Source organism: Ambystoma mexicanum, chromosome 13 (assembly GCF_040938575.1).
Source record: "Ambystoma mexicanum isolate Mex_15411 chromosome 13, UKY_AmexF1_1, whole genome shotgun sequence".
Lineage (NCBI taxonomy): Eukaryota > Metazoa > Chordata > Amphibia > Caudata > Ambystomatidae > Ambystoma > Ambystoma mexicanum.
In genome coordinates, this window is record NC_090938.1 from 575,983 (window position 1) to 717,993 (window position 142,011).

Here is a 142,011-nt window from a genome sequence, read left to right on the forward strand (position 1 = left end):
GTGAGCTGGGATGTCTGGTCCCGAAACACATCGAGGGTGCCAGAGAGTCTGGAGTGTCCTGAATGCCTGGGACCACCGTGGTCCGTGATAGGTCCACGTATGGTGTGAGTGTTTGTGAGCAGATCTCCCATTGGGTCCTCTCCGTTTTGGCGCGAAGGGAACTTTGGATAAGAGGAGGCTGGAAACACCACTACCAGGTCGATCTCCTGAGTTCACACCGAACAAGGGATAAGGAGCCAAGTATCCTGCAACAAGAAGCTGAGTCGAGGAACCACTGGTGACCCGCTGAAGGTTTGGCACCCTGCTCTGCTGTCGTCCTGCGAGACCCCTCTGCGTCCTAGAAGGTCTGCGAAGGCGCTTCGACCCATTGGAATTGTGGGATCAACTATTCCCGGCACCTTCATCAAACCCTGCAAGTAAGCCTCTTCGGAAGTGTCCCTGGGCCAACCAGTGGGCTGACTAGCTTACGCAGGACGCTTTGCTCTGTCACCGCCGCTGTTTCGGGGAAGCCCTCGAAACGTTGTTTACTGCTTGCTCTGCGTCCACGGCACCCTCACACCGAATTTCGTACACTTGGCATTCCCAGGTCTGAAGTGAGACGAGTGCGCGCGGACCAGAGTAAACGCGGTTGCCGTGTTTCCCTGCTGTGGTAACAACCTGTGCACGTCCGCTGCATTTGGGACACTCTTGACCCTGCATCCTGCTACACAGAATCTACACAGTGTCAAGACGTCCTGATCATCGCAGCTGAACCTGCCAGCAACGTGAACTGAACTAGAGAAGTCGGCGTCTGCCTGCGTCGAGTACCGGTGAGTAGTCCATACCCCAGCAGATGGCCCCTCAAGCAGGAGCCCTTTTCTTTTTTACCACTGTTGCGAAATAGCGACTCGATTCCGCACTCACACCCTTCCTCTGCCCACAAGTGGAGGCCTTGCTTGAGTAGTGGGGACTTGTTCTGCATCACTTCATTCACTTTCCTGAACTGCCTGATATCCTCGAAGAGGCCCTCTTTTGTCCATTGGCACCAGCGCATGCAGGTACTTTTGAGCATAAGGCTCCTCTTTTCATAGGGCTCGGACTTCCTACTAGTTAGGTGCATTTCAGATGTCGAACTGGGTCTAATGATTACTTGCAATGCCTGTTTTCCTCCCCATCTAGGTGGTTTACATATTACGTGCTCCTAACTCCTTAGACCACTCGGTCTTGTACATATATTGTATTGATTGTGATGTGTTGGTTTACTTTAATATTATTGTGATTCTTTGCTATGGTCGATGTTACAAAGGCCTTGTAATAAATGTGTCTATATTTTTAATATAACACCTGTCTGGAGTAATTTGTAAGGAACAAGTTACTTACCTGTAACTGTTGTTCTCCAGCATGGGTCTGGCATGGATTCACATGCTCATGAATATTCCCCGTCGTCAGGCTGGGAATCCTCGGTAAAGAAAAAATCAGTATCAGTTTCGTTTCTGATCTGTTTTTCTTAGTAGTAACCAATCACTGGTCTCTGGGTCATACTGCCCCCAGCCAATGACTGCCCTCTCCCTAAGCCCCGCCTCTGGCAGCCATCCTCAGATTTGGTAGCACACCAAGTGGCAGTATGACCAAGTGAAGAGCCGCAGAGGGGCAGGTGGGAGGGTTTGCATGTGAATCCATGCCAGACCCATGCTGGAGAACAACAGTTACAGGTAAGTAACTTGTTCCTTCTCCAGCATGGGGTCTGGCATGGATTCACATGCTCATGAATAAAAGAATACATAGCAGTATACACATGCACAACCACGGGAGGTGGCAACAGGCTCAACATTAAGCAATACAGCAACTCAACATTAAGCATCTCTTACCTCGACACCAGGCTCACCTTTAGCGAACAGGTTGCGCAGCATTGCTTGGCCGACCCTGGACTCCTCCCTGGAGTCCCGATCGACGCAGTAGAATCTTGTGAAGGTGTGCGTCGACCTCCACGTAGCAGCCCTGCAGATGTCCAGCAGGGGCACACCAGACAGGAACGACATGGTAGCAGCGATCGCTCTGGTCGAATGGGCTCTCGGACGGCCGGGCAGCGGTCGGTTTGCCAACCAGTGACAATGCATGATGCAGCCGGAGAGCCATCTGGAAATGGAAGTCTTTGAGAGAGCCTTCCCTTGATTCACAGACCCAAAGTTCACAAACATTTGTGACGTCTTCCGAAAACTCTTCGTGCGGTCCACGTAGAACTTCAGCGCTCTAGCTACATCCAGCGAGTGCAAAGTCCTCTCGGCTGGCATCGAAGGCGACGGGAAGAAAACTAGTAACACCAAGGGCTCATTGAGGTGGAAGTCCAACGGCACCTTGGGCATGAAGGAGGGGTGCGTCCTCAGCACTACCCTCGTGCCATAAAAAGTAAAGTATGGAGGCTTGCAAGATAGGGCCTGAATCTCTCCCACTCGTCGTGCAGAGGTGATGGCCACGAGGAACGCTGTCTTCCATGACAGGAACTTCAAAGGCGCTGAATGCATAGGCTCGAATGGGGCTCCCATGAGCCTGGTCAGCACCACATTAAGCTCCCACGCCGGGGCAGGGGCCTTCACCGGTGGGAATGATCGGAATAGTCCCTTCATAAATTCCTTTACCAGGCGATGAGACCACAAGGACGCCTGTCCCGTAGTCCTGGTATATCGGGAGATGGCAGCCAGATGTATTTTTATGGAGGCGTGAGCCAGTCCAGATTTGGCCAGCGACAGTAGGTACGGCAGCACTTGAGGGGCCGTAATCCGCAGAGGGTTAATCTTCTGTGCACGGCACCAGACAGAGAACCTCTTCCATTTATGACCGTAACACTTGAGAGTTGAGGACGCCCTGGCCTTTGCAAGAACCTCTCTGAAATCAGCCGGGATATCGTACCCTCCAAACTCTAGTGCTGCAGGAGCCAGGCCTGCAAGTTCAGCGACTGTGGGTCGTGATGGAGAATGGCGCCTCCTTCTCTGGAGAGAAGATCCGTGTCCGCCGGCAGCTTGACTGGTAGGGACGTTGACAAGTCCAGAAGGTCCTGGAACCAGATCTGCCTCGGCCACGCCGGTGCGACGAGGATCATTCTGCACCTGGACTTCTTGAGCTGGTTGATGAGGCGGAGCAGCAAAGGCAACGGAGGGAACGCGTATAGAAACAGGCCATCCCAAGGGAACGAGAAAGCATCGCCCATGCTCCTCAGCTGTGGGAACCTGCTGGCGAACCTCTGGCACTTGGAGTTCATCGCTGTCGCGAACAGGTCGTTCTGGGGTTTGCCCCATCGTTGGAAGAGTCGATCCACTTGGTCCTGGCGCAGTTCCCACTCGTGGCATGAGCGCAGCTCCCTGCTGAGTGAGTCCGCGATGGTGTTTTTTATTCCTGCCAGGTGGAAGGGAACCAGAAACATCCCCTGGGCGACGGCCCAGTGCCACAGATCCTGGGCCTCCTTGGCTAGGGCTGGGGATCTGGTGCCTCCTTGCTTCCGTATATAGAACTTCGTGGTGGTGTTGTCGGTGAAGATCCTCACCACTTTGCCCTTGAGGGACGGAAGGAACGACTTGAGAGCCCAGAACACTGCTCAGAGCTCCAGAATGTTGATGTGGAGAGACCTCTGCTCCGGGAGCCAAAGGCCTCTTGCGTGGAGGTCTCCGGTGTGGGCCCCCCAACCCTCCAGAGAGGCGCCCATCGTCATCGTCTCCTGAAACGCCGGGATTTGAAATTCCGTGCCTGTCGTGAGGTGAGCACGGATGCCCCACCATAAGATCGCCCGACGGGACTCCTCATCGAAAAGAATCCTGTCCTCGAAACAGCCCCTCGCCTGAAGCCAGCGGGCGTCGAGGAACACCTGTAGCGGATGCATCCGAAGTCTGCAAAGGGGTAAAAGATAGATGCATGAGGACATCATCCCAAGGAGGGACTTGATGGACCTCACCCAAGCCACGTCCGTGGCTAGCAGGTGCCGCACCTTGCCCAGGATGGTCTTGGTCCTCTCCTCTGAAGGGGAGGCCAATTGCCCCACTGTATCGAGCTTCGCTCCCCGAAACAGTGCTATCTGCGATGGAACCAGGTGGGATTTGGGGTAGTTGATGGCGAACCCCAGCTCCGTGAGCAACCGGACGGTCCTCGCCGTGTGTTCGACGCCGAGTTCCCTTGTACTTGCCCGGATTAGCCAGTCGTCCAGGTAGGGGTAAACGTGTATCCCCTGCAGACGCGGCCGCGCCGCCACTGGTGCCAGGCACTTGGTGAAAACCCTGGGTGCCGACTTTAATCCGAACGGTAGGGCCCTGAATTGGTAGTGGCGTCCCTGAACTAAGAACCTGAGGAACTTCCTGTGCCTTTTTAGAATAGGGATGTGGAAGTAAGCATCCTCCAGGTCCAAAGACGATAGGAAGTCGCCTTCCTCCAGCTGTCCCAGCACGTGCTGGAGGGTGACCATCCTGAATTTCTGCACCTTGATGTACTTGTTTAAGCGACACAGGTCCAGGATGGGGCGCCAACCGCCTGTCTTCTTCTTGGCGAGGAAGTACCTTGAGTACACTCCGGAGCCCTGGAGCCCTCTGGGGACGAGCTCGATGGCACCTTTCTTGAGCATCGCCTTTACCTCCAACAGTAGTTGAGGGACGTGATTCTCCTTCCTGGCCATGGGAGGAATGCAAGGGCACTTCTTTTGGAATTCCAGCGAGTGCCCGTTGGCCAGGGTGTCCAACACCCAACGGTCGGTGGAGATGGACTCCCACACGCTGACGAACTTCGGCAGCCGGCCTCCCACCAGGGTGCTTTGGTGGGGGACCGACAACCCGGCCAGGTCAGTCTTGCTTGGAGGCGGCCTTGCCGCCTTGGCCTCCTTGGCGACGGCGGCGGGAACCCCTTTGCTTGCCGCGACCTCTGTAGGCCTCCTAGGAAGAGGAGCGGGCCGCCTGGCGGTAAGTGGCAGAGCCACCGCTGGATCCTTTGGAGGCACCCTGTCTGCCTCTGGAGCTCTGAAAGGGCCGTCGCTGTTGAAGCACCCCCAGGGCCCGGGGCGTCTCTGAGTCGGTCTTGATGGCCTGCAGGGACTCATCCACCGCCTTACCAAAAAGGTTGTTGCCGTCGAACGGCATGTCCAACACCCTGGTCTGGACGTCCTGGCGAAAGTCTGTCTCCTTGAGCCATCCTCGTTGTCGGAGGCAAACTCCGTTGCCCAGTTGGCGAAATCCGGTATCGGCAATGTCCGTTGCCAACGTTATGGCATGATCCAATGCCACCTCGCCTTCCTGCAGAATTTCTAGGGCCTCCGCCCTTTTGTCATCAGGCAGGAAGTCTAGCAGGGGAGCTATTTTGAACCAGAGCTCCCTGTCGTAGCGGGCCACGATCGCTAAGGCATTAACCGCTTTAATCATCGTCGCCGCCGACGAGATGACTCGTCGTCCCATAGAGTCCAATTTCTTGCTCTCGCTGTCCGGCGGGGAAGTGGAAGTTGAAGCTGCCGCACCCGCTGCCTTCTTCTTAGGCGCTGCCGAGACGACAGAGTCCGGCATGGGCTGGGCCCTGAGGCACAAGGGGGCGGCATCGGGGACTCTGTACTTCTTCTCGTACCTGTCCCTCTTGGCTGGTGTCGTGGAAGGGTTCTTGAGGGCAGCAAGCCCCTCGTCCCAGATGTCGTCGAGTAAAGGCACCGCGAGGACTGTCTTCCTCTTGGCTTCTCGTCGTTGGTACAGAAACCCCTCCTTTTTCGGTTCTTCAGGGCAGAGCTGGGAGAGTTCGGATGCCCTGGTTATCATGGTGTGGAAAGAGCCAATTTCGTCGGCTGGAGACGCCCGCGGGGCGGTTGACGACAGGATGTCCGCTGTGTCATCGCCACCGTCATCGTCCGTCCCCATCGCTGTATCCGTCGCCGTATCCTCTCTAGGGTCCGGCGAGGGGGATGAGGGGTCCACCGGTCTCGCAGGCACGAAGGGCGGAGCGGGGTGGACTCTCCTCCACTTGTTCGGAGGGCTTCCCGACGGGCCTGATCTCGGTGCATAAGGATTGGATTGCCAACAAAATGGCCGCCGAGCTATCCTGGGGCTCGGGCAATGGTTGCGACGGACAGGATGGCCGCTCCACTGTGCCCTGTTCGTCGTCGTCGTTATCTTCGATCACGTCAGCAGGGACCGCCCCCTGGGATCGAACCTTCTCGAACCTCTCGTTGAGGCCTATGAACCTCTCGTTGAGGCCTAAGGACCTCTCGTTGAGGCCTATGGACCTTTTGTTGAGGCCCTTCTCGGTTTCCAGCAGTTCCTCCTCAGAGGCTGATTCCGAGTCTGTAATGGCCACCGGCCACCCCCTCTTTTTCCGTCGGGGGCTTCACGGGGGTCTTAGCGATGGGCTGGAAAGAGGATTCCCTCCGCGGTGGCAGGGATACTCTGGGCCCAGAGGGTGTTTCCACAGGCGTAGTCTCAGCTGGCTTCACCAGGGTCACAGCGACCACTTCGGTAGAGGCCTTTGCCGGGTGGATCAAAGCCCTCACCACCTTAGGTGTGTCCTGGGCCTTCGCCTTGGCGAGAGGGTCAGCGCCTCGTTGGCCTTCTGTTGGGCCCCCGTCGCTGGGGCGCCCTCACAGGACTTAGAAGCCCGATCAGACTTCTTCTTCGCCTTCTCACCTGCTGTGCCCTTCTCCAGCCAGGCGGCGAGGCGGGAACGACGATCTTGTTTGGTCCATTCCGAGAGGTCCTTGCAGAACGCACAGTCTTTCTCCACGTGCGTCTTGTCCTCATGAAGGCAGTAGAGACATCGCGAATGCTCGTCCTCCTTGAAAACGTTCTGTAATCCGCATCCAGGGCAGCACCTAAACAGCTTGGATCCGGGCATCGAGCTTCCCTTGTCCTGGGCCATGTCCGTTGAGGTAGGCCGCAGATCTTCCGGAATCCTCCAAGAAGTGTAAACTCGACGAAAACTTCACCCTTGAGGGGCGTAGAAGAATTCCGAAATGGGTCCCCATTATCGGAAGTAGAAACGGTGGAGCTTGAGGCTCGATTAAACCGAAAAAATGAGAAAATCTCCTGAAAAAGCGTGAAAACGCAGCAAAAAACTTGAGAGCTAAACACGGGGACTCCCAACACTTGAGCGTGCGGTAAAAATCTGAGGATGGCTGCCAGAGGCAGGGCTTAGGGAGAGGGCAGTCATTGGCTGGGGACATTATGACCCAGAGACCAGTGATTGGTTACTACTAAGAAAGACAGATCAGAAACGAAACTGATAGTGATTTTTTCTTTAGCGAGGATTCCCAGCCTGACGACAGGGAATATTCATGAGCATGTGAATCCATCCCAGACCCCATGCTGGAGAAGTGTCCTTGCTTTGTGTGCTCATTGCGGGCTTTCAGTCACCCTCACCCCTCTTGAGACTTAGTCTTGACCGCCGCCATCGCTACCCTAATTGGTCTGGCTTGTCCAGAGTTTACCCTGTTCCAAGAAACTAGGCTGGCCTTCTGAACCTCTGCCCCTCCAGGTCCGAGTTCAGAAATCCATCTTAACAGGCACCATATCTGGAGAAAGCTACTCATTCCCACGCCAGTGCGATCCCATGAGTGTGTCAGTCCTTTCTCCCGGCAGAGCAGTGTTATCTGGTAGGATGAGAGAAAGAACTACACTGCACAGGGAGACTGAACAGGCACTCAGATGATTGGTCAGTCCTTCCAGTACGTTGCATGTCATTGGCTGATAATTACCTGAGGGTGCAGGGGTTGCCTGAGTTATGCTAGGTGTCCATTGGATACTTTTCCCCTTCAATCCCTCTAAATGGTTTAGGCCCCCCGGATAGGGCAGGTAAATTGAGAAACAGAACAAAGCTTCTTAGGGATCGGATTAGACCTTCAGGACAGGAGATCCTTGCAGCGGATTGATCTCTGGAGGAGCTGTGACCAGCCCCATTTTTTCCCAAGCATGTGAGACCCCGATTCCCCTTCATGAGAGTTATCTGAACTCTTCGTGGTGTGGTGTCATCCAAAGGCTAGGGTGTCCTGGACAGATTTTGCACTTTTCACCCAATACACTGCTCATTCCCGTATGCAGGTCGCCTGTATGCCAGAGTTGCCAGGCTCCGCATGATTACAGAGAATGCTTTTTCAGCAAAAACAATAACAGCAAAAACAATACCGATTTTTTTTTTGTGGTGGTCCAACCCCTAGACCACCTGTTAGTCTATGTGCTTAAACCAACTCCAAGCTCTTTTGCACCCGTTTTACCCTCTTACCCCACCCCATATCTATTTTTGAAAATGTTCAATGTTATTTTCTCTGATTTTGATTCTCTGCTATAGCTTTCTCTGTAATTGAATTCTCTATTTTTTTTTTACACAGTACAATTACTTTTTATTTAGAAAGTTTTATACCTTCCATCTACAGAATTGGGTTGTTTGACTGCAGTGTAAACATTCGCTGCGAAATTGACCGTAGCCAATTTCGCCACAAATCTGTTTTCACTTTGGCAAAACAACCCAAATCATGCCCTACTCCCAACCCCCCACCGCCTTCCCCTACTTACCTTTTTTCTCCCCGACGCCTCCACCCCTCCTCCTGCAGGAGGAGGGGTGGAGGCGTCGGGGAGAAAAAAGGCATTGGATCCATCCCTCTAAAGCAGGTCGGACCCGACACCATAGGGCCCCTTTTTTTTTGTTGTTGAAATCTTTAAGTGGTTGGGTGCGGGGGACACGCCCGCAACACCCGCTGACATTATTATAAATAATGATATGGGGGATACCCCTGCAGCTCCCTGCGCCCCTTGTTCACTATAATGCCGTTCGAATGGGAGATTTGATCGCAATTATCATATTCAATGAAATCTGCTATCAAATCTCTCTTCAAACAATTTTTTTCAGTCAACTGGGCGATCTACACCACTTCAATGCAATAAAAAAGTAACTCCATTGCACGTTACACCAGTTGAGATAAGTAATGGGCAGTACAAGGCTGGGCAGGGCCATTTTAGTCCATCGTTCCCCTTATGGTCACTGGCTCATGTGCTTTCCTCACCTTTTGTGCTGAAATAAAAATCACATCCAAAAAGATAATTAGTCTGATGATTAATGTGGTTCCCTCCCCTGACAGGAGAGAGGGCCACCATTCATCCACAGTGCATGTCTTCCTTTCCTCAAATAAACCACTCATTCTTCGCATTCTTGAAGTTGTGAGTGCTTTGCAGGATTAGGGTTTCTCTCTCCCCCTTCAGTTTACATAATCTACAGCCAGTTGGCCTCTCTGTCCCCTTGTCTCTAGAAGCCAAGATCTCCTTTCCTCAAACAAACCACTCAGTCTTCGCATTCTTGAAGTTGTGAGTGCTTTGCAGGATTAGGGTTTCTCTCTCCCCCTTCAGTTTACATAATCTACAGCCAGTTGGCCTCTCTGTCCCCTTGTCTCTAGAAGCCAAGATCTCCGGAGATGGATATAGGTTCAGCCGGAATCTCATAAATGTTGCTTGTGTTGCATAACTAGGGCACCTTGACAGATATTTAGGCAAAACGTTGTAGGGGCCGCTTGTTACACCCTCCTGGGGGCATATTTGTGCTTTGCTGGCTTTATCCAGCGTCAGGCTCCAATCCTGTCACCAGATCCTAGCTTTCACTGAGTCTGGCTTGGTCATCAGTTGCTCTTCTGTTGCTGTTTTCCGGTCCAAAGCCTCCATGCAGATACTCTTCCAATCCTGTAGTCTGCAGTTTCCTCCTCCCTGTAAAGCCCTCTTGAGCATCCCAAATCCTTTTATCAAGCCCGTTGCTGTGACCATAGGAATGCAAGATTTGTGCGGATGACGTGTGCTTGGAGCGAGATTAAGCCCAGCTCTTGCCTTACTACAGCCATAGGGACACACTTTGGGAGATTGAACAAGCTTTTCCAAAAGGCGCTTTGCAGGTGGTCCCAGATTTTTGAAGGTAGAGCCAGGAATGTTTCTGCTCCGTACGTAACTGTAGGCACTACCTTTGCATCATTATAGAACGTTAGGGCTGGCGTGATGGAGAATTTTCCTTATTTTCTTTGGATCCGGTTTCCTTGGGAAGTTAATGATTTGATTGTGTTCCTCGGCATACGTTCATGAGGGAGGTCTCTTAGGGCTATGTTTATACAACCCCCACACCCCCCCAGTACACAATTGAAGTTACTTCCGATAGGCTTTCATTTTCCAGGTGCCAGTTTTTTTTTCCTAGTCTCCTCTCCCTTGGTTTCCCCAGGGAAAAGATCTTGCATTTCGTCACGTTTATTTTAGGTCCGTTCTCAAAGATATACTGTTCCAGGGCTTTAAGTTGCCTTTGTAGGCCTATGTAGGTTTGGGCTATTAGGACCAAGTCATCGGCATAGACTAAATAGATGGTCAATCTTCACACCTTCGATGTTCGGTGGAAAACTGAATTTTGTTCATATTGTCAGGGAGGTCAGAAAGGAACAAGTTGAACAGGGCCGGGGCAAGTGGGCAACCCTGTTTTACGCCTCTAGCTGTTGATATTGATGTTGACAGGGAGCCCCCCCCCCCCCGGTCCAGTCGTATTCGAAGGTTTGTGTCAGTATGCAGGTCTTTAATGGCCTCCAGCAGGTCTCCCGAGCATCCCCACTTTGACAGTTTAGGCCATAGTTTCCTTCTGTTGACTGAGTCAAAGGCTTGTGCCAAATCCATAAATGCCACAAAGAATTTGCTTTTAGATTTCCTTTGGCGTTTCTTAAAGGATGTGTTAATACCTTTGACAAAGCCAATTTGCCAGTGGTCCAGCCTGTCTGAGGCCTTTGTCCATTTTTCCAGGCCCACCAACACTAATTTTAGCAAAGACCTTGCCACCAACGTCCAAAAGGGATATACGTTGATATTTACTACGGTCTTTTCTATCCCCCTTGTTGAAGATGGGGACGACTATGGAGGACTTCCAGGACAGAGGTACCTCCTTTTGCTTCTTGACATAGGCAAACACGGTTGCCAGAAAATTAGCCCAGAGTTCTGGTTCCTCTTTTAGGTGAGCATTTGTGAGCCCGTCTGGACCTGGAGCTCTTGAGCCACTTGCTTTGAGGATGATTCCCAGAATGCTTTCTTCCTCAGTGGAAAGGACCATTCCTGGGAAAGATTGGTTCCCCCTTCATACGGCAACTTTTCGTCCCCATTAAAGACTCTTACAAAATGTTGCACCCAGTCATATCATCTATTATCACTGGATCCCGAGTTGCTAGTACAAGTAACTCCACTGGATTCCCCCAATTGCAATCCTGCCGAGGATAGACATCTTCCTTGTTTTCTGCACATAAATATACAGGTAGTTCCCTGCACAAACGGCCAAAGGACCATGCCTATTTTGATGAGCATGTGTGCACCTTACTTATTCATTGCTCATTAAACACAGAAGTATCCTGTTCTGTCCAGGCGTGGCTCTGTAGGTCAGCCGGGTCACCTCTGTTACCCTGACATTCCTCCTGACCCTGCCTCCTGCTCATATTCCCCCAAAGAGTTGCTGAGGCCTGCACTCAGGGCAGGTGTAATGGTGTCCCCTGGGATGGGTTCTGAACTGGAGTCAGCAATCATTTTGCACTTTCCTATTGGTTCCTATACACCCCATGCGTTTGGCGCACTTGCATTTGGCTTTCACAGACTTTAAGCTTAGTACTCTACATGGTGGTTATTTGTTGCTGTCTTCATCTTGTATTATGGAATGTGCCAACCAGAATGTGTTGCGATTTGCACTTGGTTATGTAGGCCAGATCATTTTTACATGTTCTTCCTTAGGCCACGGCCATCATGCAAGCCATGCCCCCAAATGAGCACCCCCCCCCCAATTGCTTACCCCTCTTAAAGCACTGCAATTAAGTCATTAGCTCAGGAGACATCTTTAAAAAAACCCTGGCAGGCACTTAGAGTGCAAAGATTGATGGAAAGGCTTGATTAAAGTGAGCTAAAGAGTTCCCATGAGGCGGTGTTTTGGGCAGGCAGGGGCAGGAACTTGGTGAGAATGGCCATGGGCAGTCAATGGGCTGGCAAATAACTAATTATGTTGAGATTTGAAGACAAACATATCATCAAACATCCAGTATGGCACAAGTATATCACCCATTATGGTCGATATATAGATGATATTTTTGTGGTCTGGAATGACTCCTTAACCAATCTGGAAGCATTTTTGAGATATGTGAACCTAATCGATCCCAGAATCCAGTTTACACACAAAATAGGCACTCCAGATATGCACGTTCTTGATGTCCAAAGCACACCTATGGCCCCAGGATTTAAATCAATGCTGTATCATAAACCCACGGACCGCAACAGTGTTCTCCACAGGCTCAGTTCTCACCCGTCATCAACCATCAGAAGCATGCCATATAGCCAACTGCTACGTGTTAAAGGAATAGTCAGCTCAGAAGCAAAGCAACAACAAGAACAAGAATGGATGCTCAAAAGATTTAAGGAGAGAGGCTATATGTATGATGAACTGCAGGCGGCAACTGTCAAAGTGGCCACCAAGACACGCACTGCACTACGGTGCCCTAAGACCAAGATCAATGTAGAGGACAACCAAATGGATTTTGTAACCAAATACAGCACCCAAACCTCTAGGATTAAGAAATCGATTCTGAGACACTGGAGTATTCTACAGAGCAACGACAAATTGAAAGACCTATTTAGGGAAAAAACTATTTTTGCTTTTCAAAGGGCAATAACTTCAAAGACCTCCTAGTCAAAAAACGTACCGGAAACAAGAATCCTCAATTTACAGACAAAAAGGGCACTTTTCCCTGTATATCTTGTTGCAATTGCAACAATATTATTAAAGGAGATTTTGTGACGCACCCCAGGACAGGGTCCAAAATTCAAACAATGCAACTATGCTACATGTAACACTGAGAAGCTTGTTTACACCATTAAATGCCCATGTGGACTGTTGTACGTTGGTCAAACCAGCCGGAAAGTGCAAATTAGGTGGAACGAGCATAAATCCAACATTAGAACCAATATTCGTACCTCCCCTGTGGAACATCACTTTCACCAAGAACGGCACAAGTTAGCACAAATCATATTCCAAATCTTAGAGGTCATCAATACCAGAAATTGCAGAATGGACGTCATAAAAAAAATTACTCCAGAGAGAGGCTTTCTGGATAGACAAACTGGGCACAGTTACACCACCCAAACTTAACGAAGAACTAGATCTCCACTGTTTTTATAACTTTATGTATACACATTGTGCCACCTACGGCACCATTTCCTCATTCATTATATGGATCCATAGCAAACTGACAGCCGGCCACGGCATGGCACAATCACGAAAACCACAGGTCTTTGACCCACCATTAACTGGAACATATGACAAGTTACCAGTAATACTATGGTGTCATAAGTTTCTCCTCTGGCGTGATATCCATCATGCGTCATAAAGACTAGAGAGATCAAAATATATTTTTCCTGTTGATACCCTTAATTCCTAGACCCTGTGGATAGCAGTGTTTTCATTTAGATTCCACAAGTATCTCATGTAAGGGCCCCAGTCTTGAATTTGAGCCAGGGAATTGCTTGACTTCTTTTGTGTGTAATGATAATAATGCAATGTTTATCTCTTCCTTAATATGTTTACGGAACATGTCCACAGTTTAATCTTGTTCACTGTATGTATCGCAGTATGATCAATCATTGTCTTCATATTATATCTTTTCAACAAACTGCATGTTTATCTAAACAGGCTAACCAGTGCAGTGGTTGCAATTCTATATAGCAAGTTAGTCTCGTATAGGCATGTTAAAAATTGAAATGTATGTCAGTGTTGGTTGTAAATACAAGGTTGTGATTTTAACTTTTTCCCGCTGTTATTGAAACATGGAACAAGTTACTTACCTGTAACTGTTGTTCTCCAGCATGGGTCTGGCATGGATTTACATGCAATATATAAAGGGGGATTCCCAAAATACCACCTAGGTGGTAGCTCTATCTTTTTCTGGGAAGTAGAGACTGATTAAACAAGAGATAGATAGCTTAAGTTTACACAGTTATAATCATTAAACATCAACTGTTAATTAAGACACATTAAGTATTTAATAAAGACATAAAAAATTACAAGTTTGTAATAAATCACTTGATAAAACACTCTAAAAACAGTGACAAATCGTAACCTAATAGGAAGGATTAACATCAATGTAAATCTGATCGATAGTAATGCAGAGTATCTAACATTTAAATCTCTGATCTAATATTGTCCTTCTCTCGACATTTCTCATCTCGAATTACTAAATATTTTGCACTGCTTCCGAACAAGTAATTCTACTGCCCAACTAACTTGTCCACTTTTCGCCTATAGAAAATCGATGACTATTGGTAACCACATTAGTAGCAGCAAGCTCAAATCCAATCTAAGAAAAAGCAAAACACTCACACAAAGCTGGGGTTTAACCCCTATTACAGGACACCATCCATGTGGACTCTGCAGCATGTGTAAATACACCGCCAAATCAAAAGTCGTCGAGATAGGTTTGAACAAAAAATGGCAACAGATCAAGTTTTCTAACTGCAAAACAGAATACGTGATCTATATGATCATGTGCCCATATGGCAAAACATACATAGGCAAAACCAACAGAAAGGTTAAAACCTGTATCATTGAACTTAGGAGCTGTATTAATAATAAAGTACTTACAGCTCCAATGGTCACACACTTTGTAGACAATAACCATACAGGTGAAGACCTACGATGGACAGTTCTTTACAGCATGACGGGTACTGATAGTAATAAAAAGAAACAAGCGCTGATCACAAAAGAACAAAGACTAATTTCTTTAAACACAGAGCGATAAGGAAGGGTTGAATGATACAGTAGAATGGGGTAAAATCTAATGAAATCAATGCGCCCTCTCTAGATCTCTCTGTCTAGCAATTTATAATTAGACGGACCCACTCAGGGGCATCTAGACTTTCCCTGTATGAATGAGCTCTAAACAGCCCCTCCCGGCTTTGAAAATCATAGCCTGGATTCTGTTTGAATCTTTACAGATTCAGTGCTTTAGAATTTTAGCCATCAAAGTCAACTATTGGCCTGATATTATATGTATCTTTTCCGCTTCAGGATTAGTCTCCGAGATTTAACTCGTGACGTACGATCGATATAAATAAAGGACTAATGTCCTTATATAAATCCTCACTCAAGATGGCGGTCGCCTATTCGTTAGGATACGAGGGGAATACGGCGAGTTCTAGCAAGGAGCCCTAATGGACTAAACCTATCGGGATATCAACTCCAGGTAAGGTCTTCTCTACTCACTACACTCGGTGGTACTTAAGAACCCCCCCGAGTAGAATTAGAAGAATATCAAGCCATTGCGTCTAGCGCGAGCATAAATATTAACGAAGGTCACCCCGCCCACATAAACATTTCTGTGTTGACTCCCGGCAGGTACTAACAAGACGCTTCATTAAACGGAAGCCCGCGCAGTTGACGCAGTCCCATTGCAGTCTACTTTAAGAAATAAGTGGATCCATTTTAACGACCCACCGTAAGATCCTAGGTTACTAGGGCTTTTACTTGTTATATTATTCGCCCTATAACCATTAAGATACTAACGAGTAACTTTTCCGACTTTTCCTCATAGCCATGACTGCCAAATGAAATATACTGTCGCTATTAAGTGAGCCAAACCTATCCACCTCTCCGCAAGGACTCAATATTCATAGCCAGCCTTATTCCACAGGTAAATGAAATGTTGTGTTAGAGATCCTCTAAGTAATGCTAAACGATTTTAGTAAACACTAGTGCGACTTCTTCACGCCGGCCCGCTCAATACAACCTCGCAGGATAAATCTAAATTGCTGCAAATTTTTTTGCAGGGTGTTTACCCCTAAATAGGGATCCTTCACCTACAGAAGCCTTAATGAAGATCTAACTAAGCCAGCTTCTGAATCTACTCCGCTGAGGGGACAAGGTAATTTATATCCCTCGTCTTCTCAAGAGATCACTCTCTATATGAGATCATAGCACTAATAGCTTTTCTCTTTCTCTTTTTTGCTGTTTTTTACCAACAATTACAACCATCTGAAAACGTCAGAATTGTCATGTACACTATCCACAACCAGCCAGAAGAATCTTCGGCTTAATAGGCTTAAAGTATAGGTTGTGTTTTTTAATCATAAGTGACAATACTCCTGATGAAAGTTCTGCATTAACTGACTTAGAACAGAAACATGTCGAGACAACTCTATGGTTAATTATACCACCATATCGAGATGAGAAATTTCGAGAGAAGGACAATATTAGATCAGAGATTTAAATGTTAGATACTCTGCATTACTATCAATCAGATTTACATTGATGTTAATCCTACCTAGTAGGTTACGATTTGTCACGGTTTTTAGAGTGTTTTATCAAGTGATTTATTACGAACTTGTAATTTTTTATGTCTTTATTAAATACTTAATGTGTCTTAATTAACAGTTGATGTTTAATGATTATAACTGTTGTGTAAACTTAAGCTATCTATCTCTTGTTTAATCAATGGATTCACATGCTCATGAATATTCCCCATCGTCAGGCTGGGAATCGTCAGTAAAGAAAAAATCAGTATCAGTTTCGTTTCTGATCTGTCTTTCTTAGTAGTAACCAATCAATGGTCTCTGGGTCATACTGCCCCCAGCCAATGACTGCCCTCTCCCTAAGCCCCGCCCCTGGCAGCCATCCTCAGATTTGGTAGCACGTAAAGTGGCAGTATGACCAAGTGAAGAGCCGCAGAGGGGTAGGAGGGAGGGTTCGCCTGTGAATCCATGCCAGACCCATGCTGGAGAACAACAGTTACAGGTAAGTAACTTGTTCCTTCTCCAGCATGGGGTCTGGCATGGATTCACATGCTCATGAATATAAGAATACATAGCAGTACACACATGCACAACCACGGGAGGTGGCAAATGCTCAGTATTAAGCATCACATAAACTCAACATTAAGCAACTCTTACCTCCTCACCAGGCCCACCTTCAGGCGAACAGGTTGCGCAGCACTGCTTGGCCGACTCTGGACTCCTTCCTGGAATCCCGGTCGACGCAGTAGAATCTCCTGAAGGAGTGCGTCGACCTCCACGTAGCAGCCCTGCAGATGTCCAGAAGGGGCACACCAGAAAAGAACGCCATGGTAGCAGCGATCGCTCTGGTCAAATGGGCTCTTGGACGGCAGGGCAACGGTCGGTTTGCCAACCGGTGACAGTGCATGATGCAGTCGGGGAGCCATCTGGAAATGGAAGCCTTCGAGAGGGCCTTCCCTTGGTTCACAAGTCCAAAGTTCACAAAAAGCTATGATGTCTTCCGAAAACTCTTTGTGCGGTCCACGTAGAACTTCAGCGCTCTAGCTACGTCCAGCGAGTGCTAAGTCCTCTCGGCCGGCGACGAAGGCGACGGGAAGAAAACTGGTAACACCAAGGGCTCGTTGAGATGGAAGTCCGATGGCACCTTGGGCATAAAGGATGGGTGCATCCTCAGCACCACCCTCGTCTCGTGAAAAGTCAAGTATGGAGGCTTGCAGGATAGGGCCTGGATCTCTCCCACTCGTCGTGCGGAGGTGATGGCCACAAGAAATGCTGTCTTCCACGACAGGAACTTGAACGGTGCCGAATGCAGAGGCTCGATTTGGTGGCCCCATGAGCCTGGTCAGCACCACGTTGAGCTCCCACGCCGGGACCGGAGCCTTCACCAGCGGGAACGAACGGAACAGTCCTTTCATAAATTCCTTCACCAGGCGATGAGACCACAGGGATGGCCTTCCTGTAGTTCTGGTGTATCAGGAAATCGCTGCAAGGTGTGTCTTCATGGAAGCATGCTCTAGTCCCGCCTTGGCCAGCGGCAGTAGGTACGGTAGCACTTGAGGGGCCGTAATCCATAGAGGGTTAATCTTTTGTGCACGGCACCAGACAGAGAACCTCTTCCACTTGTGTCCGTAGCACTTGAGAGTTGAGGACGCCCTGGCCTTTGCAAGAACCTCTTTGCAGTCTGCCGGGATATCGTACCCTCCAAACTCTAGTGCTGCAGGAGCCAGGCCTGCAAGTTCAGCGACTTCGGGTCGTGATGAAGGATGGTGGCTCCCTCTCTGGAGAGAAGATATGCGTCCGTCGACAGTTTGACTGGTGGGGACGCCGACAAGTCCAGAAGGTCTGGGAATCAGATCTGCCTTGCCCACGCCAGTGCGACGAGGATCATCCTGCACCAGGGCCTCTTGAGTTGGTTGATGAGTCGGAGCAGCAACGGCAACAGAGGGAACGCATACAGGAACATGCCATCCCAGGGGAACGAGAAAGCATCGCCCATGCTCCTCGGCTGTGGAAACCTGCTGGCAAACCTCTGGCACTTGGAGTTTGTCGCCGTCGCGAACAGGTCGATCTGGGGTTTGCCCCATCGCTGGAAGAGTCGATCGGCAATGGTGTTTTTTATCCCTGCTAGATGAAAGGGTACCAGAAACATCCCCTGGGCAACGGCCCAATGCCACAGATCCTGGGCTTCGTTGGATAGGGCTGGGGATCTGGTTCCTCCCTGCTCCCGGATGTAGAACATTGTGGTGGTGTTGCCAGTGAAGATCCTCACCACCTTGCCCTTGAGGGAGGGGAGGAACGACCTGAGGGCCCAGGACACTGCTCGGAGCTCCAGTATGTTGATGTGGAGCGGCCTCTCCTCTGGGAGCCAAAGGCCTCTCGCGTGAAGATCTCCGGTGTGCGCTCCCCACCCCTCCAGGGAGGCATCCGTCATCATCGTCACTTGGTGTGCTGGGGTCTGAAAGTCTGTGCCCGCCGCAAGATGCGTGCGGGTGCCCCACCACCAAATTGCTTGGCAGAATACCTCATTGTGCGAGATCTTGTCCTCAAAACTGCCTGCCGCTTGCATCCAACAGGTGTTGAGGAACTCCTGTAGAGGACGCATCCGAAGCCTGCACAGGCGCACCAGATAGATGCATGAGGACATCATCCCGAGAAGGGACTTGATGGACCTCACCCTGGCCATGTCTGTGGCCAGCAGACGCTGCACCTTGCCCAGGATGGCCTTCGTCTTTTCCTCCGACGGCGAGGCCAATCGCGCTACTGTGTCGAGCTTGGCTCCCAGAAACAGTGCGAGCTGCAACGGAACCAGGTGGGATTTGGGGAAGTTGATGGAGAATCCCAGGTCCGTGAGCAGCCGGACGGTCTTCGCTGTGTGTTCGACGGCGAGTTCCCTTGTCCTTGCTCGGATGAGCCAATCGTCCAGGTAGGGGTAGACGTGGATCCCCTGCAGGTGCAGCCACGCCGCCACTGGTGCTAGGCACTTGGTGAATACCCTGGGTGCCGCCTTCAATCCGAATGGGAGGGCCTTGAACTGGTAGTGCCGTCCTTGGACTACGAACCTCAGAAACTTTCGGTGTCCTTTAAGAATGGGGATGTGAAAGTACGTATCCTCCAAATCCAACGACGATAGGAAGTCGCCTTCCTCCAGCTGGCCCAGCACGTGCTGGAGGGTGACCATCCGGAACTTCTGTGCCTTGATGTATTTGTTTAGTCGACGCAGGCCCAGGATGGGACGCCATCCTCCCGTCTTCTTTCTGACGAGGAAGTATCTTGAGTATACTCCGGAGCCCCGGAGCCTCTTTGAGCATCGCCCTTACCTCTAACAACAGTTGAGGGGCATGGTTTTCCTTCCTGGCCACGGGAAGAATGCGGGGGCACTTCTTTAGAAATTCGACAGTGTGCACGTGGGCCAGGGCATCCAGCACCCAACGGTCGGTGGAGATGGACTCCCACACGCTGACGAACTTCGTCGGCCGGCCTCCCACCGGGGTGCTCCGGTGGGGGCCCGACGCAACGGCCGGTTCAGTCTTGCTTGGCAGCGGCCTTGCCGCCTTGGCCTCCCTGGTGACGACGGCGAGATCCACCTGACTTGCCTCGTCCCCTGTAGGCTTCTTGTGACGAGGAGCGGGCCGCCTGATGGTATGTTCAGGAGCCGCCGCCGAATCCTTTGGAGGCACCTTGCTTGCCTCCGGAGTTCTGAAAGGGCGGCCGTTGTTGCTGCAGAACTCCCAAGCCCCGAGCTGTCTCTGTGTCAGTCTTGACGGCCGCAGCGACTCATCTGCTGTCTTCCCAAACAGATTGTTCCCGTCGAAGGGCATGTCCAAAACCTTGGCTTGCACGTCTTGGCGGAAATCCGTCACCTTGAGCCACCCCCGCCGTCGAAGGCAAACGCTGTTGCCCAACTAGGGGAAACCGGAGACGGCAATGTCTGTGGCTACCGTTATGGCGTGGTCCGACTCCACCTCACCTTCTTGTAGGATCGCCAGGGCCTCTGCCCTCTTGTCGTCTGGTAGGAAGTCCAACAGGGGGGTGATCTTGTACCACAACTCCCTGTCGTAGCGGACCAAAATCGTTAGGGTGTTGGCCGCCTTAATCGTCGTCGCTGCCGACGAGATGACTCGTCGTCCCATGGCGTCCAGTTTCTTTCCCTCGCCGTCCGGTGGGGAAGTCGAAGTTGAGGCTGATGCCCACCCCCCGCTTTCTTCTTGGCTGCCACCGAGACGACCGAATGTGGGGTCGGTTGTGCCCTAAGGCACAAAGGGGCAACCTCAGGGACCCGGTACTTCTTCTCGTACCGGTCCCTCTTGGCAGGTGTCGTGGACGGGTTCTTCAGAAGTACAAGTCCCTCATCCCAGATGTCATCCAGCGATGGCACCGCGAGGACCATCTTCCTCTTGGCCTTGCGCTGTTGGTAGAGGAAACCTTCCTTCTTCTGTTCTTCGGGGCAGAGCTGGAAAAGCTCGGATGCCCTGGCAATCATGGCATGGAAGGAGCCAATTTCGTCGGGCGGGGAGGCCCGAGGAGGTGGTGATGGGAGGTCCGTCCCGTCATCACCACTGTCATCATCCTTCCCCGTCGTGGCTGTATCTGTTCCCGTGTCATCCCCAGGGATAGGGGAAAGAGACAAAGGCTGAGAAAGATGTGAGGGCTGGAAGGGTGGGGGTGGATGAACTCTCCTCCTCTTGTTTGGAGGGCTTCCCGACGGGCCAGGTTCTGCTGGGTCGTCCGTTGCGGGAGGGGGAAATCTCGTCCTTGTCTCCGTGCATAAGGTTTGGATTGCCATCAAAATGGCCACCGAGTTGTCCTGCGGCTCGGATTGCGACGGGCTCGATGGTTGCTTCCGTAACGGCCACAGGCCCCCCCTCCTCTTTTTCCACCGGGGTCTTCACGGGGGTCTTCTCGATGGGCTGAAAAGAGGATTCCCTCCGTGGTGGCAGGGTAACTCTGGGCCCCGAGGTCGCCTTTACTGGGGTAGCCTCCACAGGCTTCGCCAGGGCTGTCGCGACTACCTCGATAGAGGCCTTAGCCAGGTGAATCAAGGCCTTCACCACCTTCGCGGTTGAGGCCTTCACCATGGGGGGAGGCTCGCCGCCTCGCTCCCCCTCGGCTGGTTCCTTTGAGATCGACCGGGGCCTCTCCAGAAGCTTAGCCGGGTTCTCGGACTTTCTCTTCCCTGAGCCAGAGCGTTGGCTCGTGGTTGATGGCGCCGGTGAAGGTGCGCCCTGCCTGGCAGCCGAGGTGCCGACCTTTCGGGGCTCCCGGTGCCCGCAGACTTGCGGTGCTTTGCCTGCTGTTGGGCCCCAGTTGTTGTGAATCTCCCCCGTCTCACCTGAGATCGCTTCTTGCAGGGATCCGCGGGAAGATTTTTCTTGCGGGCGGATCGGGTTTTGTACAGGCCGGCACGAGTCTCTTCCGACTCCAGCGTGCATTCAGCATTCCAGGATACTCGCGGGTTCAGGACGTCCAGGAAGGAAGAAGCGGTTGCAAGGATACGTGGATTCCAGGAACAGGGTGGAAAGGAGAGGGTGGAAGGAGTGGGAATAAGGGTCCAGGAACTTGGATAACAGAAGGGTTCGCCAAGCTGTGAAGTACACATCTAGTCACTACCTGTTGATAGCTTTGAGACGCGCGGGGCTGTGGGGGCATGGCATATTTATGGGACGTACTACGTCCGCCGTGAAGGCTGGTGCGAGGCGTGTCACGTGATACGGCCATGTTGGGAGAAACAATGAATGCAAGCCCTGCCGCGATAAGGACCAGGAAGTCCAGATGGGGCGCGTTTTGTGGGTCATGACAGCATGCCTCCTCCAAAAACCTCTTCCACCAGGTTTGCCCGGGTGTATGAGATGATATCTTCGGAGCAATCGAGGGGTGTTCAGGTTAGAAAGTGGTTCCGAGGTTCTTTCACTAGGAGGATATCCTTTCCACTCAACCAGGTATTGAAGTTGACCCCGTTTATACCTGGAATCGCATATTCTGGATACTTCATATTCCAGTTGGTCGTCCACAACCACGGGACTGGGTCTGCAGGATTTCCGGGAGGACCGGATGTAGGGTTTCAATAAAGAAGTGTGAAAAACTGGGTGAATTTTCATCCAGGAGTCTGGTAGCTTGAGCCGGAATGAGACTGGGTTGATGACTTCTTTTATGGAAAATGGCCCATAGTACCGGGGGGCCAATTTGTTTGGTCGTAAATGTTGTGGTAGTAGTTTCTAGGACAACCAGACTTGATCACCGACTGAATAAGAAGGACCTGGTATTCTCTTGGAATCCGCATAACGCTTAGTGTGTGTTTGGGCCTTTTCTAAATGTTCTTTGGCTTCCTTGTGTATGTTGATGAGAGTTTCGATCCAGGAGTCGACGGTAGGTACTGGTGTAGGATGTGGAAGAACAGAAGGTAAAACTGATGGGTGGAATCCTTGACTGCAATAGAAGGGGCTGGTCTTGACTGCTGAGTGATCGGAATTGTTATAGACGAATTCAGCCACAGGTATAAGGATCGACCAATCATCCTGTACCTTGGTGGCGAAACAACAAAGGTATTGTTCCAGGGTCGAATTTACACGTTCCGTAGCTCCGTTAGTTTGTGGGTGATAACCTGATGAAAGAGCATGTTGGATTCCTAGAATGTGACAGAGATGTTTATGGAATTGTGAGACGTATTGAGGTCCTCGGTCTGATATGATCTTGGAAGGAAGTCCATGAAGGCGGAAAATGTGTTCCAGGAAGATTCCAGCGAGTTCTGATGAGGATGGTAGTTTGTACAGGGGTGTAAAATTAGCCATATGAGTGAACAAGTCAATGGTGACCATGATAGTTGTGTATCCCATGGAAGGTGGTAATTCCACAATGAAGTATGTAGCGATGAATTCCCATGGCCTTGTCGGTAGTGTAGGTTGCAGTAGGAGACCCGCCGGTCTCTTGTTATCGTGGTTGTTTTGACTGCAGATAGAGCAGGCTCGGATGTACAGTTGTACGTCAGTCTTCATTCTAGGCCATCAAAATTGTCTTTGTATAAAACGGAGAGTGTTGGTGATGCCACGATGTCCGGAGTGGAGGGTATCGTGGCAGAGGTTTATTATCCTCTGTTGTAGTTTCTGTGTGGGAATGACTAGAGGGTTATCTTTGAACAAATATACGTCCTTGGTTCTCAGATTCCATTGATTCTTCCTTGAAATATCCTTCCAGAGCTCAGAGGATTGGGTTTGCATCCAGACTTCTTCCAAAAGACTGACTGCTTGAGCTACAAAAATCGTGTGGGGAAACATCTTGGGATAGGCCCGATCTTCAATAGTTTCGTAATCAGGACGTCGAGATAAGGCGTCAGCAATTATGTTTTGTGATCCAGGAACATGACTGATGTGGAACTGGTACTGGGCAAAGAAGAAGGCCCAACGGGCCTGACGACTGTTCCTACACTCCAAGGATTGTGGAACTTGAAGGTTTCGATGGTCCGTGCAAACCTGGACTGGATGTCTAGCTCCCAGGAGTAGATGTCGCCATTCTGTGAAGGCTTGGCGGATGGCTAACAGTTCCTTTTCCAAGACGGAATAATGTGTCTCACTGGGAGTCAGGGTTCGTGAAAGGTAAGCAATGGGGTGTTCCAACTTGTCCTCAAATTCTTGCTTCAAGACTGCTCCTCTGGCGTAGTTAGAGGCATCCGTCTCCGCTAGGAATGGCCGATTAATGTCAGGTTGGGCTAGGATGGGGGCTTGAGTAAACTCTGTCTTTAGGCATTGGAATGCCTTGTCTTGAGGTGCAGACCAGAGAAAGGGAGTGTCTTTCTTCAAGAGAGCGATGATCGGTTGAACAATCTCAGAAAAGGTGGGTATGAACTTTCGGTAGAAATTGGCAAGCCCCAGGAAGGATTGAACTTGTTTCACGGAAGTGGGAGCTGGCCAAGATAGTATGGCCTTTACCTTCGAATGATCCATACCAATTCATTCTGGACTGAGGACAAATCCTAGATAATGAACAGAAGTAATGTGAAACAAGCATTTCTCAGGTTTGGCTAGAAGTCTGTGTTCACGTAGTCGTTGTAAGACTGCCTTTACATGCTCTTCATGCTTTAAAAGGTCCTTGGAGTAAATCAAGATACCGTCCAGGTAGACGATGACAAAGAGAAACAGCATGTCAGAGAACACCCTATCCATGAATCGTTGAAGACTGCAGGGGCATTAGCAAGTCCAAAGGGCATGACCAGATATTCAAAGTGTCCAAAAGGTGTTCTAAAGGCTGTTTTCCATTCGTCTCCTTCCTTGATACGAATCAGATGATAGGCACCCCTGAGATCCAGTGTTGTGAAGATTACAGCACCTCTCACCACTTCCAGGATATCTGAGATCAAGGGTAAGGGGTAGCAGTCCTTGAGGGTGCATTGATTTAATCCACGATAATCGAGACAAGGTCTAAGTTCCTTGGTGTCCTTCTTGAGAACAAAGAACAGCGAGGCTCCAGCTGGGGATTTCAATGGTCTTATGGTGCCATTTTCAAGGTTGGTATCCAAGTATTCTCGGAGGGCTTTTTTTTCAGGTTCGGATAGGATAAACATCCTCCCAAAGGGAATCACTGCTGAAGGCTCTGTGTCTATGGCACAGTCTTCAGGTCTGTGAGGGGGTAGAGCCTGAACTATGGCAGTTGAAAACACATCAGCATAACTTTGATAGGCCTTTGGGACCTGAATGATATTGGAAACCATGAGTGCTGCTTGTTGATCTGCTGGATTACTTTCAGACGATATCGAGGAGGTATCCAGGGATATACAATGAGACAGACAATACTCTGAACCAAGAAACAAGGATCCCGCTGTCCAATTGATGTATGGATTGTGTTTCTGCAGCCAGGGCATGCCTAGTACAATGGGGTAGGGGCTGATTTGATAATATCAAACTTGATCAATTCCTGGTGATGGTTTATTGAAAGTTGTATTTCCTTGGTCTGCAGGTATATGGGTCCTGAACTGAGGGGTCTTGCATCTATTGCCTCCACAGGTTGTATTACACCCTGGGCTTCATATGGAATGTGGTGCTTAAAGACCCAATCTTGATCAATGAATACTCCCATAGCCCCACAATCCACCAAGGCCAGGATGGGGTCGATCTCCTTCTTTGATAACGATAAGAAGGCTTGTAGAACCACTAAGTTGTTCTGTCCAGGAGAGTTCAAGGATGGAATAGATGTGGAGCAAACATCTCTCTCCCGACACCTCGCTCCATCTAGGATCGGGAGCTGGCGTTTCCCGAATGCCGTGGAGGGGCTAGAGGACATTCTCTAACCAGGTGTTTATCCGATGCACATTACATGCACAAGCCTTTGTGGATCCTTCTCATTCTTTCTTGTGGGGAAATGGGTCCACGGAAGGCTCCTATTTGCATGGGTTCCGGGTCAGTGTCAGGGGTTGGAACAGGATCAGTTTTTACTGAAGTCTCAAGTTAACTTTTCTGGAAGGGCATCTTGGTCTTTTTTCTCTCTGCCTTTCTTTCCTGGATACAAAAGTCTATCTGCATGGCTAAATCCATAAGAGCCTGGAATGAGCTAGGAGGAGCCACTCTGGCTAATTCATCTTTTATATCCTCGTTTAGGCCCCTACGGAAGAGAGTGAAACTTGCTTCTGAGGACCAATCTGCTTCTTTGGCCAATTGTTTGAATCTTGTGACACACGTTAGCACGTCCTGGGATCCTTGTCGAAAGTCAAGTAGGCGTTCCCGGGCACTATAAACCTGTTCTGGGTGGTCGAACATGGTTTTGAGAGCCTGTATGAATCCGTCATAATCATCTAGGAGGGCATCTCCAGAATTGACTAAGGGAGTAGCCCAAGTCAATGCATTTGCTGCAAGGTGCGAGATTATAAGGCCCACCTTTGCCCTGGAAGTTGAAAAATAATAGGGCTTAAAGGTAAAATGCACCAAACAGGAGTCCAGGAATCCACGAAGGGATTTTGCAGATCCATCATACTTGTCTACGACACCACCCAGTAACACACTCTCTTTTGTAGCGGAATCGCGAGACAAAACAAGTTGCTTTAATGCGGCATCCTCCGCTTTTAAGTTCTGCACCTCGGTTGTTAGTTATTGCATTCCACGCATGAGATCTTGGACGGCCTTTTCCATATCGGTTTCAATATCGGTCGTTCGTCATCTCAAACTGTCGTTATTCTCCCCTGTCTCACCTGAGATCGCTTCTTGCAGGGATCCGCGGGAAGATTCTTCTTGCGGGCGGAACGGGTTTTGTACAGGCCGGCACGAGTCTCTTCCAACTCCAGCATGCGTTCAGCGTTCCAGGATATTTGCGGGTTCAGGACGTCCAGGAAGGAAGAAGCGGTCACAAGGATACGTGGATTCCAGGAACAGGGTGGAAAGGAGAGGGTGGAAGGAGTGGGAATAAGGGTCCAGGAACTTGGATAACAGAAGGGTTCGCCAAGCTGCAAAGTACACGTCTAGTCACTACCTGTTGATAGCGTTGAGACGCGCGGGGCAGCAGGGGCGTGGCATATTTATGAGACATACTACGTCCGCCGTGAAGGCTGGTGTGAGGCGTGTCACGTGATACGGCCATGTTGGGAGAAACAATGAATGCAAGCCCTGCCGAGATAAGGACCAGGAAGTCCAGAAGGGGCGCTTTCTGTGGGTCATGACACCCGTCGCCAGAGCGCCCTCACAGGACTTAGAAGACCGCTCTGACTTCTTCTTCTTCTCACCTGCTGGGCTCTTTCCTTCCAGGCAGTTGGCGAGACGGGTCCGACGATCCCTCATGGTCCGATCCGTCATGTTCATGCAAAACGCACAGTCCTTCTCCACATGCGTTTTGTCTCCATGAAGGCAGTAGAGGGATCTCGAATGTTCGTCCTCCTTGCACACATTCTGTAATCCGCATCGAGGGCAGTTCCTAAACAGCTTGGATCCGGGAATCGAGCTTCCTTTCTCCTGGGCCATGTCCACGAGGTAGGCCTCAGAAACGTCTGGAATCCCCCAAGAAGTGTAACTCGATGAAAACTTTGCCCTTGAGGGGCGTAGAAAATTCTGAAACGGGTCCCCGTTGATCGGAAGTAGAAACGGTGGAGCTTGAGGCTCGATTGACCGAAAAAAATTAGATAAATCTTTTGAAAAAAACGCAAAACACAGTAAAAGCTCGAGAGCTATAGCACGAGGACTCCCAACACTTGAACGTGTGGTAAAAATCTGAGGATGGCTGCCAGGGGCGGAGCTTAGGGAGAGGGCAGTCATTGGCTGGGGGCAGTATGACCCAGAGACCAGCGATTGGTTACTACTAAGAAAGACAGATCAGAAACAAAACTGATACTGATTTTTTCTTTACCTAGGATTCCCAGCCTGACGACGGGGAATATTCATGAGCATGTGAATCCATGCCAGACCCCATGCTGGAGAAGTTTGAACATAACTGGAGCCATGCCAGGTTTTATGGTACAGTGTGCATTTATACTGTAGGCTATTGACACACAGAATCTTACACACTATGCTGTTCGGACCTGTCTTTACTAGATCACACCGGCAGCACTCTGTGCTTGTTACTTTAACACTGGCTATGTATCCTCATGTGCACTATGCACGGCTAAGACATAGGCCAAAATAAATGTGTTTGCTATTGTTGGTAAACTCTCCCCGAGTTGGCTGTATCTTCACACTACGGATATTATGTCAGTTAGCACTTACACACATCAGCCTGTGTTTCTGGTATCACAGAGCCTGTGTTTCTTGTATCACGGACGATCGCCCGATTGCCACAGATTATTTTACAGATCCCTACACCCAGTAATCATCTGGAACAGACACGAAGCCCCATGCTTCCTCGTTGGCCTGGCACCACCAATCACGACTGTACATTTGTAATACACATCCTCATGCCAGTTATGTGCGCAGACGTGATGACGTGACGCACACACTCTCCATGGACATTAATGGTATCCATGGCAACCGCAAACACTTTCGGTTCACTTCGACCGATCGCAATACGCTCCGGCAGCTAACGCAGCACTCTGCAGATGCAGACAGCAACTTTGTATTATCTGATCATAATTATCTTGTGTTAACTTCAGAAAGCCTTTGGAGTTTCTATTCTATCGTTGTTACGCTAATGACTACATGAGCATCCAACTGCTGGCACTAGTCAGGGGCGACAAGTACGCGGGGGCTCCGGGGCCCGGCCCCCCCCGGCAAAATCACCCCCCGGCCGGAGAGAAGTGATGCAGCATCGATGGCCCTTTCCATCGATACTGCATCACGTCTCTCCGACCGGGGAAAAAGCGCGAGAATGTTGGATTAAGCCAGGTCCTCTTTTGTTTAAGGGGAACAGCGTGCTCGCTGCTACAGTGCACAGCAAAGCAGTATCATGCAAGGGAGTTTCTAACCACTCTGGGAGGGATTTTAAAATGAATGCTCTGATTAGCAGTTTATGACGACCACAAAAAGAATGGTCTACCTAATATTTTATTTAGTTATGTCTTCTGGACTCCTGGCTTCGCTTATGTCCCTGATTTTTTTAAATCGGCCGAAATCAAAGCTTTTCAGGCAACCGCTTAAAAATGCCTGTCTTCTGTGGACCGGACTTTGAGAGTCTGCGATTACAACATGACCGAGTCACAAACAGCAGCAGCTCAGTATGGGTGCGTTTATCAATGCATATTTTGTACATATGACTTTTAGACCAGTGTGTACCCCAATGTATTGACAGAAAGGTGCACGCCTGTGTGAGCTCCCTGGGATTCAAACCTACATTGAGTGCTTAGCTCAATTGTTGTCTTGATAGTTGTGTTGCACCTTTTTGTTCACTTATTTATTTATTTATTTATTTGTGTTACAAATATTGGTCTAATAATGGCTAGAAATCTATTTGGTGCTGAAATTAGGCTTTCCTTTCCGCATTTTGAACTTTAAAATGTGTGCAATGTTTTTCTTTTCCTGTGAAAAGAAAATCGCCCCACTATGGGCCTCATTAGGACCCTGGCGGAGAGGGTTTTACGCCAGCGTAGTGCATGGCGTACCTCTCCGCCATACTACGAGTTCCCGTAGCGCCATGGCGGCCTTTTCCGCCTGGTTTTACCAGGCGGAGAAAACCATGACGCTACGGGACCTCGTTGTTAATTACGCCACCGTATTTTACGGTGGCGTAATTAACTCCTTCCCCACTCCCATTATACCCTATGGGGCAAAAATGGGAATGGGGAAGGGCAGAATGGGGATTGGGGATTTACCGCCCCGCCAAGGTCGGAATGGGGCGGTAAATCCGCCAACCCCCATGGCGCTATCGGCGGCTTTCCGCCATGCTTCGCGGTGCATTTAGCACCGCGAAATCCGCCTGGGTCGTAATGAGGCCCTATGTGTTTAAAATGGTCAGCCATCTTGAAAACCAAGCCAGCCAAGATGTGTTTATCCAGAGCCCAGACAAATGAGTTATATATGCATGTATAGTTATGACTATTCTTCATTTACGGACCTCCCATTGCACCCTCACTCAAAAATGTTATTGTTTAAAATATTGATCATAATGAAAAATATATGTGAACATATTTTTTTTAAGTTCATATGACAAATAATCTGCAAACTGTGCCTCCAAGCAGGGATGGACTGGGAAACAAAATAGGACCTGGAAATAATTTTCAAAGTGGCCCCATATCACACATTTTCAACAAGCCCCACCCTTTTCCTATGGGAAAATTTGGAAATGCAAAACAAAAGAGGTCCAGAGTGCTGAGGCCTACCGGGAAATCTCCAGAGTTCCCTTGTGGCAAATCAACTTACGGGGCACCAGTGGTCCAGGGATGAATCTCGGTTTCTAATAATCAATCGGCCCCACACCTCTAGTAAACCAGAATGGATCCAAACAGATTGGAAACACAAGTATATTATACACCTCCTTTTCCAATTTAGGTAACATGGACTGAATGGCAGGCTTATCTCCGCAAGGTCGCGGATCGTTGATTAGTTGCAACACAGCGAAAATACAATTATTGCCCAATGATAAAAGGGACTGTAGAGGGAGAGGAAGGAGGAAATGGAGAGGGAGAGAGGGGGAGAGGGATGAGGAGAAAGGGGAGAGGGAGGGGAACAGGAAGGGGCAAAGGGAGTGGGAGGGTGAGGGAGAGTGAGGGGGGAGGGAGAGGGGGAGAGGGAGAAAGAGGGAAGGAGAGAGAGGAAAAGGGAGAGAGGGAGGGGGAGAGAGGGGGAGGGGGAGAGAGGGGAAAGGGATGAGGGGGGGAGATGGAGAGAGGGAGGGGGTAGAGGGAGAGGAAGGATGAAGTGGAGAGCGAGAGAGAGAGGGAGGGGGAGAGGGATGAGGAGAAAGGGGAGAGGGAAGAGGGAGAGGGGAAGAGGGAGAGGGGGAGAGGGAGAGGAACAGGAAGGGGGAAAGGGAGCGGGAGGGGAGAGGGAGGAAGAGGGGAGAGGGTGAGGGAGGGGGAGATGGAGAGAGGGAGAGGGAGAGAGAGGGGGTAGAGGGAGAGGAAGGAGGAAGTGGAGAGGGATGAGAGGAAAGGAGAGAGGGGAGAGGGAGAGGAAGGGGAAAAGGGAGCGGGAGGGTGAGGGAGAGAGAGGTGGGAGAAAGAGGGGAGAGGGCGAGGGAGAGGGAAGGGGAGATGGAGAGAGGGAGAGGGAAATGAAGAGGGAGAGAGGGGACAGGGGGGGAGAGAGAAATAGAGAGAGAGAGAGAGAAAGAGAGAGAGAGAGGCGGGAGACTCCCGATTTTTCAGTTAAGAATAATGCTATTTTTAACTGTCTCCCGCCTAGAATCATTATAACCCCAATGCAGTCTCATGGGAAAACTGCATTCACCGGATTTCTCTCAGGGGCTCTCAGGCGCTCCACAATGTTGGCATGTCTGGTTTACTTTCACCCTCCCAGGCATTTTACAGCCATTTGGAGGCCGAGAAAGAGCATGAAACGGAATTAACATTTGCACTGAGCATTCCCCGTCCACCCTTCAAGGGCACAAGGGCACATGCTGAGCAGGGTGGTTCATATTACTCGTGGATGAGAGAGATATAAGTGAAATACTCATCTATGAATAATATCAAAGTTATGTCACTTTAATAGAATGTCCCTCACTTGTGGAGCGCTGGAAAGTCTTGCCTGCTGCTGGCCAGCTGCCTCTCTATGCAGCGTCTTCATACGAGTTCATTGCGATCTTCACCACACCCGGGAAGTGGTGGGGGCCTGGCCGGGGATGATTAAGATGAAAAGAATATGTAGATAGGGTCTATGAAGTAAGTCCTTTGAAACTTTAAGGCACCTATGCATAGAGTCTGTTTAAGATATTAAGTGAGTCCTATGAAATTAAATGTATTTGTGTTTGTATTATCTTGTATGTATTGTAGATATGTATTTAAATGTAATGTGTTCTTTTAATTTATTTTTCAAATGGGTGCAAGCCCGTGGTGCATGTCAGTCCTGTGAGGTGGGCGGGAATGTTTTCTGATAGCATGGGTGAAAGCCCGGGGTGCATGCCAGTCCTGTTAGGTGGGCGGGAATGTTTTTTGATAGCATGGGTGCAAGCCCGGGGTGCATGTCAGTCCTGTTAGGTGGGCCATGGTAAGGGGGTGGGTGGGAATGTTTTCTGATAGCATGGGTGCAAGCCTGGGGTGCATGTCAGTCCTGTTAGGTGGGCCATGGTAAGGGGGTGGGCGGGAATGTTTGGCGATAGCATGGGTGCAAGCCCGGGGTGGAGTAGGGGCAGTGATGTCTTACCGGAATGCAACTCGAAGGCTTAAATCTCCTTCTTACTTGACTTTAGTATATGCAGTACATGCTAGCCAATGTTTCCACTGTTCTGCGCTGCGTGCGCCTCCACCCCCGTGCGCCGTTGCACCAAGTTGGCGACTACATGCAAATTTGCAGTCATATAAAGGCCAGTGGTGTCACTTCCTGTATTTGGGCCCCCCCCCCCCCCCCCCCCCGGGAAATTCATAAGTCGGCTCCCCTGGCACTAGTGTGACTCACTGCGAGGTAAGACGTGCAACCACTCCAGCACTTTCAATTACTACATCGCTGTTTCTGAGCCAGTATTTTTAAGCCATCTGCTTACATTATTTTACACACATTTTCTTAAGCTCATCGTTACTCTTATTATACACAGAGTGAACCCTTCATCTCACTGACTGGTCCCTGTGATCCAAAGCATTGAGTGGATCCATAGTTACGCCAATACAGGAACATAGAGGTAAGCGCTGTTTAGCAACACACCCATGACTTCCTCTGATAACATTTAATGGTTAGACGGTTGCATGGCCTTTCTATTATAGGAAACACTGATGGCTGTCTCATAGACAATACGGTACCAGAATTACACTTGCATACTTACATTTCAGGTTCCCTCACAGTGACTTAGAAAGAGATCACATCATCAATCCAGATCTTCTATTAGAATTCATATAGAGACAACAGGTGGCCTCCTTATGTGTTTACCACACTTTTGTTTATGATGATCGGCGCTACGATCACAAGCCTTTTTGTGCATAATATTTGTGTAAGATTATAAGTGTTAGGATTACAAACTTTTGTGGGCAATACTAGGAGATTATCCTTAATGTGTTAATAGCCATTTGCTTTAATTTGTTTGCAGACAACGCCCTGATGATGGCCATGAGTCCAAAATGCATCAGCGAAGTTGGCCTCTGTACCGCTGATACGTAAAGAGAAGATTAAAAAAGATGTATTTCATTCATTTCTGTTCTTTGTGATCTTTTTGCCTGATTACTTGAATATGAACGATATAAGGAATTATAGTATTCACATATGGTAGTACTTTCTACTCCCAATTGGCGTCACCAGGTCTGGTACAGTTTTATACCAGACATTTCTTTGCACTGGGCAAATAACTAAACAACACCTGTAAGCTGTGTGTCCCTTGTTGTATCTTGCATTCCATGTATGCATGGAATGCTGTGAGTGACTGACATGGAATGCTGTGTGTGAGAATGTTATTTTCAGTATGGTTCTGTGAATGTCATTTGAGAAGATGGGTTGACAGAGAGGATGGCGGTGGATGTTTCTGTCCATTGTGAGAAACCAAAGGGTGTCTCACCCGCTAGTCCCCGGGATCTCTCTCTCAGGTGGCCAGGGCACTGCCATCGCCTTTGGATCCAGTTCATGGGGGTGGATCAGTGCAGGAGGATAACCTTGGTGAGGGGTCTTTGGGGAGTGGGGGTGAGGCAACCCATGGTGAGATGCGGTATTCCCTCCTTTCTTGTACCCATGACCCATCCTATTTTATAGGATCCTCCCACGTCCCAACACCCCTGTTACGACACCGGCGGCGCTGCTCTCGCCAGTCTCCCTCGGCATTTACACCGGCTCACACAGTCCGGGGAAAGACATCGGTGTGGCAGCGTTATCGGTTTCCATGGAGACTGTATGGACGCCGACATCGGTATCGGCCGTGTCAGCTGACACGCTCATTACGCACAACGCGTACACCGATGCTCGGCCGTGTCAGCTGACACGATCAGTACGCACAACGCGTACACTGATGCTCCACCCCTTGCCTTCTTAATCCGGCTCCTCTTGGGGCTCGGTGCTGCTAATTGTAGTCTATACGTATCCTTACGTGTTTAGCCCCCGAGCTAATTTCCTTCTTCAAACCTTCCAACGTGTTTTCCCTGGTTTTCGACTTTGCCTTCCATTCAGGCTGATTACGGATTGCCCTGTTAACTTTGGTTCTACTCGCTGTTACGACTCAGAACGTTTCCTGGATTGTTGGTGGCTTCCTGTCAGAAGTCGTTTTCCTACGCTCTGTAGCTTTTTGGTTCCTTCCACAAGGGCTGTATTGAAGCGATCATTGCCTGGCAATAATTGCCTTTAGTAAGTGTGCTTTCATTTCAAACTGTGTTCATTGCTTCCTGTGATTGTTGTTCTTGGTGTCAAGGAGTTCCCCCCTTCTCACCTGAATCCGTTCTTTACCGGTGTTCTTGGAGGCTGCCTTCTTTCGGATGGATCGGGTTTTGAAGAAGGTGGCCCGTGTCTCTGCCGAATCCAGAATGCGTTCAGTTTTCCGGGAGGTTGAATCCAGGAATCCAGGAGGCAAGGTAAGTTCGCTAGAACTAGAATCCAGGAGGAAGAAGAAGGGGGGGGGGGGTTTCGAGGAAGGAATAGCGGAGTAGAAAGGAGAAGAACCGCGAGCTACGGAGCACACGTCTGGTCGCTAATCGCTATAGCATTGAGACGCGCGGAGCCGTGGAAGGCGTGGTCTAGAAATAGAGAAGGGTTACGTCCAACGCATGGAGCGAGAAGGGAATGCGTTGGACGGCCATATTGGAGGTATTAGTTGTTTAAGTCCGTTGTGACAAGGACCATGAGGCCCAAAAGGGGCGCATCCAGCAATTCATGACACTTGGATAAACACTGCCTACCCTCGCTGTGAAGAAAGCTACTCTTTTCCTTGGACATTGTGCTGGATTTATACTCTCGTCCTACAAGTGCAGTTCAGGATGCTTTCCAGTTATTTGCACCAACCCGTACCTAGTGCGTCCCTCGTGCCGTTCGGGTGAATCTTTCCTCACTAACTTCCCTATTTATTATTTTCTCCTGTCGTTGTATCCTTTCCAACTGGATTTCCCTCTTGCTCCTCAACCATCTCCTTCCAGGTTAGTTGTGCATTCTCTAGGGTTCAAGGGGAGTCCTTAAGTCAGTTAAGCTAGTTCTTTATTGTCTTTTGCATTGTCCTTCTAGGCTCTGTACCTACTCTGCTACTCCAACCAACTAGTTATTCAGGTATTCATGAATTGTTGATTGTTCTACAATTGCTATTCTTATCTATACCGCCTATAACCCTTTCTGTGGTTTCTTTTCAGCTGTTGGTCTAGCGGTGTGTGTGTCTACCCCGCTCTTTTATTTGATTGATACCTCTGTCTGTCTTATCGACACAGCAGAGGGATACATCATAGAAAAGAGCCCCTCTTTTGAGGAAGCCTGATTCACTGAAATCAGGGTAGATGAGGTCGAGACTGGTTGCTCCGAGAATTCCACCACTTCTGTCTTCAAGGTCCGATTCCAATCTTCCGATCCTTGCTGTGGTGAGTAACACCCCCCCCTTTCTACTCCAACACTGGGCAGAGGAAGAGGGCGATTGAGAGTAAAGAGGCTAATCCTTACATATCTCATTGGACATGTCCCGCTAATCAGGTCAGGCAAAGTTAGGCACTTGACTTTAATTGCATACATCTGATACCCATTAGCTCTCTCCACAGTGATAAAAGGCGGAACATAGAGACACACTCTGAGCAATGTGGAACACGGGCAGGAGCAGAACTTCCGGGGCAAAGGCGAACCTACTGGAGCAAAGCGACCGACAGAAGGACGAGAGCAAATGGTAGAGAACCAGGAGATCCCTGCAGGTGGTTGTTGCCTCCAAAGAGCCGTAAAAGATACATGAAGAAGGCCAAATCCCAGACAAGAAGACTGCATTGTGTTTCAAGGATGCCAGCGACCCTACCGGGTGAACAACATAGTTGGGGAGGTGAGGCTAAGTCTGTGATATTTACCTTGACTCGTGAATTAAAAACAGCAAAGACAAGAAAGGAATGAACACAGACGGTGAGTTGGCGAGCGACATGAAAGGCTGGTGTGTGTTAACAAAAGATTGTAGGTGCAACAGTATATCTAACAATTGAAGGCTGCACGTGTGTGGATGAGACGCGAAGGAAGGCACAGCTGTGGGGAACTTTAAATTACTGATAACTGTGAAGCCAGTGATACAGAGTGGCGGAGTGGTCCGGCAAAAGGAAGTAGCCCACTTGAAAGTCTCAGCAAAAGGTGAAATGTTTTTTAATAGAGCAACAAAGTGAATGACCTATAAATGTGTGATGATCAAGAATAACCCTGACAAAAGGGGAAGCAAAAAGGTGAATGTTGAACTTTTGTGCTTGCGGTACTGAACTTCCCAGACCAAGAGACACTGGGGAAAATAACACAAGAATCTGAACTAAAGGGAAGTCAAAGTGGTCCTGCAGAGGTCTATAGTAAAATCCTTGCACATTCGAAAGTCTTCGACATCAGGAAAAGGTCTGAGCCTGACTGAGTGAGACCGATAGTGTGATAAACTAGGGGAAGGAAACCACTAAAGAAGGTGAATTAAGCTTGGGGAAGGGAACTCCTGCAAGTGCTGTGAACGTTTTGCTTTCAAAGGTCTGAGCGTGGGTGTACTTTTAGGGGGGGACAGGGGCGTTTGACCCCCCAACTTTCATGGCACACTATTGTGGCCCCATTCATTTGGCTGGGGCACCTTTTCTTCAGATGTCATGTCCCCCCCAATATTTTCAGCTAAGTTACTCCACTGGGTCTGAGCCCGATGGAGGGAGACCTACATGAACTTTTTGTTGAATTATGAACTTTTTGTTGAACTGTGAAAGTACTTTTGGAACGCTGGGAAAGTGTCTTTAACGTGGAAGGCCAAGCAGGCCTCGATCCACGCTTTGAAGTGCCTTTGTTCTGAGAACCTGGGCCATAGTGTGTCATCCTGTGTACGAGGACCATCTTACTCTGTGCTATCCAACGTGGGAAGGAGAGCTGACTCAGCTATACTGATTCTTTATGTTATGACACTGATTTTCCTTTGCACACATATTCCCCGTTAAACATTTTTTGTATAAGAGATAGGGAAGGCATTAGGTTTTGTTAGCATAGACCATTTTTGATTTGACAGAGACTGACAAGGACTGTGTTTCCTTATTATATGATGGTAGAGACTGCTCCCATCCTAGCTATAGGGTAAAGTAGGTGTTTGTTTTTATTTTTTTATTGTATATGGTTACAAAATCAACCTTTCACAAACAAGCAAAATATGTTTTAAACTATGATTAAAAACCAATTTTTCCACCTTCAACTCTTAAAAAGAAAAAAAAAGAAAAACAAGGAAGAAATAGAAGATGAAAGAGGGCAAAATAAAGGAGAAAGAGACGAGAACTTCCACAAAAAGTCAATTGTCAACAGCTTTGCCTTCCTAAAGTAGGTGTTTTTTCAAACCCTGAAAATTGAATAAAGGTTTTGAAATGGTATCTTTTGTGTCAGTGTCATACTTGTGATACCAATCATCCCTTACACCATGCAACTTATCTAATGTGGCCTAATGTATCCCTGTACTCTATACCTGTAGCTGGGACATGAGTAAAGATGATACCTGTTCCTACACTGGTGTCTGTATCATCTTTGACCAGGAACCCAACCTAACATTAGCAATGAGGATGCTGGCTTTGCTGGGGGGTCAGCACCATGAAAGGGACATTCACCGCCCCCGAAACCATGAGAAGATCCTCTCTCAGGTAGGAGCACTACGGGCTGCAGTGGGGGCCAGTGAAGCCCGGCCATTACTGTATTAAGGCAGCGCCATGGTCAAGGGCTAAGTGGTCTCTGAGGGGCAGAAACAGAGACATACTGCAAGAGGCAGACAGAGTTTTGCTGATTGTCTGACACTGACTTTTCTGCGAGGGGCAGACAGAGCAATGCTGTAAGGTGCAGCAGAGTGACTGTGTTGCTGATCAGAGTGGCAGGTGATCCAAGGGGCAATAGGAGCAGAGCTGTGCTGGTGAATCTCCCGCTGTGGTGCCCTCCGTCTCAGTAGTCCGGAGCAAAGAGAGACAACAGCCATAACGGGTCAAAGGTCGTTCTGTAGGAGGCTGACAAGGAGAGTTGCCGTCTGGGGCAGAAAAGGATTTGTAAACCCAAGACCAGGTGTGTGTTACTGGCTCAGTTGGTGTGCTGTTGGTCTCTATGAAGTATTGAAGGCTGGTGAGGAGTTGAGTGGCTGCAGCCGGGAGGAGCCGATCTGCAAGGGCTGCCTAGCAGTCGCCGTCTGGAGCTGTTGTGAGCTTGGGGAAGCCAGGAGAAGGTCTGCTCTGCCAGGACTATATCCCAGTGTTGGAGACTGGAACAGTGTGGGTCAGGAGTAATTTTCTCAAGGGGTTAGGGCGCATCTGCAACAGGAGGCGTTGCGGTTACAAGGACTGTTGGTGCCAGGAGCTCTGTCTTGCCCTGTGGCTCACATGGTGTGGTGACGTCACACAAGATCACTGAGGGTGATGGTGGTTGGCATCTGAACATTAAAGCTGAGCAACATTCACATTGCTTTCCGAACGATGGAGTTGTGTGGTGAGAAAAGCACCTAGCAATGTTCTGTCTGCGTTGCAACGTGCGTTCTCTGTGCGCGTTCTGGAATGCATATCTTGCATAGAGGTTCTTTCCTCGCTTGTGCCAGCATTACAGGGGGATGTTGCGCATCCTGTTGTTGTATAATTCCCACAATAAATGATAGGAGGCGGTGTTGTTGCAGGTGATGTCTTTTTATTCTTCGGTTCCATAAAGGTAAATCTGCATAATATATGAAATGGATCAACAAAGGGCAACAGGCCCCAGAACTGTGACACAGCTGGTATAAATGTTTATAGTCTCTCCTAAGGCTTGGAGGCCTCTGCTTAGGAGGAGTGCCCAGGAGCACGTCTTGCTCCGTGGCTTTCTCCGCCGTAACCCGCGCTTAGCGCGGGGGCCGCACTTCCGGCCGCGCACGAGATCTCGCGAGACCGGGAGGTCTCGCGATATCTCTCCACCTGTGGCTCTGGACCATGGAGCTGCCTGAGAATGTTGTGCGACAGGACAAGAAAAGTGAGGGAGGTTGAGGGTCGCAACAAGGATAAACAGAGGCTGTGGCGTACGGCCCATCAGCATATCTCAATGTCAAGTCAGTGTTTCAGGCAAGTAAAAGTGAAACGCTGTCATGAATGTACTTGCAGCGGTTCCGTATGCGAGGGATCCCGCGATTTCCACTGGAGGAGGACGCGGCAATCAGGATGTGGGTGTGTGTGTCATGTGAGGCTTATTGGAGTGTGTGATTATGCAATGCATGTGCTGGATGGAAGTCGTAGCCTTTGTGTAGAGTTTTAAAGTGCAATTTTAAGGTAGTGCTGTTTAACTATTTTTATCCCACAGGTTGGACTTTTTGAACAACATTAAGCACATCCATTTGAGAATAAGATTAGGAAATGTGCATGCAGTGAATTTTATTCTGTCAAGTTTCTTTTAAAGGTTGAACTTTGTATTTTAAAATTAGTTAAGACATGGCTGCTTAAGATCGTGGTGCAAAGTGCAAGCAATGGTACACACGTTTCCTTTTCAGGTTGCACTATGCACGTTTGGATTAGTTATAGTTAGTGAGGACATGGACTTCCTAAGTTATGGTAGCGTTGTGCAAGATGTGATCCATGTTTTATTAACCCTTTTGGTTGCAGGGTGATGTTTATTGAAGAATATTTAATTTGAAGTTGAATTGCATATGTATAGTTCTAATGTAGTTAAAACAGTGAAAGATGTCTTCATTGTGTTTAGGGAACTGTGAAAATGTTTGTAATTATGATTCCTTGATCTGGTGTGAGTGGTCATGGGTGGCGTGTTGTTGTGTGTTTCTTGTGGCATTGGAGCTGATGAAGTTGTGGAAGTGAAGTGGCCTCCTTGCAGAGGTGTGCAGTTGCTTCTTAGGGGTGTTGGGCACCCAGAGTGCTTGAAGTACTATTGTATGGTGGGGTGCCCAAACCTGGAGTGTGTTGGGTGATATGTTAAGTGGTGTAGTATGCCAGTTGTGTGGCCAGTGAAGTTTGAAGCTTCAATGATGTCATGAGTGTGCATGGGTATTCCTGACATTGGTACGTTTTGCAGGAGTCATGTGGTTTTTGGGACTGGAAGCCTGAACTCATTGAGTGACTTGATGCAGTATACTTTCTATAGTTGATGGCGTCTCTCCTTATTTGGTAGAAAAGGGAAGAGGCATTGTGTTGTGCAGTTTTGTCCCACTAGGTGAGGATGGTCGCAGGGTTTGTTTGAGTGCGTTGTTGAGAGGTCTTGTGCTGGAGGTTGACGGATGTATATGTGTTGGGATTTTGTATGTATGTCACTTGCTTTGTGGGTGTTGTCTTGTGTTGTTGAAGGGGGACGATGTGTTGTATCTTGTCTTTCCCTGTATGCATAGAATGCTGTGTGTGAGAATGTTATGGTCTGCATGGGTCTGTGAATGTCAGTTGAGAAGATGGGTTGACAGAGAGATGCCAGTGGATATTTATGTCCATATAACTTACCCGGTGTGGCCTTATGTATCCCTCTACCCTGTACCTGGAGTAGGACATAATTAAAGATATTACCTTTTTCTACACTGGTGTCGGTGTCATCTTTGGCCAGGAACGCAACCTGACATCTCTCCTTATATGTCATATTCCCTTATCTGTAGTTCAATGCAATAGTTTTGGCTTATACGCAATAGCCAAAACTGAACAGGAAAGGAGTAGGGTCTTCGAAACGGAATGGGGCCCCTGGCATGTTGCGTGGCGTGGCTTATGTGCACAACTTTCTCAATTTCTAGTGCTACTCCTGAGTTGATATAGAAGCACTCAGTTCATAACCTTTAGGGTGCAGCAATTTACTGTATGGTCAATTGATGTATACCATGCGTTTAATGAAGATTGTTAAAAAAGAAAATATACAGGTCCACATATTAGGCATAAAAGTAAGAGAGCCGCACAGAGGGAATACCAGGGTGTCAAGAATAAACAAAGCCTTCTACCATACCTGCCTAACCTCTAGGTTTAGCCCGCAGACTCAGGGTTTTTACGCTGTTCACTGGGTCTCCTGGTAAGAGCGTGGAGTCTGCGGGTTTTCCGCCGCTTGTAGTAGCAGCAGGCTTCCTCCCTCTTCGTGAAACCATATAGGTCATAGCAGCTTCAAACACCCAGCTCAGCTTGCAGCTCGAGCAAGCAGGCACTTTCCAGGCATACCACAGCCCTGCAGGCTTGCTTTCCCTTATACACGGGAGTTTGCTCTTAACCCTCGAATGCCTGCATCTGTTCAGCGCGCATGGACTGCGTGCAGGACCCCGTGCACGGTTTTGCTTCATGTACAGTGGTAGGGGTCTGGAGCTTCTGATGAAATTGCAAAAGCAAAACAGCTCAGCCACACCGACAAAAACAACACAACAGCACAGGGTAAAACGCAGCTCAAGGGGGGGTGTTGTATTAATCATTCTAATCCAGTTAAACAGCGTATTAATATCAATGAGACAAATGCCCATGTAAAGAATGTTAAGAAAGATATAGCTGCATTTGTTATTTGTCATTCTAAAAAAAACCAGGAAAGTAAGTTATAATGTAGTCCTGTGTTATGCCACTGGCCTAGAGTGCTTGATGTAGAATGCTGGTGCACGGATGCAGCTCAGGAGAATGTTGGGTGCATCTGTGAGTGGATGTTCTGAGTGGGTCAGTTGGGGGCCTGAGCTGGAGTGTGGAGGATGGCCGCTGGGTTTCTGCTACAGTCTTGTCTTGTCTCCTGTCAACTGTACATACTTAAGAGAAACTGGATGCTGTACATATGTAACTAACAAACACCATGACTCCACAGCAGGTCTGTACTACAACATACTTTATTACAAAGTATTTTACCGTTTGGAGGGATAACAGACCTAGCTGTAAAATGAAATGGCAACAAAACATCTAATAATTATAATTTATAAAACACTTAATATATCAACATGTGGGAAGGACATGTGGGCGGAGTCTTGTGTGGCTATGGGCGGGTCACACATCTCAGGGTTTTTGATTTGCAAACGTAGGCAGCTATGCCTTCTACTCAAATAAATATAAAAGGACAGCGGGGCTCAGCGCACAGAACACGGCACCAGATACAGAAAAAGGACTTACTTACTTCTCCTATTCCAAGATGGCGCCCGACCCGCAACCTGTTTGCTGACGTAAGCTGTATGACAGCGGGGCTCAGCGCACAGAACACGGCACCAGATACAGAAAAAAGACTTACTTATCCTATTCCAAGATGGCGCCCGACCCGCAACCTGTTTGCTGACGTAAACTGTATGACAGCGGGGCTCAGCGCACAGAACACGGCACCAGATACAGAAAAAGGACTTACTTCTCCTGTTCCAAGATGGCGCCCGACCCGCAACCTGTTTGCTGACGTAAGCTGTATGACAGCGGGGCTCAGCGCACAGAACGCGGCGCCAGATACAGAAAAAGGACTTACTTGTCCTATTCTAAGATGGCGCCAGACCCGAGTGGCCTGCAGACGCAAAGGCATGTGACAGAGCGCAATGCATTGTGGGCGGAGCAAGGCGTGTTTCGCGATCAGCTGAGAGCGGAACCAGGAAGAGGTCCGAAAGCGGAGCATGGAGGCGGCGCTGGAGCAGCACCTGGAGGAGACGTGAGCACGGAGCGGGGGTGGAGACAGCGCCTGGAGGAGGGAGAGGGGTGGAGGCAGCGCCTGGAGGAGGGAGGGAGAGTGGAGGCAGCACCTGGAGGAGACGTGAGCACGGAGCGGGGGTGGAGGCAGCGCCTGGAGGAGGGAGAGGGGGTGGAGGTGGAGGCAGCGCCTGGAGGAGGGAGAGGGAGAGTGGGTGGAGGTGGAGGCAGCGCCTGGAGGAGGGAGAGGGGGTGGAGGTGGAGGCAGCGCCTGGAGGAGGGAGAGGGGTGGAGGCAGCACCTGGAGGAGGGAGAGGGGTGTGGAGGCAGCGCCTGGAGGAGGGAGAGGGGGTGGAGGCAGCGCCTGGAGGAGGGAGAGGGGTGTGGAGGCAGCGCCTGGAGGAGGGAGAGGGGGGTGGAGGCAGCGCCTGGAGGAGGGAGAGGGGGTGGAGGTGGAGGCAGCGCCTGGAGGAGGGAGAGGGGTGGAGGCAGCACCTGGAGGAGGGAGAGGGGTGTGGAGGCAGCGCCTGGAGGAGGGAGAGGGGGTGGAGGTGGAGGCAGCGCCTGGAGGAGGGAGAGGGGGTGGAGGTGGAGGCAGCGCCTGGAGGAGGGAGAGGGGGTGGAGGTGGAGGCAGCGCCTGGAGGAGGGAGAGGGGTGGAGGCAGCACCTGGAGGAGGGAGAGGGGGTGGAGGCAGCGCCTGGAGGAGGGAGAGGGGTGGAGGCAGCGCCTGGAGGAGGGAGAGGGGTGTGGAGGCCACACCTGGAGGAGGGAGAGGGGTGTGGAGGCCACACCTGGAGGAGGGAGAGGGGGTAGAGGCAGCGACTGGAGGAGGGAGAGGGGTGGAGGCAGCGCCTGGAGGAGGGAGAGGGGTGGAGGCAGTGCCTGGGGGAGGGAGAGTGGGGGCAGCACCTGGAGGAGACGTGAGCACGGAGCGGGGGTGGAGGCAGCGCCTGGAGGAGGGAGAGGGGGGTGGAGGCAGCGCCTGGAGGAGGGAAAGGGGTGTGGGGGCATGGAGGCGGCGCTGGAGCAGCACCTGGAGGAGACGTGAGCACGGAGCGGGGGTGGAGGCAGCGCCTGGAGGAGGGAGAGGGGGTGGAGGCAGCGCCTGGAGGAGGGAAAGGGGTGTGGGGGCATGGAGGCGGCGCTGGAGCAGCACCTGGAGGAGGGAGAGGGGTGGAGGCAGCACCTGGAGGAGGGAGAGGGTGGAGGCAGCACCTGGAGGAGGGAGAGGGGGTGGAGGCAGCACCTGGAGGAGGGAGAGGGGTGGAGGCAGCGCCTGGAGGTGGTAGAGGGGGTGGAGGCAGCACCTGGAGGTGGTAGAGGGGTGGAGGCAGCGCCTGGAGGAGGGAGAGGGGCGGAGGCAGCGCCTGGAGGAGGGAGAGGGGTGGAGGCAGCACCTGGAGGAGGGAGAGGGGGTGGAGGCAGCGCCTGGAGGAGGGAGAGGGGGTGGAGGCAGCGCCTGGAGGAGGGAGAGGGGGTGGAGGCAGCGCCTGGAGGAGGGAGAGGGGGTGGAGGCAGCGCCTGGAGGAGGGAGAGGGGGGTGGAGGCAGCGCCTGGAGGAGGGAGAGGGGGTGGAGGCAGCGCCTGGAGGAGGGAGAGGGGGTGGAGGCAGCGCCTGGAGGAGGGAGAGGGGGTGGAGGCAGCGCCTGGAGGAGGGAGAGGGGGTGGAGGCAGCGCCTGGAGGTGGTAGAGGGGGTGGAGGCAGCGCCTGGAGGAAGGAGAGGGGGTGGAGGCAGCGCCTGGAGGAGGGAGAGGGGGTGGAGGCAGCACCTGGAGGGGGGTGGAGGCAGCGCCTGGAGGAGGGAGAGGGGGTAGAGGCAGCACCTGGAGGAGGGAGAGGGGTGGAGGCAGCGCCTGGAGGAGGGAGAGGGGTGGAGGCAGCGCTTGGAGGAGGGAGAGGGGGTAGAGGCAGCGCCTGGAGGAGGGAGAGGGGTGGAGGCAGCGCCTGGAGGAGGGAGAGGGGGTAGAGGCAGCGCCTGGAGGAGGGAGAGGGGTGGATGCAGCACCTGGAGGAGGGAGAGGGGGTGGAGGCAGCACCTGGAGGAGGGAGAGGGGGGTGGAGGCAGCGCCTGGAGGAGGGAGAGGGGGTAGAGGCAGCGCCTGGAGGAGGGAGAGGGGTGGAGGCAGCGCCTGGAGGAGGGAGAGGGGTGGAGGCAGCGCCTGGAGGAGGGAGAGGGGTGGAGGCAGTGCCTGGGGGAGGGAGAGTGGGGGCAGCACCTGGAGGAGACGTGAGCACGGAGCGGGGTGGAGGCAGCGCCTGGAGGAGGGAGAGGGGGGTGGAGGCAGCGCCTGGAGGAGGGAAAGGGGTGTGGGGGCATGGAGGCGGTGCTGGAGCAGCACCTGGAGGAGACGTGAGCACGGAGCGGGCGTGGAGGCAGCGCCTGGAGGAGGGAGAGGGGGGTGGAGGCAGCGCCTGGAGGAGGGAAAGGGGTGTGGGGGCATGGAGGCGGCGCTGGAGCAGCACCTGGAGGAGGGAGAGGGGTGGAGGCAGCACCTGGAGGAGGGAGAGGGGGGTGGAGGCAGCACCTGGAGGAGGGAGAGGGGGGTGGAGGCAGCACCTGGAGGAGGGAGAGGGGGGTGGAGGCAGCACCTGGAGGAGGAGAGGGGGGTGGAGGCAGCACCTGGAGGAGGGAGAGGGGGTGGAGGCAGCGCCTGGAGGGGGGTGGAGGCAGCACCTGGAGGAGGGAGAGGGGGGTGGAGGCAGCGCCTGGAGGAGGGAGAGGGGGTAGAGGCAGCGCCTGGAGGAGGGAGAGGGGTGGAGGCAGCGCCTGGAGGAGGGAGAGGGGTGGAGGCAGCGCCTGGAGGAGGGAGAGGGGGTAGAGGCAGCGCCTGGAGGAGGGAGAGGGGTGGAGGCAGCACCTGGAGGAGGGAGAGGGGGTGGAGGCAGCACCTGGAGGAGGGAGAGGGGGGTGGAGGCAGCACCTGGAGGAGGGAGAGGGGGGTGGAGGCAGCGCCTGGAGGAGGGAGAGGGGGTAGAGGCAGCGCCTGGAGGAGGGAGAGGGGTGGAGGCAGCGCCTGGAGGAGGGAGAGGGGTGGAGGCAGTGCCTGGGGGAGGGAGAGTGGGGGCAGCACCTGGAGGAGATGTGAGCACGGAGCGGGGGTGGAGGCAGCGCCTGGAGGAGGGAGAGGGGGGTGGAGGCAGCGCCTGGAGGAGGGAAAGGGGTGTGGGGGCATGGAGGCGGCGCTGGAGCAGCACCTGGAGGAGACGTGAGCGGGGGTGGAGGCAGCGCCTGGAGGAGGGAGAGGGGGTGGAGGCAGCGCCTGGAGGAGGGAAAGGGGTGTGGGGGCATGGAGGCGGCGCTGGAGCAGCACCTGGAGGAGGGAGAGGGGTGGAGGCAGCACCTGGAGGAGGGAGAGGGGGTGGAGGCAGCACCTGGAGGAGGGAGGAGGGGGTGGAGGCAGCGCCTGGAGGTGGTAGAGGGGGTGGAGGCAGCGCCTGGAGGTGGTAGAGGGGGTGGAGGCAGCGCCTGGAGGTGGTAGAGGGGGTGGAGGCAGCGCCTGGAGGTGGTAGAGGGGGTGGAGGCAGCGCCTGGAGGAGGGAGAGGGGCGGAGGCAGCACCTGGAGGAGGGAGAGGGGGTGGAGGCAGCACCTGGAGGAGGGAGAGGGGGTGGAGGCAGCGCCTGGAGGAGGGAGAGGGGGTGGAGGCAGCGCCTGGAGGAGGGAGAGGGGGTGGAGGCAGCGCCTGGAGGAGGGAGAGGGGGTGGAGGCAGCGCCTGGAGGAGGGAGAGGGGGGTGGAGGCAGCGCCTGGAGGAGGGAGAGGGGGTGGAGGCAGCGCCTGGAGGAGGGAGAGGGGGTGGAGGCAGCGCCTGGAGGTGGTAGAGGGGGTGGAGGCAGCGCCTGGAGGAGGGGAGAGGGGTGGAGGCAGTGCCTGGGGGAGGGAGAGTGGGGGCAGCACCTGGAGGAGACGTGAGCACGGAGCGGGGGTGGAGGCAGCGCCTGGAGGAGGGAGAGGGGGTGGAGGCAGCGCCTGGAGGAGGGAAAGGGGTGTGGGGGCATGGAGGCGGCGCTGGAGCAGCACCTGGAGGAGACGTGAGCACGGAGCGGGGGTGGAGGCAGCGCCTGGAGGAGGGAGAGGGGGGTGGAGGCAGCGCCTGGAGGAGGGAAAGGGGTGTGGGGGCATGGAGGCGGCGCTGGAGCAGCACCTGGAGGAGGGAGAGGGGTGGAGGCAGCACCTGGAGGAGGGAGAGGGGTGGAGGCAGCACCTGGAGGAGGGAGAGGGGGTGGAGGCAGCACCTGGAGGAGGGAGAGGGGTGGAGGCAGCGCCTGGAGGTGGTAGAGGGGGTGGAGGCAGCGCCTGGAGGTGGTAGAGGGGGTGGAGGCAGCGCCTGGAGGAGGGAGAGGGGCGGAGGCAGCGCCTGGAGGAGGGAGAGGGGTGGAAGGCAGCACCTGGAGGAGGGAGAGGGGGTGGAGGCAGCGCCTGGAGGAGGGAGAGGGGTGTGGAGGCAGCGCCTGGAGGAGGGAGAGGGGTGTGGAGGCAGCGCCTGGAGGAGGGAGAGGGGTGTGGAGGCAGCGCCTGGAGGAGGGAGAGGGGTGTGGAGGCAGCGCCTGGAGGAGGGAGAGGGGTGTGGAGGCAGCGCCTGGAGGAGGGAGAGGGGTGTGGAGGCAGCGCCTGGAGGAGGGAGAGGGGTGTGGAGGCAGCGCCTGGAGGAGGGAGAGGGGGTGGAGGCAGCGCCTGGAGGAGGGAGAGGGGGTGGAGGCAGCGCCTGGAGGAGGGAGAGGGAGAGGGGGTGGAGGCAGCGCCTGGAGGTGGTAGAGGGGGTGGAGGCAGCGCCTGGAGGAAGGAGAGAGGGTGGAGGCAGCGCCTGGAGGAGGGAGAGGGGGTGGAGGCAGCACCTGGAGGAGGGAGAGGGGTGGAGGCAGCGCCTGGAGGAGGGAGAGGGGGTGGAGGCAGCACCTGGAGGAGGGAGAGGGGTGGAGGCAGCACCTGGAGGAGGGAGAGGGGTGGAGGCAGCGCCTGGAGGAGGGAGAGGGGGTGGAGGCAGCGCCTGGAGGAGGGAGAGGGGGTGGAGGCAGCACCTGGAGGAGGGAGAGGGGTGGAGGCAGCGCCTGGAGGAGGGAGAGGGGGTGGAGGCAGCGCCTGGAGGAGGGAGAGGGGTGGAGGCAGCACCTGGAGGAGGGAGAGAGGTGGAGGCAGCGCCTGGAGGAGGGAGAGGGGTGGAGGCAGCACCTGGAGTAGGGAGAGAGGGTGGAGGCAGCACCTGGAGGAGGGAGAGGGGTGGAGGCAGCACCTGGAGGAGGGAGAGGGGGTGGAGGCAGCACCTGGAGGAGGGAGAGGGGGTGGAGGCAGCACCTGGAGGAGGGAGAGGGGTGGAGGCAGCGCCTGGAGGAGGGAGAGAGGTGGAGGCAGCGCCTGGAGGAGGGAGAGAGGTGGAGGCAGCACCTGGAGGAGGGAGAGGGGGTGGAGGCAGCGCCTGGAGGAGGGAGAGGGGTGGAGGCAGTGCCTGGGGGAGGGAGAGTGGGGGCAGCACCTGGAGGAGACGTGAGCACGGAGCGGGGGTGGAGGCAGCGCCTGGAGGAGGGAGAGGGGGGTGGAGGCAGCGCCTGGAGGATGGAAAGGGGTGTGGGGGCATGGAGGCGGCGCTGGAGCAGCACCTGGAGGAGACGTGAGCACGGAGCGGGGGTGGAGGCAGCGCCTGGAGGAGGGAGAGGGGGGTGGAGGCAGCGCCTGGAGGAGGGAAAGGGGTGTGGGGGCATGGAGGCGGCGCTGGAGCAGCACCTGGAGGAGACGTGAGCACGGAGCGAGGGTGGAGGCAGCACCTGGAGGAGGGAGAGGGGGTGGAGGCAGCACCTGGAGAGGGGGTGGAGGCAGCACCTGGAGGAGGGAGAGGGGTGGAGGCAGCGCCTGGAGGTGGTAGAGGGGGTGGAGGCAGCGCCTGGAGGTGGTAGAGGGGGTGGAGGCAGCGCCTGGAGGAGGGAGAGGGGTGGAGGCAGCGCCTGGAGGAGGGAGAGGGGTGTGGAGGCAGCGCCTGGAGGAGGGAGAGGGGTGTGGAGGCAGCGCCTGGAGGAGGGAGAGGGGTGTGGAGGCAGCGCCTGGAGGAGGGAGAGGGGTGTGGAGGCAGCGCCTGGAGGAGGGAGAGGGGTGTGGAGGCAGCGCCTGGAGGAGGGAGAGGGGGTGGAGGCAGCGCCTGGAGGAGGGAGAGGGGGTGGAGGCAGCGCCTGGAGGAGGGAGAGGGGGTGGAGGCAGCGCCTGGAGGAGGGAGAGGGGGGTGGAGGCAGCACCTGGAGGAGGGAGAGGGGGGTGGAGGCAGCACCTGGAGGAGGGAGAGGGGGTGGAGGCAGCACCTGGAGGAGGGAGAGGGGGGTGGAGGCAGAGCCTGGAGGAGGGAGAGGGGTGGAGGCAGCGCCTGGAGGAGGGAGAGGGGGTGGAGGCAGCGCCTGGAGGAGGGAGAGGGGGTAGAGGCAGCGCCTGGAGGAGGGAGAGGGGTGGAGGCAGCGCCTGGAGGAGGGAGATGGGGTGGAGGCAGCGCCTGGAGGAGGCTGAGGGGTGGAGGCAGCGCCTGGGGGAGGGAGAGTGGTGGCAGCACCTGGAGGAGACGTGAGCACGGAGCGGGGGTGGAGGCAGCGCCTGGAGGAGGGAAAGGGGTGTGGGGGCATGGAGGCGGCGCTGGAGCAGCACCTGGAGGAGACGTGAGCGGGGGTGGAGGCAGCGCCTGGAGGAGGGAGAGGGGGGTGGAGGCAGCGCCTGGAGGAGGGAAAGGGGTGTGGGGGCATGGAGGCGGCGCTGGAGCAGCACCTGGAGGAGACGTGAGCACAGAGCAAGGGGGTGGAGGCAGCACCTGGAGGAGGGAGAGGGGTGGAGGCAGCGCCTGGAGGTGGTAGAGGGGGTGGAGGCAGCGCCTGGAGGAGGGAGAGGGGTGGAGGCAGCGCCTGGAGGTGGTAGAGGGGGTGGAGGCAGCGCCTGGAGGTGGTAGAGGGGGCGGAGGCAGCGCCTGGAGGAGGGAGAGGGGTGGAGGCAGCACCTGGAGGAGGGAGAGGGGGTGGAGGCAGCACCTGGAGGAGGGAGAGGGGGTGGAGGCAGCGCCTGGAGGAGGGAGAGGGGGTGGAGGCAGCGCCTGGAGGAGGGAGAGGGGTGTGGAGGCAGCGCCTGGAGGAGGGAGAGGGGTGTGGAGGCAGCGCCTGGAGGAGGGAGAGGGGTGTGGAGGCAGCACCTGGAGGAGGGAGAGGGGTGTGGAGGCAGCACCTGGAGGAGGGAGAGGGGTGTGGAGGCAGCGCCTGGAGGAGGGAGAGGGGTGTGGAGGCAGGGCCTGGAGGAGGGAGAGGCGTGTGGAGGCAGCGCCTGGAGGTGGTAGAGGCGGTGGAGGCAGCGCCTGGAGGTGGTAGAGGCGGTGGAGGCAGCGCCTGGAGGAGGGAGAGGGGGTGGAGGCAGCGCCTGGAGGAGGGAGAGGGGGTGGAGGCAGCGCCTGGAGGAGGGAGAGGGGGGTGGAGGTAGTGCCTGGGGGAGGGAGAGGGGGTGGAGGCAGCGCCTGGAGGTGGTAGAGGGGGTGGAGGCAGCGCCTGGAGGTGGTAGAGGGGGTGGAGGCAGCGCCTGGAGGAGGGAGAGGGGTGGAGGCAGCACCTGGAGGAGGGAGAGGGGTGCAGGCAGCACCTGGAGGAGGGAGAGGGGTGTGGGGGCATGGAGGCGGCGCTGGACCAGCACCTGGAGGAGACGTGAGCACGGAGCGGGGGTGGAGACAGCGCCTGGAGGAGGGAAAGGGGATGTGAGGAGGGAGAGAGTGGAGGCAGCGCCTGGAGGAGGGAGAGGGGGGGTGGAGGCAGCGCCTGGAGGAGGGAGAGGGGGGTGGAGGCAGCGCCTGGAGGAGGGAGAGGGGGTGGAGGCAGCGCCTGGAGGAGGGAGAGGGGGGTGGAGGCAGCGCCTGGAGGAGGGAGAGGGGGGTGGAGGCAGCGCCTGGAGGGGGGAGAGGGGGGTGGAGGCAGCGCCTGGAGGAGGGAGAGGGGTGGAGGCAGCACCTGGAGGTGGTAGAGGGGGTGGAGGCAGCACCTGGAGGTGGTAGAGGGGGTGGAGGCAGCGCCTGGAGGAGGGAGAGGGGTGGAGGCAGCACCTGGAGGAGGGAGAGGGTTGTGGAGGCAGCGCCTGGAGGAGGGAGAGGGTTGTGGAGGCAGCGCCTGGAGGAGGGAGAGGGGTGGAGGCAGCGCCTGGAGGAGGGAAAGGGGTGTGGAGGCAGCGCCTGGAGGAGGGGGGGGGAGGCAGCGCCTGGAGGAGGGAGAGGGGGGTGGAGGCAGCGCCTGGAGGAGGGAGAGGGGTGTGGGGAGGGAGAGGGGGTGGAGGCAGCGCCTGGAGGAGGGAGAGGGGTGTGGGGAGGAAGCGGGTGGAGGCAGCGCCTGGAGGAGGGAGCGGGGTGTGGGGAGGGAGAGAGTGGAAGCAGCACCTGGAGGAGGGAGAGGGGTGTGGGGAGGGAGAGAGTGGAAGCAGCACCTGGAGGAGGGAGAGGGGGTGGGGGGAGGGAGAGAGTGGAAGCAGCACCTGGAGGAGGGAGAGGGGGTGGGGGGAGGGAGAGTGGAGGCAGCACCTGAAGGATGGAGAGGGATGTGGGGGATGGGGGGAAGAGTGGATGCAGCGCCTAGAGGAGGGAAAGGAAGTGGATGCAGCGCCTAGAGGAGGGAAAGGAAGTGGATGCAGCGCCTGGAGGGGGGAAAGGAAGTGGAGACAACGCCTAGAGGAGGGAGAGGGGGTGGAGTCTGCGACTGGAACATGGAGGGAGGGAGGGGAGGGAGAGAGTGGAGGCAGCACCTGGAGGGGAGAGAGAGAGAGAGAGAGAGAGAGAGAGAGAGAGAGAGAGAGAGAGAGAGAGAGAGAGAGAGAGAGAGAGAGAGGGGTGAGGGGTGAGGGGAGGGAGAGAGTGGAGGCAGCACCTGGAGGAGAGAGAGAGAGAGAGAGAGGGGTGTAGGGAGGGAGAGAGTGGAGGCACCTGGAGGAGAGAGAGAGAGGGGGCTGTAGGGAGGGAGAGAGTGGAGGTAACACCTGGAGGATGGAGAGGGGGTGTGAGGAGGGAGGGAGAGAGTGGAGGCAGCACCTGAAGGATGGAGAGGGTGTGTGAGGAGGGGGAGAGTGGAGGCAGCACCTGGAGGATGGAGAGGGGGTGTGAGGATGGAGAGAGTGGAGGCAGCACCTGGAGGATGGAGAGGGGGTGTGAGGAGGGAGAGAGTGGAGGCAGCACCTGGAGGATGGAGAGGGGGTGTGAGGAGGGAGAGAGTGGAGGCAGCACCTGGAGGATGGAGAGGGGGTGTGAGGAGGGAGAGAGTGGAGGCAGCACCTGGAGGATGGAGAGGGGGTGTGAGGAGAGAGAGGGTGGAGGCAGCACCTGGAGGATGGAGAGGGGGTGTGAGGCGGGAGATAGTGGAGGCAGCACCTGGAGGATGGAGCGGGGGTGTGAGGAGGGAGAGAGTGGAGGCAGCACCTGGAGGATGGAGAGGGGCTGTGAGGAGGGAGAGAGAGTGGAAGCAGCACCTGGAGGATGGAGAGGGGGTGTGAGGAGGGAGAGGGAGAGAGTGGAGACAGCACCTGGAGGATGGAGAGGGGGTGTGAGGAGGGGGAGAGAGAGAGATAGAGAGAGGAGGCAGCACCTGAAGGATGGAGAGGGGGTGTGAGGAGGGGGAGAGAGTGGAGGCAGCACCTGAAGGATGGAGAGGGAGTGTGAGGAGGGAGAGAGAGAGTGTGGAGGCAGCACCTGTGTGGGGAGAGAGAGGGAGAGTGGTGGCAGCACCTGGAGGAGGGGAAGGAGTGTGGGGAGGGTGAGGGCGAATGCAGCACCTGAAGGATGGAGATGGGATATGGGGAGGGAGAGAGTGGAGGCAGCACCTGGAGGATGGAGAAGGCTGTGGGAGGGAGAGAGTGGAGGCATCACCTGGAGGATGGAGATGGGATGTGGGGAGGGAGAGTGGAGGCAGCACCTGGAGGAGGGAGAGAGTGGAAAGAGCATGTGAAGGATGGCGAGGGGGTATGGGGAGGCAGCACCTGAAGGATGGAGAGGAGAGAGAGTGGAGGGAGACGGGTATGGGGAGGGAGAGGGCGAAGGCAGCGCCTGGAGGAGGGAGAGGGGGTGAAGGCAGTGCCAGGAGGAGGGAGAGGGGGTGGAGGCAGCGCCAGGAGGAGGGAGAGGGGGTGGAGGCAGCGCCAGGAGGAGGGAGAGGGGGTGGAGGCAGCGCCAGGAGGAGGGAGAGGGAGAGGGGGTGGAGGCAGCGCCAGGAGGAGGGAGAGGGGGTGGAGGCAGTACCTGAAGGATGGAAAGGGATGTGAGGAGGGAGAGAGTGGAGGCAGCACCTGGAGGATGGAGAGGGGTGTGGGGAGGGGGGAAGACTGGAGGCAGCACCTGAAGGATGGAGAGGGGATGTGAGGAGGGAGAGTGGAGGCAGCCCCTAGAGGAGGGCGAGAGGGGTGTGGGGAGGGAGAGCATGGAGGCAGCATATGAAGGATGGAGAGGGGGTGTGAGGAGGGAGAGAGTGGAGGCAGCACCTGGAGGAGGGAGAGGGGTGTGGGGAGGAGAAGACTGGAGGCAGCACCTGATGGATGGAGAGAGTGGAGGCAGCACATGTAGGATGGAGAGGGGGTATGGGGAGGGAGAGGGCGGAGGCAGCACGAAAAGGATGGAGACGGGGGAGGGGGAGGCAGCGCCTGGAGGAGGGAGAGGGGGTGGAGGCAGCGCCTGGAGGAAGGAGAGGGGGTGGAGGCAGCGCCTGGAGGTGGTAGAGGGGGTGGAGGCAGCGCCTGGAGGAGGGAGAGGGGGTGGAGGCAGCGCCTGGAGGAGGGAGAGGGGTGTGGAGGCCACACCTGGAGGAGGGAGAGGGGGTAGAGGCAGCACCTGGAGGAAGGAGAGGGGGTGGAGGCAGCGCCTGGAGGTGGTAGAGGGGGTGGAGGCAGCGCCTGGAGGTGGTAGAGGGGGTGGAGGCAGCGCCTGGAGGAGGGAGAGGGGGTGGAGGCAGCGCCTGGAGGAGGGAGAGGGGTGTGGAGGCCAAACCTGGAGGAGGGAGAGGGGTGTGGAGGCCAAACCTGGAGGAGGGAGAGGGGGTAGAGGCAGCACCTGGAGGAGGGAGAGGGGGTAGAGGCAGCACCTGGAGGAGGGAGAGGGGGTAGAGGCAGCACCTGGAGGAGGGAGAGGGGTGGAGGCAGCGCCTGGAGGAGGGAGGGAGGGAGAGTGGGGGCAGCACCTGGAGGATGGAGAGGGAGTGGAGGCAGCACCTGGAGAATGGAGAGGGGGTGGAGGCAGCGCCTGGAGGCGGGAGAGGGAGTGGAGGCAGCACCTGGAGGTGGGAGGGAGAGGGGTGGAGGCAGCACCTGGAGGCGGGAGAGGGGGTGTGAGGAGGGAGGGAGTGGAGGCAGCACCTGAAGGATGGAGAGGGGGTGTGAGGAGGGAGGGAGGGAGTGAGAGTGGAGGCAGCACCTGAAGGATGGAGAGGGGGTGTGAGGAGGGAGAGAGTGGAGGCAGCGCCTAGAGGAGGGCGAGAGGGGTGTGGGGAGGGAGAGAATGGAGGCAGCACATGAAGGAAGTGGATGCAGCGCCTGGAGGGGGGAGAGGGGGTGGAGTCTGCGACTGGAACATGGAGGGAGGGGAGGGAGAGAGTGGAGGCAGCACCTGGAGGAGGGAGAGGGGTGTGGGGAGGAGAAGACTGGAGGCAGCACCTGATGGATGGAGAGAGTGGAGGCAGCACATGTAGGATGGAGAGGGGGTATGGGGAGGGAGAGGGCGGAGGCAGCACGAAAAGGATGGAGACGGGGGAGGGGGAGGCAGCGCCTGGAGGAGGGAGAGGGGGTGGAGGCAGCGCCTGGAGGAAGGAGAGGGGGTGGAGGCAGCGCCTGGAGGTGGTAGAGGGGGTGGAGGCAGCGCCTGGAGGAGGGAGAGGGGGTGGAGGCAGCGCCTGGAGGAGGGAGAGGGGTGTGGAGGCCACACCTGGAGGAGGGAGAGGGGGTAGAGGCAGCACCTGGAGGAAGGAGAGGGGGTGGAGGCAGCGCCTGGAGGTGGTAGAGGGGGTGGAGGCAGCGCCTGGAGGTGGTAGAGGGGGTGGAGGCAGCGCCTGGAGGAGGGAGAGGGGGTGGAGGCAGCGCCTGGAGGAGGGAGAGGGGTGTGGAGGCCAAACCTGGAGGAGGGAGAGGGGTGTGGAGGCCAAACCTGGAGGAGGGAGAGGGGGTAGAGGCAGCACCTGGAGGAGGGAGAGGGGGTAGAGGCAGCACCTGGAGGAGGGAGAGGGGGTAGAGGCAGCACCTGGAGGAGGGAGAGGGGTGGAGGCAGCGCCTGGAGGAGGGAGGGAGGGAGAGTGGGGGCAGCACCTGGAGGATGGAGAGGGAGTGGAGGCAGCACCTGGAGAATGGAGAGGGGGTGGAGGCAGCGCCTGGAGGCGGGAGAGGGAGTGGAGGCAGCACCTGGAGGTGGGAGGGAGAGGGGTGGAGGCAGCACCTGGAGGCGGGAGAGGGGGTGTGAGGAGGGAGGGAGTGGAGGCAGCACCTGAAGGATGGAGAGGGGGTGTGAGGAGGGAGGGAGGGAGTGAGAGTGGAGGCAGCACCTGAAGGATGGAGAGGGGGTGTGAGGAGGGAGAGAGTGGAGGCAGCGCCTAGAGGAGGGCGAGAGGGGTGTGGGGAGGGAGAGAATGGAGGCAGCACATGAAGGAAGTGGATGCAGCGCCTGGAGGGGGGAGAGGGGGTGGAGTCTGCGACTGGAACATGGAGGGAGGGGAGGGAGAGAGTGGAGGCAGCACCTGGAGGAGAGAGAGAGAGAGAGAGAGAGAGAGAGAGAGAGAGAGAGGTGTAGGGAGGGAGAGAGTGGAGGTAACACCTGGAGGATGGAGAGGGGGTGTGAGGAGGGAGGGAGAGAGTGGAGGCAGCAGCTGAAGGATGGAGAGGGTGTGTGAGGAGGGGGAGAGTGGAGGCAGCACCTGGAGGATGGAGAGGGGGTGTGAGGAGGGAGAGGGTGGAGGCAGCACCTGGAGGATGGAGAGGGGGTGTGAGGAGGGAGAGGGTGGAGGCAGCACCTGGAGGATGGAGAGGGGGTGTGAGGAGGGAGAGGGTGGAGGCAGCACCTGGAGGATGGAGAGGGGGTGTGAGGAGGGAGAGAGTGGAGGCAGCACCTGGAGGATGGAGAGGGGGTGTGAGGAGGGAGAGAGTGGAGGCAGCACCTGGAGGATGGAGAGGGGGTGTGAGGAGGGAGAGAGTGGAGGCAGCACCTGGAGGATGGAGAGGGGGTGTGAGGAGGGAGAGAGTGGAGGCAGCACCTGGAGGATGGAGAGGGGGTGTGAGGAGGGAGAGAGTGGAGGCAGCACCTGGAGGATGGAGAGGGGGTGTGGGGAGGGAGAGGGGAGGAGGCAGCGCCTGGAGGAGGGAGAGGGGTGTGGGGAGGGAGAGGGGGTGGAGGCAGCGCCTGGAGGAGGGAGAGGGGTGTGGGGAGGAAGCGGGTGGAGGCAGCGCCTGGAGGAGGGAGCGGGGTGTGGGGAGGGAGAGAGTGGAAGCAGCACCTGGAGGAGGGAGAGGGGTGTGGGGAGGTAGAGAGTGGAAGCAGCACCTGGAGGAGGGAGAGGGGGTGGGGGGAGGGAGAGAGTGGAAGCAGCACCTGGAGGAGGGAGAGGGGGTGGGGGGAGGGAGAGTGGAGGCAGCACCTGAAGGATGGAGAGGGATGTGGGGGATGGGGGGAAGAGTGGATGCAGCGCCTAGAGGAGGGAAAGGAAGTGGATGCAGCGCCTAGAGGAGGGAAAGGAAGTGGATGCAGCGCCTGGAGGGGGGAAAGGAAGTGGAGACAACGCCTAGAGGAGGGAGAGGGGGTGGAGTCTGCGACTGGAACATGGAGGGAGGGAGGGGAGGGAGAGAGTGGAGGCAGCACCTGGAGGAGAGAGAGAGAGAGAGAGAGAGAGAGAGAGAGAGGGGTGAGGGGTGAGGGGAGGGAGAGAGTGGAGGCAGCACCTGGAGGAGAGAGAGAGAGAGGGGTGTAGGGAGGGAGAGAGTGGAGGCACCTGGAGGAGAGAGAGAGAGGGGGCTGTAGGGAGGGAGAGAGTGGAGGTAACACCTGGAGGATGGAGAGGGGGTGTGAGGAGGGAGGGAGAGAGTGGAGGCAGCACCTGAAGGATGGAGAGGGTGTGTGAGGAGGGGGAGAGTGGAGGCAGCACCTGGAGGATGGAGAGGGGGTGTGAGGATGGAGAGAGTGGAGGCAGCACCTGGAGGATGGAGAGGGGGTGTGAGGAGGGAGAGAGTGGAGGCAGCACCTGGAGGATGGAGAGGGGGTGTGAGGAGGGAGAGAGTGGAGGCAGCACCTGGAGGATGGAGAGGGGGTGTGAGGAGGGAGAGAGTGGAGGCAGCACCTGGAGGATGGAGAGGGGGTGTGAGGAGAGAGAGGGTGGAGGCAGCACCTGGAGGATGGAGAGGGGGTGTGAGGCGAGAGATAGTGGAGGCAGCACCTGGAGGATGGAGCGGGGGTGTGAGGAGGGAGAGAGTGGAGGCAGCACCTGGAGGATGGAGAGGGGCTGTGAGGAGGGAGAGAGAGTGGAAGCAGCACCTGGAGGATGGAGAGGGGGTGTGAGGAGGGAGAGGGAGAGAGTGGAGACAGCACCTGGAGGATGGAGAGGGGGTGTGAGGAGGGGGAGAGAGAGAGATAGAGAGAGGAGGCAGCACCTGAAGGATGGAGAGGGGGTGTGAGGAGGGGGAGAGAGTGGAGGCAGCACCTGAAGGATGGAGAGGGAGTGTGAGGAGGGAGAGAGAGAGTGTGGAGGCAGCACCTGTGTGGGGAGAGAGAGGGAGAGTGGTGGCAGCACCTGGAGGAGGGGAAGGAGTGTGGGGAGGGAGAGGGCGAAGGCAGCACCTGAAGGATGGAGATGGGATATGGGGAGGGAGAGAGTGGAGGCAGCACCTGGAGGATGGAGAAGGCTGTGGGAGGGAGAGAGTGGAGGCATCACCTGGAGGATGGAGATGGGATGTGGGGAGGGAGAGTGGAGGCAGCACCTGGAGGAGGGAGAGAGTGGAAAGAGCATGTGAAGGATGGCGAGGGGGTATGGGGAGGCAGCACCTGAAGGATGGAGAGGAGAGAGAGTGGAGGGAGACGGGTATGGGGAGGGAGAGGGCGAAGGCAGCGCCTGGAGGAGGGAGAGGGGGTGAAGGCAGTGCCAGGAGGAGGGAGAGGGGGTGGAGGCAGCGCCAGGAGGAGGGAGAGGGGGTGGAGGCAGCGCCAGGAGGAGGGAGAGGGAGAGGGGGTGGAGGCAGCGCCAGGAGGAGGGAGAGGGGGTGGAGGCAGCGCCTGGAGGAGGGAGAGGGGGTGGAGGCAGTACCTGAAGGATGGAAAGGGATGTGAGGAGGGAGAGAGTGGAGGCAGCACCTGGAGGATGGAGAGGGGTGTGGGGAGGGGGGAAGACTGGAGGCAGCACCTGAAGGATGGAGAGGGGATGTGAGGAGGGAGAGTGGAGGCAGCCCCTAGAGGAGGGCGAGAGGGGTGTGGGGAGGGAGAGCATGGAGGCAGCATATGAAGGATGGAGAGGGGGTGTGAGGAGGGAGAGAGTGGAGGCAGCACCTGGAGGAGGGAGAGGGGTGTGGGGAGGAGAAGACTGGAGGCAGCACCTGATGGATGGAGAGAGTGGAGGCAGCACATGTAGGATGGAGAGGGGGTATGGGGAGGGAGAGGGCGGAGGCAGCACGAAAAGGATGGAGACGGGGGAGGGGGAGGCAGCGCCTGGAGGAGGGAGAGGGGGTGGAGGCAGCGCCTGGAGGAAGGAGAGGGGGTGGAGGCAGCGCCTGGAGGTGGTAGAGGGGGTGGAGGCAGCGCCTGGAGGTGGTAGAGGGGGTGGAGGCAGCGCCTGGAGGAGGGAGAGGGGGTGGAGGCAGCGCCTGGAGGAGGGAGAGGGGTGTGGAGGCCACACCTGGAGGAGGGAGAGGGGGTAGAGGCAGCACCTGGAGGTGGTAGAGGGGGTGGAGGCAGCGCCTGGAGGTGGTAGAGGGGGTGGAGGCAGCGCCTGGAGGTGGTAGAGGGGGTGGAGGCAGCGCCTGGAGGAGGGAGAGGGGGTGGAGGCAGCGCCTGGAGGAGGGAGAGGGGTGTGGAGGCCAAACCTGGAGGAGGGAGAGGGGTGTGGAGGCCAAACCTGGAGGAGGGAGAGGGGTGTGGAGGCCAAACCTGGAGGAGGGAGAGGGGGTAGAGGCAGCACCTGGAGGAGGGAGAGGGGGTAGAGGCAGCACCTGGAGGAGGGAGAGGGGGTAGAGGCAGCACCTGGAGGAGGGAGAAGGGTGGAGGCAGCGCCTGGAGGAGGGAGGGAGGGAGAGTGGGGGCAGCACCTGGAGGATGGAGAGGGAGTGGAGGCAGCACCTGGAGAATGGAGAGGGGGTGGAGGCAGCGCCTGGAGGCGGGAGAGGGAGTGGAGGCAGCACCTGGAGGTGGGAGGGAGAGGGGTGGAGGCAGCACCTGGAGGCGGGAGAGGGGGTGTGAGGAGGGAGGGAGTGGAGGCAGCACCTGAAGGATGGAGAGGGGGTGTGAGGAGGGAGGGAGGGAGTGAGAGAGAGTGGAGGCAGCACCTGAAGGATGGAGAGGGGGTGTGAGGAGGGAGAGAGTGGAGGCAGCGCCTAGAGGAGGGCGAGAGGGGTGTGGGGAGGGAGAGAATGGAGGCAGCACATGAAGGAAGTGGATGCAGCGCCTGGAGGGGGGAGAGGGGGTGGAGTCTGCGACTGGAACATGGAGGGAGGGGAGGGAGAGAGTGGAGGCAGCACCTGGAGGAGAGAGAGAGAGAGAGAGAGAGGTGTAGGGAGGGAGAGAGTGGAGGTAACACCTGGAGGATGGAGAGGGGGTGTGAGGAGGGAGGGAGAGAGTGGAGGCAGCAGCTGAAGGATGGAGAGGGTGTGTGAGGAGGGGGAGAGTGGAGGCAGCACCTGGAGGATGGAGAGGTGGTGTGAGGATGGAGAGAGTGGAGGCAGCACCTGGAGGATGGAGAGGGGGTGTGAGGAGGGAGAGGGTGGAGGCAGCACCTGGAGGATGGAGAGGGGGTGTGAGGAGGGAGAGAGTGGAGGCAGCACCTGGAGGATGGAGAGGGGGTGTGAGGAGGGAGAGGGTGGAGGCAGCACCTGGAGGATGGAGAGGGGGTGTGAGGAGGGAGAGGGTGGAGGCAGCACCTGGAGGATGGAGAGGGGGTGTGAGGAGGGAGAGGGTGGAGGCAGCACCTGGAGGATGGAGAGGGGGTGTGAGGAGGGAGAGAGTGGAGGCAGCACCTGGAGGATGGAGAGGGGGTGTGAGGAGGGAGAGAGTGGAGGCAGCACCTGGAGGATGGAGAGGGGGTGTGAGGAGGGAGAGGGAGAGAGTGGAGGCAGCACCTGGAGGATGGAGAGGGGGTGTGAGGAGGGAGAGAGTGGAGGCAGCACCTGGAGGATGGAGAGGGGGTGTGAGGAGGGAGAGAGTGGAGGCAGCACCTGAAGGATGGAGAGGGAGTGTGAGGAGAGAGAGAGAGAGAGAGAGAGAGAGAAGGCAGCACCTGTGGGGAGGGAGAGAGCGAGAGAGTGGTGGCAGCACCTGGAGGAGGGGGAGGGGGTCGAGGCAGCGCCTGGAGGAGGGGAAGGAGTGTGGGGAGGGAGAGGGCGAAGGCAGCATCTGAAGGATGGAGAGGGGATGTGGGGAGGGAGAGAGTGGAGGCAGCACCTGAAGGATGGAGATGGGATGTGGGGAGGGAGAGAGTGGAGGCAGCACCTGGAGGATGGAGAAGGCTGTGGGAGGGAGAGAGTGGAGGCAGCACCTGGAGGATGGAGAGGAGAGAGAGTGGAGGGAGACGGGTATGGGGAGGGAGAGGGCGAAGGCCGCACCTTAAGGATGGAGAGGGGTGTGGGGAGGGAGAGGGTGGAGGCAGCGCCTGGAGGAGGGAGAGGGGGTGGAGGCAGCGCCTGGAGGAGGGAGAGGGTGTAAAGAGCATGTGAAGGATGGCGAGGGGGTATGGGGAGGCAGCACCTGAAGGATGGAGAGGAGAGAGAGTGGAGGGAGACGGGTATGGGGAGGGAGAGGGCGAAGGCCGCACCTGAAGGATGGAGAGGGGTGTGGGGAGGGAGAGGGTGGAGGCAGCGCCTGGAGGAGGGAGAGGGGGTGGAGGCAGCGCCTGGAGGAAGGAGAGGGGGTGGAGGCAGCGCCAGGAGGAGGGAGAGGGGGTGGAGGCAGCGCCAGGAGGAGGGAGAGGGGGTGGAGACATACCTGAAGGATGGAAAGGGGTGTGAGGAGGGAGAGAGTGGAGGCAGCACCTGGAGGAGGGCGAGAGGGGTGTGGGGAGGGAGAGCATGGAGGCAGCACCTGGAGGAGGGAGAGAGGTGTGGGGAGGGAGACAGTGGAAGCAGCACCTGGAGGAGGGAGAGGGGTGTGGGGAGGAGAAGACTGGAGGCAGCACCTGATGGATGGAGAGAGTGGAGGCAGCACATGTAGGATGGAGAGGGGGTATGGAGAGGGAGAGGGCGGAGGCAGCACGAAAAGGATGGAGACGGGGTATGGGGAGGGAGAGAGGGGAGGCAGCGCCTGGAGGAGGGTGAGGGGGTGGAGGCAGCGCCTGGAGGAAGGAGAGGGGGTGGAGGCAGCGCCTGGAGGTGGTAGAGGGGGTGGAGGCAGCGCCTGGAGGTGGTAGAGGGGGTGGAGGCAGCGCCTGGAGGAGGGAGAGGGGTGTGGAGGCCACACCTGGAGGATGGATAGGGGGTGGAGGCCACACCTGGAGGCGGGCGACGGAGTGGTGGTGGAGGCAGCACCCGGAGGAGGGAGAGGGGGTGGAGGCAGCACCTGGAGGAGGGAGAGGGGGTGGAGGCAGCACCTGGAGGAGGGAGAGGGGGTGGAGGCAGCGCCTGGAGGAGGGAGAGGGGGTGGAGGCAGCGCCTGGAGGAGGGAGGGAGGGAGGGAGAGTGGGGGCAGCACCTGGAGGATGGAGAGGGGGTGGAGGCAGCGCCTGAAGGCGGGAGAGGGAGTGGAGGCAGCACCTGGAGGATGGAGAGGGGGTGGAGGCAGCGCCTGGAGGCGGGAGAGGGAGTGGAGGCAGCACCTGGAGGCGGGAGGGAGAGGGGTGGAGGCAGCACCTGGAGGCGGGAGAGGGGGTGTGAGGAGGGAGGGAGTGGAGGCAGCACCTGAAGGATGGAGAGGGGGTGTGAGGAGGGAGGGAGTGAGAGAGAGTGGAGGCAGCACCTGAAGGATGGAGAGGGGGTGTGAGGAGGGAGAGTGTGGAGGCAGCGCCTAGAGGAGGGCGAGAGGGGTGTGGGGAGGGAGAGAATGGAGGCATCACATGAAGGATGGAGAGGGGGTGTGAGGAGGGAGAGAGTGGAGGCAGCACCTGGATGGGAGGGAGAGGGAGAAAGAGAGAGAAAGAGAGAGAGAGAGAAAAACAAAATAAATAAAGCACCTTAAGAATGTGTGCTTCTCGAGATCCAGAGGGAAGACGTTTAATTTCCAGACTCTTGACAGCGGCTCAGGGAGAGGGGAGAGTGGCCTGAAATGGGAGTTCTATACTGCCAGTTGGTCTGGAGATCCAAAAATGAGGATCTCTGTTTTGCTGGCATTAAGCTTTAGGTAGTTCAGACATCCACATCGAGATCTCGGACAGACACCTTATGAGCTGGAGGGGAGAATCGGCATTAGAGGGGTCTAAATGAAAAAGCAGCTGGGTGTCCTCGGCATAGGTGTAAAATCGGACACCAAAGGAAGCCCTGAGGTCTGCCAAGGGCTGCATATATGGGGCGGGAGAGGGCGGAGGCAGCACCTGAAGGATGGAGAGCGATGTGGGGGATGGGAGAGGGTGGAGGCAGCGCCTGGGGGAGGGGGTGGAGGTAGCGCCTGGGGGAGGGGGTGGAGGCAGCGCCTGGAGGAGGGGAAGGGGTGTTGAGAGGGAGAGGGCGAAGGCAGCACCTGAAGGCTGGAGAGGGGATGTGGGGAGGGAGAGAGTGGAGGCAGCACCTGAAGGATGGAGAGGGGGTGTGGGGAGGGAGAGTGGAGGCAGCACCTGAAGGATGGAGAGGGGGTGTGAGGAGGGAGAGAGTGGAGGCAGCACCTGGAGGATGGAGAGGGGTGTGGGGAGGGAGTGGAGGCAGCACCTGGAGGAGGGAGAGGGGCGTGGGGAGGGAGTGAGCGGGGGCGGCACCTGGAGGAGGGAGAGGGGTGTGGGGAGGGAGAGAGTGGAGGCAGCACCTGGAGGAGGGAGAGGGGTGTGGGGAGGGAGCAAGTGGAGGCAGCAGAGGGGTGTGGGGAGGGAGCGAGTGGAGGCAGCTCCGGGAGGAGGGAGAGGGGTGTGGGGAGGGAGGGAGTGAGCTGAGGCGGCACCTGGAGGAGGGAGAGGGGTGTGGGGAGGGAGAGAGCGGAGGCAGCACCTGGAGGAGGGAAAGGGGTGTGGGGAAGGAGCGAGTGGAGGCCGCTCCTGGAGGAGGGAGAGGGGTGTGGGGAGGGAGCGAGTGGAGGCAGCTCCTGGAGGAGGGAGAGGGGTGTGGGGAGGGAGCGAGTGGAGGCAGCTCCTGGAGGAGGGAGAGGGGTGTGGGGAGGGAGCGAGTGGAGGCAGCACCTGGAGGAGGGAGAGGGGTGTGGGGAAGGAGAGAGTGGAGGCAGCACCTGGAGGAGGGAGAGGGGTGTGGGGAGGGAGACAGTGGAAGCAGCACCTGGAGGAGGGAGAGGGGTGTGGGGAGGAGAAGACTGGAGGCAGCACCTCATGGATGGAGAGAGTGGAGGCAGCACGTATAGGATGGAGAGGGAGTATGGGGAGGGAGAGGGCGGAGGCAGCACGAAAAGGATGGAGACGGGGTATGGGGAGGGAGAGGGCGAAGGCCGTACCTGAAGGATGGAGAGGGGTGTGGGGAGGGAGAGGGCGGAGGTAGCACGAAAAGGATGGAGACAGGGTATGGGGAGGGAGAGGGCGAAGGCCGTACCTGAAGGATGGAGAGGGGTGTGGGGAGGGAGAGAGGGGAGGCAGCGCCTGGAGGTGGTAGAGGGGGTGGAGGCAGCGCCTGGAGGTGGTAGAGGGGGTGGAGGCAGCGCCTGGAGGTGGTAGACGGGGTGGAGGCAGCGCCTGGAGGAGGGAGAGGGGTGTGGGGGCAGCACCTTGAGGATGGATAGGGGGTGGAGGCCACACCTGGGGGCGGGAGAGGGGGTGGAGGCAGCACCTGGAGGAAGGAGAGGGGGTGGAGGCAGCACCTGGAGGAGGGAGAGGGGTGGGGGCAGCGCCTGGAGGAGGGAGGGAGAGTGGGGGCAGCACCTGGAGGCGGGAGAGGGGGTGTGAGAAGGGAGGGAATGGAGGCAGCACCTGGAGGATGGAAAGGGGGTGTGAGGAGGGAGAGTGCAGGCAGCACCTGGAGGATGGAGAGGGGGTGGAGGCAGCGCCTGGAGGCGGGAGAGGGAGTGGAGGCAGCACCTGGAGGATGGAGAGGGGGTGGAGGCAGCGCCTGGAGGCGGGTGAGGGAGTGGAGGTGGAGGCAGCACCTGGAGGCGGGAGAGGGGGTGTGAGGAGGGAGGGAGTGGAGGCAGCACCTGGAGAGGGAGTGGAGGCAGCACCTGAAGGATGGAGAGGGGGTGTGAGGAGGGAGGGAGAGAGAGTGGAGGCAGCACCTGAAGGATGGGGAGGGGGTGTGTGGAGGGAGAGAGTGGAGGCAGCACCTAAAGGATGGAGAGGGGGTGTGAGGAGGGAGAGAGTGGAGGCAGCACCTGGAGGATGGAGAGGGGGTGTGAGGCGGGAGAGGGGGTGGAGGCAGCGCTTGGAGGCGGGAGAGGGGGTGGAGGCAGCGCCTGGAGGCGGGAGAGGGGGTGGAGGCAGCGCTTAGAGAGGAGGTAGAGGCAGAACCTGGATGATGGAGAGGGGTGTGGGGAGGGAGAGAGTGGAGGCAGCACCTGAAGGATGGAGAGGGGTGTGGGGAGGGAGAGAGTGGAGGCAGCACCTGAAGTATCGAGAGGGGTGTGGGGAGGGAGAGAGGGGAGGCAGCACCTGAAGGATGGAGAGGGATGTGGGGGATGGGAGGGTGTGGAAGCAGCGCCTGGAGGAGGGAGAGGGTGTGGAGGCAGCGCCTGGAGGAGGGAGAGGGGTGTGGGGAGGGAGAGAGGGGAGGCAGCACCTGAAGGATGGAGAGGGATGTGGGGGATGGGAGGGGGTGGATGCAGCGCCTGGAGGAGGGAGAGGGGGTGGAGGCAGCGCCTGAGGAGGGAGAGGGGTGTGGGGAGGGAGAGGGGTGGAGGCAGCGCCTGGAGAAGGGAGAGGGGTGTGGGGAGGGAGAGAGTGGAAGCAGCACCTGGAGGAGGGAGAGGGGGTGTGGGAGGGAGAGTGGAGGCAGCACCTGAAGGATGGAGAGGGATGTGGGGGATGGGGGAGAGTGGATGCAGCGCCTAGAGGAGGGAAAGGAAGTGGATGCAGCGCCTAGAGGAGGGAAAGGAAGTGGATGCAGCGCCTGGAGGAGGGAAAGGAAGTGGAGACCGCGCCTAGAGTAGGGAGAGGGTGTGGAGTCTGCGACTGGAACATGGAGGGAGGGGAGGGAGAGAGAGGAGGCAGCACCTGGAGGAGCGAGAGAGAGGGGTGTAGGCAGTACCTGAAGGATGGAAAGGGGTGTAGGGAGGGAGAGAGTGGAGGCAGCACCTGGAGGAGGGGGTGGATGCAGTACCTGAAGGATGGAGAGGGGGTGGAGGCAGTACCTGAAGGATGGAGAGGGGTGTGGGGAGGGGAAGACTGGAGGCAGCACCTGAAGGATGGAGAAGGGATGTGAGGAGGGAGAGTGGAGGCAGCGCCTAGAGGAGGGAGAGAGTGGAGGCAGCATGTGTAGGATGGAGAGGGGGTATGGGGAGGGAGAGGGCGGAGGCAGTACCAGAAGGATGGAGAGGGGTGTGGGGAGGGAGAGAGTGGAGGCAGCACCTGAAGATTGGAGAGGGATGTGGGGATGGGAGAGGGAGTGGAGGCAGCGCCTGGAGGAGGAAGAGGGGGTGGAGGCAGCGCCTGGAGGAGGGGGTGGAGGCAGTGCCTGGAGGAGGGAGCGAGTGGAGGCAGCACCTGAAGGATTGAGAGGGATGTGGGGATGGAGAGGGCGAAGGCAGCACCTGAAGGATGGAGAGGGGTTGTGGGGAGGGAGAGAGTGGAGGCAGTACCTGAAGGATGGAAAGGGGTGTAGGGAGGGAGAGAGTGGAGGCAGCACCTGGAGGAGGGGGTGGATGCAGTACCTGAAGGATGGAGAGGGGGTGGAGGCAGTACCTGAAGGATGGAGAGGGGTGTGGGGAGGGAGAGAGTGGAGGCAGCACCTGGAGGAGGGAGAGGGGGTGGAGGCAGTACCTGAAGGATGGAGAGGGGTGTGGGGAGGGGAAGACTGGAGGCAGCACCTGAAGGATGGAGAAGGGATGTGAGGAGGGAGAGTGGAGGCAGCGCCTAGAGGAGGGAGAGAGTGGAGGCAGCATGTGTAGGATGGAGAGGGGGTATGGGGAGGGAGAGGGCGGAGGCAGTACCAGAAGGATGGAGAGGGGTGTGGGGAGGGAGAGAGTGGAGGCAGCGCCTGGAGGAGGAAGAGGGGGTGGAGGCAGCGCCTGGAGGAGGGAGTGGGGGGTGGAGGCAGTGCCTGGAGGAGGGAGCGAGTGGAGGCAGCACCTGAAGGATTGAGAGGGATGTGGGGATGGAGAGGGCGAAGGCAGCACCTGAAAGATGGAGAGGGGATGTGGGGAGGGAGGGAGTGGAGGCAGCACCTGTAGGATGGCGAGGGGGTGTGAGGAGGGAGAGAGTGGAGGCAGCACCTGAAGGATGGAGAGGGGTGTGGGGAGGGAGGGAGTGGAGGCAGCACCTGAAGGATGGCGAGGAGGTGTGAGGAGGGAGAGAGTGGAGGCAGCACCTGAAGGATGGAGAGGGGGTGTGGGGAGGGAGAGAGTGGAGGCAGCACCTGAAGGATGGAGAGGGGTGTGGGGAGAGAGAGAGAGTGGGCGCAGCACCTGAAGGATGGAGAGGGGTGTGGGGAGGGAGGGAGTGGAGGCAGCACCCGAAGGATGGCGAGGGGGTGTGAGGAGGGAGAGAGTGGAGGCAGCACCTGAAGGATGGAGAGGGGGTGTGGGGAGGGAGAGAGTGGAGGCAGCACCTGAAGGATGGAGAGAGGGGTGTGAGGAGGGAGAGTGGAGGCAGCGCCTAGAGGAGGGCGAGAAGGGTGTGGGGAGGGAGAGCATGGAGGCAGCACATGAAGGATGGAGAGGGGTTGTGAGGAGGGAGAGAGTGGAGGCAGCAGCTGGATTGGGGGGGAGAGGGAGAGAGAGAGAGAAAAATAAATAAAGCACCTTAAGAATGTGTGCTTCTCGAGATCCAGAGGGAAGACGTTTGATTTCCAGACTCTTGACAGCGGCCCGGGGAGAGTGGCCTGAACGGGGAGTTCTATACTGCCAGTTGGTCTGGAGATCCAAAAATGAGGATCTCTGTTTTGCTGGCATTAAGCTTTAGGTAGTTCAGACATCCACATCGAGATCTCGGACAGACACCTTATGAACTGGAGGGGAGAATCGGCATTAGAGGGGTCTAAATGAAAGAGCAGCTGGGTGTCCTCGGCTTAGGTGTAAAATCGGACACCAAAGGAAGCCCTGAGGTCTGCCAAGGGCTGCATATATGGGGCGGGAAGAGGGCGGAGGCAGCACCTGAAGGGTGGGGAGGGAGAGAGTGGAGGCAGCACCTGAATGATGGAGAGGGGATGTGGGGAGGGAGAGAGTGGAGGCAGCACCTGGAGGAGGGAGAGCACTGTGGGGAGGGAGGGAGTGAGTGGAGGCAGCACCTGGAGGAGGGAGAGGGCTGTGGGGAGGGAGCAAGTGGAGGCAGCACCTGGAGGATGGAGAGGGGTGTGGGGAGGGAGCGAGTGGAGGCAGCTCCTGGAGGAGGGAGAGGGGTGTGGGGAGGGAGCGAGTGGAGGCAGCTCCTGGAGGAGGGAGAGGGGTGTGGGGAGGGAGCGAGTGGAGGCAGCTCCTGGAGGGGGGAGAGGGGTGTGGGGAGGGAGCGAGTGGAGGCAGCACCTGGAGGAGGGAGAGAGTGGAAACAGCATGTGAAGGATGGCGAGGGAGTATGGGGAGGGAGAGGGCGGAGGCAGCACCTGAAGGATGGAGAGGGGGTGTGAGGAGGTAGAGTGGAGGCAGCACCTGAAGGATGGAGAGGGGGTGTTAGGAGGGAGAGAGTGGAGGCAGCACCTGGAGGAGGGAGAGGGGTGTGGGGAGGGAGAGAGTGGAGGCAGCACCTGGAGGAGGGAGAGGAGTGTGGGGAGGGAGAGAGTGGAGGCAGCACCTGGAGGAGGGAGAGGGGTGTGGGGAGGGAGCGAGTGGAGGCAGCTCCTGGAGGAGGGAGAGGGGTGTGGGGAGGGAGCGAGTGGAGGCAGCTCCTGGAGGAGGGAGAGGGCTGTGGGGAGGGAGCGAGTGGAGGCAGCTCCTGGAGGAGGGAGAGGGAGAGAGTGGAGGCAGTACCTGAAGGATGGAAAGGGGTGTAGGGAGGGAGAGAGTGGAGGCAGCACCTGGAGGAGGGGGTGGATGCAGTACCTGAAGGATGGAGAGGGGGTGGAGGCAGTACCTGAAGGATGGAGAGGGGTGTGGGGAGGGGAAGACTGGAGGCAGCACCTGAAGGATGGAGAAGGGATGTGAGGAGGGAGAGTGGAGGCAGCACCTTTAGGAGGGAGAGAGTGGAGGCAGCATGTGTAGGGTGGAGAGGGGGTATGGGGAGGGAGAGGGCGGAGGCAGTACCAGAAGGATGGAGAGGGGTGTGTGGAGGGAGAGAGTGGAGGCAGCACCTGAAGATTGGAGAGGGATGTGGGGATGGGAGAGGGAGTGGAGGCAGCGCCTGGAGGAGGAAGAGAGGGTGGAGGCAGCGCCTGGAGGAGGGAGAGGGGGGTGGAGGCAGTGCCTGGAGGAGGGAGCGAGTGGAGGCAGCACCTGAAGGATTGAGAGGGATGTGGGGATGGAGAGGGCGAAGGCAGCACCTGAAGGATGGAGAGGGGATGTGGGGAGGGAGGGAGTGGAGGCAGCACCTGTAGGGTGGCGAGGGGGTGTGAGGAGGGAGAGAGTGGAGGCAGCACCTGAAGGATGGAGAGGGGGTGTGGGGAGGGAGAGAGTGGAGGCAGCACCTGAAGGATGGAGAGGGGTGTGGGGAGAGAGAGAGTGGGCGCAGCACCTGAAGGATGGAGAGGGGTGTGGGGGGAGGGAAAGGGTGTGAAGGCAGCGCCTAGAGGAGAGAGAGAGAAAATAATAAAAAAAAAAAAAAAGCACCTTAAGAATGTGTGCTTCTCGAGATCCAGAGGGAAGATGTTTAATTTCCAGACTCTTGACAGCACAGGGAGAGGGGAGAGTGGCCTGAACTGGGAGTTCTATACTACCAGTTGGTCTGGAGATCCAAAAATGAGGATCTCTGTTTTGCTGGCATTAAGCTTTAGGTAGTTCAGACATCCACATCGAGATCTCGGACAGACACCTTATGAGCTGGAGGGGAGAATCGGCATTAGAGGGGTCTAAATGAAAGAGCAGCTGGGTGTCCTCGGCATAGGTGTAAAATTGGACACCAAAGGAAGCCCTGAGGTCTGCCAAGGGCTGCATATAAAGATTCAAAAGAAGCAGTGATGGAGAAGAGCCCTGGCAGACCCCGCAGGACACTGTATGTGGGGTAGAGGAAAAGAGGAGAGGTAGACCATTTGCTGATGTTCGGAGAGAAAGGAGACAAACCACTTCAAAGCAGATCCTTCTACGCCTGTTTGAGACGCTGGACAAGAATGCTGTGAGCTATAGTATCGAAAGCCGCTGAGAGGTCCAGGAAAATGAGTGCCCTGGCCTCTCCACGGTCCTGCATCAGTGATATGTTGTCGAGGACTGTAATCGTGGCCGATTTTGTACCCCTTTCGGGTCTAAAGCAGTTTTGAAAATTGGGAACAGCCCTGTTAGCCTCAAGATAGCTGGACGGTTGAGGTGTGACAATAAGTTCCATAATCTTCATTAGAACAGGGAGCAACGAGATTGGGTGGTAACTGTCTGGAGATGAAGGATCCAAGTGTTGATTTTTCAGGAGAGAAGAGGCAACAGCCTTTTTCAAAATATATATAGATATATATATATCTCCAGAGGAAAAAGAATGGTTAATAGCTGTTGTAAGAGCAGAAATCCCCTGGGAGGGAGGGGGAAGACTGCATCAAACGTAGTGGGATGGCATCAGTAGGTGAAGCCGATTTTTTGAATGAATAAGGGCATTAAGACCGCTGCATCTGTAACCGGATCAAGAAAAAACAGCTGCGAGGGGTTGTTTTGAGTGCTGTTTAGACCAGGGAGATTACTGCAACAGGATCTATCTGGGACAGCCTGATTACTTGGTTTAGAGACTCCAAATTCTCCAGAATGCAGCAGCCCATCTCGCCTTGAATGCACACAAGCTTGATCACTGCTGTAAAATGCTATCAGAGCTTCACTGGCTTCCGGTTAGGGGATTGCCTTTAAGACTGTGTCCATTGTCCATCAGGCTATCCACCAGATTGGACCTCGTTTTCTCCAAGCAAAACTAGAGATTTTACTCTCCATTTCGTTGGCTGCGCTCCTGAACCAAGAATCTTCTGGTTGTTCCTCCGTTCCGGAATTCCAGTGCCTGTGGCTGTTCCTTCTCTGTGCAGGCTCCAATGCTCTGGAATGCCCTCCCACAGACACTTTGTGATATTTCTGACCATCTTGGGTGCAGGAAAAGTTTAAAGACCTGCCTCTCTGACTCATTAACTGTCTGTCTTTTTCTGCTTAAACAGCACCCTGATGCCTCCGGGCCTGATTCTCACGCTTTATACATTTTGTGACCCAACATGACTGGGCTGGGGAAAGAACGTAAGAGGTCGAGTACAGTGGGCTGTGCTTAGAAAACAATGCGCCGATTCACCCCGCCCCAAAAGTGCCTGTCTTGCTGGGAAAAACAAAGATCATTGATGGGGCCACCGGCACATGAACACACTGGCCCACATGCACGTTTGGCAAACAGCCCATTCTAGGGACGAAAAAAACAAATGAACACCAGTGATAGAAGTGCACCAGAAAAAGTAGTGGAACTGTGACTCTGGCGGGGGACGAGTAGGAAGGAAGGGAGCCAATTGCAACACATTTTTTCAAGGGTTGCAGTCATGGTGGTAGTTAGGCAAGATTGTATGCAGTACCTTTTGGGTGCACTACAATAACCTTGACCTCCTGGCAATAGGGACCCAACCTTTGGTATAAGTCTGAACTACACAGGTTGGTAGTGTGGCTGAGCAGCCAGGCTTATCTCAAGAGGGGTCAATTGAGCAGTAATGTTGTGACAGTGTTTCACAGTAGTTATCCAAATGAACGCCTGCACTCAAGGTTTCTTGATAAAACAATTAGTAATTTATTTCAGTCAGTTGTATAAGCCTTCTTTGGAAGGGAGCAATATACATGTAACAACTGAAATACACTTCAAAACACACTTAGTTTCTGTAATTCAGATGATACCCGTTGGGGTTGGTACACAGACACCCCCTACACCCTATGGTGATTTAAATAGCTAGGACACCGTGGACATTGATTTATCACTGGTACATTTAGAGTAACATTTAGAGTAATACTGAGTTTGGTGAAAAAGATAGAATGGAGGAATAAAACAAAGGCTAACAATTACTTCATAAACCGGTAAGTACTTTTGAAACCTTCCAGTGTTCAGTAAATTAACCCTTTCTTGGGGAAAGGATAAAGCACAGAGTCAAAGGTAAAGAGGAGTCTCCCACGGAGCCAGGACAGCCAATTTTAATTGCATAATGTCTAGGGGAGCTGAAGATCTTCTTTGTAGGTAGGTAAAACGTTGTGCACAATGTTTTTAGAAATGTTTGTAGAAAATAGAACCCTTGAAGGGCCACAAGCTGGGAGGCTTGTGAAGGGCAAAGCTTTAGCAACCTTGCAAGGTAACCAAGACAGATCTCAACTGGGAGCAAGTAAGGCTACCCAACAAGAGGTAAGTTCTCTTAGACCTTACAGTATCACTGGTTAGAAGAAATGGTTCCAGCTGGCTTCTGTTCCTGTTCAGCTCTGCAGATCCTGTTGTTCCTGAGCCTCAGTCGTGGGGACAAGAGGGAGGATGTCTGGGGACTCCTGCTCTGCAATGGGAAGGTCAGCTGCAGCAATGGGCAAACTTCAATTCAGCGGTTCTTCAGTGTTTCAGCTCCTCGCGTCTGACAGCAAATGGCAACACTGTGGTTCTCGGATACCACTCTGGACTTTCCTCGCATCTGAGGTCCAGCACTCTGTTGAGGTGGCTCAGGCTTGGTAAATCCTGCCTCCGGGAAGTCCAGAGGATCTTCCTGGTGCTCGGGTCTTGCTTAAAAGCAGTGCACACAATCTGGTGTTCCTCTCCCTGGCAATTCGGTTCCAACAGCAGCAGCAGTGGAAGTACAGCCAGCTCTGAGAGGATGTCCAGACGGGCTTACTTTGGAGTTGATTGGTCCCAAGTAGGGCTTCTCTAGTCGATGCGAATTCGGAGCTTCAGCACAGCAGCAGGGCTTCACTGAGCAAACCAACGGTCCAGGAGTTTCAGCAGGTGCCTCTTCTGAGTTTTTCTTCGGATTTCTTCGTCCAGTGGTCGACTCTGCTTTCCAAGCCAAAAAGCCTTGCCTTTTGTGCAGGTATCTCCCACTAGCTGTCAATCACACAGCAGGGTGGATGTCCTTTCCAGACAGCCTGCCGGCCAATCACCTTTTCGGTTCATTCCTGTAACCAAGGGGATTAAGCACAGGGAGTTTGGCACCTCCCTCACTTCCTGCCCCTGACAGACATACGAGCCAGAGGCGGGCTTCACTTGTGAATCCCGCCAAAGACAAAACGAACAAAGGGACCAAACCTGGTTTGGCATGCAGAGTAAATCTCAAGAAGGACTTTTCCAACAAGAAATGGCGAAAAAAGACCGGGGGCATTTTGACGAAATGGGCATCCCTGGGTGCTTTACTTCAGCTGCGAACGCAGCCCACGGTAAAAACCCACAATGGTATTAAAAAGTAAAGTAAACCACTGCCACCAGCCATTCATTGTAGAAAGGGTAACATAAAAATGTTACATGAGAAACTAGACAAAGGGGATACTAAGTAACCCCTCCAGCACCCTATTGTAAGATAGTGTGCGCTGGGTCTAGAGTGTTACAATGCAAGTAAAGTCAATTTCACTCCACTGCTCTGGGAAACAGTAGTTCGTTCAAGCGAAGGTATTTAAGCCTTTGGGAAATCTGAGAGACTTCCCTGTGTCGCTGCACTGAAGGTGCTGTGTGACACAATGTAAAGATGATGCCTGTGGAGTTTTTCAGACTCCAAACTCAAAAGAGAAACAGAGAATAAATCACATTAAAATTACGAGAGATAAAAAGTCCAGCAAAAGAGCTGGGGTCTCTAAGGTAGAAGGGAATTAGCACATTTGTGAGAATTCTCCCATCGAGTCGAAAGGGATTTCAGTTTAGCTGCGAGTGGTGTCTGGTGGTAAAGTGGAGCAGTGTGCTTTAACTTCAGAAAGAACAGTTCCTGAGTGGTGGAGACACTGGCCTGTGCCCTCCTCTGTATGTACTCCTGAATGACTACCCTCCACTTTCATCTCCTGGGAAACAGCACCATAGAAGACTGCCACCATGTGCAATAGCCCCACCTGCTGGTCAAATGTCCATTTTCCTTTTTGTTTCTAATGTCGCTGTAATGCATCTTTGCTATTGGGAAGAGGTGAGAGAATGGCAGGCTGGGCCAGGGTGGGCGGCAGCAGAGGGTGGGCTCCTGTCCTGTCTGCTTCACATGAGCGGGCTTTGGGTGGGTAGAAGCAGGATGCAGGCCCCGAGCGTGGCTTTGGGTGGCTAGAAGCAGGGGGTGGGCTCCTGCCTTGTCTGCTTCACATGAGCGTGGCTTTGGGTGGGTAGAAGCAGCGGGCGGGCTCCTGCCTTGTCTGCTTCCGATGAGCGTGGCTTTGGGTGGCTAGAAGCAGAGGGTGGGCTCCTGCCTTTTCTGCTTCCGATGAGCGTGGCTTTGGGTGGCTAGAAGCAGAGGGTGGGCTCCTGCCTTGTCTGCTTCACATGAGCATGGCTTTTGGTGGGTAGAAGCAGGGTGCAGGCCCCCGGGCGTGGCTTTGGGTGGCTAGAAGCAGAGGGTGGGCTCCTGCCTTGTCTGTTTCACATGAGCATGGCTTTGGGTGGGTAGAAGCAGGGTGCAGGCCCCCGGGCGTGGCTTTGGGTGGGTAGAAGCAGGGTGCAGGCCCCGAGCGTGGGTTTGGGTGGGTAGAAGCAGAGGGCAGGCTCCTACCTTGTCTGTTTGCTACCTTTCGTGGGTTGTGGCTTGTTTTGTTGGGAGTGTTTGTTTTTAGGCAGGAAGTTTCCATTACGCCGCTTGTCTGCCCTGGTTGATTCTGCACGTGGCCCTTTGATGTACGTGGGAAGTGGTGAGAGAAGGCCGGGCAGGGTGGACCCTTGTGGAGTGCCTGATGTCTGTCTCTCAGCCTGACCGTCTCTGTGCTTCTCCTTCCTTCCTTCCTAGGATGAAGAACCCGTCCATCGTTGGCATTCTGTGCACGGACTCACAGGGCCTGAACCTCGGCTGTAAGTGTCACCCACACCTCACACACCGCACACAGGACATCAACACTGCTCTGAAAAACAAAAGCCAAAACCAGGCCCCATTCTAGCGGATACCAAGTGGCAACCCGGCTCTCGGTAATGCATGGGCAGGGCAGGCTAGAAGGTTGTGCCAACTACATGGCCATGGAATGCGCATGCTGACACATATGTACACAAACCAAGTCCACATTACACTGCCACCTGTGAGTCTTCGACCCAGCGCCTTGACGTTAACCTGCCACTTATGTCTGCTTGTGTCCATGCACCCATATTCCACATCGTTTCTCAACGGTGAACCGAAAATGCCAAGAGGGGGGGGTGTCTATTCTGCATCACAAATGCTACAGCTCACTCTGGCCCTAGAGTGAGAGACATTGTGTGCTCCCTGCGAGGGGCGTGTGCCACGAACAGCACCACTTGCCCACATGCTCGTCAAAAGAGCAGAGCATGTGCACGTGCTGCTGTGGGTGTAGTGCGCACGTGCTGCTGTGGGCGTATTGCACATGCTGCTGTGGGCGTAGTGCACTCGCCTGCCATGTAGCCTTGAAGGTAGGCATTGTGACGGGCAATGGCCGTACTAAGGGTGGGCAGCATAGACAAAAGCACTAATGTCACGAACCTGCTCTTGGAAAGCGAGTTGCATGGGAGTTTCTAAGCCTCTGACGATAAGTGCATTGGTCCTTGATGTTAATGTTAAAGGACATTTGTACCGCGCACTATCGCCACCGGAGTGGTCCCCTGGCGGCTCTGAAAAATGGAGAAGGGGAGTGAGTTAGTGGGAATGAGCTGGAAAAGTGCAAGATAGCAGTGATGTGCTGTTGGCAGCCACAGCCTGGTGGGTCCGTTGGCTGGGCTTGGGGGTGTTTTTTGGTTGGTAGTCGTTGTGTGCTGTTGTGCAAGTCTTTGTGTGGTTTGTTTTGTTGCTGCATTGTAGTGAAGTTTGTGCAGTTTGCTGCGTTTAAGGCTTGTGGTTGTGATTGGTTTGAGTTTGAGAGGTGTATGCAGAGGAGTGAAATTGCTAGTGGATTGGTTATTGATTCATGATTGCACGCTTGGTCTAGGCTTGGCAGGAGAGTCGAATAACATCTCAATCTAGATGCGAGGCAGGCTGCGTCGAGGATTCCAACTAAGTGCGGCATATGCTGACATTTACAATTCTATCTAGATGTGGCGTATGCTAACGATTATTGCACCAGTCAAAGGTGACATAGGCTGAAAATGACCGTTCTCTATAGCTTAGTAAACATTGGCACTAGTTAACATTGGCTGTGCAGACCTATCAATGATATACAATGTGCTATACAAATGCCAAGCAGCATAACATAACAGTATGTTAGTGCATAGTGTAGTGCAACATTTATGATAGTTAATGTTTTGGAGGGGTAGGTAGAGTGGCGAGGGCTTTCTGGAGTAGAGGGATTGCTCTACCCCCTTCCCACCCATGCCACACTTGTTTTTGTTGGTGTCTGTTAGCTGCTGGCTTCCTTTGCTTCCCCTGTGGACACCGGCAGACATCTTGGCCAGTGCAGGAGCTGCCCTTTGCCTTAGGGCCCTTAGCCGCAGGGCTGCTGGGCAGAGGGCTGCCTTGGTGGGGTTAATTAAGACCCGACAATCGGTCAATCGCAGGGGAGGGAGGGGGAAGCCAAAGGGAACGAGATCGGAGCAGGTCGAGAGGGGGGGGGGGGTTTCCGAGGCCGCATGGTGCAGCAAATGGGGTAGTGGGACCCTGCAGCTCGCGTGGGGTCGCCGTGCTGGTAATGGCATTCTCCCGGTGAAGCTGCAGGCCCAGGCACACAGCATGGCCTGAATGGCCAATTACAGGGTAGAGATGTCCGGGAGGAGGGAAGGGAAGGGGAAGCCATGGGGAACGGAGTGGGTTGCGATTGGAGGGGGGGGGTCCGAGGCCACATGGTGCAGGGAATGGGGTAGTGGGTCCCCGCAGCTCACCTGGGGTCACTGTGCTGGTAATGGCATGATGTCAGTTTCCCCATAACAATGAGCCAAAGTGCAGTGGGGTGAAGCTGAAGGCTTCACTTCACTGGAAGAAGTCTGGACAGAATACAAAAACCAAAGCAAAGCGTTTGGATGTCCATAGAAATGGAAGTAAAGTTGCTATTAAAAAAGGAGCCTTTTCCTTACACTATGCAAGGAGTTCATCTGTGTATACATAATGTAGTATTCCCAGGCCTTTCCCTCAGAAATGGGTATATGCCATCTGACGCCCCCTTTCCCCTATTGCTTGCCATGCACTTCCATGCCCAAGTCTTTCTTTGCCCCAATACATTGTTACTGTCTCAACCTCTGTCAGGGACTTTTACATCAATTCCCCAACGTGGCCTACCCATCGCCAAATCAATCCGGGCCCACCCGAATCCCCATATCGAAGGCTCATCCAAGAAGTACAGAGAACTCCCATGGTTCTCTGAATAAGCCTTCATGCAGGGAAATTGAGAAGCAGTAAGCCAGACCCCCCCCACTATTTTCATTCAACAGACATGCCTATAGCTACATTTACAAAGGAACTGATGCCTGATATAAAGACATCTGTGAAAACCAGTGGCTACAATTAAAGTTGCTTACGGATCCCATGCTATGGCCTTCTAATTACATTCAGTTGTTTCAACAGCCAATGTAAATCCTTTTCTGAGTAATATGTCAACTTCACTGAAGAGCAACATTGATAAGCACACAGATGTCTTGAGTGTGTTGCTTATGAAACATACTAATGTACTCCTAGTTCTTGATCCCCACCCCATCTCTATAATAAAACATACTAATGTACTCCTAGTTCTTGATCCCCACCCCATCTCTATAATATATGGCGCATGTTCACCCTCGGTACCAGAGAAAACCCTTTTCTGAGAACCGCGCAGATTTGGGAAGACAGATCAGAGAGTGGGTAGATAATAGTGGGCAGAGGCGCTGTTGCGAGGCTTGTATGGAAAGGGAGAACAAAGACTAAAATGAGTAGTCACTACAGCGAATGGTGTCCACCACATTAAGGTCCAACCTTCTTAATACCATATAGAAAGAACCACAGATTGTATCTATAGAATTCCACCTTCCTAAACTCTAACCAAAACAGCATGGACTCCCTTGGAAGGCAATCTACCACTAAAAGACTTTCAATGAGGTAGAGAAGGAATCGTGCATATTGCTATGATAGCTTTGAATGCACCAGAAGTTGCTAATAACCCCGTGGTCTTTCATAGTTCTTTAGTTGTCTTCAAATAAAACTTTAGTGCTGGCTAGCGGTACGCCTACCTCTGCAGTAAGGCCAGGAAATCGAGGAGACAAATCTCCAGGTGAATATGAAAATGGGAGGGTCAGCAAAAACACAGCTGCCAATTCTTAGACCCAACTTCCCTTTATGAAAACATGTCTGATGTGTATCAAGTGAAAAACCTGCAGCCGAAAAAGTCAGTTTAAAATTCACTTTTGGGGTGGCTTGGGGTAATACTTCTCAGGCCATTGCAGTAGCAATAGCACCAGAATAAAAACATTCAGATACAACATCATCACAACATGGAGTATAAGAAGAATTAGACAAAGCAAAACTGAGAGACATGAGAAACCTGCTTGAAAGAGCAAACCATATCATCTTGCGAAATCGCAAGACCGGAGAAGGAGTCGCAGCACCTGAAAAAGAAACGTGAATAGCAAGATGATCCCGCCAAACACACAGAAGTCTAAACAGTACCTCTGCTTTGAAGAAGAGTGGTCCAGCTGGATTCTGTCCTGTTGCAGCGATGCAGACCCTGGGTCCCTGACACTCAGTCATGGGAACAAGAGGGAGGACGTCTGGAGGGCTCCTGCTGCCGCAATTTGGAGGTCGTCGGCAGCTACGGGCTCTTTTCGGTTCAGCAGCACTTTGCAGTTTCAGCGCTTAGTAAACAGCATCACCGCGGATCTCAGATACCGGTTGGGCTTCCTTCATTCCTCGGGTACTGCACTCTGGTCGTCCTGGTTTTGGAGGGTCCTTAGGAGATTCCTGGAGCTTCTGGACAGATTTCAGACGTTTCACTCCACTACTGATTTCGCGACCCCTGGCACTTGGTTCTTGCAACAGCGAAGAAGTACTGCCAGTCAGAGAAGATGGAGACGAGAGCTTCCTAAAATGGAAGGCGTTGCCTCTTGCAGAAAGACCCTTTGGGTGCTGGATTTTAGTTTAGAATAATGGCTCGGTTAAATGACTTTACTCCTGGAAAGTGTGTGATAAATCTATTTAATGCTGGGACAAGAGTACTTAGAAATGCAAGCATCGGCACCCCGCTGAACGTGGAGGCGCCTGTGCGCAATCTGACCGCTGTGTGCGAGCGGCCAGAAACACCTTCTGCGCGTTTGAGGAGCTAGTTTAATTTCTGGGTTCTTCCTGAACGGGTTAAAGGCGCCCACTCTCAGGTTCCACTGATGGAAAAACTGCAGCAGGGTTTCCAAGCTTTTCAGATATTGTGGGGTTCGGGGGGTTGTTTGGAAGCTGGTAGTTAAAGCTCTTGGGAAGGAGCACGTTTGCCATGCTGCTGAGACTTGTTTTAGCAGATCATGGGGCATGCATGCTGCGGCTTTCCTGGGAGGTGCCGTGATGGGATTGGTAAGAGTGCTGGTTTGGTGGGCGCTCGTCCTCTCCGTCCTCTTGCACGGTCTGGCCCTATGGTCTGGTCTTGCACCTGGTAGGTCAGTCATCCTTCTAGAAGCCACTTCCACACATGCCCACATCTTTTTGGAAGAAAGTGCTGCGTCCTCCGGCAGATGGTTCAAGCTGCTGAACTGGTTCCAGTGCCACTGCTCTGAATGATGGGGTCTGTTCTGGGGCTCCCAAGGCTGCTGTCGCCTGCTCACCAGTGTCTTGCAGAGTTCCTTGCACACTAAAGTGCTCTGGTTTCCAGGGCTCCCAAGGCTGCTGTCGCTCATCTTCTTACCCACCAATGTCCTGCAGAGTTCCTTGCACACTAAAGCGCTCTGGTTTCCGGGGCTCTGATCAATCGGGAATGTTTGTTGCCCACTGCTCATCCTCAGCATATAAAGTGCTTTGGGGCCCATCCTTGGGTGCACTGGACCTACAGTGAATCGCTGCTTGTTCTTGACCTCATTCTCTACCCCATGCCAACCATAAGGACTATGACCCTCTCATCAGAGCCCGTGCTAGGTCAACCCTAAAGGGAACAGGGGAGGTCTGATCTGGTCAAACACCGCAAACTGTTACTTAGGAGCCCTGTCACCTGCGCAGTCGCGATGATGGACTCAGTGATCAAATAGAGGCGTCTCATGCAGAAGCGGACACTGGCATGCATGCATTCACCACTTCTCCGCCAGTCGCCGGAACTCTTAGTAATACTGGTGGGACCTCACCCCATGTCGCACACCCACTGCTTTACTATCCTAAGACCTTGCAGAGCTGCAGACTTGAGATGTTGCTTAGGTTCACGCGAGCCCCAGGATTACTGGCAGATATCTGGTGTGAGCAAGGTATGCCCAGGCTCTGAACCTGCACACCTGGCTAAAGGGGTGTCAACCCGTCTGTAGCCTGGAGAGGAGAGGCCTTGGGGCGATGGGGGCCTTAATGTCTGAGCCGAGTGAAGAGACTGTACAGTTTGAAGAATCCAAGAGTGTTCAGTTGGAAGGACTCCGTCTCCGGTCTATGCTGCTTATCTGGCTAGAATAAGAGGCTTCACAGGAATCTGTATCCACGAGGGGCAGGGGCCCTATTAAAGGAATTCTACCCATGACCCCCCTGTGGGCCATAGCAACCATTCTGAAGAGGTTAAACTCCTTGAGAGATGGAGACCTTTTGACGCTCCCCATAACTTTTAAAGCTGTTTTCACCAGTTGTATGGTCCCCACGGGCAGTCTGTTGAATGCCCTCTGGGTACTGAAGTCCATGTATGAGAAATTTGTCAGAAGATTTTAGAATGTATGTGCATTTTAGCCAAAGTGAAGTTTAGTAGGGGTTGCCAGGTGGCTACTAGCTACCCATATCGAAGCAGGTAAGTGGATGGAGACTTTGAAGTTGACAAGAGAGTATGCAAGAGTATTGTATTTGTCATTTGTATAGCGCCCTTTCCTCATTTGTATGGCCTCGATGAGCTTTGCAGTTGGAATGCCCTCACTGTCCACAGTCCATGTATGGGAGATTCTAAGAGATAGTTTAAAGATGTGTATTTACATTGTGCCAGATTAGGACTTGGGTGAGCTGCTATGCTCCAGTAAGCAGCCTCGAGTTCAGGCACGTGGGTGGGCGCTGTTGGTGGTTTAGGATAAAGTGCTATTGCCGGATTTGATGTGTCCAGCTAGACTAAATACCTTTGTTTGTAGTCGCTGTATACTAGTGGCAGAGGTGTTGAGGTACATCAGGGGTTTCAGTGTGAATGGCTATGTGCACTGCTAGACCGAAATTGCATAGCCTTGGCTGCATTTTAGAGTGCATGGTTGGGTGGCCGTGTCTGCGGCCTGTGTTCAGATTTGGTGCAAGGTATACATGCTGTAAACTTGGATAAAGTTCATCTTTGATTTTCTAGGTCCAGCGCAATTGGCTGGTCTCGCCAGTTGTGCTCTCCCTGGATTGAGAGTCTGAGCAGTGGGAGAGGGGCCCAGCGGGACGGGGGTCGGTGATGTACGATTGATCGTCTGTCGGTGAGGGTGTGGGGCAAAAATGCTTCACGGTGTGCTGCTGCCAACGGTTCAGGGACACTTCTGCAGAGCCCCTGTTAGATTGATCTGAATACACCTACAGAGCAGTACGTACGCCTGGCATCAAATTGCAGGCATCTGCTTAATGTTGCACTCTATTATCTTGGGAGAAGAAGGAACAAGTCACTTGCCTGTAGCTCTTGTTCTACAGCATGGAGTCCAGCACAGATTCACATGCTCATGAATAATCCCCATCATCAGGCTGGGAATCTGGTTCCATGTCCCTGCAAAAATGTCTCCTGACAAAGTCGCTGTTTTTTGCGGGGATATTATTACATTGATCATGCGGGGGACACCCCTTGCATGCGGGGGACACCCCTTGCAAACCCAGATCTTTTTAATTTTGTTTTTTGTTTTTACACGGTGAGCAGGGGACATCCCTGCAACCTGTCACCATGTATTATGTTGCCAATGGCTTTTCCCGGCGACATTATGTATTATGTATGGGGACATTATTACCTAATACCCGGGAATCCTTGGTTAAAAAAAAAAAGAAAGCCATCTTGCTTTAAAAGCTTGAAAATTGCCTTTCTCCCCTTAACATTAACTGTAGGCTGGGTCATAATGCACCCATCCAATTCCAATGATGACCATCTCCCTAAGCCCCGCCTCTGGCGGCCATCTACAGATTTGAAGCACGTGAAGTGACAGAATGAACCCAGAAGAGCCGCTGCAGGGAAGCAGGAAGGGTTCACATATGAATCCATGCCAGACCCATGCTGGAGAACAACAGTTACAGGTAAGTAACTTGTTTATTCTCCAGCATGGGGTCTGGCATGGATTCACATGCTCATGAATAAAGAATACATAGCAGTGCATACATACACAACCACGGGAGGTGGCAAGGCTCAACAGAAGAAAGGCCACTTAACCTGTGGAATAGACTCCCCTCAAACAGGTTGTGTAGCACCACCTGACTGACTCTGGACTCCTCCCTGGAATCCCTGTCGATTCAGTAGAATTTAGTGAAGGTGTGCGTAGACAGCCATGCTGCAGCCCTGCAAATGTCCAGCAGGGGAACACCAGCTAGCTGTCGTTGCTGCAATGGCTCTGGTGAAATGGGCTCTTGTGAAATGGGCTCTTGGCTGGCCTGGAAGAGGTCTGTTGGCCAGATAATGGTACTACCATATCCTGGTACACCAGGTCTCCGGGTAGACCCTCCCTATGGTTGCACAGACTTGTCAAGGAGTTCCTTAAGGAGCCCTTCAGGACTTTTCCACCGGTGAAGGCTCCAGCCCCGGCTTGGGAACTCAATGTAGTACTGACGAGGCTCATAGGAGCTTCCTTTGAACCTCTGCATCAAGTCGAGCTCAAGTGCCTCTCGTGGAAGACTGCTTTCCTCAAGACTATTCCCCCCCCCCCCCCCAGCCAGGAGGGTCAAGGAGATCAGGCCCTGTTGTTCAAGCAGCCTTGCTTGTCTTTCCACGCTTCAAAGGTGGTACTGCGTACACACCCCTCCTTTATGCCAAAGGTACTGTCTGAATCCCACCGTTTGTATTGCCTGTCTTTTTCTTAAATCTGTCGTCACCAGGAGAGGGGTCTTTGCATTTGCTGGACGTTGCACATGCCCTCAAGTTCTACATGGCACATACAAAGAATTTCTGGACAACATCTCAGTTGTTCGTCAACTTTGGATCTGTAAATCACAGTAAAGCTTATCGAAGGCTTTCATCTCCAGGTGGCTCTCCCGCTGCATCATGCACAGTCATCGACTGGCGAGCAGGCCACTGCCAGGTTGACCAAGAGCCCACTCAACCAGAGCCATCGCAGCAACAACTGCGTTTCTCTCTGGTGTGCCCTTGCTTGATATTTGCAGGGCTGCTATATGGAGGTCCACGCACAACTTCACAAGGTTCTACAGGGATTCCAGGGAGGAGTCCAGGGTCGGGCAAGCAGTACTATGCAATCTGTTTGCTTGAGGTGAGTCTGTTGCAGAGGTGAGTGTTATTGCGTCTGTTGAGCCTTGCCACCTCCTGGGTTGTGTATTTGTACTGCTGTGTAATCGTTATCCATTAGCATGTGAATCCATGTCAGACCCCATGCTGGAGAAGGTTTAAATTACTGGTTTAAGGTTTATGCGAACCCTCCCCTCCCCTATGTGGCTCTTCTTGGTTCATAATGCCATTTTACTTGCTTGCCAAATTTGAAGATGGCTGCCGGGGTGGAGCTAAGGGAAAAGGACTGTCATTGGATGTGGGCAGCTTGACCCAGAGTACAGTGACTTGTTTAGAGAAGAAATACAGTTTGAATGTGAAACACTTTTTTTTTACTTTGGATTCCTGGCCTGACGACTGGGAATATTGATGCACATGTGAATCCATGCCAGACCCCATGCTGGAGAACAATAACTATTGCAATGGCATGTGGTGAGAGGCTGGAGGGTGCTGGGGTGCCATGGATCATCCTGGACACAGTGTGTGTTGGTGATGCAGAACTGAGATACTAGAGGGCTTGGATGGACCAGGGAGCATGCCTTTGCACCTCGTGGGAGGGGGGGGGTGAGAATGTGAACTGGCACATGCTGAGGCTGCATGGCTCACGCTCTGCGGAAGAGTGTTGCGGCTGTGGAGGAATCCCTGGGATGGCGCATTGTCCCGCCATCCAGCTCACGGTTCCATTAGTGACTCGGAAAGCTGCATCCTGTGCAGAGCTGCTTGCGAGGTGCCCCCCTCCCCACCAATAGATTCATCCACCTTTCAGCGAATGGGCTTTTGCAGCCCAGCCTCCTCGTGCCTGAGTCGGAGCTCATTTGGAGAGGCAGGGTCCGGATCGCCTTTGCTCTCTTCAGTATTGCTCTGCATCCTTTGCCAGACTCATGAATAATTTCCTATTCCATAGGATACCCCCAATCTTTCCTGCTTGTGCCCCTGTGTAGTACAAATGTTATGTTAGAGATGGCTATTCCCGAACTGTACAAAAACTACCAGCTGATTCCACCCGTCACTCCGAACCTGCCCTCCGCTTGGTCTATACCGAAAAGAAAACTGCTTATGTATCCTATTAAACTAAAAGCTCCGCTATGTCGGAGGACTCCAAAGCAACTGTACTTGGTCCCTTTAGCATCTGCCGGGTCCCTGGTGGACCCGTGAAGTGGGACATTTGCTGCCAATGGAATGATCCGGGCTTGTCTGACCAGTAGGGGCTTGAGGCCGGGCACATCTCCGCTGGCTTTCCTGTGCATCTGGTTCCATCCCTCCAAGTGTGGACTTGAGCCTTCCCTTCCAGGGCCTCGTTTAGATGGAACAGTTGTGGGAGGAGCCTCTAAACTTCGGGAACAATCCACCTATTTAATAGTCCATTCTTTCTCGCGCCATTAGTGGAGCCTCCAGCGCATGTGTAAATACACACTGCAACATGGATCAAAGTACATGTCATAAATATACTCCCTGTATCCTAAATCCAGACTGAGGGAGTGGTCATTATCTTTGGATAATGACCCGCCAGCAAGTCACGGCCTGAAGAACAGCTGAAGGCCATACGTTGGGGAGGAGGGGGGGTCATGTCAAGTGATGAGGACGCAATTTGCACGGATGAGGATGCCATTGGCACGTGGTGGGAGGAAGTGATGAGGACGCCATTGGCACATGGTGGGAGGAAGTGATGAGGACGCCATTGGCACGTGGTGGGAGGAAGTGATGAGGACGCCATTGGCACGTGGTGGGAGGAAGTGATGAGGACGCCATTGGACGCCATTGGCACGTGGTGGGAGGAAGTGATGAGGAAGCCATTGGCACGTGGTGGGAGGAAGTGATGAGGAAGCCATTGGCACGTGGTGGGAGGAAGGGATGAGGAAGCCATTGGCATGTGGTGGGAGGAAGGGATGAGGAAGCCATTGGCATGTGGTGGGAGGAAGGGATGAGGAAGCCATTGGCACGTGGTGGGAGGAAGGGATGAGGAAGCCATTGGCACGTGGTGGGAGGAAGTGATGATGACGCCATTGGCACGTGGTGGGTGGAAGGGATGATGACGCCATTGGCACGTGGTGGGTGGAAGGGATGATGACGCCATTGGCACGTGGTGGGAGGAAGGGATGAGGAAGCCATTGGCACGTGGTCGGAGGAAGGGATGAGGAAGCCATTGGCACGTGGTGGGAGGAAGGGATGAGGAAGCCATTGGCACGTGGTGGGTGGAAGGGATGATGACGCCATTGGCACGTGGTGGGTGGAAGGGATGATGACGCCATTGGCACGTGGTGGAAGGAAGTGATGATGACGCCATTGGCACGTGGTGGGAGGAAGTGATTAGGACGCCATTAGCACGTGGTGGGAGCACTACATGTTTTAGCATATTTGGTGGCGTATATGGACTGAATTAGTAAATGTAATGTGGCTTATTTTGTTGTATTTAAAGAATATGGTTGTATTCATAAGAAGTATTTTAATTGCAACTTGGTCGAGTCGGAATATATTTGAAATGGGCGTGCATAAAATGTCATGTAAAAGTAAATGTTTCTCTGTGAGAAGTTGAATACATTGTCCAATGTTCTCGCTTTCTCTTTCGTGTGTTGCACCCAGATAGTGATGCCTAGAAATTGCATTCTTCCCATGTCTGCTTCCGAAGACCGCATGGTCAGAATGTATTCAATAGTAGTTATTGACTGCACTCTAATCATTCCGATTGGCGGAGAGGTCGGTAGCCACCATTTCATGTGGGCATAAGGAATAGGTCGGGTGTGTTAGGTGTAGCACAGCCCCTCCCTCTGTCTAACCATGCCACTGTGCTTTGTTGTAGGTCGTGGAAGCCTCTCCGATGAGCACGCCGGTGTGATATCCGTCCTTGCTCAGCAAGCTGCACAGCTCACCTCTGACCCCACGGATGTCCCAGTGGTGTGCCTAGAGTCCGATAATGGGTGAGTGCATCCGTCTGCCAGCTTTCCCGGAGCGACCTTTGCTGCCCCACTAGTCTGCCACGTCTGGAAAGGCTCTGCACATGCATTTATATCCTAATTTACATAGGAAATCACGTGTGTCCTGCACTGTACATGCAGACAATTGTGGCTGGTGTAGGTGACATGTTAAGTAGCCCACAAAGACGATCCTGGACCATAAGTAAAAAAAAATAAGGTATTTGACAGCGCAAGGATTGCCGGAGCATCTGTTCTGCACATCTACCTGCCCACCTCTACACAGTCTAAGGTACAAGGCACTATTGCTCTTGGGTCTGTCTAGAAACATCTGCCCCCCCCTATGCAGTCTTCTGTCGAAGGCACTATTGCTCTTGGGTCTGTCTAGGCACATCTCCCCACCTTTGCAGTCTTCTGTCCAAGGCACTATTGCTCTGGGGTCTGTCTAGGCACATCTGCCCACCTCTGCAGTTTTATGTGCAAGGCACTATTGCTCTGCTGTCTGTCTAGGCACAATTGCCCGCCTCTGCAGTGTTCTGTGTAAGGCACTATTGCTCTGGGGTCTGTCTAGACACACCTGCCTGCCACCTCTGTACAGGCTCGTGTACAAGGCACTATTGCTCTGGGGTCTGTCTAGGCATATCTGCACAGTCTTGTGTACAAGGTACTGTTGCTCTGGTATTTGACCACTCTAGCATTGGTTGTCCTCCATAGGTCATCCAAAATCCTGCCCTTTTTTTTAATATAAATGTGGCTCTTCTGCCTTGACACCTAAACCCGCTGAAAGGAATCTAGGGCGGAGCTGTACCACTTATGGAATATACAGCAAACCATGTCTTACTCGCCATTGGCTAGTGGGAAATCCCAGCAAGGACTTCTGTCGCCTAAGGGAGAGTAACTATCCATAGTGTCATGGGATTCTGGAGCTTCAGAGTCTCTGCTAGGCCTCCCTACTGGAGAGCTTTACACTAGAGGCCCCTAGTGAACCCAGATCACAGGTTGCATGTTGGGGCGCTGTGAGCCAGGTTCTTTAATCGTTGGGGTCTTGGCCCATGGGCGTAGGACATGAGGTGGGGGGGATACAATAGCATTTATCCCCCCCAGTTTGTGCCATGTCCACTGATGCATGCAAACACTCTCTGAAGTTTGCATGCAGCGGGCCCGGCTGGGTGGATTCTATCAATTCCATTCATAACAACAGTGGGGGAAGAGGGAGGAGAACAACACAGGACAACGAGCAGGCGTTGTTGACGACAACTCTTTCTCGTGCGTTACCCTCCTCCCCCACCCCTGGGGAATACAGCACATGCCAGCCATGCTTGGAGTGCGCCGTGCACTGCTGTGGAGCCTGCCAGCCTCCCCCTCCTCACCTTCCAGAAGCTGGCAATAGCAGCAGGCAGCCACAGCGACACTTGCTGCTAGGCTTCGATTGTGTGTGAGCCTGAGGTGAGAGTCTATTAGGCTGCTCCCTGCTGTCTGCTGCTACGCCGATGCCCATAGCTGGAAGAGTGAACAAATCACCCCCTGGAACTACCAGCTGTACAGAGGTATTCTACCTTTCTGACTGTCCCTGCCCACTGAGCTGCCTCGTGTTCGAACCACTCGCTTCCCTGCTCTTTGGTTTAGACGCCAGTGATCTTGTCCTTTCCCTCCCTCTCACCTGCCTTCTCTCTTACCGCTGCCGCCTTCCTTCATGTCATCGCGTTGGTTTTGGTAAATAATTCTGGAAGGTTTCTAACAACTCTACAGCCACATTATGCATTTAGTTTCTGTGCTTTTTGGAAATTCGAATCCTGATGTATTTCTAACACTTCCTGTTGTTAGAAACACACAAGGCGGGATCAAAATGTATTGAAATGGAAGGTAAAAACAGGTACAAAACATGCTGAAATGGTCAAAATGCATTCAAAAGTTGAAATCCAGCCTGTAAACTAGGAAGAAGGATTACCACCTCATGATAGGCCAAGAGATGCAAAATGAGTTCCAACAGGCACATAAGTGCTCAGAATGCATCGAAAAATCCATTATTCAACATAGAGCCTGTAAACTACTAGTGCGGAACAAAACGTATTGATGCAACATCCAGCCTGTAGACTACTAGTGCGGAACAAAACATATGGAAACGTTCCAAAGACCAACAAAAACAGCTTCAAAATACACCCTTCCCTCGCATTTTGGTAAATGCGAATTCTGGTGGATTCCATTTTGTATTTGGTTTCCATGCTTTGTTACTTCGAATCCTGATATATTTAAAAACTCTTCTCCCACACAAGGCAGGATCAAAATGTACTGCTGTTTACAGGCTTTTTCACTGATGAAATCTTCAATGCATTTTAAGCTTTTCTGAGTGTTTTGGAGCTTGTATTTACCATCCATTCAACACGTGTGCATATTCCCTTGTAGTTTTCAAGCTGGATTTTGAATGATGACATTTTCAATGCATTTTGAGCATGTATGTGTTTTTTGGAGCTAGTTTGTCCCTCTCTCCTATGCATCTAAAGGCTAGTTTTTCACTGATGACTCTTTGAATGCATTTTGAGCACTAGGTCTTGCTCTGGAGTTGCACCCCCCCCCCACTGAATCTTTCGATACATTTTTATTCTGCCTTGCGTTTAGAGGCTGGATCTTGAATGATGACATTTTCAAAGCATTTTAAGCATTTATGTTTGTTTAGGAGCTAGGTTTTCCTCATTGAAGCTCTCTACGCGAACTGGTTTTTACTTCCATTGAAACTGAATACATTTTGATCCTGCCTTTCAACGAAAGAAACAACCTGGATGGGCTGACAAAACACTGCCACTCCACTATTGAATGGACCCAAGCTTGCTGGCTGCCATGTAGGACAAGTGGATTTGGAGGAACATGCCCTTGCTTGTGATACAGCTGTGGTGGGGGGGAGTTTAGCATGATTGGGCAAGTTTCAAATAGTCACGGGCAGCCTACCAGTTAACGTACGTATCTTGCCCTTTTACGCATGTAAATATGGCAAATACGGACCATTTAATTTTGTACTGCGTACCGTGTACGCTTTGATTTATTCATTAAAAAAAAACATACTTTCCACCACTAGATGGCAATGTAGCATTTCTTTTGTCAGCAGCATAGCCGCCTTATGCATGATGGTGAATTTCCAACTGAAAAACCAAATCTGTGACAGTTAAGCGAGCAACACAAAGCACGCACCCTTTTAAAATGTGTTCATACCCACAACGTATGTGTTGGATAGGTTTTACTCTCTTGCAGTGGAGAAAACATATTTTTACTCTCTTAAAATTGCATTTACGCTCTAATTTGAAAAATCATGCGTAAAATGCTCCCACCTCAAAATCTTATCTGGAGCACTGGTCACGGGTAATGTGTATGCCTGCCCCGTTCCTAGTCCGGAAGAAGCGCTTGAAGGACAAGGTGATTCGGTAAGACACGCAAAGTGGTTTTAGCCAAATGCAATGTAGCATCAGGTTTTGCCACAGGTAGAACAATCAACCTATTACAATGAAAGGATTACATGGGATGCACATGGAGAAGGGGTTTTGGCATGTTTTCTGGTGCATTATGGGAGTTGTAGTTTGTGCTCAAGGGAGAGGCATGCACTGCATTTTGCACAGGACAAGAGGTTGGGGGGGCCTGAATTGTAAGGAATGGGTATGGTCGTGCTGGGGGGCTGCCGGCAGTTAACAAGTATATGTGCAGTATAAGGAACAAGTTACTTACCTGTAACTGTTGTTCTCCAGCATGGGTCTGGCATGGATTCACATGCTCATGAATATTCCCCGTCGTCAGGCTGGGAATCCTCGGTAAAGAAAAAACCAGTATCAGTTTCGTTTCTGATCTGTCTTTCGTAGTAATAACCAATCACTGGTCTCTGCGTCATACTGACCACAGCCAATGACTGCCCTCTACCTAAGCACCGCCTCTGGCAGCCATCTTCAGATTTGGAAGCACGTGAAGTGGCAGTATGACCAAGTGAAGAGCCGCAGAGGGGTAGGCGGGAGGGTTCGCATGTGAATCCATGCCAGACCCATGCTGGAGAACAACAGTTACAGGTAAGTAACTTGTTCCTTCTCCAGCATGGGGTCTGGCATGGATTCACATGCTCATGAATAAAGAATACATAGCAGTACACACATGCACAACCACGGGAGGTGGCAAAGGCTCAACATTAAGCATCACATCAACTCAACATTAAGCATCTTACCTCCTCACCAGGCTCACCTCAGGCGAACAGGTTGCGCAGCACTGCTTGGCCGACCCTGGACTCCTCCCTGGAATCCCGGTCGACGCAGTAGAATTTCGTGAAGGTGTGCGTCGACCTCCACGTAGCAGCCCTGCATATGTCCAGCAGGGGCACACCAGATAGGAACGCCGTGGTAGCTGCGATCGCTCTGGTGGAATGGGCTCTCGGACGGCCAGGCAGCGGTCGGTTTGCCAACCGGTGACAGCACATGATACAGCCGGAGAGCCATCTGGAGATGGAAGCCTTCGAGAGAGCCTTCCCCTGATTGACAGGTCCAAAGTTCACAAAGAGTTGTGACGTCTTCCGAAAACCCTTCGTGCGGTCCACGTAGAACTTCAGCGCTCTAGCTACATCCAGCGAGTGCAAAGTCCTCTCAGCCGGCGACGAAGGCGACGGGAAGAACACAGGTAACACCAAGGGTTCGTTGAGATGGAAGTCCGACGGTACCTTGGGCATGAAGGAGGGGTGCGTCCTGAGCACTACCCTCGTGTCGTGGAAAGTCAAGTACGGGGCCTTGCAGGAAAGGGCCTGGATCTCTCCCACTCGTCGTGCGGAGGTGATGGCCACAAGAAAAGCTGTTTTCCACGATAGAAACTTCAACGGGGCCGAGTGCAGAGGCTCGAACGGAGGTCCCATGAGCTTGGTCAGCACCACGTTGAGCTCCCACGCCGGGGCCGGAGCCTTCACCGGCGGGAACGATCTGAACAGTCCCTTCATGAACTCTTTCACCAGACGATGAGACCACAAGGACGTCCGGCCCGTGGTTCTGGTGTATCGGGAGATCGCAGCAAGATGAATCTTGATGGACGCATGTGCCAGACCAGCTTTGGCCAGCGTCAGCAGGTACGGCAGTACTTGGGGAGCCGTAATCCGTAGAGGGTTAATCTTCTGTGCGTGGCACCAGACAGAGAACCTCTTCCATTTGTGTCCATAGCATTTAAGAGTCGAGGACGCCCTGGCCTTTGCAAGAACCTCTCTGCAATCGGCCGGTATGTCGTATCCTCCAAACTCTAGTGCTGCAGGAGCCAGGCCTGCAAGTTCAGCGACTTCGGGTCGTGGTGGAGGATGGCGCCTCCTTCCCTGGAGAGTAGATCCGCGTCCGCCGGCAGCTTGATCGGCGGGGACGCTGACAAGTCCAGAAGGTCCGGGAACCATATCTGCCTCGGCCACGCAGGTGCGACGAGGATCATCCTGCACCGTGACCTCTTGAGCTGGTTGACGAGCCGGATTAGCAGAGGCAAGGGAGGGAACGCGTAGAGGAACAGGCCCTCCCAGGGGAACGAGAAAGCATCGCCCATGCTCCTCGTCTGGGGAAACCTGCTGGCGAACCTCCGGCACTTGGCGTTCGTCGCCGTCGCGAACAGGTCGATCTGGGGTGTGCCCCACCGTCGGAAGAGGCGATCCACCAGATCCTGCCGTAGTTCCCACTCGTGGCACGAGCGCAGCTCCCTGCTGAGTGAGTCGGCGATGGTGTTTCTTATCCCTGCCAGATGAAACGGCACCAGAAAAATCCCTTGGGCGACGGCCCAATGCCACAGGTCCTGCGTCTCTTTGGACAGCGCTGGGGACCTGGTTCCGCCCTGTTTCCTGATGTAAAACATGGTGGTGGTGTTGTCGGTGAAGATCCTCACCACCTTGCCCTTGAGGGACGGAAGGAAGGACCTGAGGGCCCAAAACACTGCACGGAGCTCCAGGACGTTGATATGTAGGGACTTCTCCGTCGGGAGCCAGAGTCCCCTTGCGTGCAGATTTTCGGTGTGCGCTCCCCACCCTTCCAGGGAGGCATCCGTGGTCACAGTCTCCTGGTGGGCTGGGGTCTGGAAGTCCATGCCCGCCGTCAGATGCGCGCGGGTGCCCCACCACCGTATCGCTCGTCGGAAACTCTCGTCGAGCTTGATCCTTTCCTCGAAGCTGCCCGTCGACTGGATCCAGCGCGCATCCAGGAATTCCTGCAACGGGCGCATCCGGAGCCTGCACAAGGGAATGAGGTAGATGCAGGAAGACATCATCCCGAGGAGGGACTTGATGGACCTCACTTTGGCCGCGTCGGCCACCAACATCCGTTGCACCTTGCCCAAGATGGTCCTGGTCCTCTCCTCCGACGGGGAGGCCAGAAGGGACACTGTGTCGAGCCTCGCTCCCAGAAACAGTGCGACTTGCGCGGGCACCAGGTGGGATTTGGCGTAGTTCACGGAGAATCCCAGGTCCGTGAGGAGTTGGACGGTCCTTGCCGTGTGGACCACGGCGAGCTCCCTCGTCTTGGCGCGGATGAGCCAGTCGTCCAGGTAGGGGTAGACGTGGATCCCCTCGCGGCGCAGCTGCGCCACCACCGGTGCAAGGCACTTGGTGAATACCCTGGGTGCCGACCGTAGTCCGAAGGGGAGGGCTTTGAACTGGTAATGACGCCCTAGGACCACGAATCTGAGGAATTTGCGGTGCCCCTTTAGGATGGGAATGTGGAAGTAGGCATCCTCCAAATCCAATGACGATAGGAAGTCTCCTTCCTCCAGCTGACCCAGGACGTGCTGGAGGGTGACCATCCGGAACTTCTGCGCCTTGATGAACTTGTTCAGACGTCGCAGGTCCAGGATGGGGCGCCATCCTCCCGTCTTCTTCTTCACGAGGAAGTATCTCGAGTAGACTCCGGAGCCCCGAAGCCTCTTTGGGACGAGTTCGATGGCGCCCTTTCTGAGCATCGCCTTTACCTCCAGGAGAAGTTGAGGGACGTGAAGTTCTTTCCTGGCCACGGGGGGGACGCGCGGGCACCTTCTTTGAAACTCGAGCGCGTGGCCCCGGGCCAGGGCGTCCAGCACCCAACGGTCGGTGGAGATGGACTCCCACACGCTGACGAAGCCCGCCAGCCGGCCTCCCACCGGGGTGCTTCGGTGGGGGCCCGACCCCAAGGCCGGTTCAATCCTGCTTGGACGCGGCCTTGCCGCCTTGACCTCCTTGGCGACGACGGCGGGGTCCGCTAGACTTGCCTCGTCCTCTGTAGGCCTCTTGCGACGACGAGCGGGCCGCTTGACGGTAGGAAGCGAAACCGCCGCCGGAACCTTTGGAGGCGCCCTTGCCTCCGCCGCTCCGAAAGGGCGTCCGTCGTTGCAGGACTCCAAGGGCCCGGGCCGTCTCAGTATCCGCCTTGATGGCCTGAAGGGAATCGTCCACTGTCTTCCCAAACAGGTTGTTCCCGTCGAAGGGCATGTCCAGGACTCTGGTCTGGACGTCCTGCCGGAAGTCCGTAGCTTTGAGCCATCCACGACGTCGAAGGCAAACACCGTTGCCCAGCTGGCGGAATCCAGTATCGGCGATGTCCGTCACCACGGTGATGGCGTGGTCCGAGGCCACCTCACCTTCCTGCAGGATCTCAAGGGCCTCCGCCCTCTTGTCGTCCGGCAGAAAATCCAGCAGAGGAGCCATCTTGTACCAGAGCTCCCTGTCGTAGCGGGCCACGATAGCCAAGGCGTTGGCCGCCTTAATCGTTGTCGCTGCCGACGAGATGACTCTACGCCCCATAGTATCCAATTTCTTTCCCTCGCCGTCCGGTGGGGAAGTCGATGTGGAGGCCGCACCCCCCCCCCGCTTTCTTCCTGGCTGCCGCGGAGACGACGGAGTCCGGGGTAGGCTGCGCCCGGAGGCATAGGGGGGCCGTGTCCGGGACCCGGTACTTTTTCTCGTACCGGTCTCTTCTAGCTGGTGTCGTGGAAGGGTTCTTGAGGAGGGAAAGGCCCTCATCCCAAATGTCGTCCGTTGAAGCTGGTGGCCTGGCCATACCAGCTCCATTTACATAATTCAGGGCTTCTCTAGCTCCGTGAACCTGTCCTGCCGGAGTTTACCCTCGTCTTCCTCTTGGCCTCGCGCCGCTGATAAAGGAAGCCTTCCTTTTTCTTCTCCTCAGGGCAGAGTTGGAAAAGCTCGGAAGCCCTGGAGATCATGGAGTGGAAAGATCCGATCTCGTCGGGCGGAGAGGCCCTGGTGGGAGGCGACGACGGAAAATCCTCGTCGTATGCCTCGTCGTCCGTACCCGTCGCTGCCGTGTCAGTCCCCGTATCATCCCCTCGGGTGGACGGGGAGGAGGGCTGGAAGGGGCGCGACGGTTGAAAAGGAGGTGGTGGATGGATCCTTCTTTTCTTGGTAGGGGGAACACCAGAAGGTCCCGGTTCTGGATCCCCCGACGGGAGAGGTTCCTCCGTCGGTAACGGTAGCCTCGTCCTTATCTCGGAGCATAAGGACTGTATGGCCAACAAAATGGCCGCCGAGTTGTCTTGCGGCGCTGGTAGAGGGGAATCCGACGGGCGAGCAGGGGCCCCGTCGGTATCCTCGACGATGTCGTCGTCGTCACCTGCGTCGGGGTCCATTCCGACGGGCTGGCCTTCTTCCACGCCTAGGCCGTGGCTTAAGACCTCGATCAGTTCCTCTTCTGAGGTTGAGGCCGACTCTACGACGACGCCCTGCCCCCCCTTCTTCTTCCCCACGGAGGGTTTCACGGGGGTCCTATCGATGGGCACAAAGGAAGGCTCCCTCCGAGGAGGCAGGGAGATTCTGGGCCCTGAGGTCGCCACCACTGGTGCAGCCACCACAGGCTGAGCCAGGGCCGCCGCGACCGTTTCGATAGAGGGCTTGGTCGGATGGATCAAGGCCTTCACCACCTTAGGTGCGCTCACCGCCTTATCCTTGAGGGAGGGGGCACTGCCACGCTCCTCCTCTGCCTTAGAGCTCGACCGGGGCCTCTCCAGGAGCTTCGCCGGGTGCTCGGCCTTCCTCTTACCCGACCCAGAGCGTTGGCTCGTGGTTGATGGTGCCGGGGAGGGTGCGCCCTGCCTGGCGCCCGCAGAGCCCGACCGTTCGGCGCTCCCGGTGCCAGCGGACTCGCGGTGCTTGGCCTTATGTTGGGCCCCCGTCGCCGGGGCGCCCTCAAAGGTCTTAGAAGACCGCTCGGATTTCTTCTTCTTCTCGCCAGACGGGCTCTTACCCTCCAGCCAGTTGGCGAGACGTTGATGGCGGTCCTTCATGGTCCGTTCCGACATGTTGCCGCAAAACGCACAGTCCTTCTCCACGTGCGTCTTGTCCTCATGAAGGCAGTAAAGGCAGAAAGAGTGTTCGTCCTCCTTGAAGACGTTCTGCAGCTGGCATCCAGGGCAGACCCTGAACAGCTTTCCGGGCGTCGAGCTTCCCTTCTCCTGGGCCATCTCCGAGACAGGGCCTGAGAAGCTTCTGGAGTCCTCCGAAGTGTAGCTCGACGAAATCTTCACCCTTGAGGGGCACAGATGAATCCGACACGGGTCCCCGTTGATCGGATGTAGGATCGGTGGAGCTTGAGGCTCTTTTGACCGAAAGAATCGAAGTTTTTGTAAAAAGCGCGAAAAAATAGCACTAACGCTCGAGAGCAATAGCACGAGGATCCCAACACATGAACGTGCGGTAAAAATCTGAAGATGGCTGCCAGAGGCGGTGCTTAGGTAGAGGGCAGTCATTGGCTGTGGTCAGTATGACGCAGAGACCAGTGATTGGTTATTACTACGGAAGACAGATCAGAAACGAAACTGATACTGGTTTTTTCTTTACCGAGGATTCCCAGCCTGACGACGGGGAATATTCATGAGCATGTGAATCCATGCCAGACCCCATGCTGGAGAATAACAGAAATTAATGGAAGGAGCATGATGGGTGAGCCAAGGGCGGTAGGTTTGTGGGTAGTAGGATGGTATCTCCTATTGTGGCAATGGACGTAATTCCTCTTTAATAATCAGGTGTTAGGAGTGCTGGAAGGGTTCTGGTGCCCTCCAGTTTCAGTGTTCGAGTGAAGGAGGGTTTCAGTTTCCAGCAAGGAAGGAGCGTCATATCGTGGTCAAAGGAATATATGAGGAAGGAGTTTGTTTGTGATAGGGGGGTCGTTAATTGGTAGGGTGTGCAGGCATTTTTTGTTTCTTTAGGACAAATGGCCACATGCGTGCAGGGGTGAGCAAACGCTTTATCCACGGAAGAGCACAAATGGTTCCTTTGCACATAATGAGCAGCCAGTGGAAGATGGGGTTTGGGGGGTTCGGGTCACGGTCCATAAGATTGCTCTGAGAAGCGGTCTCTGTGCCACGCATTGTGTTATAGGCCCCTGTGGGATCGTATGTGGGCGCTGTGCAGGGTTGCTTCAAAATACATATATTGAGCTTAAATTGGGTACGGTTATGGCGAAATGTAATGTTGGGCAATTTAAAGTCCCCACGTAACCAGAGGTTCAGGCACCGAAACCACAATACATAAATAAAAAAAGCAAAGTCCCAAGGTGTCCCCTGTCCCCGCTTCCCAGTTTTTATGGGTCTCCTGCGCCCCTGACTTGGCCGCAAGTAGTCCAGGTTCCACAGCTTCTTCATATGTTTTAAGTGCAGAAACCAATTCTTTGTGGCCCTTGATATATTATTTTTCTTCCTCCCAGCACTCCTTGTTTAGGTTTGACTTTCAAGCATGTGGTTTGTGTGAATCGGAGCCTCGGTTATGAAGCGCCACGATTGTGGTGCGATTGTTTTCTCGCGAGAGGAGCTAGAGCTGCTGCTTTCCATCGTTGGCCGGCAGTGGGATTACTTGTCACACACACTTTCCAGACATTGCCTTCTCCAACTTGAGGGGAGATTGTAGGGAGTATGAGGGCAGAATTGTTAGTATTGCACAAACACCTAATTCACTGCTGTGTCACCAAAGTTACACGCGTGGCAGAATAGATGGCAGTCCTGGCATCACAGGACCGTTGAAGCTGGTGGCCTGGCCATACCAGCTCCATTTACATAATTCAGGGCTTCTCTAGCTCCGTGAACCTGTCCTGCCGGAGTTTACCCTCGTCCTAGCAATGTTCACTCCCCCTACAGGGGGATATTTCAAAACGTTCCGCAGGAGAATATCCTCTGTGTCCTGCATCTCGTGGAGTCTGAGAGACTTGATGGACTCCAGGGCAAATTGGCATGCCCGCTTCCTCCTAATCTGGGCAGAAGTGTTTCCTTTCATGAGTAACATACGAGTCCATCCTGGCTTCATGGTGGCTTCCCAGCATAAGAGACTAGCTGGGTCCATGTGGCAGCAGGCGGGAAAGTGAACCGGTGCTCCTAGGCCTTTGACTCTTTTCTTCCAGTGCACATACTGTTGTTTAATGGCTTCTTGGCGCATGACTGGTGCCGATCCGGGCCATGTAACCCAAATCTCATGTCCTTTTCCTCTTGTCTTCTAGAAACGTTATGATCCAGAGGCACGGAAGCATCACAGTGGCAGTTCATAAAGTGGTGTCGTGAAGCGCCCTCGCTTTCTCAGCTCTTTCTGCCTGCAGCCACATCCGAGCCTCTTGAGTAGTGCATTCAACTCTGTGCTGTTCGATGCAAATCTGCAAGCTCCTCCTTTCTGAAACTGTAATAAATTGTATATAGCTTTAGAAAACAAATGCCTGTGCTGTCTTCTTTACCCCACTTCTCGCCTGTCATTTTCTTAGCAGGGACATCCACAACTGCGCCTTCCCTGGTTGTAGCATCTCTCGCCACATTCAGCCTCCAACCCTGGCAAGACCGCCTGAGGATTCCCTGAAATAAAGAGACAGGACCAGTTTGCAAAGGTGGAAGTCGCAATTGCTGCAGCAAGCTTTATTGCATCGAGCCAGGAGTTATCGTACAAGTGATCTGTTTCTCCACCGCACCTCAGGATTATTCTACACTGGGTGTGGCTTCTTAACACCTCCTCCCTCCCCTCTGTCAGTGTCCATAGGGCCCTATCGTGTAGGCCCGTCCCTCCATAACATTCCCTCTCTTCCCATGGTCATTTCTTTGTTTACTATTCACTTGCGTTTTTCTTTTTCATTTTCAATTCACTTACTTTTCTTTCTTTCATTCTATTTCTATTCACTTGTTCTAACATTCTAATTCTATTGGTTAGTGTTTATGAACTTTTCTTCAATTCCATTTCCTATTCATTGGTTCTTTCTAACATTCTTATATTCTAATTCTCAGTTCTTTCCACCCATCTTCATTGTTCTCTTACTTTCGTTCTAATTCCAAGTCCTTTCCTTCTGCCCTTTCATTCCCGAGTCTCTTCTTCCTCCCCAGTGCTTCCGCCCACCCTTTAGTTTTATTCAATTTCTGCTGCCCCTTGCTTCCATGTTTAGTTCTATCTATTCCCCAAGTTGCCTGCCCATCCCCCCAGGTTCTTAGCCATCATTCCCCAGCAAATGTTTCCCCAACCGACTAATCCCGGATCTGCCAACTTTTACCCCCCTCCACCCCCGAGCCCTTTCAGTCCCCCACTCTTCACCTTGCCCTAGATACTTCCCCTTCCCCCCACTTCTTTCCTTACCCAACTCCTTCCCTACCCCACCCTCCTTATCATTCCCCAAATTCTTCCTTTACCCAAACCTTCCTGTAACCATTCTTCTGGTCCCCAACTCCTCCCCTGCGTTTTGAGTTTGAAGGAATTCCAAGCCCCCTAACCACTCCCCCTTTTCCCAGTGCCTGCTCTGAGTCTAGTACTCCTGGGCGCTGTTACTTCTAAGCTATTGGCTGTGCAGTCCCCTATGGAATCTGTCAGTACTTGTTCTCAGGGTCACCATGTAACATCCGCTGGATGCTCTGGAAGAGAAAACACTCATTTCAAGACAGTAACATGACCCTATATCTGCAGTGAGAGTCCTCATGCACTTATTACGAGAAACCCTTGGAAACTGTATGCAAGTCCTCATGCACGTATTACAGGAACACCTGGAAACTGTATGCAAGTCCTCATGCACGTATTACGGGAAACCCTTGGAAACTGTATGCAAGTCCTCATGCACGTATTACGGGAAACCCTTGGAAACTGTATGCGAGTCCTCATGCACGTATTACAGGAAACACCTGGAAACGGTGTGCGAGTCCTCATGCACTTATTACGAGAAACCCTTGGGAACTGTGTGTGAGTCCTCATGCACATATTACGAGAAACCCTTGGAAACTGCGAGTTCTCATGCACTTATTACAAGAAACCCTTGGAAACTGTGTGCGAGTCCTCATGCACTTATTACGAGAAACCCTTGGAAACGGTGTGTGTCCTCATGCACTTACGAGAAACCCTTGTAAACTGCGAGTTCTCATGCACGTATTACGAGAAACCCTTGGAAACTGTGTGTCCTCATGCACGTATTACAGGAAAACCCATGCTAAAAAAGGTGAATGTGTTAATTTAAAAAATGGAAACGAGACTATGGCCATGATTCTCAAATCCCTGTTTGGTGCAAGTGGTCAGATGTGCTAGTACATATTCAGTTGCCCTTTTTCACCCCCTTGTGCATTTTTCACAGAAATTGGGGGGGCATTTCTTTGCATTCAAAAGTGCACCCCAAATTCACATATGGGGTGGTTCGTACCCACTCCAGGGAGACTTTCCAACAGCGGTTCCCTGGATACCCGCAGTTCTCAAGACGAGATGGGACAGTTGGCCCCGTTGGCCAGGGAGGGACCCATGCCCGAAAGGTTGGTCCCCCCCACCAGTTAAAGTTGCGGCCCCCCGTTGGAGTGCTGCTTTAAAACCTCAAGTGCAGAACGACACCGTAGTAGCTCCTGACAGACATGGCAGCTGAAGCAATAACTCACGACCCCCCCCCAACCCAAACAACGGAACAAATGACCCAAACGGACCACCAGACCCTGCGGATCCTCTCCCTGAATGTGAACGGACTAAACTCCCCCAACAAACGGAAGGCAATTTTACTAAAACTCCAAGATGAAGATGCAATGATAGCCATGCTACAAGAGACCCACCTGCTGCCGGCGGACGTAACTCTGCTCCGCTCCCGGCAGTTCCCGCTTCAATTCTTCGCCTCTGGAGGAAGCAAAAAGGGAGGCACTGCGATCCTCTTTCGAAAAGACTTACACCCGCAAATCCTAGAAACAAAAACATGCCCGGAAGGCCGGTACACAGCGGTCAAATGCCTTCTTAGGGGAGACCTATACACCCTGGTCTCAGTCTACGCCCCCAACACGGGACAATCCCTCTTCTATGACTCGCTGGGCACAGCTCTTGCTGGCTTTGTGGAAGGCCAAATAATCATGGGGGGGACTTCAACGGGGTTCCCGATCCCACCAAAGATAGATCGCACCCCCCAACTCCAGGTGACTTTGCCCAGGCTCTCAGCCTCCTCCGGCTCTTCAGGTCCCTGGACATAATAGACTCATGGCGAGTGTTCCACCCCAACGAAATAGACTACTCTTTCTATTCATTTGTCCATCGCACCTTTTCAAGGATCGACTTGTTCTTGCTCTCCCCGCAAACTTTCCCCGCTGTCAAGGAGGTCTCCATTGGCACCAGAGCCATATCCGACCACGCTCCAATGCTCCTGGAACTCCGGGTACAGAACCCCAATCTTCATGGCCCACGTAAATGGGCGCTGTACGACCTGATCCTCAACGACATGGCCACCAGGGACAAGATCGCAATAGGCATAAGAAATTTCTTTGAAGAAAATCCCGCCTCAAACACCTCGCTAGCGAACAACTGGGACGCCATGAAGGCTGTAATAAGAGGCTCCCTAATAGCCCAAGGGGCGGTTTACCATCGAAACAGGCGCCAAGCCCGAATAACCCTAGAAAATGAACTAAAAGAGGCAGAGGCAATACAAAAAGAAAAAGGCTGGTCCCCTAAAACGCAACGGATCATACGCACAGCAAGGAAAAAACTGGAAGCCCACTATGCGGAACAGACCGCTCAACTGCTGGCGAAAGCAAAGCAATCGTATTACGCAAAGGGCAACAAGGCCAACAGGTTCTTGGTAGCCAAACTAGCCCAAACGCCGACGCGGTAACACGATCACCAGCCTGCGCGATCCTAACGGAGTCATGCACTACTCGGAGCCTGATAAGCAACGCCTCGCAAAAGACTACCTAGCCCAAATTATGAAGGCAACCCCACGGAGCTTACCGCAACAGATGGAATACCTACAAGAGGCAGCAGTGCCTCACCTCCCCGATGCAATGAGAGACGAACTGGAGGAGCCCATAACGGGGGAGGAGGTGGAACAAGCCATCAAATCACTGAAATTACGGGCCCCTGGGCCAGACGGCTTCTCAACTAGGTTTTACAAACTCATTAGAGCCCAACTGACCCTGCACATGGTTGCCCTATTCAACTCCTTCAGGGAAACTGGATCGGTGACCCCGTCGATGCAGGAATCGACCACTATCCTCCTGCCTAAGCCGGGAAAAGATCAGAGAAACCTGACCTCCTACAGGCCGATTGCCCTCTCAAACATCGACGCAAACATATACTCAAAAATCCTGGCGACCCGCCTGAATCATATCCTACCGAAAATTATCCATCCCGATCAGGCTGGTTTCATTTTACATCGGACAGCAGGAGACAACATACGAAGAACACTGAACCTAATAGACCTCGCCTCCCGGAACTCTCAAAAACTAGTGTTGGTGGCGCTGGACGCAGCTAGGGCATTTGATAGGGTGGATTGGACATTCATGAAGCACACCCTTAAAGCCTTCGGCTTTGGACCAAACTTCCAAACGATGGCTCTAGCCAACTACAGCAACCCAAAAACCAGCCTAAGAATCAACGGCCACAATTCAGACCCAATCCCCCTGTCTTGCGGAACTCGACAAGGCTGCCCGCTGTCGCCCCTGCTTTTTGCACTCACCATGGAGCCATTCGCCCAAAGAATCAGACGAAACAACCAAATTAAGGACATACAGAGTGGCCCCACGCAACACAAAATCGCCCTATACGCGGACGACGTTCTGCTCACGATCTCAGAGGCCCACTCATCCATAAAACACGCGACCCGTGAAATCGCCACCTATGGGGAAGTCTCTGGCTTGTCAATAAACTTCGACAAGTCATTGGCTTTGGGCATCGGCCTCAATTTAGCGGAGCAGGAGGCACTGTCCAAGATATGCCCAATACACACCCGCAGCTCCTGGGACTGGGCACTAAAACGGAAGGGAGTGCCAAGGGGGCTGAGCCCACAATCCCCAATCTTCCACAACCCGACGTTCTCACCGGGAGCGAACCCCTGCAACTTTCAGAATTGGATAAACGGGGGACTAGAGATGGTGGACCAGCTATACATGGGAGGGAGACCACTCACATTCGACCAATGCAAGGAGAAATTCCAACTCCAGGAAAGAGACAGATTTACCTACATCCAGATACGCCACTGGTGCTCGCACCCCCAGACCCTCCAAGCAGCGACACGCCCCCCCGACCGCTCTGGAACTCGCACTGAGAGACCTCCCCACCCGCGGTAGAGTATCCACCCTATATAGACGCTTCTTAGCCGACTTCCTGACCACAAAAACTCGATGCATGGCGCAATGGGAGGCGGACCTGGGACACCCAATCGAGGACCAAACCTGGGTGGACATATGGACCAGAACTCACACCTCATCGACCTGCATCACCAACAGGGAATGTGCATATAAGGTCACACTCCGGTGGTATTACCCGCCCCTCCGACTTCACCACATAAATCCGCAAGTGGACCACTCCTGTTGGAGAGGATGCGGCCACCCAGGCTCCTTCTTCCACATGTGGTGGACCTGCCCAAAGATCCAACGGTTCTGGAGGACATGCCTGGGGACCATCACGCAGATCACCGGAACGACAATCCCCCTAGAACCAGAAGCAGTCCTGCTAGGAGCTCCGATCTACCCGCGCTCCGGGCCCAGAGCGAAACTACTAACCCACTGCCTCCTGGCAGGGAAAACAGTGGTAGCACGAACTTGGAAATCCCCGGAAGGCCCTCACATAGCCCAATGGTGGACCAAACTATGGGACATTCTGATCGCGGAGAAAGTGACGGCGGCACAAGCAGGTATACTCCACAGGTTCCGGAATATTTGGGCCCCAGTGCTTGAATACGACCAGCGCTTCCCCGCCCTAACTTACAAACCGACCCGAGCCCGCTGGATCCTGGAAAACCAAGGGACCCCCGAGACAGACCCATAGACGCTGAGGCAAGAAGCGGACAATCTAGGAGGGAAGATACCACCTCCAGAGACGGAGGAGCAATGAGGCCGAAGAACGAGGAGAGGGAGGAAACCCAGGGGGGGGGATAAGAGACTGGGGATCAATATACCTAAAGAATCACTGCTGATACTGTTTGTAATTATCATTCTGCCTTGATTGAAAATAAACAAAGTTAAAAAAAAAAAATGTGCAGAAATTTGGCACATTCCCCTGCGCATATTGGGGACAGTTGCAGCCAGCCCTACAAATAAGTGGTGTATCGGCCACTTTTACTCCCTAAAAATAGGCAAATTCTCCCAAAAAGCTCAATGGATATGTTTGAACCAGTAGTTCATATGGTGCCACAGGGAGAAGGGACTATTAGTGCCCATTTGGAAGAAGTGAACATGTGTGTTGTGATGTGCATGCTTTAGGTGCAATGCAATAATTACACACACATTTCTGTTTTCCAGTTACATTTTTACTCGCTTATAAAATACTCCCATTAGGAAATGGACTTGCTCCCCAAAAATCATTTAACTTCAAACTTTAAAAAATAGGAACTAAATTACTCCCACTTTAAAATCTTATCAGGAGCACTGGTTGCAGGCAATGCGCAAGTCGTGGCCACGTCCTTTCTGGTCCTGCTTTTTGGGAGTTTTTTGGTTGCATTTTCGAGTGAGCAGCAATTTCATGCCCGGTCCTGGTGGAATGTGCTGTCGGCGCCCACGGGAACCGTGCGTTGGGTTTAGTAGCCGTGTAGAATGTTAGGGAGAATTGTCCAAATGTGCTAATTTCCCTTACCTTTTGAGACCCCCAGCAACTATGTTGGATTTCTAGGATTTGATTGTTTTACCTGGGAAGAGTGTGAGCCTTTTTTTCCCCACTCTTCCATGTGTTTTGTGTGTGTTTTACTTTTGTGTTCTTTGGTCATGGAGTTTTTAAACAACTCCAGTGGCATCATATTTTTCTGTGTGTCACAGCACCTTCAGTGCAGTGGCATTGGGGTGTCTTTGCAGACTCCCCAAAGGTTTAAATACCTTTCCTGGGACTGACTGACTACTGTCTCTCAGGGCATGTAAAGTTAAATTGACTTTACTAGTCTCTCTTTAAATTTACTGGCCCAGGACACCCTATCTTTCTATAGAGTGCTGGAGGGGTTGCTTAGCTTCCCCTGAGTCAAAACACTCGTGTAACAGTAAAATGTTACCTTTTCCTATTTTAAATGGCTGGTGGCAGTGGTTTAGATCAACTACTGTGATTTTTCACAACCGCTAACAATGGTAGCTCAAAATCAGGGGTAGCCATGTTTTTCAATATGGCGCCCCAGATCTATCTGTAAAAACGGACTCCGGTCATCTTTTTTCACCATTTCTTTTAGACAAAGTCCTTCTTGTGTTTGTCTCTTCGCGCCAAACCAGCTTTGGTCCCTTTGTTCGTGCCCTTTGGCAGGCTTCTGTGCTGAAGCCCGCCTCTGGTGCCTAGTGTCTGTGGTGGACAGGATGTGAGGGAGGTGCCCGAAACTCCCTGTGCTTAGTCTCCTAGGAGACCTGAATGCTCTCTGGTGTGATTGGGTGGCTGGCTGTCCGGCAAGGACAGCCATCCTGCTGGGTGAGTGACAGCCCGGCTGAATGAATTGGTGGGGAAGGGGGGGGGGCTGTTTAAAAGTGGGTCTCTGGGATTTGGAAAGCAGTTGACCACTGTAACGAAAGAGCTGAAGGAGAGGAAGGAAGAGGACTGCTGCAACTCCTGGATGACCAGTGAAGCCCTGCTGCAGGTCCGAATTGCCTGAAACTCTGACGACAGAGAAGCCCTCGAGGTTAACTTCTTCCCTTGAGTTTGATGGGAACAACCAACTCGCAAGCCACCTGGACACAGTCCTATTCTGGTTGAATTTTCCTCCGAGTGCTGTTGAAAATCCGATAGCCAGAAGGAAGGAAACCAGGGGGACTTTAAGGCACTCGCACCTTAAACAGACATCTTGCTACAGCTTTTGGTCTCTTCTCTGGGCAGTGCAAGAACCTCCTGATGTCCTCCTTCTTGTCCCCACGACTGAAGCTCTGGAACAGCGCGATCTGCTCGAACTGCCAGGAACAACTGCCTCAGCTACAGCTTTCTTCATTTAAAAAGGTACTGTGCAAACGGGGTCCGGAAATCTTTTCGGCCATCGAGAAAGTGCGTGAAATTTACAAAGGCTCGTCCTTCCCTAAAAATTCATCAAACTTTTTTCACCTAGCCAAATCCTTTAGAAATCTGTGGCAAAGACTTAACCGTTACATACCAGAACTGTGCTGTCCTGTACAAGAGACACTGAACCATTGACTTTGGCCCAGGCCTAATGAGAAGAATTGCTGGTTGTATTTAACTTGAACCCTTTGCCCTGCCTATGATTTTATTTGGGTTGTCTATTCTTATAACCTTGTCTTTTCCTCCCCTTTCTAAGTATCTAAAGTGCCATTTTGCGCATACTTCATTTTTGAGCTAAACTTGTTTAGTTACTTACCGGTTGGATTTTTGTGGTGTATTAGTGTGTGATATTGAGCTGTGTGTGCTGGTGTAATGTTTTATAAATGATTGAGTAAATAAATGTATATTCTTTTACTGCGAAACCTTGAATAAGTGTTTACTTGAATCACTGTATTGGTTGGTCCTTTGTGTAACTTGTTCTACTGCTCACTTAAACTCTTGAGATAAGTCTGGCTGCTCAGCCATCGCTACCACTTTACTGTGTAGTACAGGCTTGTACCAAAGGTGAAATTGTGCTTACACTTGTCGTCTAAATTGCCTGTAGTGTTCCCCAAGGGTACTGCAGGTGATTCTGCCTAACACTAGTGTGCTGCGGTGAGGATAAAGTATACTTGTTACATTTAGAGTGCTACTTTTACTTTAGTTCAAATAATCCTCCCAAGGCTAAGCAACACTAGTAAAGCAATTGTTTTATATGACTGATATGGAAAGCTACAGACAGGAGACCCTAGTGACTTTAACTGCTCATCAATTGAGAGATATGTGTGAAGCTAGGAATCTCCCTGTAAAAGGCAAAAGGTTGAATTTATACAAAAGCTGTTTAAATACCAAAGTCTGAGGAGTAGGTCTGAATCCCCCACACCTGCAGCAAATGTGGAAAATGTTGACTAGGATGATAATGTTTCTGAGAGTCAAATGTTATAGATGAGTTGGAGGAGGAAGAAAAGTCTTCAAATGTAGGCCCTGTTTTACCTCAACCTGCTCATAGGCTTCAACCTCTGACCACAAGGACCCCACCAGGTCCAACATTAAGTACTGAGTTTGTCTCTTTAGAAAGAATGATACTTGAGTTAGTTTAAAAGAATCCAAGCTCAAACTGAATGCAAACATCAAGAACTTAAACTCGGAGCAATGGAATTGAACCATGCGCTAGGGATGAAAAAGTTGTCTGTTGAAACTGGTTCTCTCCCAGAGTCTTCTAGGTCTTCCAGTCCTAAGAGGCCTCACATGCCCAGAGAGGCAGTAAGTATGTATGAGGTTAAGCTTGATATTTTGGAGCTGGCTGCTTTTGAATATAACCATGTGATTCAAGACATTAGAGGGAATCAGCTGATTCCTTGGCTTTTTCTAGGCTACCCCCTGTTGCAACTTATGTGGTAATGGAGTTGGGGGATATAGACAGAAAGGAGTATGAAACTGTGAAGCTAGCTTTGATAGCTAGATTTGGGAATACCCCTTCTCAGTATCTTAAGAGGTTTAGAACCCTCAAAAAGCATGATGGTAAAACTTAGATGGTTGGGTTAAGGGTTACAGAGTAAACACTTATGAAGGTATGAGACATTTGTTTATGTTGGAGTCTATTTATGATGCCTGCACTCCTGAGCTGAGACAGCACTTGGCTGACTCTAAGGAAATTGATCCAAAGAAGTTAGCAAGGGCTGCTGACTTGTGGGTTGCCAACAGGGCTACTCACAAGGATTCTGGGGTAACTCAGAAGAAGGATGAGGGGAAGCAGCACAAGAACGACAACAAGGAGAATTCTAATACCTCCAATCCAAAAGAGGGCCCCAAACATAACAAGGGTAAGCCACAGGGAAAACCGAATCCGGCTAGTGTACCTTTAGGGGACAAACCAGAAGGTGGTCAGAATAAATCCCCATTCATCAAAACATTTGGTAAATGTTATGCTTGTGGGCCAACTGACCTTGTGAAAGGGGATCCCAGATGTAATGGTAAACTTTCAGGGAACACACTGTCTCCTAAGCCTTCTCCCCATGGATGATGTACCAATGGCAAGTGGAAACTTTCACCTACTGGCTTAGGAACCCATGAAAGTCTCAGCCAGTGTCTCTTTAGTGTCCCTGGGTCTGTGGGAACAGCAGAATTTAGATGTGTACAACTCTATCCCAGATAATACTAAAGAGTATTACAAAGGCAGTGTTCTTGTCAATGGTCAGGAGATCCCTGTCATTCGAGACACTGGGGCCAGCATAACTGTAGTTGATGAATCATTTTCAAGGTGGAGGATGTTGCTAAGGCACCCAAAATCTTAACTAAGCTTGCTGGAGGCCCTGTCCAAATGCTTCCACAGTTACCAGCTCTCATCCAGTGTAACAATATGACTGTCAAAATACCTGTAAGTGTGCAGAGTGAAATACCTGGGAGAGTCCTGTTGGGGAATGACTTAAACTCTTGGAGTTGTATCAAGCACCCCCGGGCCTCCCAGCAAAAGGAAACTGGAGCAGACTAGGAAGGCCAGAGAGAGTACCTTAAGGGGCTCTCCGGAGGAGATTATAGAGGAAACTATAACTCACAGTCCACAGGACCTACTGACTGGAATTTTAAAGAAGGAGGAAAAGGGGCAAGCTAAAACCTGCAGGAAGAAACCAGCCAGCCCTCCTGTGCTACCAATTAGGACATACCCGAGAGGACGGTCCAAGATCACACCTGTCATCCCTCCACCAGCTGAGGCTGGGTGTGTGGAGCAATCTTGTGTGGTTGAATCAGCTGCTGAAGGATCAGAGCTGGAAAAGGACCTGGCTTCTGTTGGAGATCTGGATCCTGCAGACCATCCTGTGCTGCAGTCTTTACAGACTTCAGCAGAGGTCAAAGAGTATCCTACTCTTGGAGGTCTTCGCCAACAGGCAGCTTCCCAGCTGGATGGGCAAGAGCCAGGGAAGCATAGGTTGTACTGGGAAGATGGCCTCTTCTACAGTGAATCGACTGAGTCTATCCCAGGGGATTACAGAAGACTTGTGGTGCCTCTTGAAAGCAGACTCTAGTTCCTACAGTTAGCCCATGGGATACCTTTGGCAGGTCACTTAAGTTTTAAGAAGACCAAGGAAAGGCTCTCTTTATACTTCTAGTGGCCTAAGTTGGGGTCCGATGTAGATGAGTTCTGTAGGAGCTGTCACACTTGCCAAACATCTGGCAAGAGTGGAGCCAATAATGTGGCATCCTTGGTGCCCCTCCCAGTGGTGGGAGTTCATTTTAGGAGGGTAGGAATCAACATTGTTGGTCCCTTAGACCCTCCCACATCTTCAGGAAACAGGTTTATCCTGGTTGTAGTAGACCATGCTACTAGGTATCCTGAAGCTATACCTATGAGGACTGTTAACAGCTCAGGCTGTTGCTAAAGCCCTACTTGGTATTTATACCAGAGTAGGCTTTCCTAAGGAAGTTATCTCGATCAGGGGATCCAATTTTATGTCCCACTACATGCAGGCCATGTGGAAAAACTGTGGAGTAACCTACAAGTTCTCAACTGCCTACCATCCTCCGACAAATGGATTGGTAGAGAGGTTCAACCGTACAATGAAGAGCATGATAGGTGCTTTAGAGGAACCCCTTAGAGGAAAGTGGGTCCTTCTACAGCCATTCCTTCTCTTTGCATATAGAGAAGTCTCTCAGGAGGGAGTTGGATTTAGTCCCTTTGAACTTCTTTATGGCCATCCAGTTAGAGGCCCTTTGGCCCTAATTAAGGAGGGGTTGGAGAGTGCTCCTTCCCCCAAGCCAGTGACAGTCACTGCCTATGTGATAGGTCTCCAGAGGAGAATTGTCACACATGATGGCAGACGCATCTGATAACTTAAAAGCAGGTCAGGCTATGGTCCAACATTGGCATGACCAGAAGGCCAACATGGTTGAGTTTACTCAAGACCAGCACGTTTTAGATATGGCACCTACAAGGCAGAGGGCCTTACAGGGCAAATGGATAGGACCCTTCAAGGTTGTGGGCAAACTTGGATAGGTGAACTATCTGGGGACTTAGGCAGACCTAAGGAGGCTCCCGAGTCTTTCACACCAACTGTTTGAAGGCATATGTCTCGAGACCTGAAGTGGGAGCTTTGCTTCTAGCTTCAGCTCAAGAGGTGGAGGAGAGTGAACCTCTACCTGACCTACTCCGAGGCCAACCTTTAGATGTGAAGATGGGAGTTGATCTCTCGTCTAATCTGACATCTGAACAACAGTATGAGTGCAAGTTTCTGTTAAATCAGTTTGCCTCCCTGTTTTGACTTTCACCAGGCTTGAGCCTTGGGGGCAGCATGAAATTCTAACTGGTGACCGTTTACCTGTGAAAGGCAGAGGTTACAGAATGTCAGAACATGTAAGATCCCACATCAAAGGAGAGGTCAACAAGATGCTTGATCTCGGGGTTATAGAGCCATTTACAAGTTGAAGGCAAGCATCCCCAGCCAGCACGATCCTCCCCGCAATGAGAGACAATGACGGACTCTCCCAAGTCGGGAATAAAGCCAAGACAGAGTGCGGGTGAGCTTAAATGAGAGTTTATCAATCAGAATAGGGCATGCAAAGAACTCTGCAACCTCCGAGAGCGCTCTGTCTGACAATAGCAAAGACAGGCGTATTTATTTACAAAAAACGTCATCAGTACCTACATACTATAAGGGGCACAAGTTTAATGGGATTGGGTGGCGATGACTAGCTATAGGTGCTGCTGCGATGTGGTTGGCCTTGGCTGGAGGACGTCACTTGTCAGCCTCGTGGGTTGGGCTGGGCCTGGCAGGTCAGCTGAGTTCATCCGGGTGGTGGTGTTGTGCCATTGTGGCCAGTGTCAGAGATGAATGTCCTTTCCTGACTTATTTGCCCTATGCCATGCACACCGCAGTCATTCAGTCATTGCAATGTTATCTCCTTTAGTAAATCTATCAATAGGTTAACCTACAGGTTAATGCAACACAGGAGGAATGCACCTTGTGAGGGGTTTGATGGTGATTTATCCGTGCATGGTTACCAGTGTCCTGTTTGACCGGTACCATAGGTCGTGGGGTTAAGTCTTCGGGCATGGGACGGGCGGTACATGTCTTTCTGTCTCGTTAGAAGTTATTATGAATCGGCTGTTGTGTGTTACCACAGTATTGGGTGTCTTCGTTGCAACGGGTCATACGTCTGAGGTGTTCCGGGGGGTTGTGGGGTTTACGAGGGGGCGCCTTGGATTTGTGTATTCAAGCGGAGGTTTACTGCTGGGCTGTAAATAATGCAGGTGGCAGGCCGTGGCCTTGGGTGCTGTAGCGGGGACTACAAATCTTTGAAGCGGCTCCAGCCTAGTTGGGGGAGGTGGAGCAGCGTGGCGCAGGCCTTAGCTCTCTTATTTGGCAGACTCTGCAGGGTGGGGGGGGAATGGCCTTGCACATATTCACAAAGGTATTTTTCTCGTGTGTTGCCGACTTTCGATGAGAACATCATAAACATTTGAACATCCTTATAATACTCATTTGGATCACTTGAAAACATACATTTCAACTCACTACATGTCTCTCGAATATAGCCAGTCTAAGCACCTTACTAGTACATTATATTTTAACAACTACAGCATTTAGTAATATGCATATATATTTGCATTACGTGAGGTAGTAGGGTGGTCGGTGGAGCATAGAGAACGAGACCCGCCATTGTACACGGGGGTAATGGCATATAAGGGCTGTAGATATATATATATATATATATATATATATATATATATATATATATATATACACATGACTGGCACATTTGCCCGCGTCTCTTCACCCAAGCCTTATATACAGTTGCATTTGTCCTCCCCTGCACTCTAGCAGCATTAGTTCAGTTATGGCGCGGGACCGCGGGGTGTACGGTTTTCAATGATACATATAGAGAACAATTCCCCGGAAATGCTTTTTATCATTTGCACACCCCTGCAGGGGTGTGGGTCCTCCATTGCTGGTGTCATGTAAACATGCGTTTCATACAATAATTACACAATTTTACAGGTTTCTTTAGTAGAAGTAGTTTTATGGAAAGGATTCACGTATTATGAGTAGTTTTTGACATTCGTATTTGGGTATTTTTCTGCTTTCATCTGACGACCATTCTACAGTTCTCCCCACCACCCAGGCCTTGCTGATCAGGTCATGCTGGGAGCAGTGATACACTGTGGACGGTGAAATGTTACAGTGTTAGTATCTTATGCTAGCTCATGTCCGTTTTGTTCGTGGGAACGGACTCACAGCGGATCTGCCAGGGTGCTGCGGCGACAGGGATAATTGAAACTCTCCGAGGGTGGGGGCCGCGCTACAGTGCGCTGAGCTCACACCATCTTTGATAGACAAAATGGTGTCTGAGGCCTAGCTAAATTCAATACGTGTGGGCAATGTCTTCAGCAGGTGAACCCTCCACCACCTGGGCCCGGGTGGTCTGAGGGGACGCCCAATGAGCCATGGCCCTCACCTGGGGAGGGGATGTAGGCAAGGAGGGTTTTTTTAGACCACTCCTCCCCTACATTTCCCCCCTTTTGTTACTTAAGTAACAAATTCTTTAACTCATTCAATCTCCTACACTCTTCTTCGTCCATAACTGCCTCATCCCATGCTGGTGTGCCTTTTATCGGCATCCAGGCTCTGCACACCCCCCTTAAGCTCTCACCCCTCCTAGCATATTCATCTGGGGCACAGGTTAGGTATATACATCCGCTCTCTCCTTCCAAGTCTACCCACACCTCCTGATACCATTCTAGTATACGGGGCTCTCTGATGGTGGTGTGCCATAATTTGTCTACGATATCCTTGTCATGATACCTGGGCACTAGCTGATACCTGGGTGTATCATCAGTTCCGGTTTGTACCTGCACTTCCTGCATAGTTTTCATTGTTCCACGGGAGTTGCCCATTGTCACCATCATCATTGCACCACTAGGTACTGCGTTAGCACAACATCGAAGACCCACCTGGCACATGCAAAAAATGAAAAGGAGGAACACCACAGCTGGCATCAAAAATTTCACAGTCGTTCCAAGCCATGAGGGGACCCAGGAGAAGATGTTGTCGGACCACGTACTGTCTTCGGCTCCACCTTCCATTTTCATTTTTTCTCCTAGGTTGTGTACTGCTTCGATCACATGGGACAGGGAGCCGTTTTCTGCGTCTTCGGAAGGTACGAAAGTGCAGCAGGCACTTCCAATTTTTCGGCAAACACCTCCATCCATCGCCATCAACAGGTCCAAGACATACCTGTTTTGCATTGTCATCAGCCTTAAAGCCCTTAGTTCCACTTTTATTACGTTAAACCCTTCTTCAGTGTCATTTGCCAGCTGAATCAATTCCCAGCGTGTTATCTGGAGCCATTTTCGTTTGCCCTTGCTTGGACACTTGAGATGAGGGAGGCAAAGAATGTTTCTGCTGAGCTGAATAATCGATATCTGTCTGGGATCTGAGCCAACAGTTCTGATGATGCCTTTGATATGTAGTTTGATGCTCGTTTGTTACGGGTCAGCACCTCTTCCTTGCTCCCGGAAGACAGGACATACATCTGTGACTCCGCAGTCGGCTGGGCTGCACTATGTTGTATGCGTTCCTGTGTCTTTTTGCTCCCATCGATGTGGCTTTCTGGTATTACCATTAGGGCTGAGTGCAGAGTGGCCATTGAGCAGCTGCCACTCCATGACGGGGGAAGGTGCAGGTATGCCTGGTTGCCGCATACTCAGTACGTGTCCATCAGGGCCGCTGTCCCTTTTCTCAGATCTGGGATGGTGAGGGTCTTGTTACAGTTCTTGTTTGTCCCCATGGAGGTTTTCCCCTCTCCTTTAAAACATAGTTCATAGTCTATTTTGTTTTGCAGTTTGAAGGGTTTTTCAATGGCGGTCACCCAAGTTAGTTTTGAGATGTGTTCCTTCCATACTGGTGTGCATGTTTCTTCTATCCATTGCAATTCCTCTGGTGCCACACCTCTCAGTGCTTCAGCTTTACACATTACTTCTTCATCCTTCCACTTGTTGTCCGAAAAAAGTGTCCCTTGTATTACAAAAAATGGTTCCTCCAGACATACCACCCCTGCCGTCTTCGGGTAGCAAGTTTTCTCGTTCTGCAGCATTCTAAAAGTAACTTCATGTGCCTGGAAGGTGTTCTTAATCCTGCATAACGTAAGATGAAGGAGACACTGGGCATCTATAATTGGCAACTCTTTGGGTAGCAATACTTTGGGTGTACCTGAAGCATGGGGAATGAGGGAGCAGACATAGCAGCTCTCGTTGGTTGTTTGTTTAGCTGTTGCACTCATATCCGCATACCATTTATTCGTCTGGTGGGGGTGTCGTGGGTCTTCCATTCTATCTAATCCTAACCCATAGTACTCATCATACTTCCTCCTTTCCGCTCCCCTTTTTCTTCTGTTACTTCTCTTCCTAATGTACTTCCCGGCTTCAAGGGTGATAGACACAGTAGACCCCCCTTTCTCCTTCCCGCCCCCCTTCACCCAATCATCATATAGTATTTCATGTGTTGCTTTCATTCTTCCATTTTCTTCCATTCTATTATTTGACAATGTGTCTGTAGCTATGGGGGCAGGTTGGCTGGTAGGGGTGTTATACAACCAGGATATGGCGGAGGGGTTTCGGTCGTTCAGACTGTGAGCATTGCAATTAGATATCTTTGGCGGGGACACTATGTTATTTTTCATTTCACCCTGTAGCTCTTCGTTTTTTATCATGACAGCATTGGATGGCGTTGTATAATAACCCCATACAAGTTTCGTCCCGTCCCATACCAAGAAGTCATCTTCCTTAATATGTACACTCGTGGCTGCATTGCTTACAGTAGTGCTGTTAGTCCCTCCCCCCTCGTTTATCTCGATAGAGATAAACGCTATTAACCAGTATGTAACCAGGCCAAACATTAGTGTAAAAAACAATGTAATACACACTGATAGTCCACATTCATACGAATATCTGCATTTCTCAGTTAACCACTCTCTAACTCTAGTAAATGTATCCGTTGCAGGCTGCCCGTTAGATGCCATGGTAGTTCCTGTTCGAGATATAAAAGTGCATTAAGTGCATGAATGTAAACATTTTGTGGGCACTACCAGTGCCAGTTATATATTGACGAGGAATGGAAGCGGGTAGGGTTGCGGGGAAGGGTATTCACAGACAAGGGTGTAAACACGGCATAATTTGATCACTTCATTAATTACATATAAGTCCACAAGATAAAAAGGAAAAAACTATTTGATTTTTATTTTTTTTCCAGTAACATCTTAAAAAGAATGCAAGTATACTTATCAGTCATTTTCCCATTCAGGTCCGCTACTGTCACACATACACAAGTTCATATTCAAACATTCTGCTCAGCTGCATCGTTTGCTGTTGTCTGTGCCTCCTCATCTACCTCCTCTTGCACATTACTGTATGCTTTTCGTACATCTGTCAAGTGTACCCAGTATTTTAGGCCCTTTACTTTTACTGCCGTGGGCGTGCAGAACACTACCTCGTCTGGGCCTTGGAACCGTGGTGCATTCCATCGACGCACAAAACTCCTGACATAAATTAATTCGCCCGGCATCAGCTGTAGCTGTTGCTCAGGCTCCGTGACAGACCCTGTTATGTTTCCCTCCTCTCTCGTGAAGGGTGGAGAGAGCTGCTTTGATATTGCGCGCGCTGCCCTTGTCAATTTCTTCAAATAGTCTGTGAACTCTTCTCCCAATATCGCGGCGCTTCTGTGTGCGTCTGAGTGTTCGCGCAGTGGAGAGTGTGCTGTGCACATTCGTCTCCCAGTTACGATCTCATGCGGAGACAAATGGTGGTCTTTGCTTGGCTGATTTCTCAGCTCAAATAGCGCAAGGGGCAGAGAGTAAATCCAATTCTTTTTCAATGAAAAGCACAGTTTTGATAACCTGCCTTTTTAACAGTCCGTTCATCTTTTCCACTACGCCATTACTTTGAGGATGGTAATTCTAACACAATTTATGTTTTATTCCCAATAATGTAGTAACTTCCTTGAAAAGCTCATTTACAAAGTGAGTGCCATTATCTGAGCGAATAATGTCACAAATTCCCCAGCGCGGGAACACTTCCCTCACTAGGAACTTTGCAGCGCTTTTGGCATCAGGTCGTGCACACGGTCCTGCTTCTACCAACCTTGAGAATGGGCATACAACCACAATCATGTACCGTGCTCCATTACACCTTTCCCCCATGTCCGCGTAATCAATATGTAGCTCTCTGAATGGGCCAACGGGTTTTGGAATTGTTCCCCGGAGCGTGCGTAATGTCATTCCTGAATTGTATATCTGACATGTTGTGCATTCCATCGCTAATCGAGATACGTGCTCCTGGAGACAGGGCACGAACCATTCTTCCTATATTTCTGCTGCGATGTGCTGTTTGGTATTGTGTGCAGGGAAGTGTACTTGTTGAAACGCAATTTCTAGTAACTTGATTGGCATTACCACTTTCCCTGAATTATTTTGCCGCCACAGTAAGTCTGTCGCCGACTTGCTGCACCCTCGTTTTGTCCACATCAATTTTTCGTCTGCACTAGCACCTTCCTGTAATTCTAGTATTTGTGATCTAGGCATCATGTTGTACCCTTCTGGGAGCTCTTCGTTTGTCTTGTGCTGCAGCATGTACTCACCTGCTTCATATTTCTGAAAATAGGAAGCCTCCTTGGCGGCAGCGTCCGCTGCCGCGTTTCCCAAAGACACAACGTCTGTGTTGGATGTATGTGCTTGGCACTTCACTATTGCTACCGCAGTTGGGTTTTGTAGGGCCTCAATTAACTCTCAACAATTCTGCATGCTGTACTGGTGTTCCGTCTGCCCGTCGGAATCCCCTCCGCCCCCATCTCGCTAGACCATGTACTGTCGTCGTCATGTAAGCTGAGTCTGTATATATTGTTACTGCGCAACCCTTTGCTGCATGTAGTGCTTCTATGAGCGCAATCAGTTCTGCTGCTTGTGCGGAGTAATGTGATGGGAGGCGGTACTGTACTAGTGTTTCATATTCACCGTCTTCTAACCTCACCACTGCCATGCCAACATGTTTTTCTCCCGTGTCCACATCAATCGATGCAGACCCATCCACAAAGTACACTTCCCCCTCGCTCAGGGCGTTCTCACACACCACTGTGTCCTCCCCTCGTTCTCCTGTGTAAGTTGCACAATCGTGGTCCTGCATGTCCTCTAGTGTGCATGCTTCTGTAATGAATGTTACGGGGTTCACTGTCTTGCATCTCACCACATGGATATTGGCGCTAGACAATATGATCTCATAGGCTGTTGCCCGCTGTGTCGTCAGTGTGCTTTTTGACCTCTCAAGTATTGCAAATAGTGAATGTTCCACAAACAACGTCACAGGGCATCCCATTACTATTGTGGCACTTTCCTCAATCGCGAACGCGGCTGCAGCGAGTGATTGCTCGCACGCGAAATGGCGTTGCATCACGGCATCTAAAGTACCACTATAGTGAGCCAAAGGCTTGTGTCCTAGGGACGTCTTTTGTGTCAGAACAGCTGTCATGAGTGTTCCCTTGCAGTGCGAAAATAGGTAAAATTTGCGTCCATAATCAGGGTTTGCTAGCACTGGAGCGCTTGAAATTAACTCTTTTAATGATTTGAATGACGCGCTCATTTCTTCTGACCATTCTATTTTTTTATTTTCCTGTTGTGCTTCTTTGAGTGCTTGTAGTAGGGGTCTCGTGTATGCTGCATAGTCTAATATCCATGCTCGGCAATAGTTGCACATTCCCAAGAATTTCTGCATGTCTTTCACTGTTGTGGGTTCTCCTACTGATTTTATCGCTTCTACCCTGTCAGGGATTATTCTTTTTCCATCTTTTGATATCAGCTGTCCCAAGTATAAGACCTCTGTCAGACAGTACTGTAGCTTTTCCTTGTCTACCTTGTACCCCTTATTGGCCAATAGAGTCAGGAGTGTTGTTGAATCCTTTCTACATGTTTCTTTGTCTTGTGCACACACTAGTAAATCGTCTACGTACTGAATGATCGTACTCTCAACTGATAGGTTTCCCAAGTCTTCATGCAATATGCGGTTGAATATGCTTGGGCTCTCACAGTATCCCTGCGGTAATCTGCAGTGTTCATATCTCTTTCCCCCCAGTGTGAATGCTGTCAGGTATCTACTCTCTTCAGCCAGGGGGAATTGAGAAAAATGCGTTTTTCAAGTCAACTACTGTGAAGTGTGATGCCGTTTTTGGGATGCTGCATAATATTGATGCAGGGTTCGGGACCAAAGGGAACTCTTTCTGAATTACATCATTTAGGGGGCGTAAATCCTGTATCATCCTCCAAGACCCTCCTTTCGCTTTTTTGATTGGATATATACATGTTACATGGGGAGTTCGAAGGCACTATTATCCCTTGTGCTAGTAGTGCATCTATTGTCTCTTTTATCCCTTGCTCAGCTTCACGGGACAATGGATACTGTTTCACTCGGGGTAGAATTGCTCCTTGCTTTAGTCTTATTATTACAGGTTGTACTCCATGCAACAGGCCTACATCATGGGGGCCTGTTGTCCATAAATTATTTGGTAAGAGCCTCGTCATCATCAAAGAATGACGGTGGTGCTCCTACCACTGCCATCAGTTGAGCGGGGATTTCCCTAGCTTGAATCAAAATGTCACAGGGCATCGCTATTTCCATTACAATTTCACCATCCCCCTCTGCATCGGAAAAGAGATCCTCATCTGTTAAGTCTCTTAGGGCGATGTTGGCATTCGTGCACAGTACTGTACGCCACTCGCATCCTTCCATATCTACTCCAATCACCGCAATCCTTTTCGCTGATACCTGTACAGCGTGCAAGTCTAATGATACCACTGACCCTGGTGCTGTGTCGGGGCATACTATGGGGCGGAAGAGGAATTCTTCTGGAATCCTCCAATCCATCTTCCTCAGCTCTGGAACTATGAGGGCCAATGTCTTTAGCCCTTCAATAAACATTTCCTCGTTTTTCGGCAAACCTCGTACTTCTTGTGTGGTCGTGTGGGCATGTACTACCAACATTGCACGCAATGGGCATATTCCAGGTGTTGAACAACTATACCTCTCTCAGTGAATGATAGTCATGTTGAGTTTACTCAGGAGATCCCTTCCTAGTAAATTTATTGGTGAGTGTTCATAATACAGTAAGGGTGTCTTTACAGTCTTCCCCCCACTGTTACGTCCAATGCTTCTGTGTAAGGAACTTCAATTACAGCCCCAGAGAACCCCTGCGTCTCTAACTTCCGGTTAGATAACGGGAACCGGCCCTCCCTGATGCATGATTTCTCCGCTCCCGAATCCACCATGAATATGAACTGCTTGTCTCCTATCTGCGCCCCTACCAATGGTTCCTCTGCTGCATCGTAGGTGGTAGATAGAACTGGACACGCAAGTGTTCTCTGTGGGCTGTCCTATGCAGGGTGTCTCGTCGCCCCCCCTTCATTAAAGACACTTCCTGAAATTACTGACACGCCGTTGTAAGGTGCTGGTGCCCCCGTTTGCTGCTGTCGCAAAAGGGTTGCCTGGCGTGTACTGCAAGTTGCCATTGTTTTGTGGGTGGTTCTGTGTTCTATACTGGTGCCCCTGTTGTTGCTCATTATTACCTTGGCCTGGGTTTCTCGGGTGTCGTTGTCCCATTGGAAGACCATATGGGCTACCCGGGTGGGGATGGCCATATTGTTCTACCTCTTGGAACCCGTTGTTGGGTCTGGCTCTGCACTCCCTAGAGTAATGCCCCCATCTTCCGCAGTTCCAGCAACTCCCTTGTGCACCTCTAGGGCCCTGCCATCCATTTCCTCCCATTCCCCCGTACCCCGGTCCACTTCCTCTTCGGCCACTGTACCCACCTCGTCCCCCTCGAGGGGTCCACTCTTGCCACTGCGGACCTCCGCCTTGCTCCTGCTCGTTCCGCTGTCCTGCTCCAGCCCAATTAGTTGCCATCCTTCCTTGTATTGCTATCAGCCCCTCCTCCTCCTCATCTCCCTCCCTGCTGTGGGGGAGTGCGGCTACAGCCGCTGCGACCTTCACCAACTTTGTCTGCACTAGTTTTGCTTCGTCTGCCAATCTCTTCTGCGCCACCTCCTTCTCCCTTTCCTTTATTCTCTTACAATGGTGTACTATTATGCTTTGGATCTCAGGCCATCCCTTTGCTTCAATACCTGCTATCTTGTCGAGCGCCATTTGCACTTCCTTTGGGAGCCCTCTTTTTATAATGAAGTAAAATAAAGATGTCAATTGATACCAGGGCGTGCCCGTTTCTGTTCTCCACATCTCTTGGACCCGAAAAATGTAATCCATAGCCTCCTCCCCGTCATTCATTGTACACTGCATTACTGAATGTAAGTCTGGTGTATCTGGAAACGTGTCTCGCAAGGCATCCCACACTCTTGCACGCACTGTGTTAAAGGAGGCCCCATCATGGCGGTCGCAGTCTAATGTTACTCCCAGGAAACCGGCCTTGACCCATACTCTCTCAGCCTGATCTCCCACTGCTGATACGAGCAAGCTCTTCACATCTCCTATCGCTAGGGGTACCCCAGCAGTGTGTTTCTCAAAGGCGTATATCCACTTACTTGCCCCTCCCGATAACGGGGGCAATAGCTTTAATAAATTGGCTTCATCCATCTGAGCCCATGGGATATAATTCGGCCTCCCTCCTCCCCTATGTATCAATGGGAGCTGTAGCCTTCCTTTTGTCGTTGCAGCTACACCCGTTTTGGCTGCTGATGTTCCCAGTGATGCCATTTTCCCCACCCTATTCCTTAATCGCCCCGTCCACTCATCCAGTGTTCTCATTGAACATGTACCATCCACCCCTTCACTTCCCCCACCCATTGCCATGCTTAACCTGTCGCTTTCTTCTAAATCATCCCTTATATCACATAGTAGTTCCTCTCTGTCCCCTATAGGCCTTTCTTCATTATCAATACCTCCCTCTCGTGTCCCTACTTCGATTATTCGTGTCGGTTCTTCTTCAATTCTGAACAGTATCTCACCTTTTTTCCACCCATCTTCAAGTGTTCTATTCTCACTCGGCGCTCTAGACGTGCGCCCTGATCTTGCTGCATTAAGTGCTGTCTGGTCACATATGTCTTTTATCCTTGCGAGCTCATCTTTCGCTATTGAGTCTTGATTGTAAATCATCTGTTAGCTTTTCTATGTCCACCCTTTGTGTACATGCCTGGGCTCGCTCCCTTGTACTTTCATATGGCGGGGGTGCCGTTGGCCGGTGGGGTGTAGTAGTTGTCAGGGGAGGAGGGACATAAGTGGGGTCACTGTACCCTTCTGTGGGCACAGGCTTGTTTAATATCGGGTACGGAACAAGTTACTTACCTGTAACTGTTGTTCTCCAGCATGGGTCTGGCATGGATTCACATGCTCATGAATATTCCCCGTCGTCAGGCTGGGAATCCTCGGTAAAGAAAAAACCAGTATCAGTTTCGTTTCTGATCTGTCTTTCGTAGTAATAACCAATCACTGGTCTCTGCGTCATACTGACCACAGCCAATGACTGCCCTCTACCTAAGCACCGCCTCTGGCAGCCATCTTCAGATTTGGAAGCACGTGAAGTGGCAGTATGACCAAGTGAAGAGCCGCAGAGGGGTAGGCGGGAGGGTTCGCATGTGAATCCATGCCAGACCCATGCTGGAGAACAACAGTTACAGGTAAGTAACTTGTTCCTTCTCCAGCATGGGGTCTGGCATGGATTCACATGCTCATGAATAAAGAATACATAGCAGTACACACATGCACAACCACGGGAGGTGGCAAAGGCTCAACATTAAGCATCACATCAACTCAACATTAAGCATCTTACCTCCTCACCAGGCTCACCTCAGGCGAACAGGTTGCGCAGCACTGCTTGACCGACCCTGGACTCCTCCCTGGAATCCCGGTCGACGCAGTAGAATTTCGTGAAGGTGTGCGTTGACCTCCACGTAGCAGCCCTGCATATGTCCAGCAGGGGCACACCAGATAGGAACGCCGTGGTAGCTGCGATCGCTCTGGTGGAAATGGGCTCTCGGACGGCCAGGCAGCGGTCGGTTTGCCAACCGGTGACAGCACATGATACAGCCGGAGAGCCATCTGGAGATGGAAGCCTTCGAGAGAGCCTTCCCCTGATTGACAGGTCCAAAGTTCACAAAGAGTTGTGACGTCTTCCGAAAACCCTTCGTGTGGTCCACGTAGAACTTCAGCGCTCTAGCTACATCCAGCGAGTGCAAAGTCCTCTCAGCCGGCGACGAAGGCGACGGGAAGAACACAGGTAACACCAAGGGTTCGTTGAGATGGAAGTCCGACGGTACCTTGGGCATGAAGGAGGGGTGCGTCCTGAGCACTACCCTCGTGTCGTGGAAAGTCAAGTACGGGGCCTTGCAGGAAAGGGCCTGGATCTCTCCCACTCGTCGTGCGGAGGTGATGGCCACCAGAAAAGCTGTTTTCCACGATAGAAACTTCAACGGGGCCGAGTGCAGAGGCTCGAACGGAGGTCCCATGAGCTTGGTCAGCACCACGTTGAGCTCCCACGCCGGAGCCGGAGCCTTCACCGGCGGGAACGATCTGAACAGTCCCTTCATGAACTCTTTCACCAGACGATGAGACCACAAGGACGTCCGGCCCGTGGTTCTGGTGTATCGGGAGATCGCAGCAAGATGAATCTTGATGGACGCATGTGCCAGACCAGCTTTGGCCAGCGTCAGCAGGTACGGCAGTACTTGGGGAGCCGTAATCCGTAGAGGGTTAATCTTCTGTGCGTGGCACCAGACAGAGAACCTCTTCCATTTGTGTCCGTAGCATTTAAGAGTCGAGGACGCCCTGGCCTTTGCAAGAACCTCTCTGCAATCGGCCGGTATGTCGTATCCTCCAAACTCTAGCGCTGCAGGAGCCAGGCCTGCAAGTTCAGCGACTTCGGGTCGTGGTGGAGGATGGCGCCTCCTTCCCTGGAGAGTAGATCCGCGTCCGCCGGCAGCTTGATCGGCGGGGACGCTGACAAGTCCAGAAGGTCCGGGAACCATATCTGCCTCGGCCACGCAGGTGCGACGAGGATCATCCTGCACCGTGACCTCTTGAGCTGGTTGACGAGCCGGATTAGCAGAGGCAAGGGAGGGAACGCGTAGAGGAACAGGCCCTCCCAGGGGAACGAGAAAGCATCGCCCATGCTCCTCGTCTGGGGAAACCTGCTGGCGAACCTCCGGCACTTGGTGTTCGTCGCCGTCGCGAACAGGTCGATCTGGGGTGTGCCCCACCGTCGGAAGAGGCGATCCGCCAGATCCTGCCGTAGTTCCCACTCGTGGCACGAGCGCAGCTCCCTGCTGAGTGAGTCGGCGATGGTGTTTTTTATCCCTGCCAGATGAAACGGCACCAGAAAAATCCCTTGGGCGACGGCCCAATGCCACAGGTCCTGCGCCTCCTTGGACAGCGCTGGGGACCTGGTTCCGCCCTGTTTCCTGATGTAAAACATGGTGGTGGTGTTGTCGGTGAAGATCCTCACCACCTTGTCCTTGAGGGACGGAAGGAAGGACCTGAGGGCCCAAAACACTGCACGGAGCTCCAGGACGTTGATATGTAGGGACTTCTCCGTCGGGAGCCAGAGTCCCCTTGCGTGCAGATTTTCGGTGTGCGCTCCCCACCCTTCCAGGGAGGCATCCGTGGTCACAGTCTCCTGGTGGGCTGGGGTCTGGAAGTCCATGCCCGCCGTCAGATGCGCGCGGGTGCCCCACCACCGTATCGCTCGTCGGAAACTCTCGTCGAGCTTGATCCTTTCCTCGAAGCTGCCCGTCGTCTGGATCCAGCGCGCATCCAGGAATTCTTGCAACGGGCGCATCCGGAGCCTGCACATGGGAATGAGGTAGATGCAGGAAGACATCATCCCGAGGAGGGACTTGATGGACCTCACTTTGGCCGCGTCGGCCACCAACATCCGTTGCACCTTGCCCAAGATGGTCCTGGTCCTCTCCTCTGACGGGGAGGCCAGAAGGGACACTGTGTCGAGCCTCGCTCCCAGAAACAGTGCGACTTGCGCGGGCACCAGGTGGGATTTGGCGTAGTTCACGGAGAATCCCAGGTCCGTGAGGAGTTGGACGGTCCTTGCCGTGTGGACCACGGCGAGCTCCCTCGTCTTGGCGCGGATGAGCCAGTCGTCCAGGTAGGGGTAGACGTGGATCCCCTCGCGGCGCAGCTGCGCCGCCACCGGTGCAAGGCACTTGGTGAATACCCTGGGTGCCGACCGTAGTCCGAAGGGAAGGGCTTTGAACTGGTAATGACGCCCTAGGACCACGAATCTGAGGAATTTGCGGTGCCCCTTTAGGATGGGAATGTGGAAGTAGGCATCCTCCAAATCCAACGACGATAGGAAGTCTCCCTCCAGCTGACCCAGGACGTGCTGGAGGGTGACCATCCGGAACTTCTGCGCCTTGATGAACTTGTTCAGACGTCGCAGGTCCAGGATGGGGCGCCATCCTCCCGTCTTCTTCTTCACGAGGAAGTATCTCGAGTAGACTCCGGAGCCCCGAAGCCTCTTTGGGACGAGTTCGATGGCGGCCTTTCTTAGCATCGCCTTTACCTCCAGGAGAAGTTGAGGGACGTGAAGTTCTTTCCTGGCCACGGGGGGGACGCGCGGGCACCTTCTTTGAAACTCGAGCGCGTGGCCCCGGGCCAGGGCGTCCAGCACCCAACGGTCGGTGGAGATGGACTCCCACACGCTGACGAAGCCCGCCAGCCGGCCTCCCACCGGGGTGCTTCGGTGGGGGCCCGACCCCACGGCCGGTTCAATCCTGCTTGGACGCGGCCTTGCCGCCTTGACCTCCTTGGCGACGACGGCGGGGTCCGCTAGACTTGCCTCGTCCTCTGTAGGCCTCTTGCGACGACGAGCGGGCCGCTTGACGGTAGGAAGCGAAACCGCCGCCGGAACCTTTGGAGGCGCCCTTGCCTCCGCCGCTCCGAAAGGGCGTCCGTCGTTGCAGGACTCCAAGGGCCCGGGCCGTCTCAGTATCCGCCTCCGCTTTAATCGTGGTCGCTGCCGACGAGATGACTCTACACCCCATAGTATCCAATTTCTTTCCCTCGCCGTCCGGCGGGGAAGTCGATGTGGAGGCCGCACCCCCCCCCGCTTTCTTCCTGGCTGCCGCGGAGACGACGGAGTCCGGGGTAGGCTGCGCCCGGAGGCATAGGGGGGCCGTGTCCGGGACCCGGTACTTTTTCTCGTACCGGTCTCTTCTAGCTGGCGTCGTGGAAGGGTTCTTGAGGAGGGAAAGGCCCTCATCCCAAATGTCGTCCAACAGAGGCACTGCGAGGACCGTCTTCCTCTTGGCCTCGCGCCGCTGATAAAGGAAGCCTTCCTTTTTCTTCTCCTCAGGGCAGAGTTGGAAAAGCTCGGAAGCCCTGGAGATCATGGAGTGGAAAGATCCGATCTCGTCGGGCGGAGAGGCCCTGGTGGGAGGCGACGACGGAAAATCCTCGTCGTATGCCTCGTCGTCCGTACCCGTCGCTGCCGTGTCAGTCCCCGTATCATCCCCTCGGGTGGACGGGGAGGAGGGCTGGAAGGGGCGCGACGGTTGAAAAGGAGGTGGTGGATGGATCCTTCTTTTCTTGGTAGGGGGAACACCAGAAGGTCCCGGTTCTGGATCCCCCGACGGGAGAGGTTCCTCCGTCGGTAACGGTAGCCTCGTCCTTATCTCGGAGCATAAGGACTGTATGGCCAACAAAATGGCCGCCGAGTTGTCTTGCGGCGCTGGTAGAGGGGAATCCGACGGGCGAGCAGGGGCCCCGTCGGTATCCTCGACGATGTCGTCGTCGTCACCTGCGTCGGGGTCCATTCCGACGGGCTGGCCTTCTTCCACGCCTAGGCCGTGGCTTAAGACCTCGATCAGCTCCTCTTCTGAGGTTGAGGCCGACTCTACGACGACGCCCTGCCCCCCCTTCTTCTTCCCCACGGAGGGTTTCACGGGGGTCCTATCGATGGGCACAAAGGAAGACTCCCTCCGAGGAGGCAGGGAGATTCTGGGCCCTGAGGTCGCCACCACTGGTGCAGCCACCACAGGCTGAGCCAGGGCCGCCGCGACCGTTTCGATAGAGGGCTTGGTCGGATGGATCAAGGCCTTCACCACCTTAGGTGCGCTCACCGCCTTATCCTTGAGGGAGGGGGCACTGCCACGCTCCTCCTCTGCCTTAGAGCTCGACCGGGGCCTCTCCAGGAGCTTCGCCGGGTGCTCGGCCTTCCTCTTACCCGACCCAGAGCGTTGGCTCGTGGTTGATGGTGCCGGGGAGGGTGCGCCCTGCCTGGCGCCCGTAGAGCCCGACCGTTCGGCGCTCCCGGTGCCAGCGGACTCGCGGTGCTTGGCCTTATGTTGGGCCCCCGTCGCAGGGGCGCCCTCAAAGGTCTTAGAAGACCGCTCGGATTTCTTCTTCTTCTCGCCAGACGGGCTCTTACCCTCCAGCCAGTTGGCGAGACGTTGATGGCGGTCCTTCATGGTCCGTTCCGACATGTTGCCGCAAAACGCACAGTCCTTCTCCACGTGCGTCTTGTCCTCATGAAGGCAGTAAAGGCAGAAAGAGTGTTCGTCCTCCTTGAAGACGTTCTGCAGCTGGCATCCAGGGCAGACCCTGAACAGCTTTCCGGGAGTCGAGCTTCCCTTCTCCTGGGCCATCTCCGAGACAGGGCCTGAGAAGCTTCTGGAGTCCTCCGAAGTGTAGCTCGACGAAATCTTCACCCTTGAGGGGCACAGATGAATCCGACACGGGTCCCCGTTGATCGGATGTAGGATCGGTGGAGCTTGAGGCTCTTTTGACCGAAAGAATCGAAGTTTTTTGTAAAAAGCGCGAAAAAATAGCACTAACGCTCGAGAGCAATAGCACGAGGATCCCAACACATGAACGTGCGGTAAAAATCTGAAGATGGCTGCCAGAGGCGGTGCTTAGGTAGAGGGCAGTCATTGGCTGTGGTCAGTATGACGCAGAGACCAGTGATTGGTTATTACTACGAAAGACAGATCAGAAACGAAACTGATACTGGTTTTTTCTTTACCGAGGATTCCCAGCCTGACGACGGGGAATATTCATGAGCATGTGAATCCATGCCAGACCCCATGCTGGAGAAAAGCTTATTACCTCTACTTGTGGCTCTACATTTGACGATTCTTTACCATCTTTCTGTATCATCAGTGGATTGTCCGTGGTGGAGGGTAGGTCAGGATTTAATGCTGGTGCTTTAGGCGGTGGTATCTCTTCAAATAACCTCCAGAGATCTAATATTTCCCTCCTATTGTGCAACTGCTTCCCCTTGTATTTCAAACAAATGCATGAGGCCACCATATCCAGAACACTTTTATCAAATGACCCTCCCTCTGGCCATATCTGGGGTAACCCCTCTCCCTTCAGCTCTGTTATCCACTGGTCATGATATTTCTTAATTCGCTCCGCGTACTCTGGTAGGTTCTTACAGATATGTGATAAGGGTGTTTCAGCCCCCATCTTTGTGTTTTCCTAGTACTTCTCTGTCCCTGTGTGTCCACAATTACAATGTAAACCTATTACCAATATGGGTTTCGTCTTCTACTTCACATTCAATAATGGGCTCCTTTGTACTCTTCCCCCTGCCTGCGCAATGCAAAACTGGCTGTACACAGTCTCTGTTATTCTCTTTGGGGTGGGGGGGGCACATACAAGAGCAAACCATCAGTGATTTTGACAATATTAACCCGGAGATCAAAAAGGTACACACTCACTTCACCTTGTCATTTTTGTCTTCAAGAAGCTTTATCCGGCCACACTTACCATGACCATTCAATTACCATACATTTATAACCATTTTACACACCCACAGCACCAAATTGTCTTCCGACGCATACGAGGTGCACACACCTCTCTGTAACACTCTATTCACAATTCAAGCTGCACTCCCTTTCCTCCCTAGCCGGCTGTCCCTGTCCTTCTTATTCAGATATATGGATGCGCATATATATAAATTGGTCTGCTCTTCCCTCTTCTAGTAGGACTCTCTCTCTCTTTTACTTCCTCCCTAACGTTTTGTACTGATCTCACTATAACTCCCCCCCACCCTAAAGAAAAGAATAGAAAGAAGAAATAGCAGTCACTAATATATTCCCCGTGTCCCCCTTTGCCAGACACTTTTATCTTATTGTCCACTTCTTCATATATTCCCAGTACTAGTCAAGATAGCACTATGCGGCGCCGCCTTCCACCCCCTTTCGGAGCTAGGTTCCCGTCACTTTTATCTCTTATTCACCTCTTAATCCTAATGGCCATATGCAAAGAAAAAGCAAAGAAACTTTAGGGTGATCCTTAGTAGATCTGCGTACCCCCCTTTTCTACCCCTCTTCATTCTCTGTCCTAAATTTCTTCCTCCACTCCCTTTACGATCGCTCGCACTCAATACTCACGTGCCCGTCTTGAACCGATAGTCTCCGAAACTGGGTCCGCCCAGGCAGTGTTGCCATCCGCTCAACAGTCGGCCCCGGCTCCGGCGAGCAGTACTCCAAGGGGATTTTTCAACCGGGATCCTGTACCCTCTCTCTATTGAGTGCGCACTTCTTAGTGTACCGGTCGCCGTTGGCGGGCAGCCTCCCGGAGCCGGCGCACCGTGCATATCCCTTTTCGACCGGAGATTCTCGTGCCAAAAGGGGACAGTAATGTTAGGTCGGGAAATAATAATAATAATGATCACGCTTTCGGGGTCACCACTGAAGGCAAGCGTCCCCAGCCAGCACGATCCTCCCCGCAATGAGAGACAATGACGGACTCTCCCAATTCGGGAATAAAGCCAAGACAGAGTGCGGGTGAGCTTAAATGAGAGTTTATCAATCGGAATAGGGCATGCAAAGAACTCTGCAACCTCCGAGAGCGCTCTGTCTGACAATAGCAAAGACAGGCGTATTTATTTACAAAAAACGTCATCAGTACCTACATACTATAAGGGGCACAAGTTCAATGGGATTGGGTGGCGATGACTAGCTATAGGTGCTGCTGCGATGTGGTTGGCCTTGGCTGGAGGACGTCACTTGTCAGCCTCGTGGGTTGGGCTGGGCCTGGCAGGTCAGCTGAGTTCATCCGGGTGGTGGTGTTGTGCCATTGTGGCCAGTGTCAGAGATGAATGTCCTTTCCTGACTTATTTGCCCTATGCCATGCACACCGCAGTCATTCAGTCATTGCAATGTTATCTCCTTTAGTAAATCTATCAATAGGTTATCCTACAGGTTAATGCAACACAGGAGGAATGCACCTTGTGAGGGGTTTGATGGTGATTTATCCGTGCATGGTTAGGAACAAGTTACTTACCTGTAACTGTTGTTCTCCAGCATGGGTCTGGCATGGATTCACAGGCTCATGAATATTCCCCGTCGTCAGGCTGGGAATCCTCGGTAAAGAAAAAACCAGTATCAGTTTCGTTTCTGATCTGTCTTTCGTAGTAATAACCAATCACTGGTCTCTGCGTCATACTGACCACAGCCGATGACTGCCCTCTAACTAAGCACCGCCTCTGGCAGCCATCTTCAGATTTGGAAGCACGTGAAGTGGCAGTATGACCAAGTGAAGAGCCGCAGAGGGGTAGGCGGGAGGGTTCGCATGTGAATCCATGCCAGACCCATGCTGGAGAACAACAGTTACAGGTAAGTAACTTGTTCCTTCTCCAGCATGGGGTCTGGCATGGATTCACATGCTCATGAATAAAGAATACATAGCAGTACACACATGCACAACCACGGGAGGTGGCAAAGGCTCAACATTAAGCAGTACATCAAACTCAACATTAAGCATCTTACCTCCTCACCAGGCTCACCTCAGGCGAACAGGTTGCGCAGCGCTTCTTGGCCGACCCTGGACTCCTCCCTGGAATCCCGATCGACGCAGTAGAATTTCGTGAAGGTGTGCGTCGACCTCCACGTAGCAACCCTGCATATGTCCAGCAGGGGCACACCAGAAAGGAACGCCGTGGTAGCTGCGATCGCTCTGGTGGAATGGGCTCTCGGACGGCCAGGCAGCGGTCGGTTTGCCAACCGATGACAGTACATGATACAGCCGGAGAGCCATCTGGAAATGGAAGCCTTCGAGAGAGCCTTCCCCTGATTGACAGGTCCAAAGTTCACAAAGAGTTGTGACGTCTTCCGAAAAAACTTTGTGCGGTCCACGTAGAACTTCAGCGCTCTAGCCACATCCAGCGAGTGCAAATTCCTCTCAGCCGGCGACGGAGGCGACGGGAAGAACACAGGCAACACCAAGGGTTCGTTGAGATGGAAGTCCGACGGTACCTTGGGCATGAAGGAGGGGTGCGTCCTGAGCCCTACCCTTGTGTCGTGAAAAGTCAAGTACGGGGCCTTGCAGGAAAGGGCCTGGATCTCTCCCACCCGTCGTGCGGAGGTGATGGCCACAAGAAACGCTGTTTTCCACGACAGAAACTTCAACGGGGCCGAGTGCAGAGGCTCGAACGGAGGTCCCATGAGCTTGGTCAGCACCACGTTGAGCTCCCACGCCGGGGCCGGAGCCTTCACCGGCGGGAACGATCTGAACAGTCCCTTCATGAACTCTTTTACCAGACGATGAGACCACAAGGACGTCCGGCCCGTGGTTGTGGTGTATCGGGAGATCGCAGCAAGATGAATCTTGATGGACGCGTGTGCCAGTCCAGCTTTGGCCAGCGTCAGCAGGTACGGCAGTACCTGGGGAGCCGTAATCCGTAGAGGGTTAATCTTCTGTGCGTGGCACCAGACAGAGAACCTCTTCCATTTGTGTCCGTAGCATTTAAGAGTCGAGGACGCCCTGGCCTTCGCAAGAACCTCTCTGCAGTCGGCCGGTATGTCGTATCCTCCAAACTCTAGCGCTGCAGGAGCCAGGCCTGCAAGTTCAGCGATTTCGGGTCGTGGTGGAGGATGGCGCCTCCTTCCCTGGAGAGTAGATCCGCGTCCACCGGCAGCTTGATTGGCGGGGATGCTGACAAGTCCAGAAGGTCCGGGAACCATATCTGCCTCGGCCACGCAGGTGCGAGGAGGATCAACCTGCACCGTGACCTCTTGAGCTGGTTGACGAGCCGGATTAGCAGTGGCAAAGGAGGGAACGCGTGGAGGAACAGGCCCTCCCAGGGGAACGAGAAAGCATCGCCCATGCTCCTTGCCTGGGGAAACCTGCTGGCGAACCTCAGGCACTTGGAGTTCATCGCCGTCGCGAACAGGTCGATCTGGGGTGTGCCCCACCGTCGGAAGAGGCGATCCACTAGATCCTGCCGTAGTTCCCACTCGTGGCACGAGCGCAGCTCGCTGCTGAGTGAGTCGGCGATGGTGTTTTTTATCCCTGCCAGATGAAACGGCACCAGAAACATCCTTTGGGCGACGGCCCAATGCCACAGGCCCTGCGCCTCCTCGGACAGTGCTGGGGACCTGGTTCTGCCCTGTTTCCTGATGTAAAACATGGTGGTGGTGTTGTCGGTGAAGATCCTCACCACCTTGCCCTTGAGGGACGGAAGGAAGGACCTGAGGGCCCAGAACACTGCACGGAGCTCCAGGACGTTGATATGGAGGGACTTCTCCGTCGGGAGCCAAAGGCCTCTTGCGTGCAGATTTTCGGTGTGCGCTCCCCACCCTTCCAGGGAGGCATCCGTGGGCACTGTCTCCTGGTGGTCTGGGGTCTGGAAGTCCATGCCCGCCGTCAGATGCGCGCGGTTGCCCCACCACCGGACCGCTCGGCGGAAACTCTCGTCGAGTGTGATCCTCTCCTCGAAGCCGCCCGTCGTTTGGATCCAGCGCGCGTCCAGGAACTCCTGCAACGGGCGCATCCGGAGCCTGCACATGGGAATGAGGTAGATGCAAGAAGACATCATTCCGAGGAGGGACTTGATGGACCTCACCTTGGCCGCGTCGGAAACCAACATCCGCTGTACCTTGCCCAGGATGGACCTGGTCCTTTCCTCCGACGGGGAGGCCAGAAGGGACACTGTCGAGCTTCGCTCCCAGAAACAGTGCGTTTTGCGCGGGTACCAGGTGGGACTTGGCGTAGTTCACGGAGAATCCCAGGTCCGTGAGAAGTTGGACGGTCCTTGCCGTGTGCTCCACGGCGAGCTCCCTCGTCTTGGCTCGGATGAGCCAGTCGTCCAGGTAGGGGTAGACGTGGATCCCCTCGCGGCGCAGCTGCGCCGCCACCGGTGCAAGGCACTTGGTGAATACCCTGGGTGCCGACCGTAGACCAAAGGGGAGGGCTTTGAACTGGTAGTGACGCCCTTGGACCACAAACCTGAGGAATTTTCGGTGCCCCTTTAGGATGGGAATATGGAAGTAGGCATCCTCCAAATCCAACGACGACAGGAAGTCTCCTTCCTCCAGCTGACCCAGGACCTGCTGGAGGGTGACCATCCGGAACTTCTGCGCCTTGATGAACTTGTTCAGACGTCGCAGGTCTAGGATGGGGCGCCATCCTCCCGTCTTCTTCTTCACGAGGAAGTATTTGAGTAAACTCCGGAGCCCCGAAGCCTCTTTGGGACGAGTTCGATGGTGCCCTTCCTGAGCATCGCCTTTACCTCCAGGAGAAGCTGAGGAACGTGAAGCTCTTTCCTGGCCACGGGGGGGACGCGCGGGTACCTTCTTTGAAACTCGAGCGCGTGGCCCCGGGCTAAGGCGTCCAGCACCCAACGGTCGGTGGAGATGGACTCCCACACGCTGACGAAGCTCGCCAGCCGGCCTCCCACCGGGGTGCTTCGGTGGGGGCCCGACCCCACGGCCGGTTCAATCCTGTTTCGACGAGGCTTTGCCGCCTTGACCTCTTTGGCGACGACGGCGGGGTCCGCCAGACTTGCCTCGTCCTCTGTAGGCCTCCTGAGATGACGAGCGGGCCGCTTGACGGTAGGTGGAGAAACCGCCGCCGGAACCTTTGGAGGCGCCCTTGCCTCCGCTGCTCCGAAAGGGCGTCCGTCGTTGCTGCAGAACCCCAAGGGCCCGGGCCGTCTCAGTGTCCGCTTTAATGGCCTGAAGGGAATCGTCCACTGTTTTCCCAAACGGGTTGTTCCCATCGAACGGCATGTCCAGGACTCTGGTCTGTACGTCTTGACGGAAGTCCGTAGCCTTGAGCCATCCACGCCGCCTAAGGCACACGCCGTTGACTAACTGGCGAAACCCAGTGTCGGCGATGTCCGTCGCAATAGTGATGGCGTGGTCCGACGCCACCTCACCTTCCTGTAGGATCTCCAGGGCATCCGCCCTCTTGTCGTCCGGTAGGAAGTCCAGCAGGGGAGCCAGTTTGTACCATAGCTCCCTGAGGTAGCGGGCCACGATAGCCAAGGCGTTGGCCGCTTTAATCGTCGTCGCTGCAGACGAGATGACCCTGTGTCCCATAGCGTCCAATTTCTTCCCCTCGCCGTCCCGTGGGGAAGTCGATGTGGAGGCCGCACCCCCCCCCCCGTTTTCTTCCTGGCCACCGCGGAGACGACGGAGTCCGGGGTAGGCTGCGCCCGGAGGCACAGGGGGGCCGCGTCCGGGACCCGGTACTTCTTCTCGTACCGGTCTCTTCTAGCTGGCGTCGTGGAAGGGTTCTTGAGGAGGGCGAGGCCCTCATCCCAAATGTCGTCCAGTAGAGGCACCGCGAGGACCGTCTTCCTCTTGGCCTCGCGCCGTTGATAAAGGAATCCTTCCTTTTTCTTCTCCTCAGGGCAGAGTTGGAAAAGCTCGGATGCCCTGGTGATCATGGAGTGGAACGATCCAATCTCGTCGGGCGGAGAAGCCCTGGTGGGAGGTGACGACGGTAGATCCTCGTCGTCCGTACCCGTCGCTGCCGTGTCAGTCCCCGTATCATCCCCTCGGGTGGACGGGGAGGAGGGCTGGACGGGGCGCGACGGCTGAAAAGGAGGTGGAGGGTGAATCCTTCTTTTCTTGGGTGGGGGAACACCAGAAGGTCCCGGTTCAGGATCCCCGACGGGAGAGGTTCCTCCGTCGGCAACGGTAGTCTCGTCCTTATCTCTGAACATAAGGACTGTATAGCCAACAAAATGGCCGCCGAGTTGTCTTGCGGCGCTGGCAGAGGGGAATCCGACGGGCGATCAGGGGCCCCGTCGGCACCCTCGACGATGTCGTCGTCACCTGCATCGGGATCCATCCCGACGGGCCGGTCTTCTTCCACGCCAAGGCTGTGGCTTAAGACCTCAATCAGCTCTTCCTCCGAGGTTGAGGCCGAATCTACGACGACGCCCTGCCCCCCCTTTTTCTTCCCTGCCGGGGATTTCACGGGGGTCCTATCGATGGGCACAAAAGAGGACTCCCTCCGAGGTGGCAGGGAGACTCTGAGCCCCGAGGTCGCCACCACTGGTGTAGCCTCCACAGGGTGAGCCAGGGCCGCCGCGACAGTACCGATAGAGGGCTTGGCCGGATGGATTAAGGCCTTCACCACCTTAGGTGCGCTCACCGCCTTATCCTTGAGGGGGGGGACACTGCCTCGCTCCCCCTCCGATGGGGCCTTCGAGCTCGACCGGGGCCTCTCCAGGAGCTTCGCCGGGTGCTCGCCCTTCCTCTTACCCGACCCAGAGCGTTGGCTCATGGCTGAAGGTGCCGGGGAGGGTGCGCCCTGCCTGGCGCCCATAGAGCCCGACCGTTTGGCGCTCCCGGTGCCAGCGGACACGCGGTGCTTGGCCTTGTGTTGGACCCCCGTCGCCGGGGCGTCCTCAAAGGTCTTAGAAGACCGCTCGGATTTCTTCCTCTTCTTCTCGCCTGACGGGCTCTTCCCTTCCAGCAGTTGGCGAGACGTTGATGGCGGTCCTTCATGGTCCGCTCCGACATATTGCCGCAAAACGCACAGTCCTTCTCCACGTGCGTCTTGTCCTCATGTAAGCAGTAGAGACAAAAGGAGTGTTCGTCCTCCTTAAAGACGTTCTGCAGCTGGCATCCAGGGCAGATCCTGAACAGCTTTCCGGGCGTCGAGCTTCCCTTCTCCTGGGCCATGTCCGGACCTGAGAAGCTTCTGGAGTCCTCCAAAAGCGTAGCTCGACGAAATCTTCACCCTTGAGGGGCGCAGACGAATCCGACACGGGTCCCCGTTGATCGGATGGAGAGTCGGTGGAGCTTGAGGCTCTTTTGACCGAAAAAACGAAGTTTTTGAGAAAAAACGTGAAAAAATAGCACTAACGCTCGAGAGCAATAGCACGAGGATCCCAACACATGAACGTGCGGTAAAAATCTGAAGATGGCTGCCAGAGGCGGTGCTTAGGTAGAGGGCAATCATTGGCTGTGGTCAGTATGACGCAGAGACCAGTGATTGGTTATTACTACGAAAGACAGATCAGAAACGAAACTGATACTGGTTTTTTCTTTACCGAGGATTCCCAGCCTGACGACGGGGAATATTCATGAGCATGTGAATCCATGCCAGACCCCATGCTGGAGAACCAGTGTCCTGTTTGACCGGTACCATAGGTCGTGGGGTTAAGTCTCCGGGCATGGGACGGGCGGTACATGTCTTTCTGTCTCGTTAGAAGTTATTATGAATGGGCTGTTGTGTGTTACCACAGTATTGGGTGTCTTCGTTGCACCGGGTCATAAGTCTGAGGTGTTCCGGGGGGTTGTGGGGTTTACGAGGGGGCGCCTTGGATTTGTGTATTCAAGCGGAGGTTTACTGCTGGGCTGTAAATAATGCAGGTGTCAGGCCGTGGCCTTGGGTGCTGTAGCGGGGACTACAAATCTTTGAAGCGGCTCCAGCCTATTTGGGGGAGGTGGAGCAGCGTGGCGCAGGCCTTAGCTCTCTTATTTGGCAGACTCTGCAGGGTGGGGGGGGAGAATGGCCTTGCACATATTCACAAAGGTATTTTTCTCGTGTGTTGCCGACTTTCGATGAGAACATCATAAACATTTGAACATCCTTATAATACTCATTTGGATCACTTGAAAACATACATTTCAACTCACTACATGTCTCTCGAATATAGCCAGTCTAAGCACCTTACTAGTACATTATATTTTAACAACTACAGCATTTAGTAATATGCATATATATTTGCATTACGTGAGGTAGTAGGGTGGTCGGTGGAGCATAGATAACGAGACCCGCCATTGTACGCGGTGGTAATGGCATATAAGGGCTGTAGATATATATATATATATATATATACACACATGACTGGCACATTTGCCCGCGTTTCTTCACCCAAGCCTTATATACAGTTGCATTTGTCCTCACCTGCACTCTAGCAGCATTAGTTCAGTTATGGCGCGGGGCCGCGGGGTGTACGGTTTTCAATGATACAGATAGAGAACAATTCCCCTGAAATGCTTTTTATCATTTGCACACCCCTGCAGGGGTGTGGGTCCTCCATTGCTGGTGTCATGTAAACATGCGTTTCATACAATAATTACACAATTTTACAGGTTTCTTTAGTAGAAGTAGTTTTATGGAAAGGATTCACGTATTACGAGTAGTTTTTGACATTCGTATTTGGGTATTTTTCTGCTTTCATCCGACGACCATTCTACAGTTCTCCCCACCACCCAGGCCTTGCTGACCGGGTCATGTTGGGAGCAGTGATACACTGTGGACGGTGAAATGTTACAGTGTTAGTAACTTATACTAGCTCATGTCCGTTTTGTTCGCGGGAACGGGCTCACAGCGGATCTGCGGCGACAGGGATAATTGAAACTCTCCGAGGGTGGGGGCCGCGCTACAGTGCGCTGAGCTCACACCATCTTTGATAGACAAAATGGTGTCTGAGGCCTAGCTAAATTCAATACGTGTGGGCAATGTCTTCAGCAGGTGAACCCTCCACCACCTGGGCCCGGGTGGTCTGAGGGGACGCCCAATGAGCCATGGCCCTCACCTGGGGAGGGGATGTAGGCAAGGAGGGTTTTTTTTTGACCACTCCTCCCCTACAAAGTCCATGGTCTAGTCCAGTTGTTCTAGTACCAAAGGCAGGATACAAGGAGTTGAGATTCTATGTGGACTATAGAGCTCTAAATGCAGTCACTAAGACTGATGCCCATCCTTTACCAAGGGCAGATGAACTGGTGGATAAACTTGGTGCAGCCAAGTACCCCAGTACATTTGATCTGACGTCAGGCTATTGGCAAATAGCCCTCACAGACCATGCCAGGCTGCATTTCCAACCCCAACCGGCCTCTAACAGTTTAAGGTTGTGCCTTTTGGATTAAAGGATGCACCTGCTACATTCCAAAGGATGGTCAATCAAGTTCTGAATGGGATGGAGGACTTCTGCATGGTATACTTGGATGACATGGCAGTGTTCAGCCCTACTTGGAAAGAACATGTTGATCACTGAGGATATGTTTTGCAGGCTCTTTAGCAGGCCCATCTGACCATAAAGGCAAGCGAATGTCAAATTGGTCAGAGCAAAGTGGTCTACCTTGGTCAAGAGGTAGAAGGAGGTGAAATAAGGCCATTGCGTAGCAAAGTACAAGCTGTACAAAACTGGGCCATCCCCTACTACTCAAACCCAAAAGAGAGCCTTCCTAGAGCCTTCCTAGGTCTCACTGGGTACTACAGGAATTTCATTGAGACCTATGGGTCCATAGCTTCTCCTTTTGAATGTAGTCTCCTCTCCAAAATTCCCTAAAAAGGTTAGATGGAATGAGTGGTGCACTCAAGCCTTTGAAAACCTGAAGAAAGCCCTTTTGTCAAGCTCTAGTCCTAAGAGCTCCTGATTATCACCAACCCTTCATTGTGCAGACATATGCCTCCAATATAGGTATAGGTGCAGTCCTTAGTCAACTGGATGAGAAAGGTAGGGAGCACCCCATGTGCTTCATCAGTAGGAAACTGAAGGAACCTGAAACAAGGTGGGCAACCATATAGCGTGAGTGTTTTGTCATTGTGTGGTCTCTGAAGAAGTTTAGACCATACTTGTATGAATTTACTTTTGTGATTCAGACATACCTCCAACCCTTGAGATGGCTAATGCAAATGAAAGGGGAGAACCCAAAACTACTAAGATGGTCAATCTGCCTGCAAGGGTTTGATTTCACCATTAAGCACAGGTCAGGATGTCACCACCAAAATGCTGATGGTCTCTCTAGGATGTTCATAACAGACTAGAGTGAAGAGATTCATCCATGAGTGGATTAAATCCTCCTGTCCCTTTGTCTGAGGGGGGCCGTGGGCGAGTGTTGGGAGAATTCTCCGGAATTGCTAATTTCCCTTACCTACTGAGTCCCTCAGCAGCTTTGCTGGATTTCTAGGATTTATTTTTGTCACCTGGTAAGAGTGTGAGCCTTTTTTCCCACTCTTACATATGTTTTGCTGTGTTACATTTTTGTGTTCATAGACTGTGGAGCCTCACCTACTCCATAGGCATCATCTTTTTACTGTGTGTCACACAGCACCTTTAGTGCAGTGACACAGGGTTGTCTTTTTGACTTCCCACTTTAAAGTCCATTTTCTGGGACTGACTACTGTCTCCCAGAACATGTAAAGTTGCCATTGACTGAGTCTTTTTAAATTCACAAACCCAGTACAAACTATCTTCCATGGAGTACTGGAACGGGTTAATAGTTATCCCTTTTCGTCTGTCTCCCATGAAACATTATTTAGTTCCCCTTTCTTTAAGATTTGGCTGGAGGCGGTCTACGAAAATAGCGTTGGTACTGTTTTAGGGTATGTTAGTAGCCTTGAACTTAATCCGCTGGACCCCATTTACTTTTATTTAGTTTCGGCTGGGTTTATTCGCCATTTCTTTTTGTAAAGGTCTTTCTCGTGTTTTACTCTGCACGCCAAACCAGGTTTGGTTCCTTTGTTCACCTTCTGCACAGAAGCCCTCCTTAGGCACCTGAGAGTCTAGGTAGACATGATGTGAGGGAGGGGTTTTAGGCCCCCTGCACAGGGTCTCCTTGGAGACCCAAGTCACACTCTTGTTTGATTGGCTAGGTGACTGTCCTGCCAAAACAGCCACCCTGCTGTGTGATTGACAGGCTGTGTGAAGGGGGGGAAAACTGCATAAAAAGCAGGTCTCTGGGACGTGCAAGGCAGTCTCGCCACTAGGTCGAGAGAACCGAAGAGAAGCTGAAGGAAGAAGACTGCTGCAACTGCTGAACCTCCCGGTGAAGCCCTGCTGCGGGTCTGAATCTCCTAAACTCTGACGACAGAGAAGATCTGCAAGGAATCTTCTTGCCTTGAACTGGTGGGACCAGCCAGTTCGCCAAACACCAAGAAAGGCCTCCCTCCCCTGGTCGAATTTGCTGTGCACCACTACAGTGAACCGGATAGCCAGGAAGACCGGACACTGTTTGGATTTTAAGGAGCGCACCTTTTATTTGTTGCTTTGCTCTGCTGCTGGTTTCTTCCCTGGGCAGTGCAGGACCCTCCAGTCTTCCTCCTTCGTGTCAGTCCGACAGTTGCTTCAGGAACCGTGAGCCTGCAGGATCTGCTGGGAACTTCTGCCTCAGCTACAGCATTCTTCTTCTAAGGTACTGTTCAAACCCGGTTGTTTGTTTGGTCCGACCGCGGTGAAAGCGTTTTATATCTTTCACCACCACGAGGGCTTGTCCTTCTCTACTCTTTGAAGTAACTTTTCTTCCGACCAACTTCATTTTGAACTCTTGGCAAAGACTTAACCGCAAACTACTCTGAACTGTGTGATCCTCTGCAAAAACTCTGAACCATTAACATTGGCCCAGGCCTATTGATTTGAATCCTTGTTTTAGTAAGCCTTTTTCTAGATTGCCCTGCCTGCCTACTTACTTGTTGGTGTTGCTTAATTTTGTATAACCTTGTCTTTCCCTCCCTTTTTAAATTGCTGGAGTGCCATTTTGCTTACACTTCATTTTGAGCTTAACTTGTCCAGAATTGATTGGGTGTTGTGTAGTACATTAAGATTGTGACTTTTCTGCTGCTTGATAATAGTGAGTTGTTTTATAACTGATGGTGTAAATAAATGTATATTCTTTTACTCAGAAACCTTGAGTCAGTGTTTGAATCATAGTAATTGCTGTACTTTGTGTAACTTCTGATACTGCTCACTTACTCTTGAGATAAGTCTGGCTGCTCAGCCATCACTACCACTTTACTGTGTAGTACAGGCTTGCACCAAAAGTGAATTTGTACTTGCACTTGTAGTCTTAATTGTGTGTGATGTTCCTACAGGGTACTGCATATGATTCTGCATAACAGTGGCACAGCTTCTTTAACAATTACTTTCGTACCTAATGTCTTTTTTACATGAAGAATCCATTCTTGTTGCGTTACACATAGGCAACATTTTCTTTTTGGAACCATTAATAATAGACCATATACCCTGATTGTTATTTGCAAATGAAGCTACAGTGTGCCAAGTTTCATTAGTTTAAAATATTTGGTGCTGACGTAACCACAGTTGATGCTGTTTTTTGGCTACTATTATTTTTCTCTAGCATCTCGGGATTTTGAGTTCTTAATGTCTATGATCGTTAATCTTAATAGTTTTTTTAGCTTCATGACTTGCACTGTCAAAGGTATTCTTCTTAGCATGGCTGACATTCCATCTCTCATTATATATTTATGTGTTTGTATCATTACTGCTTTAATGGTTCCCTACCATCTGTTCAAATGTTTGGATCATATCTTTGCAGTTATCTATTAGTGAGACTGTATTTTCTATGAATTTACTTAACTTGCATTCTGCCACCATTTTACCTTTGTCTAGTTTAGTAGGGTTCCAAGTAATACGGTTGCCGGTGTTAATACCTATATTATCGTTAAATTGATAGAGGGTCTCCTTTAGAGTTGGCAGCACTAGATATATAGGAAGGTGTTCACTCTCTTTGCGGCAACCAACAGCCATGTCTATCACCAGTATATTAGCACTTTCATTTATAACTATATAGTCAATTGTTGATAAACTAAGCCCACTTACTCGAGTAGCACTGCGATTAAAGTCACTTACAGAGTTCCCATTTAACATAATCAATCTATGTTTAAGGAACAGATATGGCCAGGGTGTCCTTTGTGTGTTACAAAAACCATGTTCTATAGGACCAGAGCACAGTCTTTTTTCTGCATGCTCATTAGAGTACTGTTCTGCTCACCTGGTCTCTGCAGGGACTTTGGGCACAGTTGCAGCCCTCCCTGGAAGTGGATCACCCCTGTCATGCTTCTTCCCCTGCACATATGATGTGGGCTGCGACAATTGGTGACACTGCTCCTGCGTGGATATGAGAGATCGTGAGAATGCTGCTATGTGACTGTTGTCTCTCTCAAACCCTTCCTCCCAAAGTGTGGTGAGCAGGCGCCGACCCATATAGGCTCACTTGTTGATTAATGATGAGCTCTCCATCCTGCTTCTCACTGCAGGGGCACTTCTTGATGGACCAAGTTCCTTCACTGGCCCATTGTGCGTGGCAGCCCAGACCAGCTGTAGCTTAGCCACTCCTGATGGTAAGTGTCCTATGGCTTTAAAATATTGTGATGTTAGTTCCTGATTGTCTTTTAATGATGTCGCTCTTCTGCTTTCTTCCAACAGGTGAAATTGCAGCCCTGCAGTAGTTGCGGTGCATGACGCAAGGCCAAAATGGAAGAGAAAGGAGCCCACGATGCTCCGACAGCAGGCGAGTGTTGGTTTAAGGTTGAGCATGAAGATTCGTCAAAAGCGCGCCCTTAAACATAATGTCTTTGTAATTACTAACCTTGTATTTATCTTTTTCTTGCAGGTGCGGTCTTCGGATGAACTACTCGTTGTGCCGCGATGGGTTGAAGTGCTGCTTTCCGGAGGTCTGCAGATGGATGATGATTGACAGTCAGCGGTGGTGCGTGCCGACGAGAACGGGTCCCAAGGTAAGTGCTGAGGCTGGTAGCTGGAATCAAAGGTAAGATGCGCTCAAGCGGCAGTGAGCGTTACGATGCCATCAGTGCAGAATAACGTGAAGCGTTTGCATGAAGGCTGGGCGGACTTATATAGTCTAGCTCTGGCCACGCCCATTAGCCTTGGCTTACCGGCCCCACCCTGCCACTCCTAAAGGATGCTGCACGTGCAATCCAGTTTTTCCTAGCAGCCACGCCTGAATAAATGCATGTGGAAGTTTCTGTAGGTGAAATAAAGTACTTTTTGTACCAAATAAAGTGTGTCGGCTTACATTTGTTCATGAGCCTGGTGCCGGCGCCAGGGCTGAATCCAGCTGGGCCCTCTATGCTTTATGGTCCCAAAGGGACAATTAAAAGTTGTTACCCCTTACCCTCGTCCCCTGTTGGTGCGGGGTCTGTGTTTTTGGGCCGGTGGCCATGACGAGTACACATTCAGATGGCATTCAGATCTCCGAGTATTATAATGGGTATATTGGGGATCATTTTCTTCCAAGATCCTACGAACAGTAGCAATGTTTACTTTATTATATGTTCACTATTATGAGAGAAGAGAGCTTAGGGTGATTACAGCTGATAGACACGGCTAGTACCTTGGTAGTAGACCAAATTGTATTGGAGCCTATCCAAGGGTGCCTGTTGGAAGTCAGTGGGCCTCCTTTCGGTCGGCCCCTGAGTCCCTTAGTTGCTAACCTTTGTATTGTGCAACGGACATCAATATCGCATTGGTCCTAAAGCCACATTTCCTGTAGGGCAACTATTAAAAAATGGTCAATGTTTGCAAGCAGTCCATTTCCATTTTCACTTTCATAGTGCAAATTCCCTCTTGTGTTCCACAACATCACCACATTGATGTCATCGAGATTGATTCTCAAAGTGAGTCTTGAAGCGCACCGGCAATCAATGCCAGTGTCCTTTGGGTTTTGCTCCACATTGGACTCAATCTATTATGGTTTCGCCATTGTTGTTCGCTAAGGCAATTGACTGTTTAGTTATCACTTGACTATCTTTCACTCTTTTCTCAGATACTTGTATCTGTTTGTTCTCATTTACATAATTTGGGGCCCTAACCATGTTTTTTACTTTGCGCATAGATACCTCCTTGCATGAATAACGTAAATTCTCAAAAAGGCTGCTATGAACTAGAATATACTCAAGAGTCAGGATGTCTGAGCACCAAACATTAGTCGTCGCTATCCCAGGAGTCACTGAACTTGTAGCACATGTATATAATTCAGAGGACCTTTCACATAGTAATTTTTTGCAATCTTATTGCATTGGTCATGATTATTTTCAGATACTGCAGATATCACAGGTGTCACAGTATTAGAGATGTCTGGAACAATCTCTAAAGTTTCAGCGTTATCGTTTTTGGAACATTATTAATTACTTACTACTTCAAACATGTTCTGTATATCAATCAACACAATATTGGATATCTGTGTCTTTTCTTTTTGTGCATG

General features: G+C 53.2%; 1 protein-coding gene across 2 annotated transcripts; it reads left to right on the plus strand.

Moving 5' to 3' along the window:
- Positions 1-42,272: 42,272 nt before the first annotated feature.
- LAMTOR5 (late endosomal/lysosomal adaptor, MAPK and MTOR activator 5) lies at positions 42,273-97,045 on the plus strand. Of its 2 annotated transcripts, none has more exons than XM_069632964.1 (4): positions 42,273-42,427; positions 73,785-73,846; positions 85,283-85,400; positions 96,839-97,045. In XM_069632964.1, the coding sequence occupies exons 1-4, from the start codon at positions 42,393-42,395 to the stop codon at positions 96,897-96,899; spliced, it is 276 nt and encodes a 91-aa protein (XP_069489065.1). In that variant the 5' UTR covers positions 42,273-42,392; the 3' UTR covers positions 96,900-97,045. The 2 variants fall into 2 exon arrangements, with proteins under 2 accessions (XP_069489065.1, XP_069489066.1); XM_069632965.1 differs by lacking the exon at positions 42,273-42,427 and adding an exon at positions 49,117-49,153.
- Positions 97,046-142,011: the final 44,966 nt, after the last annotated feature.

Excerpts from the sequence above, each read along its gene's own strand:
- LAMTOR5 (XM_069632964.1), top strand. The coding sequence starts at position 42,393 with ATGGAGGCGGCGCTGGAGCAGCACCTGGAGGAGAC. Across the intron at positions 73,847-85,282 it reads ACAGGGCCTGAACCTCGGCT|GTCGTGGAAGCCTCTCCGAT; the intron begins GTAAGTGTCACC and ends GCTTTGTTGTAG. Across the intron at positions 85,401-96,838 it reads TGCCTAGAGTCCGATAATGG|AAACGTTATGATCCAGAGGC; the intron begins GTGAGTGCATCC and ends CTTGTCTTCTAG.